The 144179-nt window shown below is 38.7% G+C and overlaps 1 non-coding gene and 1 pseudogene across 1 annotated transcript; both read right to left on the bottom strand.

The window, feature by feature from the left end:
• Positions 1-45393: 45393 nt before the first annotated feature.
• Positions 45394-45610, bottom strand: MIR10436 (microRNA MIR10436). The gene has a single exon (NR_161730.1). It is a non-coding gene; the product is annotated as a microRNA MIR10436 (primary transcript).
• A 1293-nt stretch (positions 45611-46903) lies between these two features.
• On the bottom strand, positions 46904-138991 carry LOC100820429 (probable leucine-rich repeat receptor-like serine/threonine-protein kinase At3g14840; annotated as a pseudogene).
• Between the last annotated feature and the right edge of the window lie 5188 nt (positions 138992-144179).

Here is a 144179-nt window from a genome sequence, read left to right as displayed (position 1 = left end):
TTTGCGATTTATTTCCTATCAAATCAAAGATTACATGCGTGATCATGGATCAATAGGACTTCCCTTGGAAATGGGTTCTTTTGGTGGGTTTTTCGGCTTTCGATTTTTTTTGGCCTTTTCCTTTTCTGTTCTTGTTTGACGCGAGGCGAACAAGTCACCGACGCACAGGATTTTGGTTGGTAATCAAAGGGAGAAGACCACTTTAGGTCATGATTTCCTTTCCTTCCTTTTGTTCATTTGGTGACAATTCTGTATTTTTCAGATATTGTGTGGTCAAAAGACCTTTCTGCACATTTCTTCTGCTTCTTTGATCAGGAACTTTCTTTCCTTCCTTTTTTCTTCTTCTTTTTTACTTTCTCCCATTCTTTGATTGGGAATTTTCTTTCTTTTCTTTTCGCTTTCTCCCACTCTTTGATTGGGAATTTCCTTTCCCCTCTTTTTTTGCTTTCTCTTTGATTGGAAATTTTCCTTCTCCTTTTTGCTTCTGAGGGTAAGGATTGACATTCTCACCCTGGGTCAAGGTTTATGGTGAGTTAGGATTTTGGCTCAAGGCTTGTAGAATGGCTAGACATGATACATGTCAGGGTTTGGTTTGGCTCAAGGATAAAAGGGATGCCCCACATTATTTCCATGACACAAATGCAAAAATGATGATTTGGAAATTTTATGCAAAACTGGTCATGCATGCACCTATGCGGACACTCAAGTGTCAAATTTTTATGGTCATGTGATGCTAGGGCTCAGGATTCATTTCCTCTATTTTAAATCAACCCAATGTTTCCAAAATATGTTCTTTTATCAATTTATGCATTCATCCGAGTCCATTTTGGGTACTCGGGAAAATTTCACAGCATTCACCCTTCAGGTGTACACACATTTTTTTTCAAAAACTAGCTATGATCAGCGAATTTTTTTCAAAGAAGAGTTGGAAGTCATCTCTTTTCAAAAGCATGTTGGTTTTTCAGCTAGACAACTTATTTTTCTTTTTTCTCTCTTTTTTCTCTTTTTTTTATTTGTTTATTTCTTTTTCTTGTTTGTTTTTGTCTTTCCCCCCTTTTTTTTATTTGTTTATTTCTTTTTCTTGTTTGTTTTTGTCTTTCCCCCCCCCCCCTTTTTTTTTCCCATGAGGTATTTTGCTACCTAAACATGTGTATATTTTTGTGAGGTATTTTTGCTATATACATGCATATCCAAGGTATCTTGCTACCTAAACATACATATATATATTTTGTGAGGTATCTTTTTGCTACATACATGCATATCTAAGGTATCTTGCTACCTAAACATACGTATAATATTTTTGCTATATACATGCATATCTAAGGTATTTTTCACTACCTAAACATACATATATATATTTTGTGAGGTATGACTACCTTCCGAGCTTGTGCTCGTTTTATTTAAATTCTTAGGATCATGAGCAACTAGGTGTGTCCCAATATGACTTGAGAAACAAAAGGTGACCAAATAGCAAGCAGAAATTTAAAAGTTACTAGGTTACCTCCTAGTAGCGCTTCTTTAACGTCTTGAGTTGGACGCCTTATGACTTGTCGGTCACTGACCTAGTACTTTGCTTACCTTTGGCTTTGGACTTGGTCGCCTATTGGTCGGCCATGTGGTGTAGGTAATACTCAAACCTTTTTGTGGATGAGCAGAGGTGAACTCTAGAGGTGGTGGCGGTGCGTCTATTGCCCGCTACCGGCCATCCCAATGCTACTGTGGTGTCTCGCCCTACGCCCGTCTGGGGGCACAGTACTTCTTGATGAAAGCCCGGTTAATGCGGGGCCTAATGACCTTGTTGGGGCGACGGGCACTCCGTAGAACTGACAGAGGCCCGTAATCAGAGCTGGAAACCCCAGGACCCGGTTGGACTTCTTTAGGTCCACCGGGTGTCCTGCGGGTGCGATCCCTGCAAACAATAGATGACATCAGAAATCAGTTTGAACCATATGCATACTTACCTATGTCGGGATGGCATGACCTTGCTGGGGGTGTATGGGCACCCTGTAGGACTGATAGAGGCCCGTAACCAGAGCTGGAAACCCCAGGGCTCTGTTGGACTTTTTCGGGTCCACTGGGTGTCTTGCGGACGCGATCCCTGCAAATAGTAGATGCCATTAGAAATTAGTTGGAAATAATGCATACCTACCTATGTCGGGACGGCACAGACCAACTGATACTTCCGCGGGGGAGATCGGCATTACGGTCGCTGGGCAGAATGTTGCTAAGTAACAACGTCATTTATATCTGTGTAAGAGTGGTCATGTTGGTGCGCATGATCCACACTCGTCTCTTTGCAGCGGCACGGGTGAAATCTTGCCCCAGTATGCATAGTAGCTGCGTGATAGCCTCCCTCTCTGGTTGTGCTTGCACAGTTGGTCGCCCTCCAATATTAGGGGGTGGCCCAGAAACTGATAAAAGGAAACTACTGGCCCCTTAACCGGGAGTGCAAGTCTTGGTTTAAGCATTTAAGGGCAGAGGACCTTAAATTCTCTTAAGGTGTGGATGTGGAGCACACTGAAAATGAGGACGCGTAGCCCTCTAAAGGTGAGGGCGTGCAGTCCTCTGAGGGTGAGGACGTGTAGTCCTCTGAGGGTGAGGACGTGCAGTCCTCTGAAGGTGAGGACGTGCAGTCCTCTGAAGGTGAGGGAGTGCAGTCTTCTGAAGGCGAGGACATGTAGTCCTCTAAAGGTGATAGGTACAAGTACCCAAGGCGAGGGCGTGTAGCCCTCTCAAGGCGAGGACGTGTAGTCCTCTGGAGGTGAGGGCGTGCAGCCCTCTGATGGTGAGGACGTGTAGTCCTCTCAAGGCGAGGACTTGTAGTCCTCTGAAGGTGAGGGTGTGCAGTCCTCTGTTGGCGAGGACGTGTAGTCCTCTCAAGGTGAGGACGCGCAGTCTTCTGAAGGCAAGGACGTGTAGTCCTCTAAAGGCGATAAGTACAAGTACCCAAGGGTCCACCCTTATGAGAAAGCCAGAGATCGACTCATCGAGAGGGCCGGTCATCCCAAATCCACAAGATTTGGACATTAGATGTAGGAAATCTATGCAGTTAACATAATATTTTGGGATGCAGATGCATGCAACCTTTGTCGTGAAATTTGGTAAATGCGGACTTCATATGAAACAATGCAATGTAATGGAAAGTTGTACAATGTTCATGACATTCTTTCCCTATTTTGTGATTTTGATTTTGATTTTTTTGGGAAACACAGATTGATTGTCCTTTTGAAAGAGGTGATAGTCCATGCAACCTTATCCTATCTTTTGCAAATCTCTCTGGGAACTCCCTCAGAGTGTGTGTTCTGTTTGATTTAGTCACTTGACCATTTTGGAGTGACGGCAATGGAGTCGTTTGATGTTTAATCAATCCATTGAAATCCTAGGGTTTGTCCCCCCCCCCCCTTTTTTGTTTAAAAACATCGACGGGTGAGAACTTTTGATCGGCTCCTATGTTCACTTGAGGCTCATGCACGGTGCCCCTCATTGCCCCAGTGTAAGGCTTTGAGGTACCAATCGTTGTCTTTTGTCATGACCTTGTAGGAGGGAACCTATTGGGTGAGAACTTCTAATCTGCCCCTAGGTTCACTTGAGGCTCATGCACCATGCCCCTCATTGCTGCAGTGTAAGGCTTTGAGGTACCAATCATTGTCTTGTTTTCATAGCCTCGTAGTGAGGAAGAATGAAAGAAGCAGTTGATTCTTGCAAAAAGAATTTTCCAAGGACGAGAAATAGTCGAAGGATTTTTTGATGGATTAAGTCAAATGACTCCTATGTAGAAGCAAGATGTTTTGATGATGCCAAAGGATCAAGTACTTCCAAGTTTTATTCAAGACAAGAATCCAAGAATCCAAGAAAATTAAGATATATGATCAAGTTGATCTCTAGAATCTTAGGAAGAAGTTTCCAAATTGAAAAAGCAAAAGGTTTGGCCAAAGACTTCTATCCAAATCATTTTAAATTGAGATTTACTCTCTGGTAATCAATTACCAGCAGCTGAAAATGTTTATAACAGTTACTAGAAATTTGAATTCAAAATTTATAATGTGTAATCGATTACACATGGATGGTAATTGATTACCAACAGTTTTTGAACGTTTTAATTCAAATTTCAAAACCTGTAATCATTTACACAAGTCTTGTAATCGATTACCAGAGGGGATTTTCGGAAAATAATTTCCAAGAGTCACATCTATTCAAATGGTTTATGAATGGCCATCAAAGGTGGCTTGGAAGCGCGAATTTAAAGAGAGTTTTCATTGCTCAAAAAGTTTATCCTCTCAAAAGATTAAGAGTTTTTCTGAACTGAACTGTCTTATCCTCTCAAAAAGATTCCTTGGTCAACCACTTGCATATTCAATAAGGAATTTTGATTGGTCTTCATTGTACAATCTATCTCTTTTAAGAGAGATTTCTTCTTCTCTTCTTCTTATTTCTGAAAAGGGATTAAGAGACCGTGGGTCTCTTGTTGTAAAGGATTCCTGAACACAAGGGAAGGGTTGTCCTTGTGTGGTTCAGGCTTTGTAAAAGGAGTTTTACAAAGAGAGTGAAAAATCTCAAGTGGGTTGCTTGAGGACTGGACGTAGGTACGGGAAGTGGCCGAATCAGTATAAATCAAGTTTGCATTCCTCTCTTCCCTTAAACTTCTTTTATTTATTGCTATTTATCTTTTTCTTCAAAGAAGTTTATTTTGAATTGTCTTTTGAGTAATTCATGTTAAGGGTGCATTGTTAATCCGAAAAGAGAGAGTGAAAGTTTAATTGGGGAATAGTCTTTGTATCTTAATTCAACCCCTCCCTTTTGAGGCCATTTGTCCAACATCCTAAACTTTCCAGAATGAGGTCACATGAACGTCTTGAAAACACAGTTAATCAAATGCTTTCCCCCCTTTTTTTTTTTTGAAACTTATTTTTTATTTTGAAACTTATTTGTTTTGAACTTTACTCGTTGTTTTACGGCACCCCCACCAACGTGCAAGACGAGTAATCTCTGATTGAACAGTCTTGGAAGTCAACACTCAGGAGTGCAGGTCGCTTGAGCAAACAGACCAATGGCTTGCACCCACATTTCATTTAACATTGTAACTGTGGTTTACAATAATGGCATAAACTTGGAAACCCTGATGAGTCATTAGAGACACCTAACAACAGCCTTCAAAATTGCCCCATGTGTGGCATCTCTTGTCAATGTCAGGATTTACACGCGATTCTCCTCAAATTTCAGCCAGCCCGCATCAATTTGACCTTGCACCTTACGCTTCAGAGCCCTACAATGCTCAATGGAACGCCCTGGGGCTTCTCCGTGACAAGCACACGTTGCATTTCGAGTCGTATTCTCGGAGAAATGGAGGTTGATGAACCTTGGCTAGGGTTATGGCTACCATTGAATTATCAAGTAGATATGGGAGCAAGTCAGCATAGGACACTGGAATTGGGGTGAATTGTACAAGCTTTCTCGCTGCAAAAATTCATTTTTTGGTTGGTGTTTTTGGTTTGTGCGAAAGGTGGTGTTCGTCATTGGAAGTGCGGTAGATAGACTTTGTGGTTGATTTAGGGATGGCCTTTGTGGATAACTGGGCGGTGGGTAAGGAGAAGGTTTGTTATTGGCTGAGTAAAGACATTGTTGGGTTGGTGGGAAACTTGGCCGTACAGGAATGGCAGTCACAGCATGGGTTTCTCCCTCATCCTCACCCTCTTTATTTGCCCCAGTTTTCTCATTCGTCCAAGCAGGATGATTAAATTTGCCTCTTTTCAGATCCACTTCGATCTTTTTGCTGGCGAAGACCAAATCTGTAAAACTTGAAGGTGTGTAACCCACCATTTTTTTCATAGTAGAACACCGGTCACGTGTCTACTATCATTGTGATAATCTCTTTCTCTGTTTTTGGGGGTGCTACTTGAGTTGCCAAGTCTCTCCATCTTTGGGCGTATTCTTTGAAAGATTCGTGCCCCCTTTTTGCACACTTTTTGTAGTTGCATCCTATCCGGAGCCATATCAGAATTGTACTGACACTGCCTAACGAAGGCAACCATTAGGTCCTTCCAAGAATGGACTCAGGAAGGTTCCTAAGTTAGTATACCAGGTGACAGTTGTCCTAGTAAAACTTTCTTAGGAAAAATATATCAGCAGTTTCTCATCTTTTGCGTATGCCCCCATCTTCCAACAATACATCTTTAAGTGGTTCTTGGAGCAAGTAGTCCCTTTGTACTTGTCAAAGTCCGGCACCTTGAACTTGGGAATGACCATGTTTGGGTATTAGGAACAACTTTTCTAGGTTAGCAAAGGCATAATCTTCGCCTCCTTCAATGGCCCTGAGCCTTTCCTTTAGATGATCCGCCTTTCCCTTTTAGGCCATAGCAGGAGGGGCTCTTCCCACCGCAAAATGCAATGGTTGTGGTTGTGGGCGAAACTGAGGGCCCTCCAAAGTGTTTTCAAAGGATATACCACCAACTGCTTGCCCTTCAGTGGCATATCCGAGCCAAGGCTCGAAGTCAACTAGATCGTGGTGGGGAATTTCATGTGTCTCCCCCATGGTTTGAGAGATATATGCCTGATCAGATTGAGGTTATTGGTTCTCAATGAGTATCGGAGTGGAGTTATTGAGATTTTCATTGAGAGTGTAAGCCACATTGGGTGGTGTATAGTTGGGAGGCAAGCCATATGATGGGAAGGCGTGCTCGTTTTGAATTTGCACATCATGGGGTCGTCCGTACTTCCCAAATCTTTGCCTACCATTTGCTCTTTCATGGCCTCCATGTCGGCCTTCATCTGCTCTTGCACCTTCTCTACTTCACCCATTATTTTAGCTCTAGCACGGGTTTGGTAAGCCGCACTGACCTCCACTATCTCCTTTATGCTCATCATGGCCTCTACCATTGTGGCCATTTTCTCTTTCAAGGCCTCCGGGTCAGCCTTCATCTGCTCTTGCACCTTCTCTATTTCATCCATTACTCTAGCTCTAGAACAGGTTCGATAAGGGCGCCGTAAAGCGTGTTTTTTTTCTTTTTGATAATAACGATTAAGTTCATTTTTATTTTATTTTATTTTATTTATTTATTTTTTATTTTTATTTTCTTTTTCAAGGAAAGAATGCAATGAGCAATGCAACCAATGAAAAGCATGGATGTATGTGAATGATACACAGATGAAGTATTGTGAATTTTTACGCAGGACATGGGGTTGAATCAATTTAGATTTTTCAACATGGTTCATGACATCTTGGTCAAGGTAAAATTGGAAGTAACAAGGACATCAACAGTCCTAAATGTGTTTGGTAGTAAATGAAGCAGTGATGTAACTCGATTCATCTTTTGCCCCAATTTTGCAAGACGGTTACTTCCATATTTCAACTTGACTTGATGAACCTTTTTGTAAAAGCATGAGCTTGGTTCAACCCTATAATCCAAGGAATGGAAATTCTTATCGCCAATACTTCAACAACATCTCATAGGGATGAATGACTCGGGCATACTTTAAGCTTATGCACAGAAAATGTAATTATGAAATTGAGATGCCCGAAGAAACACCATTTCCTAGTTAACCATGCATTAGGTACCATGTTCAATTATTTTGTTTTGTTGTTGTGTGCTTTTTTTTTTTTTAGAAATGGGTTTATGATCCCAACATGGTTGGCTCATGGTGCCTAACACATGCAACTAAGAATGTAGTGTGAAGTTTCACGCTTCCCCTTTTTTGTTTTTGTTTTGTAGAGGAAAACGCAAGGATGAGCAAACATGAAAACAAATGGTATTCAATTTTGCAGATCAAAAAGTTTGTTGAACGCATATGCATGATGATGCCATGACTCATGCAAAATGTGAGGCTGTAATATGATAACATATAAATGCAGGAACGATATGTTCATTATGATGCCATGAAGAGATGTTTATGCGATGCATGATATGAATGCATTTACGGACACGAGAGCCCGAAAAATTATCTCTTCTTACTTGCGCATTTAGGGGCGCAGTGCCCTATGTGTACAGTTAAGAAGGTGATATGGACCTTTCGGCTTCCCGTGACAAAGGACGAGACCAACATACAATGCATGCTAGAGATAAAATGCGGGAGTGACTTGATTCGCACTGATTTTTGGAGTAAAAACGTGGGCAAACTCATTTTATTCAAAAAGTTATAACTAGTCAAGATCTAAGCGACAATACAAACTTCCTAGCGGTTTCTAATCATATGGTCCATTAAGTCTATCATATGCTGACAATAGCTGAGAAGTTCGTGGATCTCCTCGGGGGCGGAGTAGGTGTCCGCCATTGCTTTGGCCTAGGCTAGCAATCGGGGAAGTTCTTGACTCCTGTTCAAAGTAAGAGCAAATTGGTCCATCCACATTGTTGCCTCTTGGTGCAATGAATCAATTACCTTTTCCCTTGCTTCCCTTTCTGCTGATATCTTGGCGTACTCATCCTCTAGCCTTTGCTCGTGAGTCGCTGCTAGATTTAGCTTCTCTTTGCACTCATCGATGATGGCCCACATATTCCCTTCAGTCTCGCTTAACTGTTGGGACAAATTTCTTTTCGACCTAAGGCAAGCCTTTAGTTCATCCTTCAAGATCATGCCTTTGACCCGTGATGATTCCTTTCACCTCTTCGGAGCTTGAGCTCACTATTGCTGCCCTATAAAGCCCCTCAAAACTTTGTTTTGGTCGTGTTCTTCCTTTCGGGCCTTCTTGGTTTCTCGTTCCAAGGCTTCAGCGGTGGCCATATTGACGTCCCTTAGTTCATCATACTCTCTTCAGACTTTGATGGCTATGGACTTGAACTTCTCTTTGACTACGCGGGCTCTTTCAAGCTCTGCCTTTAGGGCTTGTACCTCATCACTTTCTTCTGAAGCTTTAACCTCATCGTCTCTCACAGTCTTTAGATTTGGGAGCCAATCCAATCCTTGTGTCCGGACTCTCAGCCACTTATGATAGCCGCCGATGATCCCATTACTGCTTCCCCTAAGCTCTCTGTCCTTTCTTCACACCGCATCACATGCCTTGCGAACTCCTTGGAGTACCTTTGCATTGGGGTCACTGAAACCCCGTGTAATGAAAGGCGTGATGCTTTCGTCTAATGGCGCTCCTCTCATGGGGTAGCCAAGCTGTCTTATGGCAAGGACAAGATTATAATTTATACAACCCCTTGTTCCCATTAAGGGAACATTTGGAAATCCTTCGCATGAAGATAGAATCCTGATTCTTCCTTCCTTCTAGCGAGGGAACCAATTAACAGACGCCCCTCTATGCTAGCCAAGAGTTAGTCCCAATTCGTCTTTCTTTTTTCGACGCACGAGCGGTGACCTTGTAGTGGATAGACGGGCCTACCTTCTTGGAGAAAAAGGTGCGAAACCAGCCACACATAGAGAGCCGGTGTACAACAAACAATTCTTGCGCCGCTCTTTTCACATCTCTGGTCGAACGTGTCATGCATGGCCAAAATGGCGACGACCGGGCTTTCCTTGCCATGATGAAAGGCGAGGAAAGCGTCAATCGCTGCTAGGTCCACTAACCCTTCCATATTTGGAAAGAGGACACCTCCAAAGATCAAAAGCGCCAAGATGTCAATAAAAGAAGCTCATTCGCCTTGATTTTGCCAAGGCCTTTGCCCTTTCCTCCAAACACTTCCTTGGTACTCTGACTACTCCATTTCTGTTTTGCTTTACACGGTCCAACTCTTGTGCTGAGATTTTCACTACCTTGGCAACTCTTGTCGTGGAGGGATAGAACCCAGAGAAAAGATATGGCTTCCTTCCTCCCAGTGGGCATCCCAGGATTTCTTCAAACTCTTTCACAGTCGGCACTAGCTGGAAGTCCTCAAATGTGAAGCACCTTAGGGGCTGGTCATAATACTGGGAAAGGGATGCAATCGGTTCCATGGAGACTTCTACCCTAGCTAGGTCCCAAATCTTACCATAGGCTTTGCGGAAGGCTTGCCGTTGAAGTTGACCCATTAATTGCCCCAACTCTCGTAAACTAGTGACCTCTAAGCTCTTGATTTTGACTTGATAGAACCTTTTTTTAAGCGAAGGCTTTTGACTTGATCCCATGTTTTACTAAAGTGAAATAAAATCTAGTGCGAATCAAAACTCCGACATCTATCATGGGTGGAATGGATGAATGCATGAAGAAATGCATATGACACAGATGCAATTTACGAATACGGGAGCCCGAGAAACTGTCTCCTTCTTAGATACAACGTCTAGGGGTAGCAAAGTGCCCCAACGTATGTATTTAAAACGGTGACACGGACCCTTCGTTGGTTTGTTTACAGAGGGGATCAAGACAGAACCCATGTGCGATGCATATGCGAAAGGCGCAACACGGGAATGTACATAGTATGACAATACTCACTGAATATAAGCAAAAGGGTATATGACACTTATGCATGGCAGTGTGAAAAATGGCACGCAGCGTGTTTGCTCCGTGCCCCTATTTAAGGGACCTATAAGGGAGAAAGCTAACTAGGCTTTTAGTAATAACCCCCAAGGTAGTCATATCTCTCTTGATGGTTTCTAGAGGTATCATCCCCTTCGAAGAACATACTGCAGCAGTAGGGACTACTAGCAACAATATGTTTTCAAAGAGAAAAACTCTAGATGAGGGTTCACTGTAATCAAGCAAGTCGGAGACCTAGCATGATCATGGATTCACCTCCACTCCTTATGTTCCCACGAACCCGGGTATAGGGCCCTTTTTCAACTCACCGTGTGTGCAAATAGTGTTAGTGTTTGTGCGCATCAAATGAATAAATATTTACCTCAAGCATACAAAAAATGCACTAAAAGCATCAAAGAGTTATATATACAAGAACATAATGAAGGAAAACCAACAAAGGAGTAAGTCATGGTAAAACATTGCACAAGATTAAATGGCCTAACTCTCTAAAAACAGTCCCCAGTGGAGTCGCCAACTGTCGCAACCTACCCTTTTGCGGGAGGGCAACGCGTGACTCGCGGGATGCGTGTTCCACGAAAGGAATACGCGCGGAGTCGCCACCAACGTTTATTTGAGGAAAACGTCGGAAAAACCGGAAAAGACGCGATCTACGAACTTTTAAGTGAAAGGCTCGGGAGTTGTATTTACGCACGGGGAAGGTATTAGCACCCCACGCGTCCGTCACAAGGGACGGCAGCCTTTAATCGAATGTGCAAACATGACTTTGATTTTTACATTCCCTTTTATGTCCTTATATCCTTTATACCCTTTTTATATTTTTTCTATTTTTGTGGTCGACAAGGGTGTTTCCCTTTGCTCCTACGTATTCCTCAATTGTGATGAGGAAATCAGACCTACGTAGTTCTTTCAGAACAAAGTGTTGGTTAAGTTGTTTTTTTATCTTTTTTGCAAGATATATTTTGATTGAACAAAAGGTCATTTAAGGTGTTGGACCATTAAACAGTCTTTTGATTTTGAAAGGAGAGAAACGTTAAGGCGTTGGACCATTAACAATTTCTTGTTTTTGAAAGGAGAGAAACGTTAAGGCATTTGGACCATTAACGATCTCTTGGGGTGGTCGACAAAAGCGGGGCTTTTGCTCCTACGTATCCTCAATTGCGATGAGGAAATAAGACCTACGTAGTTCTTGCAAAAGCGGTAAAGTTACATGTTGATTTTATGCTTTTGAACAGTCCATGTTAACCGATAAAAGCAAAGAGGACCATTTAAGGCGTTGGACCTTAAAACGGTTTTTAGTGATTTTTCGGACAAAACTTGATTTGAGTCTATTTTAGTCTTATTTTCACTTTGGTTATTAATCAATTCATTCAAGGAAACTTCCAAAGAAAAACGTCCGATTGATTTTTTTGGTTATTTTATTTAAAGATATTTTGATTATTTTATTATTATTTTTCAAGATATTTTGATTATTTTATTATTATTTTACTTTTTTTGGTTTAACCGAGGTTATAGCGTGAACGATCGGTTAGATTTCGTTTTAAAAGTGATTAAATGAGATTACAACACAAATGATCGGTTGAAATTCATTTTATCATTTATTAGGTGAGAAAACGGCTTAAATAAACGTAAAAGCGCGTTAAAGACAGAAGAAAAGAAATCGAAAATGAACGAAATAAAGATGAAAGCTTAAAAAAACAAGAAATGAATTGAAAGTCTCGGATTCGAAAACTTACCTGTTGAAGAACGAAGAACGGATGAAGAAGGGTGAAGAACGGACGAAAACCTTCACGGATTTGCTTACGGAAACATCTCGGAAGCGTTACGGAAGCACCTCGGCTTGGATTTTTTTCACGGAAACAATTTTTTTCACCAAAAACAGCTGAAATACATAGCCAGGGGGCTGAGGGATCCTTAGAACAGCCCCTTCAGCCTATTTATAGGAAAAAGGGGGAGGAGGTTGCCGCCCAGCTCGCCCAGGCGAGCTGGGTTGCTTCCTCCAGAAGCAATCCAGCTTCAAAAAAACATTCTGGAAGGCCCAATCCAAAATTTCGAAATTGCTATTTGCACCCCCCCAATTTTGATAAGTTCACCTCCCTTCTTTCGTAATTTTACGGAAAAGTTACGGAAGCCTTACGGAAGCATATAGGACTTGATTTTCTTCTTTTTTTCTCTTCCCTCTCACTTTCATTAAGTTAAATATGCTTATTTAGGGTTATGGGAATTTTACGGAAGCATTACGGGTGTCCTAGAAGCCCCGAAATCCCATTTTTCAACAAAACGGGGGGTGTGGTGGCCACCTAGCTCACCCAGGCGAGCTAGGTTGCTTCAACCTTAAGCAAGAAATTGCCCAGAAACCTCTAGAAGGGCCCAGATTCGAAAATTACTATTTGCATCCCCCATTTTACTAAATACACCCCCTTTGCCCTTTTTTTGGTGATTTTTTTCGTAACGTTACGAAACTTTACGAATTTCGTAACGATACTTGTTTTCTTTTCGTAAGGTTACGGAACCTTGCGGATTACATAATCATCCCTTTCTTGACTTACGGAATGTTACGGAACCTCACGAATTGTGCAATGATGCTTCCTTTTGATTTCCGGTGTGTCACGGAACCTTACGGATTGTGCATCAATACTTTCTTTCAATTTTCGGCACATCACGGAATTTCACAAATTGCCTAATGATGGGTGCCAAGCACCTCAAAATGACCGAATACAAGTTGCATGCCACCAAGCCAAGGTCCCCGGACGAAATTAGGGTATGACACTTGTCAAAGTCCGACACCTTGAACTTGGGAGGGGTGATGATATTGGGTACTAGGAACAACTCTTCTAGGTTAGCAAAGGCATAATCTTCACCTCCTTCAATGGCCCTGAGCCTTTCCCCTGGATGATCCAACTTTCCCATTTCTGCCATAGCATGAGGGTTTTTTACCCCCTGTGGAATGCAAGAGGTGTGGTTGTGGGTGATACTGAGGGCCTTCCAATGTGTTTTGCAGGGGTATATCACCAACTGCTTGCCCTTCAGTGGCATATCCGAGGCAAGGCTCGAAGCCGGCTAGATTGTGGTGAGGAATTTCATGTGCCTCCCTCATGGGTCAAGAGACATGTGCATGATCAGATTGAGGTTGTTGGCTCTCAATGAGTATAGGAGTGGAGTTATTGACATTCTCATTGGGAGTGTACGCCACATTGGCTGGTGTAAGTTGGGAGGCAAGCCATATGGTGGGAAGGCGTGCTCATTTTGAATTTGCACAGCATGGGGCCATTCGTACTTCCCAAATCTTTGCCTACCATAGCTAAGGTTGGATGATTCATTTGGTTGAGGCCAGATGGGGGCATCGGGTTCACCTTAGCAACAGTGCTGGTAGTGGCAATTGTAACCGCATTGGCTTCCATTATCTTCTTCATGCTCATCATGGCCTCCATCATTGTGGCCATTTTCTCTTACATGGCCTCCATGTCGGCCTTCATCTGCTCTTGCACCTCCTCTACTTCACCCATTACTCTAGCTCTAGCACGGGTTTGGTAAGGGCACCGTAAAGCGTGTTCTTTTCTTTTTGATAACAATGATTAAGTTCTTTTTTTTTCAAGGAAAGAATGCAATGAGCAATGCAACCAATAAAAAGCATGGATGTATGCGAATGATGCACAGTTGAAGTATTACGAATTTTTACACAGGACATGGGGTTGAATCAATTTAGATTTTTAACATGGTCCATGACATCTTTGTCAAAGTGAAACTGGAAGTAACAAGGACATCAATAGTCCTAAATGTGTTTGGCAGTAGATGAAGCAGCGATGTAACTCGATCCATCTTTTGCCCCAATTTTTGCAAGATGGTTACTTCCATGCTTCAACTTGACTTGATGAACCATTTCGTAAAAGCATGAGCTTGGTTCAACCCCATAATCCAAAGAATGACAATTTGATCGCCAATACTTCAACAACATTTCATAGAGATGAAAGACTCGAGAATACGTATGCTATGCATGGAAAGTGTAATTATGAGATTTAAGATGCCCGAAGAAACATCATTTCCTAGTTAACCACGCATTAGGTACCATGCTCAGTCATTTTGTTTTGTTTTCTGTGTTTTTTATATTTTAGAAATGGGTTTACGATCCCAACATGGTTGGCTCATGGTACCTAACACATGCAACTAAGAATGCATCATGAATTTTCATGCTTCCCTTTTTTTTGTTTTTGTTTTGTAGAGGAAAACACAAGGATCATGTATGAGCAAACATGAAAACAAAAGGTAAGCAGTTTATAGAACAAAAAGTATGTTGAACGCATATGCATGTTGATGCAATGACTCATGCAAAATGTGAGGCTGGAATATGATAACGGACAAATGCAGGAACGATATGTTCATTATGATGCCATGAAGAGATGCTTATGCGATGCATGATATGAATGCATTTACGAACACGAGAGCCCGAAAAATTATCTCTTCTTACTTGCACACTTGGGGGTGCAGTGCCCCATATGTGTAGTTGTCGCAACCTACCCTTCGGCGGGAGGGCGACGCGTGACTCGCGGGATGCGTGTTCCACGAAAGGAATACGCGCGGAGTCGCCACCAACGTTTATTTGAGGAAAACGTCGGAAAAACCGGAAAAGACGCGATCTACGAACTTTTTAAGTGAAAGGTTCGGGAGTTGTATTTACGCACGGGGAAGGTATTAGCACCCCACACGTCCGTCCCAAGGGACGGCAGCCTTTAATCGAATGTGCAAACATGACTTTGATTTTTATGTTCCCTTTTATGTTCTTATATCCTTTATACCCTTTTTATATTTTTCCTTTTTTGTGGTCGACAAGGGTGTTTCCCTTTGCTCCTACGTATTCCTCAATTTGAGATGAGAAAATCAGACCTACGTAGTTCTTTCGGAACAAAGTGTTTGGTTAAGTTGTTTTTTATCTTTTTGCAAGATATATTTTGATTGAACAAAAAGGTCATTTAAGGTGTTGGACCATTAAATGATCTTTTGATTTTGAAAGGAGAGAAACGTTAAGGTGTTGGACCATTAACGATCTCTCGGGGTGGTCGACAAAAAGCGGGGCTTTTGCTCCTACGTATCCTCAATGAGGAACTCAGACCTACGTAGTTCTTTCTTATCAAGTGATTCTTTTTTATTTTAAGAGGTGATCATTTTAAGGCGTTGGACCTTAAAAACGATCCATTTTAATTAGTGAGGAATTGAAATGACGAACTTCAAAAGCCTATTTTTGTGGACGAGCTTGACTAGGCGAGTTGATTTTAGCCTTAGTTTCACTTTAGTTATTAATCAATTCGATTAAGAATGAGAAATCCCAAAGAGAAAACGTCCGATTGATTTTCCGCTTTATTTTACTAAAAGATGTCTTTTTTATTATTATATTATTTTTTTACCTTTTTTTGATTTCCAACGTGGTTACGGCATGACCGAACGGTCGGAATTGATTTTAACCGAAGTTAACGGATAATACAATTCAAACGTTCGGTGGAAATTTATTTTATTTTTAAGTTAAGCAAGAAATGACTTAAGTAAAATGGCTTAAGCACGTCAACAGGGGGTATAAAAAGTAAACAAAACGAGAATAAAAATGCACGAAACACAATGTGGACCACTACGGGTACATAGAATGAATCGAAAAGCTTGGCTCGAGGTACTTACCCGTTGAAGATCGAAGAACGATGAAGAACGAATGAAGAACGTCGAAGAACGGTTGAAATCTTTGCGAAATTCCTCACGGAAAACGTTACGGAAACGTTTCGGAAGCGCCTCGGCTTAGATTTTCTTCACGGAAACAATTTTTCCAAGCAAATTCGAAAGAGAGAGAAGTGCCTCAGGGGCTGACCCCTTTCTTCTTCACTTCCTCCCCTATTTATAGCAAAATAGGGGAGGTGGTTGCCGCCCAGCTCGCCCAGGCGAGCAGGGTTGCTTCCTCCAGAAGCAACCGCCTTCTGGAGGAATCTTCTGGAGGGCCCAAGTGGGCCTGGGTGCTATTTGCACCCCCATTTTTACTAAGTACACCCCCCTGCTGTTTTTTGGTGATTCTTTTTTCGTAAAGTTACGGAAACTTACGAATTTCGTAACGATACTTGTTTTCTTTCCGTAATGTTACGGAACCTTGCGGATTACATAATCATCCCCTTTTTGACTTACGGAATGTTACGGAACCTCACTTAATTATGCAATGATGCTTCCATTTGATTTCCGGTGTGTCACGGAAACATACGGATTGTGCATCAACATTTTTTTGGTTTTTCGGCATGTCCTGGAATTTCACAAATTGCCTAATGATGGGTGCCAAGCACCTCACGAGGACCAAAGAATGGTCGCACGTCATCGAGCAAAGGTCCCCGGACGAAATTAGGGTATGACAGTAGTTAAGAAGGTGATATGGATCTTCTGGCTTCCCATGACAAAAAGACGAGACCAACATACAACGCGTGTGTGACGACATGATGCGGACGCGCAAAAACATAACACGAGGATGTACACAGTATGACAATGTCCACAAATAATCATACAACAAAGGCATGCATGACATTTAGGTTATATGCATGATAGTGTTTAAAATGGCACGTAACGTTTTTGCTTCGTGCCCCTATTTTAGGGACCTACACGAGAGGAACTAAAAGGCCTTTTAGTGATAATTCCCAAGGTGGTCATATCTCTCTTGATGGTTTATAGAGGTATCATCCCCTTTGAAGAACATATTGCGACAGTAGGGACTACCAGAAACAATATGTTATCAAAGAGAAAAACTCTATATGAGGGTTCACTGTTATCACGCAAGTCGGAGACCTAGCATGACCATAGATTCACCTCCACTACTTATGTTCCCATGGACCTAGGTATAGGGCCTTTTTTCAACTCACCGTGTGTGCCTATAGTGTTGGTGTTTGTGTGCATTAAATGAATAAACATCTATCTCATTCATACATTTAAAAAGCATACTAAAAGCATACAAGAGTTATATACAAGAATGTAAGACAAATAAAAGGAAACTGACAAAAGAGGAAGTCATCATATTGCACGAGATTAGAAGGCCTAACTCTCTAAAAACAGTCCCCAGTGGAGTCGCCAACTGTCGCAACCTGCCCTACGGCGGGAAGGCGAGGCGAGGCTCACGGGTGCGTCTTCCAAAGGAGGAAAATGTGCTGAGTCGCCACCAACGTTTATTTGTGAAAAACGTCGGAAAAACCGAAGGAAACTGGTCATGAAGAATATTCCAGATTCGGGAGTTGTATTTACGTTTGAGGAAGGTATTAGCACCTCTTACGTTTGTCCCAAAGGACAACAACCTTAATTTAGAATTGTGTGAAACTGTGTACCTAAACTTTTATTTCTTTTATTTTTGAGGTCGACAAAAGCGGGGTTCTTGCTCCTACGTACCCTCCATCGAAGAGGAAATTAGACCTACGTAGTTCTTTCAAAAGGGGGAATCAAGCGATTCTTTTTACTTGGAAGGTGGTCCTTTTAAGGCGTTGGACCTTAAAATGATCCATTTTTACTTGGCGAGAAAAACTGAGGTATCGAACCTTAAAATCCTTTTTAGTGATTTTTTGCGGACGAGCTTGACTTTGCAAGTTGATTTTAGCCTTAGTTTCACTTTAGTTATTAGTCAATTCAATTAAGAAAGAGAACTCCCAAAGGGAAACGTCCGATTGATTTTTTTGGTTTATTTTACTAAAAGATATTTTTTTATTATTATATTATTATTTTACCTCTTTTTGGGTTCCAACGTGGTTACGGCATGACCGAACGGTCGGATTTCATTTTAACAGACATTAACAGATATTATAATTCAAATGATCGGTGGAAATTTATTTTATTTTTTGATTAGGCGAGAAAATAACTTAAGTAAATGACTAAAGCACGTCAAAAGGGGGTACGGAAAGTAAATGAAATGAAAATAAAAGTAAGCGAAACAAATGGAGACCACCAAGGGTACATAGAATGAATTGAAAAGTTCGATTTCGGGAACTTACCGGTTGAAGACCGAAGAACGACGAAGAACTAACGACGAAGAACAGTTGAAAATCTTCGCGAAATCACCCACGTAAATGTTATGGAAGCGCCCCGGCTTGGATTTTCTTCACGAAAACAATTTTTCTCACTAATTTTAAGTGATCTCGAAATACCAGGAGGGCTAAACCCCATTCTCCTTCACTCCTCCCCCTATTTATAGGAAAAAAGGGGAGGAGTTTGCCACCCAGCTCGCCCAGGCGAGCCAGATTGCCTCCTCCAGAAGCAACCGCCTTTTGGAGGAACATCCTGGAAGGCCCAAGTGGACCTGGTTGCTATTTGCACCCCTTTTTTGCTAAATACACCCCCTTGCTTTTTTTGGTGATTCTTTTTCCGTAACGTTACAAAACTTTACGAATTTCGTAACGATACTTGTTTTCTTTCCGTAAGGTTACGGAACCTTATGGGTCACGTAATTACTCCTTTTTTGGCTATCGGAATGTTACGGAACCTCATGGATTGTGTAACAATGCTTCCTTTTGATTTTCGGCATGTTACGAAATCTCACGGATTGTGTAACAATGCTTCCTTTTGATCTCCAGCTGTTAGACAAGTGGCCTCAGATATCTTAAGAAGGGGGGCTGAATTAAGATATTCCAAACTACTTCCCCAATTAAAAATCTATTTCACTTTTTATTCAAGTTATAAATTCCCTTAACAATGAACTTCTTAAATATTGATTCAAATAAAACAATTTGAATATGAATATGAAGCAATAATAAACAAAGGAGATTAAGGGAAGAGAAAGTGCAAACTCAGATTTATACTGGTTCGGCCACACCCTTGTGCCTATGTCCAGTCCCCAAGCAACCCGCTTGAGAGTTCCATTATCTTGTAAATTCCTTTTACAAGTTCTAAAAACACAAGGACAATCCTTCCTTTTTGTTTAGAATTCCTTTACAACAAGAGACCCACGGTCTCTTAATCCCTTAGAGAATTAGGAGAAGAAGAAGAATGAATCTCTCTAGAAAGAGATAGATTTTACAGATTGAGCACTCAAATAATTCCTTAATGAATTGCAATTGAATTGGCCAAGGAATTCTTAAGAGGATAAAATGATTTTGCTCTTTGAGAGGATAAACACTTGTTGTTCTGAAAAACTCTTAGCAAATTTATGTTATAAGTCACATATATATAGACCATTGGTGGTCATGAATAAAGCCTTTGAAAAGTTGTGACTCTTAGAAATATTTTCTGAAAATCTTATCTGGTAATCAATTACAGGAATTGTGTAATCGATTACAGCTTTTAAAATTTGAATTAAAACGTTTATTAACTGCTGGTAATCGATTACCAAAATTGTGTAATCGATTACACAGTCTAAAATTTTGAATTCAAATTTTAATAGCTGTTGTAAAACATATTTGGCCACTGGTAATCGATTACATCCTCTAGTAATCGATTACCAGAGAGTAAATCCTTTGAAAAACACTTTTTAATTTAAATTACTTGGCCAAACCTTTTGCTAATTCAATTAGGAATTCCCGTCCTAATATTCTAGTGATCATCTTGATGTTGTGACTTGTAATTTTGAAGTATTGTCCATTTGTATCAATTGCATCATATCATCATGATCATCATCAAAACACCAAAGGCATTTGCATCTACAATCTCCCCCTTTTTGATGATGACAATACAATACCTGAAATCAAGATTCAAGCAAGCAACAACCAATTGTATATAGATAAAATGTGCGTTTACTCCCCCTATATTTTGGAATTTATGATCACTTGATTGCTAAGTTTGTTAAGCTTTTTCTACAACCTTTTCTCCCCCTTTGGCAACATCAAAAAGCCAAAGAACTCGGGAATCAACACAGATATAACAATGGAGTAGAAAGATATAAATATCAGAGTATAAGGCATAACCATCCAAACTCACAAATAATAAATAATCAAACCATAATCCAAATAAATCAAAACGTCAAAAACCACATAATGTCAAAGCAGAAAAGGCTGAAATCCAAATTCCACAAGATGAATAAAGTACTTAACATAAGAATTTAAACTCTAAGAAACTGAATAGCCAAAATACACGGCTTATAAAAGACATATAACTAGAAACTAAACTCTAAGAAGGCGGAGGTGGTGGTAGAAGATCGAAACTCTGACGAATGTATCCAACATCCTCTTCAAGCTGTGTGAGGCGAATGTCCATACCGGCGAAGCGTGTATCTAACGAGTCAAAGCGGTCACCAACATTAGAACGAAGACCCCGTAATTCGGAGAGGACTTCATTCATGAGTGCGGAATCTTCGCGCGGAGGAGGAGGTGAAGGAGTACGTTCATCTTGAGGAGGGAGTGCATCCTTCTTCAGCCATTGACCATTCCGATCTTTATGGTACCCAAAGGAGGTCACTGCACCAGCACCAATTGCAAAGGAACGCTTGACTTGAACAAAGGGTTCATCATCAAGCGGAATTTGAAAATGACGCAAAAACAGAGTAATCAAATGTGGATAAGGAAGAGGTGCATTGGCCCGTAATGCCTTATGCATTCGGTACCGAACCAAATGGGCCCAGTCGATCTGACGACCGGTAAGAAAAGCCCACATAAGAATCAAATCCTCCTCAAAGGCCTGTGCTAAATTGGAAGACCGAGGAAGCAAAATTCTAACAATTATATAGTGCATGATGTGATTATCAAATGTTAATGACCCAGCCAGCAATCTACCGGTCATTTCAGCCTGATCATTGCAGAGCATACGGCGAGCATCATGACTCGAATAATCAAATTTCCAGTCATCAACTATGGTGCCCTCAAAAGGTGCACCTTGACTGGGTAAATTAGTTAATGAAAAGAACAATGACTGATCAATGACCATAGGAATACCATGCACCTCAGAGATAATAATGCCATCCTGAATTTTTAAATTGCAGTAGAAGACCTTTACAAGTTCAGGATAATATGGCAATTTTAATGACATGAAATCAACAAGGCCAGAATTTTGAAACACTTGATAGCAATCAAACGTTTCATCATTAAAGAATTCTACGTCTAGGTACTTAGGGTCTAAGATGATTCTAGAAGAAAACTGAGAAAGGTACCGTAGACGCTGATCATCGGATGAAAACAATGTTGATGATCTTGGAGATGACAAAGAAGGATGAATAGGTGTTGTGGGTGCTCCGGATGGGCCGTGGCGGCGATGGGCAGCAGCAGCAGCGGTGGAGGATGATCCCTTTCTCTTCTTCGATGGCTCTACCATTTGATGAAGTTTTTGTGGATTTTGATCGGTGGAAGTGAAAGAGGAGTGAAAAAGAGGAAGATTGGGCTTTAAGGGATGTGATTTGGTGAAGAATTGAGTCAGATTCAAAGATTTGAAGTTTTAGGTATGGAGGAAACATGAATGAGGCTTTGGCTGCGCAGCAGCTCTGATTTCGTGAGTATTTATAGAAGAGGACGAATTGTAATCGATTACAGGGATTGGTAATCGATTACAGGACCAATAAGCCTACTGGTAATCGATTACGGGATGTTGTAATCGATTACAGGCTACCTGTTCATGTGTAATCGATTACACTGGATGGTAATCGATTACCAGAGCCTATCCTAGGCTAGTTTCTTAAGAGAATATCTATGTTTATGCTAAAACACATCCAATATGATTAATTATCACTACTAATGCACTTAATTCAATCATTCAATTATTACATACACAAGAAATCATAAATTCTATCATAATAATAAGAATTCAAACAAGATCAAACAAAATAATCTACAAACAATCAATAAGAGTAGATCAATCAATCAATCAATCAATCAATCAATCAATCCCTATTTTTCTAAATCTCTTACATCTAAGAGGCCTAATTCTCTTCTAATAGAGAAGAACACTTCCTTGGGGAGAGGTTTTGTGAAAATATCAGCAAGTTGATTCTTAGTATCAACAAACTATAATACACAATCTCCCTTTAGGACATGATCTCTAAGAAAATGGTGTCTAATCTCTATATGTTTAGTTCTAGAGTGTTGAACTGGGTTTTTGGATAGATTTATGGCACTAGTATTATCACACTTAATAGGTATGCGATCAAGAATGATGCCATAGTCAGATAATTGTTGCTTCATCCATAAAATCTGTGCACAACAACTACCGGCAGAGATATACTCCGCTTCAGCAGTAGATAAAGCAACATTGTTTTGTTTCTTACTATGCCATGAGACAAGAGCCGATCCAATGAATTGACAAGTTCCACTTGTGCTTTTTCTATCTGTTTTAGATCCGGCATAATCAGAATCATAATATCCTATTAAGTTACATGTTGAATTCTTAGGATACCATAATCCTAAATTGATTGTTCCTAATAGATATCTCATGATTCTCTTTACTGCACTTAAATGTGATTGTTTGGGGTTGGATTGAAACCTAGCACATATGCATACACTAAACATAATATCAGGTCTACTAGCAGATAAATAAAGAAGAGATCCGATCATACCTTGATATTGTTTTATGTCTATAGACTGACCAGATTCATCTTTATCTAAGTAACAACTAGTGCTCATCGATGTAGACGTGTTTTGCACTATCCATCCCAAATCTTTTGATCAATTCCTTGCAGTACTTGGATTGATTGATGAATATACCTTCTTGAGTTTGCTTGATTTGTAATCCCAGAAAGTACTTTAGTTCTCCCATCATTGACATTTCAAATTCACTTTGCATATCAAGGGAAAACTCCTTGCACAATGAATCATTAGTGTATCCAAAAATTATATCATCAACATATATTTGAACCAACAAAATATCATTATGCTTTCTCTTTATGAACAATGTGGTATCCACTTTACCTCTAGAGAATTCTTTTTCTAGAAGAAAATTGCTTAAGCGTTCATACCACACCCTAGGGGCTTGTTTCAAACCATAAAGAGCCTTTTGTAATTTATAAACATGGTTTGGTTTATCAGGAATTTCAAAACCAGGGGGTTGTTCAACATATACCTCTTCTTGAATTAAACCATTTAGAAAAGCACTCTTAACATCCATTTGATAAAGTTTAAAATCCATTATGGATGCATATGCCAAAAGCATTCTAATGGCTTCTAATCTTGCAACAGGAGCATATGTTTCTTCATAGTCTATTCCTTCTTCTTGATTATACCCTTTTGCTACTAACCTGGCTTTATTTCTAATAATTATACCATGTTCATCTAACTTATTTCTAAAAACCCATTTTGTTCCTATGACAATATAATTTTCAGGTTTTTCTACTAATTTCCATACATTGTTTCTTTCAAATTGGTTCAGTTCTTCTTGCATGGCAATGATCCAGTTATCATCTATTATGGCTTCTTTTATATTTTTAGGTTCAATCATAGATACAAAAGCCATATTATTGCATAAATCTTTAAGAGAATGTCTAGTTGTTATCCCTTTTGAGATATCACCAATAATATTGTCGAGGGGATGATCTCTTAAAGCTTTCCATTCTCTTGGAAGTTCATCATTGGATTTGACTTCTTCTGGAGGATCTTCATTGTTTCCTTTATCATTTCCTTTGAAATCTTGTTCATGAATATTCATATGTTCTAAAGAATCTGCAATATCATCTAGCATATTCTTTCTTGACAAGATAGCATTAGATTCATCAAAGGTAACATGAATGGATTCCTCGATATTCATAGTTCTTTTATTATATATCCTATATGCTTTGCTTTGTGATGAATATCCAAGAAAAATACCTTCATCAGATTTTGCATCGAATTTTCCTAGATTATCTTTACCATTATTAAGCACAAAGTATTTGCAACCAAAAACATGTAGATGAGAAATATTAGGTTTCCTACCATTATATAACTCATATGGGATTTTCTTTAAAATGGGTCTTATTAAGGCCCTATTCATGATGTAACATGCAGTATTGACCGCTTCAGCCCAAAAATACTTTGGAAGAGAAGTATCATTTAATAAAGTTCTTGCAATTTCTTCCAATGACCTATTTTTCCTCTCAACAACTCCATTTTGTTGAGGGGTTCTAGGTGCAGAAAAATTGTGTTCAATACCATGTTCATCACAGAATAATTCAAAATCTTTATTTTCAAATTCACCCCCATGATCACTTCTAATGGATGCAATCTTAAGATTTTTCTTGTTTTGTATGACTTTAGCAAGTTTTCTAAATGCTTGGAATGAATCACTTTTATGTGTAATAAATAATGTCCAAGTATATCTAGAGAAGTCATCAACTATAACTAGAGCATAGTAATTTCCTCCAAAACTCATGGTTCTAGATGGACCAAATAAATCCATATGCAATAATTGTAAGGGTTGAGTGGTTGAAACAACATTTTTAGGTTTGAATGAGACTCTTGTTTGTTTTCCCTTTTGACATGCATCGCATAGTTTATCTTTTTCAAATTTCAATTTAGGCAAACCAACTACTAAATCTTTTGAAATTAATTTATTTAAGTGATCCATGTTTATGTGAGCAATTCTTTTATGCCATAACCATGGATCATCATCTTTACTAAGAAAGCAATGATTGTTTTCTTGTTTTATGCTTAAGTCTATCATGTAAACATTATTGAATCTATGTCCTACATGCTTTATATTAATGTCATGCTTATGTTCTATAAGACATTTCTGAGAATCAAATGATACTAGATAGCCTTTGTCGCATAATTGACTAACGTTAAGCAGGTTGTGCTTAAGTCCTTCAACAAGTAGAACATTTTCAATGGAGTTTGAAGAATTTGTACCTATTTTACCCACTCCAAGGATTCTACCTTTGTTGTTGTCACCATATGTTACATGCCCGCTTTTCTTTGGAGAGATATGTGTAAAATTTGATGCATCTCCAGTCATATGTTTTGAGCATCCGCTATCTATGTACCACTTCTTTCTCAAAGATACCTGCATAATCAAGTTTTTGACTTAGGTACCCAAATTTTATTGGGTCCTTGCATGTTAGTATAAACTGAGGATCCTTTTGGGACCCATATCATTTTAATGTTACTGTAATTTTTCTTGAAGTAGCAAGTTGATATGCCATGTCCTCTTCTTCCACAGTAAAAACAAGTGATAGAATTAGAATTACATTTTTGTGTGGAAGTGGAAAAGTTTTTATGAAACTTTTGTTGTTTTTCAGATTTATACCCTAGTCCATTTTTATTGGACACATATCTTTGTTTACTTAATATAACATCTAAATTATTTTTACTATAAGAAAATTTTGCAAGTGAATTTTTCAACTCTTTAATTTCTTTTACATATTTATCACAACAACTACAAGAATCTGATATTTTCTTGTCAGAAATAGTGGAGGTATTAATTTTTTCATTTGTTTTAGAAATTGAGACTTCATTTCTAAGAAGATCTAATTCTTTGTTTAACTTTGAAATTTCATTTTCTAAATTTGAAAGTGTTTTCTTTGAAGATGAAACTAATTTTGCAAGTTTAATTGACTCTTTATGCAGATCAGCAAATGCTTCTTGCAATTCATCAAAAGAAATAGATAAGTTATTTGAAGACGTTACCTCTTCATCGCTTTCATAACTTTTAGCCATAAGGCAGAGATTTATCTCTTCATTTTCTGAATCTTCAGAAGATTCCATATCATTTTCATCCCATGTGATGTATGCTTTCTTCAGTTTCTTTTCACTATGATTTTTCTTTTTAGATTTCTCCATCTTTTTCTTGAATATGGGACAATCAACCCTCAGATGTCCAGGTTGATTACATTCAAAGCATTTTAAAGTAGAGGATGAAGTTTCTGTCCTTCTCTTTGATTTAAAATTGGGTCGCCTCTGATTTCCTCTTACTTTAAGAAATTTGTTGAACCTTTTTACAAAAAGACTTAGATCATCATCATCATCTGGATCATTATCCTGATCACTTTCTTCTTGAATTGAGGATGATGCTTTAAGAGCAATTCCTTTCTTATCCTTGTCATTTTCTTCATGTTGGTGTAATCTCAATTGTTCCATCTCGTGTTCCTGCAACTTTCCAAATAAAGTGGCAAGGGACATGTTAGACAAATCTCTTGATTCAGTAATGGTCGTTACTTTGGGTTGCCATTCTCTACTTAAACATCTTAACACCTTGTTTATGAGATCCTCATTTTGAAATTCTTTACCTAAGGCTACTAGATGATTTACTATATGTGTAAATCTCTTTTGCATGCTTTGAATATTTTCATTTGCATTCATTCTAAATAATTCATACTCATGAGTTAGTTCATTTATCCTAGTTCTTTTAACATCTGTAGTTCCTTCATGTGTTAATCGAAGAGTGTCCCACATTTCCACTCTTACAATTTGAAACCCTGAAATATTCATCCATTCCCAGGGCAGATGTTATTATGTTTTTGGCTTTTAAGTTGTATTGTACTCGTTTTCTATCCTCTTCAGACCATCTATCTCTAGGTTTTTCTATAGTTACGCTTTCACTTGATGAACTACCATCTATTGTAACTCTTTCTACTGTGGTGGGTATATAAGGCCCTATTTCTATGGCTTCCCAAATATTTAGATCTATTGCCTCAATAAAAATTTGCATTCGAGTTTTCCAGTAGTGGTAACCCTCTCCATTAAAGATTGGAGGTCTATTGATAGAATTCCCTTTTGGAAATAAGGAATTTGCTGAGGCCATCTTTTTCTTGAAGCTTCTAAACTTTATACAAGAATGAAGCTCTGATACCACTTGTTAGACAAGTGGCCTCAGATATCTTAAGAAGGGGGGTTGAATTAAGATATTCCAAACTACTTCCCCAATTAAAAATCTATTTCACTTTTTATTCAAGTTATAAATTCCCTTAACAATGAAGTTCTTAAATATTGATTCAAATAAAACAACTTGAATATGAATATGAAGCAATAATAAACAAAGGAGATTAAGGGAAGAGAAAGTGCAAACTCAGATTTATACTGGTTCGGCCACACCCTTGTGCCTATGTCCAGTCCCCAAGCAACCCGCTTGAGAGTTCCACTATCTTGTAAATTCCTTTTACAAGTTCTAAACACACAAGGATAATCCTTCCTTTGTGTTTAGAATTCCTTTACAACAAGAGACCCACGGTCTCTTAATCCCTTAGAGAATTAGGAGAAGAAGAAGAATGAATCTCTCTAGAAAGAGATAGATTTTATAGATTGAGCACTCAAATAATTCCTTAATGAATTGCAATTGAATTGGCCAAGGAATTCTTAAGAGGATAAAATGATTTTGCTCTTTGAGAGGATAAACACTTGTTGTTCTGAAAAACTCTTACCAAATTCGTGTTATAAGTCACATATATATAGACCATTGGTGGTCATGAATAAAGCCTTTGAAAAGTTGTGACTCTTAGAAATATTTTCTGAAAATCCTATCTGGTAATCAATTACAGGAATTGTGTAATCGATTACAGCTTTTAAAATTTGAATTAAAACGTTTATTAACTGCTGGTAATCGATTACCAAAATTGTGTAATCGATTACACAGTCTAAAATTTCGAATTCAAATTTTAGTAGCTGTTGTAAAACATATTTGGCCACTGGTAATCGATTACATCCTCTGGTAATCGATTACCAGAGAGTAAATCCTTTGAAAAACACTTTTTAATTTAAATTACTTGGCCAAACCTTTTGCTAATTCAATTAGGAATTCCCGTCCTAATATTCTAGTGATCATCTTGATGTTGTGACTTGTAATTTTGAAGTATTGTCCATTTGTATCAATTGCATCATATCATCATGATCATCATCAAAACACCAAAGGCATTTGCATCTACACTAGCATGTCACAGAACTTCATGTATTGTGTAACAAAGGGTGCCAAGTACCTCGAAGCGGTCAAACAAAGGTTGCATGCCATCAAACAATGGTCCCCGGACGAAATTAGGGTATGACAAGCACCTAGGTTTGTATTGAAAGAAAAAATAAGAACAAACCTACCTAAAGAGTCACTATGTACGTGAACCATGAAGATGTTGGGTGCATGGGTAATTTTACAAAAAAGGGTTGCACCACTCAACACATTCATCATACCACCTATCTTAGGGATTTGGTGCCTAATAATACCTAATTTGGGCACCAACAAAGTCCAAGGATTTAAGCTCTTGAAAAACCAAACCCTCATCCAACAAATCCTTTACTTGAGGAATAACCTCAAGCTCAAGAGGTGTGGCAGTGCTATCAAGTGTTCTTTTACAAAGGAGAAGATGTGGACATTGTCTAAGAAGGGAAGTTTCTTTAATGTTTGTCTTTATTGCAAAATAACTTTCCTTCTTAGCTAACCTCTTGGAGGAGACACTTACCTCATTACACTCCTCCTTATCCATTAAAGGTTGTTATTTTTTTTTCTTTTTCAATTCTTTCCCTTATCATCTTTGGGCTTAGAAGATGCAGCCCTTAAGATTCCTTGACCTTGGTCTTTCTATGGATAAGAGTGAGAGCCATAAGATTTTGAAGTAAGCTTCCTTTTAAGTTGTTGCTCTATCCTTATGCAAAGTTGGACTAGGTCATCTAGGTCCCTATATGGAAGGAGCTCAACCTTGTCCATCACTTCCATATTAAGTCCACTAAGGAACCTAGCAATACTTGTTCTTTCCTCCTCCCTAAGCCCAGCTCTCAAAAGGAGTAGTTTCATTTGTTGTCTATACTCTTCAACACTCATTCTCCCTTGTCTAAGCCTTTGGAGGTTGTCCATAAGCTCCTTTTCATAGTGGGAGGGGATGTGCCTCTTCCTAAGGGCACTTTTCAAGTCATTCCAATACGCTATTGGAGGATCCCCATGAATCCTTCTTCCCTAACAAGGGAAGTCCACCAATAGAGAGCATACCCTTAGAAGCTAAGGGTAGCCAAAGGAACCTTCCTTTCCTCATTTGTATAATGGCAAGCAAAGAGTTGCTCAACCTTCATTTCCCAATCTAAATAAGCCTCTACATTGTCCTTACCATGGAAGTATGGGAGGTTAATGTTAGCCTCTTGAGGATTTCTTTCCTTTTCTCTCCTATGGGAGTAAGGTCTAGGATGTGACCTATGCCTTCCTCTATAATAGTCACTAAGTTCTTCACTTAGGCTCTTGCAGGAGTCACGACAACTATAGGAGGCATGTTTTTCATTTCTTAACTCTTTTAGTTTTTTCTTTCTTTCTTATTCCCTTATTTGTTCCCTCTCATCTTGACTTATTTCTACCCTCTCTTTTCCTTTTTCTTTTCTTTCTAGTTTTTCTTTCCATGACTTGAGGGAACTCAAATCATCTAATATTCTAGATAGGGTCCTTATGACTAGTACCCTTACCATTAACACTAGATGAATGATGACTCATGTTGGTTCCTAAGTTGTGGTTCTTTCTTGTTGGGGGTTTGCAAAAGGTAAAAGCTAGGGTTCAAAAGAACTCAAGATAAGTTTGATAAGTAAGAAGAAAGTATTATGCAATAACAAGATAAACTAGGCATGACTAGTAAAGTGAATTAGCTATGAAGGTAAGCAAGAAATTAAAGTGCATGAAATGTAAACTAGGCAGATCCTAAGAGTGTTCAGATGACCACATTTAAGGTTCCCAACAAACACTCACTATCCTAAGGGAAAATTGCCTAAAATTATTACACACAAATGGAAGTAGGGTGACCTATGGAGGCTCCCAACTTACTTCCAATGAAAGGCCTTTTTGTTACAAAATTTGAAAGCAATGAAAGTAAGTAAATTGTCAATTACAAAATTACAACAAGGTCCTCAATTTTGGTGGTTGTTCTCTCTTTGGTGATAAACACTAATTATAGAACAAATTTTGAGCCAAAACAACAAGCACACTTCCCTTTCACTTTCTTTTTTATTTTTCCTGGACACTGATTTTTCGCCAACTTTTATGATTTTATTATTTTTTCCTTTTATCCAAATCACTTGGTTATTTTTTTCTAATTTTTTTTCCAAAGGTGTATAAAATTCAGTAAAATTTTCAGCTTTAAATTCATAGTGACCAATTCCGAGTAATGTTTACAAGTTTGTATGTTCAAGCTGCCAGCACCAGCGATTTCAGACTTTGAATTTTTTAAGCATGGTATATTGATTGGCATAGGCTTACTTTAAACCTTCCTATGTATGTTAAACTCACTAGGATTGTTTACCACAATTTTAGGAGTTCAACATTCACTTAGGATCAAAATTTCAGCCAGCAATTCAATCACCAAAACTCAAATTCACAATAGACACAATCATAAGGAAACCTAAAACTTCAAGAAAAGGTTCACAATCAAAGACTCTCTAAGAATTATTCATGAACATGTTAAGGACTAACTAACATGCAAGATTTGACTCAACTCAAATAACAGGCTAAAACATTTCATACACTCATGAACAAAAGAGTTAGACAAAGAAACAAGAAAATAAAATTCAGCACAACAAAAGGAATCTTATGTGACAAGTTTCATGACTAGACATGATGATGCAATCCTACCCCACAAGGGCATCGGATAGAAGACTTCAAGAAGATTGGGCCAAAGATGCAAGGGAAGGCCTTAGGGTTCTCATGAGCCTTAGGGTAGATTTCGGGCCCATAGGCTAAATATGAGCCCGCTTATCTTTGTACATATTAGATTAAGGTTTCATTATTTTTGGGCCTTGTATTTAGGGCTCCATAATACAAGTAAGGTACACTAGAAATATAGGACTTTTCAGCCCTTGTATTTTAAGGCACCTAGACTAGTTTTTGTATTAGGGGTAGTTTTGTAATGCCACATGCATTAAGTGAATATTGGATGTGTGTGGTTGGAAATAAATTTAATTGAATTGGTAGAAGCCCAATCCAATTAAATTTTAGAGGGGGAGGTGAGCATTTGCTTGCTACACCCCATTGCTACATCATATAGTCACACTTCGTGCATGTCCTTCGTGCTTTACATGCCTCATGACACCTAAGCATACTTAGTGGAGAATCTTGGACTTGATCTTGGATTAGTCATAGCTAAAATTCACTTAGTGAAATTTTGGCTGCAAAATTTGGCTCCACAAATTCAAATTCAAATTCAAGTGAAATTTGAATAGAAATTCAAATTTCCCTCCAATTTTGTGTGACACTTAGGCTATAAATAGAGGCTATGTGTGTGCATTTTTTCAACTTTGATCATTTGAATATTTGATGCAATCCTACCCCGCAAGGGCATTGGATAGAAAACTACAAGTAGATTGGGCCAGATATGCAAGAGAAGGCCCTAGGGTTCTTATGAGCCTTAGGGTAGATTTCGGGCCCATGGGCTAAGTACGAGCCCACTTATCTTTGTAAATATTAGATTAAGGTTTCATTATTTTTGGGCCTTGTATTTAGGGCTCCATAATGTAGGTAGGGTACCCTAGAAATATAGGATTTTTCAGCCCTTGTATTTTAGGGCACCTAGACTAGTTTTTGTATTACGGGTAGTTTTGTAATTTCACATGCACTAAGTGGATATTTGATGTGTGTGGTTGGAAATAAATTTAATTGAATTGGTAGAAGCCCAATCCAATTAAATTTTAGTGGGGGAGGTGAGCATTTGCTTACTACACCCCATTGCCACATCATATAGTCACACTTTGTGCATGTCCTTCATGCTTTTCATGCCTCATGACAACTAAGCACACTTAGTGGAGAATCTTGGAATTGATCTTGGATTAGTGGGCTGAACCATAACTAAAATTCACTAATCATAATTAGTGAAATTTTGGCTCCAAAGTTTGGCTCCACAAATTCAATTTCAAATTCAAGTGAAATTAGAATTTCCCTCCAATTTTGTGTGACACTTAGGCTATAAATAGAGGTCATGTGTGTGCATTTTTTTAAACTTTGATCATTTGAATATTAACTTCAGATTTCAGAGCTCTTTTTGAGCACAAAATTTCGTGCTCTTCTCTCCCCCTCCCTTCATTCATCTCCTTCTTCCTCCAAGCTCTTATCCATGGCCTCCTATGGTGGTGAGCTTCTTCTAGACTCATCTTCTCCTTGAAGTGGCGTCTCCTCTCTCTCTTCCTTCTCCATTCTGCTGCAATTTATCTTCCAAGAAGCAAAGGAATCCATTGATGAAGAAGATCCTAGGCCTACAAGCTCCAATGGAGCTTGCATCAATATTTAACTTCAGATTTCAGAGCTCTTTTAGAGCACAAAATTTCGTTCTCTTCTCTTCCTCTCCCTTCGTTCATCTCCTTCTTCCTCCAAGCTTTTATCCATGGCCTCCTATGGTGGTCAGCTTCTTCTAGACTCATCTCCTCCTTGAAGTGGGGTCTCCTCTCTCTCTTCCTTCTCCATTCCGCTGCCATTCATCTTCCAAGAAGCAAAGGAATCCATTGATGAAGAACTAGGCCTACAAGCTCCAATGTAGCTTACATCATGTGGTATCAAGAGCATCTTCATTTAGGTGATGTTGTTTTGCTTCCTCTATCTTTTTGTTCGGTGAATTCTCTTTAATTCCTTGTTCTTCATCTTATTCTCTACGCATATCCTCTATTGTCTTGTGGTTTGGTGCTGTTTAGAGTATATTCAAAAAAAATAAACCGATTAAATCTTAGATCTACAATTGCTCTTGCATTTCTATGGTTCAAATTTTGTAGATCTACTCTTGAATCTTGTTTTTGTGTTGATTTTAGGTTCTATCAATTTTCATTCATAATATTCTTGTGCTGAACCTTTAGATCTAAATTTTATTCCAAAATATTGATTAGAAAAAAAACACAAAAATCTAAGTGTAAATCACTTAATCCATGTTGTCTTAGAGTCTTGTTTAGTCATAGTAATTGTCACATTATGCTCTAAGTTTGTGTAGAATTTTTATTTTGTTTATTGAATTCTAGATACATTTGTTCATGTATTCTTGTCATTCATAGCCTATCTTTTGAATTTTGAGTCTAATTCATGCATGTTATTTAGTTCATAACATGTTCTGAATCAATTCCTAGAAGTAGTCTTGTTGTTGAACTCTTTTTTGTTTTCTAAGATTCCTACATGATGCCTATGATGAAGTTGAGTTATGGTGCTGAGTTGTGGCTGGATTTGTGAATCAAATAAGTCTTAATCTCTCTTGAATTGTGTTATTCAAGATAATTGAGCATAAGAAAACACAAATTGTAACTATCCAAGCCTTAAGCAACATAAACACTACTCTTGATTTCTAGGTTGAAATCACTAGTGCTGCCAGCTTGAACATACTAACTTCTATAAATTACTGGGAATTGGTCGCTACGTGTTTTGAGCTGTAATTTTTACTGAATTTTCTAGACATCTGGAACAAAATTATAAAAAAGAACCAAGTGATTTGGATTAAAGTAAAAAATAAGAAAAATCACACAAGTTGGTAGAAAATTCAGTGTCCAGGAAAAAAAAGTAAAAGGGAAGTGTGTGCTTGTTGTTTTGGCTCAAAATTTGTTCTATAATTGGTGCGTATTTTATACCAATCCTAGTTCTGGAACTTCAATTAAAAAGTATTGTGAAAACAAGTGCCAAAACTAGAGTTTTCTTGAGTCTTTTTTTTTCTTTTCTTTTTTTTTAGTTTTTCTACTCTACTCTAGTGTCATTCTAGGTTTTTCTTTGAGTCCTAGCTTGCTTTTGTGTGCTTTTCATTGCTTTAATTGTTGAATAATCCTTGAAAATTTGTCTTGTCAAAACTCTATTGGTTTATCTTTCATTTCATTTTTTTGGTCTTTGGTTATTGCTTGTCTTTTTGTTTCCTTGTTTGTGAGTTGCCATATAGGGAATTGGAAAGGAGGATTGGTGCCATACCTTGAAGAATTTGAGTCAAGAAGCAAGGGGCCAACCAACTTAAGAGCTATTGGACTAAGAAGCACTCCAAATTGAGTGAAACACGAAAGAGAGAATAGCCACCACAATTGAGGAATTTTTTTTTGTAATTTTGTAATTGGCAATTTGCTTTGCTTTCAAATTTTGTAACAAAAAGGCCTTTCATTGGAAGTTGGGAGCCTCCAATAGGTCACCCTACTTCCATTTGTGTGTAATAATTTTAGGCAATTTTCCCTTAGGATAGTGAGTGTTTTGTTGGGAACCTTAAATGAGGTCATCATAACACTCTTAGGATCTGCCTAGTTTGCATTTCTTGCACTTTAATTTCTTGCTTACTTTCATAGCTTATTTCCTTTACCCTCCATTGTCAAACCGCCTAGATAGCTTGCCTTTTACCAATTAGTTTTTACCTTATCTTTCACACCTCTTTTAGTGTTTATTTTGGCTAGTTTCAACCATAGTTTCTGATGCAAGCTCCATTGGAGCTTGTAGGCCTAGGATCTTCTTCATCAATGGATTCCTTTGCTTCTTGGAAGATAAATGGCAGCAGAATGGAGAAGGAAGAGAGAGAGGAGACGCCACTTCAAGGAGAAGATGAGTCTAGAAGAAGCTCACCACCATAGGAGGCCATGGATAAGAGCTTGGAGGAAGAAGGAGATGAATGAAGGGAGAGGGAGAGAAGAGCACAAAATTTTGTGCTCAAAAAGAGCTCTGAAATCTGAAGTTAATATTCAAATGATCAAAGTTCAAAAAAAATGCACACACATGACCTCTATTTATAGCCTAAGTGTCACACAAAATTGGAGGGAAATTCAAATTTCACTTGAATTTGAAATTGAATTTGTGGAGCCAAACTTTGGAGCCTAAATTTCACTAATTATGATTAGTGAATTTTAGTTATGGTTCAGCCCACTAATCCAAGATCAATTCCAAGATTCTCCACTAAGTGTGCTTAGGTGTCATGAGGCATGAAAAGCATGAAGGACATGCACAAAGTGTGACTATATGATGTGGCAATGGGGTGTAGTAAGTAAATGCTCACCTCCCCCTCCAAAATTTAATTGGATTGGGCTTCTACCAATTCAATTAAATTTATTTGCAACCACACACATCAAATATCCACTTAGTGCATGTGAAATTACAAAACTACCCCTAATACAAAAACTAGTCTAGGTGCCCTAAAATACAAGGGCTGAAAAATCCTATATTTCTAGGGTACCCTACCTACATTATGGAGCCCTAAATACAAGGCCCAAAAATAAAGAAACCTTAATCTAATATTTACAAAGATAAGTGGGCTCGTACTTAGCCCATGGGCCCGAAATCTACCCTAAGGCTCATAAGAACCCTAGGGCCTTCTCTTGCATCTCTGGCCCAATCTACTTGGAGTTTTATATCCAATGCCCTTGCGGGGTAGGATTGCATCCGTTTCTTTTACCTTTTGTTTTCAAACCCCCAACAAGAAAGAACCACAACTTAGAAACCAACATGAGTCTTCATTCTTCATCTAGTGTTAATGGTGAAGGTTCTACTCCTAAGGACCCCTTGTATAAGATATTAGATGAGTTGAGATCCCTTAATTTGTGGAAAGAAAAGCAAGAGAGAAAAGAAAAAGGAAAAAAAAGAGTGGAAGAAATAAGTCAAGATGAAAGAGAGAAAATAAGGGAAGAAGAAAGAAGGAAAATACTAAAAGAGTTAAGAAAAGAAAAACATGCCTTCTATAGTAGTCATAACTCTTGCAAGAGCCTAAGTGAAGAACTTCGTGACTATTATGAAGGAAGGCATAGGGCACATCCTAGACCTCACTCCCATTGGAGAGAAAAGGAAAGAAAGCCTCAAGAGGCTAACATTAACCTCCTATACTTCCATGGGAAGAACAATGTAGAGGCTAGCTTAGATTGGGAAATAAGGATAGAGCAACAACTTAAAAGGAAGTCTACTTCAAAATCTTATGGCTCTCACTCTTATCCAAAGAAAGACCAAGGTCAAGGCATCTTAGGGGTGACACCTTCTAAGCCCAAAGATGATAAGGGGAAGACAATAGAAAAGCAACCCCTTAAGGCTAGTATGTAAGAGAAGACTAGCTCCATAAAATGCTTTAAATGTCTTGGAAGAGGGCACATTACTTCTCAATGCCCCACCAAGAAAACCATGATTATGAGGGGCCAAGACATTTATAGTAGCTAAGATGAGGCTACTAGTTCACCTTCCTCTAGTGAAAGTGAAGAAGCAAAAGGGGAAGAATCTAGTAATGAGATCTACCCCCAAGAAGAAGGACAAATTTTAATGGTTAAGGAGGTAAGTGTCTCCTCCAAGAGGTTAGCTAAGAAGGAAAGACATTTTGAAATAAAGACAAATATTAAAAAATTTCCCCTCTTAGACAACCTCCACATTTTCTCCTTTGTAAAAAGACACTTGTTGGCATTGCCACACCTCTTAGGCTTGAGTTTATTCCTCAACTAAAGGAGTTTTGGGATGAGGGTTTGGTTCGCAAGAGCTTAAATCCTTGTGCTTTGTTGGTGCCCAAAATAGGTATTATTAGGCACCAAATCCCTATGATAGGTGGTATGCTGAATGTGTTGAGTGGTGAAACCCTCTTTTGTAAAATCACTCATGCACCCAACATCTTCATGATTTGTGTACATAGGGACTTACTAGGTAGGTTTGTTCTTATTTTTTGTTTCAATACAAACTTAGGTGCTCATATGGGACACCTTAGGTTTGTCATAATTTTTTATAGGAATATCAACATGAAAATAAAGAAAAAGGTATGTTTTATTCCATTACTTTCCTTAACTTTTTAAATAGTGATCAAGGGCTTCCCATGGACCCTAAGAGAATAAAGGTCATTCCTGAATGGCCTACTCCACCATGTATAAGGGAAATTTGGGGCTTCAATGAGTTAAAAAACTTTTACAAAAGGTTTGTCCCATATTTCTCTATACTTGTAGCACCACTCATTGAGTTGGTGAGGAACTATGTTCTCTCATGGGAAGATGTTCAGGAAAGGGATTTTCAGTCCTTACGCTACTCTAACATACCCAACATCACTAATACATATGTTTTTATTCTTTTTACAGGTGTTGAGGAAAGAATCCCTGAGTTTCAAGAACATATGGATTTGAGGTCAAATCCTTTTCAAGGGAGAGGGAATGATGCAATCCTACCCTGCAAGGGCATCGAATAGAAGACTCCAAGAAGATTGGGCCAGAGATGTAAGAGAAGGCCTTAGGGTTCCCATGAACCTTAGGGTAGATTTCGGGCCCATGGACTAAGTAAGAGCCCACTTATCTTTCTACATATTAGATTAATGTTTCATTATTTATGGGCCTTGTATTTAGGGCTCCATAATATAAGTAAGGTACCCTAGAAATATAGGACTTTTTAGCCCTTCTATTTTAGGGCACCTAGACTAGTTTTTGTATTAGGGGTAGTTTTGTAATTTCACATGCATTAAGTGAATATTTGATGTGTGTGGTTGGAAATAAATTTAATTGAATTGGGAGAAGCCCAATCCAATTAAATTTTAGAGGGGGAGGTGAGCATTTGGTTGCTACACCCCATTGCCACATCATATAGTCACACTTTGTGCATGTCCTTCATGCTTTACATGGCTCATGACACCTAAGCACACTTAGTGGAGAATCTTGGACTTGATCTTGGATTAGTGGGCTTAACCATAGCTAAAATTCACTAATCATAATTAGTGAAATTTTGGCTCCAAAATTTCAAATTCAAATTCAAGTGAAATTTGAATAGAAATTCAAATTTCCCTCCAATTTTGTGTGACACTTATAAATAGAGGCTATGTGTGTGTATTTTTTCAACTTTGATCATTTGAATATTAAAGTTCAGATTTCAGAGCTCTTTTAGAGCACAAAATTTCGTGCTCTTCTCTTCCTCTCCCTTCATTCATCTTCTTCTTCCTCCAAGCTCTTATCCATGGCCTCCTATGGTAGTCAACTTCTTCTAGACTCATCTTCTCCTTGAAGTGGCATCTCCTCTCTCTCTTCCTTCTCCATTCCGCTGCCATTCATCTTCCAAGAAGCAAAGGAATCCATTAATGAAGAAGATCCTAGGCCTACAAGCTCCAATGGAGCTTATATCACATGACTTCTATGACAAAACTACAATCAGTGAACATGTCACTCTAGATTTTTGAGGTTTTCTTCTACTTTAATGTTTTTGTAAGAATTTTATGCCAACCACAAAAATAGCAAGACAAAACTCAAAGGAACCTAAACTCAACACAATTCATGGTTCAAGAACAAGAACAAGAAATTTGAAACATAGAAAATCAAATCTAGCTTTTATAGCAAGTTTAATCGGTGGAAATTCTAAAGAATCATGTTAACAATATTCAACACAAGACATGTGAGGAAATACATGGAGAAAAAAAATGAAGAAACAACAATGGAGGAGAAGGTAAAGCTGAAAATTAATGGAGGTTTAAGGAGCACCTACTTGAAGCTCTTGTGCTCTGATACCGCTTGATGAAAGCTTGCTTGAGAAGCTTTTATAGAGGCTGGATCTTTAAGCTTCACTAAGGTCCTTCAATGGTGATTTTCAGCCATGGAGTTGCAGCGCAAGATAAAGGAGAAGAGGTGAGAGGAGGCGACATCCACTAGAGAATAAGCCATGGAAGGAGAAACTTCACCACCAAGAGAGTGCCTTGGATAAGAAGCTTAGAGATGAAACTTCAATGGAAGAAGAGAATGAGAGAGAGGGGGGCATGGAAATTGAAGGAGAAGGAGAGAATTTGAACTTTGAAGTGAGTCTCACAAGTTTCTCATTCATCAAAGTTACCACAAGAGTTAACACATGCTTCTATTTATAGCCTAGGTAGCTTCCTTGAGAAGCTAGTGTTACACCCCTTTAATAGCTAAAAAGGAAGAAAGCTTCCTTGAGAAGCTTCCTTGGGGAGCAAGTGTTACACCCCTCCAATAGCTAAGTTCACCCCATGCCAAAATACATGAAAGAAGAAAGCTTCCTTGAGCAACTTCCTTCAGAAGCTTCCTTGGGGCGCAAGTGTTACACCCCTCCAATAGTTAAGCTAACCCTCATGGCAAAATACATGAAGGAAGAAAGCTTCCTTGAGAAGCTTCCTTGGGGAGCAAGTGTTACACCCCTCCAATAGTTAAGCTCACCCCCATGGGAACACATACCCCTCTAATAGCTAAGCTCACCCCCCCCCCCCCAAAAAAAATACATGAAAATACAAAAAAAAAGTCTCTACTACAAAAGACTACTCAAAATGCCCTGCAATATAAGGCTAAAACCCTATACTACTAGGGTACCCTTAACTTGTATGGTAGGATGCCCTTAATTTGTAGGGTACCTGTCACAACCTACCCTTCAGCAGGAGGGCGACGCGAGACTCACGGGTGTGTCTTCCAAGAAAGGAAAATGTGCGGAGTCGCCACCAACGTTTATTCGAGGAAAACGTCGGAAAAACCGGAAAAGACGTGGTCTACGAACTTTAAGTGTGAAAGGTTTGGGAGTTGTATTTACGCACGGGGAATGTATTAGCACCCCACGCGTCCGTCACAAGGGACGACAGCCTTTAATCAAGTGTGCAAATATGACTTCAATTTGTTTTATCTTCCCTTTTTACGCTTTGTATGTCTTTTTATGCCTTTTTTACGCTTTGTATGTCTTTTTATGCCTTTTATACTTTTTATCTTTTTGTGGCCGACAAGGGTGTTTCCCTTGCTCCTACGTATTCCTCAATTGTGATAAGAAAATCATACCTACGTAGTTCTTTGTGAACTAAACGTTGGTTAAGTTGTTTTTATCCTTTTTTTTGCAAGATATATTTTGATTGAACAAAAAAGGTCGTTTTAAGGCGTTGGACCATTAAACGATCTTTCGATTCTTTAAAAAGGAGAGAAAACATTAAGGCATTGGACCATTAATGATCTCTTGGTTTTTTGAAAGAGATGACAAAGCTACGTATTGATTTTAGGCTTTTAAAAGTCCATGTTTAACCAATAAAAGTGAAGAGGACCATTTCAAGGCGTTGGACCTTTAAAAATGGTTTTTAGGTGATGACAAAAGCTTGATTTGTGAGTTGATTTTAGCCTTAGTTTCACTTTGGTTATTTTTCAATTCGATTAAGAAAGAAAATCCCAAAGAAAAACGTCCGATTGATTTTTTTTAATTATTTTATTTAAAGATATTTTTTTTATTATTATATCATTATTTTGCCTCTTTTCGGTTTTAAACGTGGTTGTGGCGTGAAAGATCGATCGAATTTTATTCTAAAAGAAATTAAAAGATGTTACAACTCAAATGATCGGTGAAAATTTATTTTATTTTTTGATTAGGCGAGAAAACGACTTAAATGAATGACTAAAGCACGTCAAGAGGGGGTATGGAAAGCAAACGAAATAAAAATAAAAGCATGCAAAACAAGTGGGGACCACTAAGGGCACATAGAATGAATTGAAAGGTTCAATTTCGGGAACTTACCAGTTGAAGACCGAAGAACGACGAAGAACGAACGAAGAACGATGAAGAACAGTGGAAAATCTTCACAAAATCGCCCACAGAAACATCTCGGAAGCGTTACGGAAGCGCCTCGGCTTGGATTTTCTTCACGGAAACAATTGTTCTCACTAATTTTAAGTGAATCTCAGATACCAGGAGGGTTGAACGAATTTGCTCTGCTATACTTCCCCTATTTATAGGGGAAAAGAGGGAGGTGGTTGCCGCCCAGCTCGCCCAGGCGAGTTGGATTGCTTCCACCAGAAGGCACCGCCTTCTGTTGGAACATCCTGGAAGGCCCAAGTGGGCCTGATTGCTATTTTCACACCCTTGTTTACTAGATACACCCCCTTTGCCCTTTTTTGCTGATTCTTTTTCCGTAACATTACGGAACTTCACAAATTACGTAACGATACTAGTTTTATTTCCGTAATGTCACGAAACTTTATGGATTACGCAACCATCCCCTCTTTGGCTTCTAGAATATTATGGAACTTTACAGATTGCGCAATAATGCTTCCTTTCGACTCCCGACATGTCATGGAACTTCGCGGATTGCCTAACGATGGGTGTCAAGTTCCTCGAAGCGGTCATGCGAAGGTCGCATCCCAACAAACAGATGGTCCCTGGATGAAATTGGGGTATGACAGTACCCTACAAACCTAAAATTGGCCAAAATACAAGGCCCAAAAGAAGAAAAACCTATTCTAATATTTACATAGATAAGTGGGCTCATACTTAGCCCATGGGCCCAAATTCTACCCTACAGCTCATGAGAACCCTAGGGCCTTCTCCTACATCCCTGACCCAATCTTCTTGGAGTCTTCTATCTAATGCCCTTGGGGGTAGGATTGCATTAGGATGCCCTTGCTACAACAAAACAACCCCTACGGCCATAGAGGAAGCATTTGTATCCAAATCAAAGGGAATATTGAACTAAGGGAGTTGAAGCACAGAAGCACTAGTCATGGCTTTTTTGAGTTGTAAAAAAGTAGACTTTGTTGCCAGTGTCCATGTAAACGTGGATTCTTTTAACAACTCTTTGAGAGGTGTGGCGAGATGAACGTATTTCCAATAAATCACAAATCACCTGCAATGTTACCAGCTAATCCTAGTTTGAATTTTTTTTCCTGATCCGATTTAACTCCCTCGCTAGAAATGATATGGCCCAAATATGAAACTGAGGCCACTGCAAAAACGCATTTCACCATCTTAACAATGAACTTGTGCTCCTGCAATGAATTAAAAATGACTACTAGGTGTTGTAAATGATCAGAAATGTTAGTATTGTAAATCAACATATCATTAAAAAACAACAACACAAATCGCCTTAAATAAGGGTGCAAAAAATCATTCATGGCGGCTTGGAATGTTGCCAAAGCATTAGTGAGACCGAATGACATCACAAGGAACTCATAGTGCCTAATTATGAGTACGAAAAGTTGTTTTGTGTGTTTCTTTTGGCACTACGCAAATTTGGTGATAACCCAACCGTAAATCAATTATAGAAAAAATGGTTTCCCTCTGTAACGTATCCAATAATTCATCAAGTGTTGGAATAAGAAATTGATCTCGGATTGTAATGGCATTGAGAGCTCTATAATTCGTACAAAAGCACCAAGTTCCATCTTTTTTAGCAAATCAACAGCACTGGGGAAGAAAAAGGATTGTGACTTTGCACAATCAATCTTTCATTCAACATCTCCGAAATGATTTTTGTCATTGCCTCCTTTTGAATGTGAGGGTAACGGTATGATTTTACATTCATTGGTTTGGAATTGGGTAAAAGAGGAATTTGGTGGTTATGGGATTGAAGGGGGGTGGGGTAAGCCTTGGGATTGATAAAATATGGATGAGAAGTCCTGGAGTAAAGGTTGGACTGTGGTAGGAAACATGGAAAGTTCAAGGTTGGTTTTGGGTAAAGGGTATGGGACCAAGCTTGTGGGTGGGTCCTACTCTGAAAAGGAAATAAGATGCAAGGAGACCAAAATGAATTTTTAAAAAGTTAGATGCCTAACTGAACCAAGAAAATAAGATAAGAAACCAAATAGGTCATTTGACCTATTATTTTTGTGTCTATCTCTTTCAATCACTTCATTTATTACACCTCAAATTTTTCTCTCTTTCTCTGTCTTAGTTGTACAAATGTGGCATAATTTGTTGTTATAATTTGTTATACAAGTAATACTTCTCTTGGATAAAATCTAGGCTAAATTATAACTTTGGAGAGATCAAAATTAAAGATTGAACTAGTGATCAATTCAGATTGATGCTTTTATTACTTGATTGGATTGAATACATAAATTAAATATTTTGTTCTTTTAGGCGTAGTTTTAAAATTTGAACTAGTGATCAATTCAGTTAAAATATTAAGTCATTGAGTTAATGGTCAAATCAGTGGGTTACTAATTTACCTCCATAACCCAATCAATATTAAAAAAATTAAAAAAAATTATATCCTACCTTGAAAAAAAAAAACTAAACTCAAAATTAATACAATTTCACTCTTAAGATGATTAGTTTAATAATGATTAGTATTATTATTTTGTTTATCATATTATATATTTTGCTTTATTTAATTTATTATTACTATAATTATTTAATTTATTATATTATATGTCATGCTTTTAATAATTTATTTTATTATTATTATTATTACTATTAATATTTAACTTATTATATTTCATTTTTATTTATTTTATTATATTGTATGTTTTAATTTATTTTTTTAAAGCAAGAGAAGATAAACTAAAGTTAATAGTCAACTGTAGTGAAGCCCAATAAACCAATTAAAAAATAAACAAGTTGATATTCTCAGTATCTTTTTTAAAAAAAGTAATATGAATTGACAAAAGAGTCCATTTGCACATTTTTCTCACCCCATCTTCCCTCTTCCCCTTCTTCTCATCACCATTTTCCCTTCTCCCTTCCCCGACATTTTTTTCTGTTTTTTTTTTATATACAACGAAAGTACATTTTTGTTGCATTTTGGATTAAGAATCACAACGAAATTATACTTATATTGTTTTTTTTTGGGGGGGTTTTGGAAAACACCACAATCAAAATATGATTTCAGGTTGTGATTTTCAACCCATAACACAATAGAATCACAATTCCATTGTGTTATTTTTTAAGTTTTGAAAAACAATACAATCACAATATGATTTCGTTATGTTTTTGAATGAACAACACAACAAAATCGTACTTTTGTTGTGTTAATCAACACAGCAGAATCATGATTTCAATATACATTGGGGATGAAAGTAAAATTACAAAATGAAATCATGATTCTAGTGTGTTATTTGGGGGTGGAATCAAATAATACAATGAAATCATGATTTTGTTGTACTATCTGGGGGGATGAAAAATTACATAATGGAATTGTGTTTCCATTGTACAATTGGGGCTGAAAAAAATACACGGCAGAAATATAATTTTGTTATGCACTTATACAATAAAAACATACTTTAGTTATGTATTTTTTTTCATCCCCCAACTGCACAATGAAAATACGATTTCATTGTGCAATTATTCAAGGGACAGTTTTGGAATATGGATAAAATACAGCCATGTGGATAGTGTCATCAACAAAAGTTGTAGTGCCAATAACAATACCCAAAAGAGAAAAGAAACAATGAAAAACGTAAGGCCCAAATAGCCCATTTTTACTAAAACCTAATTTCAGTAGCATTAGTTATGTAGGTGCTTTCGTTTAGTGCTGTGTCGTTCCCATTTAGAGAAAGTGAAACAGAGTTGGGTCGCGGCTGTCATTGAAACTGAAATATTTCCGCATGAAAGTGGCAGGGAGGAGTGGTAAATCTGTCCATCGACAGGTCGAACACTTCCAGCAATGACAACGATGGTTTGAGGTCGACGATGCCGGTGGAACGAAGGTGGTCTGAGGTTGACGGTGCCGTTGGAGTTTGAGAGATAAAGACCTCCTTCTTTCGTGTTTTCTCTTCTCTCGCATCTCCCTACTTATTTTTTTTCTTATTTGCTTATTAATAAATATTATGGCTGTAAAAAAAAAAACTTGTACCAGCATATTTACTAGTTTTACACTTAAAATTAAAATTATTTTTTTTCAATCAATAATAATAAGAAAATGTAATAAAAAAGTCTATCACCAAAAAGTTTCTATAAATTATAGGATATCAATTATTAAAAGACAATATATATATAATCATAGTGATATATAATCATAGTAATATATTAAAGGAGGGGGAGGGGGGTAAGGCCCATGCCTGTCCCCCTTGTATCCGTCTCTGAATATATATAATCATAGTGATATAGTATTTTTTTATGTTTATGAATGAGGTTGGGATCTAATTTCTTATGCACCTGCACTAATTTTTACCATTAGAGTAATTACAGAGGATGTGATATCCTATTTCCGTTCCTATATCTAAGAAAAATATCTAATTCATCAAAACTAATAAAAATGATTAAATTGGTTAATTTTAATCAACAATGTCAATTTTGATTTTTTTTCAAAACTATTTATGACATTAAACAATTTAAGTGATAAGTTTTTTTATTATTATTATAAAAGACAATTTTTCTTACCAATAAGTATATCTTATATTATCAATAGTCCAATAAATACATCCACATTCATGAGAAATGAGTGATTCTTCTTAATGCATGAAACATCCATAATGTGCGACATAGAATTTGAAAGCTATTAGAAGGAAAACAAAACTTTTGATGGCAAGGGAAAGAACGAAAAATAAAATTTAAAAAATGAAACTTTATTTTTAATTTATGGCGAAATCACAAAATATTTTTAGTGATTTTACATATGTTTTGAAGTGATTTTAAAGAAGAGAAGTGTTAGCAACACATTCTCTAATACATTTCTCTTAATACACATTCTCTCATTGAAATTTATTGAAAACTATAAAATCAGGAACAAGAGTCATTAAATGAGAGGTGTGATCCATAAAATTTGTGATTTTCAATAAATTTCAACCAATAATAAAAAATGTGTGCAAAAGAGCATGTTAAAAGTTGTGTTGCCAAGATTTTTCTTTAAAGAATCTAGATATAACAAATCAGGTGACTTTAGACAATGAGGAGTGAAAGAGTTAAAAAATTACAACCATAGAAATTAAAATGGGTTGTGTTAAACTATAGGATCTGAAAATGAAAATTTGTTGTAACTATAAGTACCGAAAAGGGTAATTAAACATTTATAGTCATTAAAAACTACCAAAATCTTTTGGCAGTTTTACAACATCTGTTTCAATATTTTTGCAGTTTAAAATTAATGTGTCCAAGGAACCATAAGGGGGCAAGAGTAAGATTTAATCAGCGGGGAAGAATCATATTCCAATCAGAGAAAATTCCAGCCTTTTTCCAAGGTCGTTTCAATAGCTAAGATAGCAACCATTACCTCAGCATACAAAGCAGATTGAAACCCAAGGTAACCGGAAAATGCACCAAGGAAATTGGCATATGTCTATGAAGAAACCTCCACTTCCAGTTATGTTCAAACTACCCTCGCAGTTCCATCCGTGTTACATTTTATACAAGGAGCCGGCAGAAGCAGCCAAGAGACTTGCTTACACAAAATTGCTCTCCTTGGGTGACTGACAACCGATAATTTCTTAAGAATAAGAAAGTCATGGATGAAGTTGGACATGCTACCTTTGAAAAGAGAGTATGTGAGGTGATTACTAGCCAAAACGTTACTTAGAACAGAATTAAAAGACATAGTGTGGTTTTCAAACTTGATTCTATTCCTGCTGATCCAAAAATAAGGTGTACTTATAGGGATGAAAAGAAAAAGTTGTTGTAACTATAGGGATAAAAAAAATAATTAAACCTACATTCTATTGCAATTGTTTATGCACACTTGTTTAATCCCTTGTTCATTTTTTCGTCTACGGGGTAGAACAATTAAGCCAAATATTTTCACTCTGGATTTTGCCAAATGAAGGAAATTTGCATATATGTGCTTGCATATTAATATTATTATCCCTTTAATTTTAGGATATACCATAATGTATATGAACAAAAGAAAAGGAGAAACATTATGGCGGCAACTAACGACCACCATCAAGACATTGAAGAAAAATTAAGTGCATGTGCATTCATAATATGATTTTTTTCTTTCTCTTATCTCTCTCTTTATTACATAAATAATTGCTTTTTCCTTTAAAAAGTTTTTTCATAAAATTGAAAAAATATTAATTACTTTTGTAAAATAAGTTGTATCATACACTAAATTTACATTGACTAATGGCAAGATGTTCACCTCTCTAGGTTCTCTAACTTTCTAATTTCCCCACCAGAAGAACCCGTATCGGTTAAAAGTGCATAAGCCTAAGAGTCAATTAAGTTATTTTCTCCTCTATTTTGGTAATATTGTCGCATAATCTCATATTTCTTATCATCCAATACCTCTCTTGTGTCTGACACCACTTCTTGAATAATCGTTCTACCTTCACGCATGCTTACCACTGACGACATGGTTGGCCTGAGTGCTGGAGAGACTTTGGTGCATAAAAGAGCTACATTGATCATCACCATTGCCTCCTTTATGTTGAAGTCTCGATGCAATCCTACCCCCCAAGGACATTGGATAGAAGACTCCAAGAAGATTGGACCAGAGATCCAAGAGAAGGCCCTAGGGTTCTTATGAGCCTTAGGGTAGATTTTGGGCCTATGGACTAAGTATGAGCTCACTTATCTTTGTTCATATTAGATTATGATTTCATTATTTTTGGGTCTTGTATTTAGGGATCCATAGTGTAGGGAGGATATCCTAGTAATCTAGGATTTTCCAGCCCTTGTATTTTAGGGCACCTAAACTACCTTTTGTATTATGGGTAGTTTTGTAATTTTACATACATTAAGTGCACTACTTGATGTGTGTTGGGAGAGAAATTTAATTGAATTGGGAAAAGCCCAATCCAATTAAATTTAGGACTAGCCTAAGGGGAAGGTGAGCATTTGCTTGCTATACCACATTGTCACATCATATAGTCACACTTTGTGCACGCCCTTCATGTTTTATATGCCTCATGACACCTAAGCACACTTAGTGGAGAATCTTGGATTTGATCTTGGATTAGTGGGCTGAACAATATCTGAAATTCACTAATCATAATTAGTGAAATTTTGGCTCCACAAATTCAAATTCAAATTCAAGTGAAATTTGAATAGAAATTCAAATTTTCCTTCAATTTTGTGTGATACTTAGGCTATAAATAGAGGTCTTGTGTGTGCATTTGGTAACTTTGATCATTTGAGAAATTAGACTTCAAAGTTCAGACCTCATACTCCCTCTTCTCTCTCTCCCTCCACTCATCTTCTCCTACCTTCAAGCTCTTATTCATGGCTTCCTATGGTGGTGAGTTTGTTCTTGACTCATCTTCTCCTTGAAGTGGCGTCTCCAATCACCTTTCCTCCTTCTCCATTCCGCTGTCATTGATCTTCAAGAAGCAAAAGACTCCATTGATGAAGAATATCCAAGGCCTACATCACCTTTCCTCCTTCTCCATTCTACTAGCATTGATCTTCAAGAAGCAAAGGAATCCATTGATGAAGAAGATCCAAGGCCTACAAGCTCTACATGGAGCTACATTATGTGGTATTAGAGCATCTTCATCTAGGTGATGCTCTTTTGCTTCCTCTATCTTTTTGTTCGCTCAATTCACTTTAATTCCTTGTTCTTCATCTTCTTCTCCATGTGTGATGTAAGCTCCATTGGAGCTTGTAGGCCTAGGATCTTCTTCATCAATGGATTCCTTTGCTTCTTGGAAGATGAATGGCAACGGAATGGAGAAGGAAGAGAGAGAGGAGACGCCACTTCAAGGAGAAGATGAGCTAGAAGAAGCTGACCACCATAGGAGGCCATGAAGAAGAGCTTGAAGGAAGAAGAAGATGAATGAAGGGAGAGGAAGAGAAGAACACGAAATTTTATGCTCTGAAAGAGCTCTAAAATCTGAAGTTTAATTTTCAAATGATCAAAGTTGAAAAAATGCACACACATGACCTCTATTTATAGCCTAAGTGTCACACAAAATTGGAGGGAAATTTGAATTTCTATTCAAATTTCACTTGAATTTGAAATTGAATTTATGGAGCCGAATTTTGGAGCCAAAATTTCACTAATTATGATTAGTGAATTTTAGCTATGGTTTAGTCCACTAATCCAAGATCAAGTCCAAGATTCTCGACTAAGTGTGCTTAGGTGTCATGAGACATGTAAAGCATGAAGGACATGCACAAAATGTGACTATATGATGTGGCAATGGGGTGTAGCAAGCAAATGCTCACCTCCCCTCTAAAATTTAATTGGATTGGACTTCTCCCAATTCAATTAAATTTATTTCTCAACACACACATCAAATATTCACTTAATGCATGTGAAATTACCAAACTACCCCTAATACAAAAACTAGTCTAGGTGCCCTAAAATACAAGGGCTGAAAAATCCTACATTTCTAGGGTACCCTACCTACATTATGGAGCCCTAAATACAAGGCCCAAAAATAATGAAATCCTAATCTAATATGTACAAAGATAAGTGGGCTCATACTTAGCCCATGGGCCCAAAATCTGTAGAAGCAAAGACTTTGATGTTTTGATGATGCCAAAGGATCATGCGCTTCTCAAGTTTAATTCAAGAGGATCATACACTTCTGAAGGTTAATTCAAGACAAGAATCCAAGAAATTCAAGATATATGATCAAGATAATCTCTAGAGACTTAGGAAGGGAATTTGAAGTTGAAACAACAAGAGGTTTGGTCAAAGAATTTAAGCTAAAATGTTTTTACAAAAGATTTACTCTCTGGTAATCATTTACCAAAGGATGTAATCGATTACGAGTGGTCAAAATACTTCTTGAAATGCTTTTAAAATTATTTTGAATACTTTTGAAAGCATGTAATCGATTACATGAGTATTGTAATCAATTACCAGCAGTTGAAACTATTTATAATAGCTATTAGAAATTTGAATTCAAATTTTACACCCAGTAATCGATTACACATGGATGGTAATCGATTACCGGCAGTTATTGAACGTTTTAATTCAAATTTAAAGCCTGTAATCAATTACACAAGTCTTGTAATCGATTACCAGAGGAGATTTTCAAAATATTTTGCAAGAATCACATCTGTTCAAATGGTTTTTGAATGGCCATCAAAGGTCTATTTATATGTGACTTGGAACACGAATTTGCTTAGAGCTTTTCTGAACAAAAAGTCTTATCCTCTCAAAAGAAAAATTGTCTTATCCTCTAAAACATTCCTTGGCTAAAATACTTGCAATTCAATAAGGAATTATTTGAATGCTTCATTGTTGAATCTATCTCTTTCAAGAGAGATTTCTTCTTCTCTTCTTCTTACTTTTGAAAAGGGATTAAGAGACCGAGGATCTCTTGTTGTAAAGCAATCTGAACACAAAGGAAGGGATGTCCTTGTGTGGTTCAGAACTTGTAAAGGGTTTTTACAAGATAGTGAAAATCTCAAGCGGGTTGCTTGGGGACTGGACGTAGGCACAAGGGTAAGGCCGAACTAGTATAAAACTGAGTTTGCACTTTCTCTTCCCTTAAACTCTTTTATTTATTGTTGCTTTACATTTACATTCAGATTAGTTATTTTGAATCATCTTTTAGAAATCTATCTTTAAGGGAACTTGGAACTTGCATTAAAATGAAAGTAGAATTTTAATTGGGTAAATAGTTTGTAATATCTTAATTCAACCCCCCTTCTTAAGATATCTGAGGCCACTTGTCTAACAAGTGGTATCAGAGCTTCATTCTTGTATAAAGTTTAGAAGCTTCAAGAATAGTGGCCTCAGGAAACTTCTTATTCCCAGAAGGAAATTCAATAAATAGGCCTCCTATTTTTAATGGAGATGGTTACTACTACTGGAAAACCCGAATGCAAATCTTCATTGAGGCAATAGACTTAAACATTTGGGAAGCCATATAAGTAGGACCTTATGTACCCACCATGGTGTCTGGAAATGCAACAATAGAAAAACCTAGAGAAGAGTGGACTGAAGATGAAAGAAGATTAGTGCAGTACAATTTAAAGGCTAAAAACATCATTACTTTTGCTCTAGGAATGGATGAATATTTTAGGGTTTCAAATTGTAAGAGTGCTAAGGATATGTGGGACACTTTACAAGTCACACATGAGGGAACAACTGATGTCAAACGATCTAGGATAAATACTCTAACTCATGAGTATGAATTATTTAGGATGAAGACAAATGAAAGTATACAAGATATGCAGAAAAAGATTCTCACATATAGTTAATCATCTTGCATCATTAGGAAGAATATTTCCAAATGAGGATCTCATAAATAAAGTGTTAAGATGTCTAAGTAGAGAGTGGCAACCAAAGGTAACAGCCATCATAGAATCTAGAGATTTGTCTATTATGTCTCTTTCTACACTATTTGGAAAATTACAGGAACATGAGATGGAGTTGCAAAGACAACATGAAGAAAATGATAAACAGAAGAAGGGAATTGCTCTTAAAGCCTCATCTTCAATCCAAGAGGAAAGTGACATAGAAAATTCAATTGACTTAGATGAAGATGAAGATCTTAGCTTCTTTGTCAAAAGATTCAACAAATTTATTAGAATGAGAGGAAATTAAAGAAGACAAAACTTCAAACCTAAAAGAAGGACTGAAGTGTCATTTCAAACTCCAAAATGCTTTGGGTGCAATCAACCCGGACATCTGAGGGCTGATTGTCCAATCTTTAAGAAAAGAATAGAGAAGTCTGAAAAGAAGACTATTGGAGAAAAGAAGGCAAAGAAGGCCTACATCACATGGGATGATAATGACTTTGAATCGTCTGATGATTCTAAAAAAGAAATGATTAATCTATGTCTAATGGGCAAAAACTATGAAAGCGACGAAGAGGTAACATCTTCTAACAAATCTATTTCTTTTGATGAGTTACAAGATGCATTTGCTGAATTACATAGTGAATCAATTAAACTAGCAAAACTTGTTTCTTCATCTAAGAAAACAATTTCAGATTTAGAGAAAGAAATTTCAAAATTAAACAAAGAAATAGATATTCTTAAAACTGAAGTTTCAATCTCTAAATCTAGTGATAAAGTTCATGTTTCTACTATGACTAATGAAAAAGTAAATTCATGTAAATGTTGTAGCAAATATGTAGAAGAAATTAAAAATTTGAAAAACTCTTGCAAAATTTTCTATTGGCAAGAATAACCTAGATGTCATATTAGGAAATCAAAGATGTATTCTTGATAAAGCAGGAATTGGATACAAACCAGAAAAACAACAAAAGTTTTACAAAAGTTTCTTTTCTTCCTCACAAAAATATAATTCTCCTTTCATTACATGTTGTTATTGTGGAAGAAAAGGACATGGAACATCTACATGCTATTTTAAGAAAAATTGTAACAACATTAAGATGATTTGGGTCCCAAAAAGATCCATTGTTCACACTAACACTCAAGGACCCAATAAAAATTGGGTACCTAAGTCATAATGTTAATCTTGTAGGAACCATTGAAGAAAAAGTGGTACATAGATAGGGGGTGCTCAAAACATATGACAGGAGATGCATCATAGTTCACACATATCTCTCCCAAGAAAAGTGGACATGTAACTTATGGTGACAACAAAAAAGGTAGAATTCTTGGAGTTGGAAAAATAGGTATGAATTATTCAAAGTCCATTGAAAATGTTCTACTTGTTGAAGGCCTTAAGCACAACTTGCTTAGTGTTAGTCAATTATGTGATAAAGGCTATCTAGTATCATTTGATTCTCAAAAATGTCTCATTGAACATAAACATCATACTAATATAAAGCATATAGGGTTTAGAGTCAACAATGTTTATATGATAGACTTTAGTCAAAAACTAGATAATAATCAATGTTTTCTTAGCAAAGATGATGATCCTTGGCTATGGCATAAATGAATTGCTCACATAAACATGGAACACTTAAATAAATTGATTTAAAAAGATTTAGTTGTTGGTTTACCTAAACTAAAATTTGAAAAAGATAGACTGTGTGATGCATGTCAAAAGAGAAAACAAACTAGAGTTTCATTCAAATCCAAAAACATTGTTTCAACTACTCAACCATTACAATTGTTACATATGGATTTGTTTGGTCCTTCTAGAATTATGAGTTTTGGTGGAAGCTATTATGCACTTGTCATTGTTGATGATTATTCTAGATATACTTGGACACTATTTATCACTCATAAGAATGATGCATTTCAAGCATTTAGGAAACTTGCAAAAGTTATTCAAAATAAGAAAAATATTAAAATTATATCTATTAGGAGTGATCATGGGGGAGAGCTTGAAAATAAAGAATTTGATTTATTTTGTGATAAGCATGGCATTGAACATAAGTTTTCTACACCTAGAACTCCTCAACAAAATGGAGTTGTTGAAAGGAAAAATAGGTCTTTGGAAGAAATTGCTAGAACTTTATTAAATGATACTCCTCTTCCAAAATATTTTTGGGCTAAAGCCATTAATAATGCATGCTATATCATGAATATGGCTTTAATAAGACCCATTTTAAAGAAAACTCCATATGAACTGTTCAATGGTAGGAAACCAAACCTCTCACATCTTCATGTTTTTGGTTGCAAATGTTTTGTATTAAACAATGGAAAAGAAAACTTAGGAAAGTTTGATGCTAAATCAGATGAAGGAATTTTCCTTGGTTATTCTTTGCATAGTAAAGCTTATAGAATATATAATAGAGAACAATGACAATTGAAGAATCGATTCATGTTTCCTTTGATGAGTCTAATGCTATTTCTCCAAGAAAGGATATTTTAGATGATATTGCAGAATCATTAGAACAAATGCATATTCATGGAGAAGATTCTAAAGGAAAAGGAGAAGGAAGCAATGAAGATCCTCCAGTAGAAGTCAAAGCAAATAATGATCTTCCAAGAGAGTGGAAAGCTTCAAGAGATCATCCCCTTGACAACATTATTGGTGATATCTCAAAAGGGGTAACAACTAGACACTCTCTCAAAGATTTATGTAATAATATGGCTTTTGTATCTATGATTGAACCTAAAAATTTAAATGAAGTCATAATAGATGAAAATTGGATAATAGCTATGCAGGAAGAACTAAACCAATTTGAAAGAAATAATGTTTGGAAGTTAGTTGAGAAACCTGAAAACTATCCAATCATTGGGACAAAATGGGTGTTTAGAAATAAATTAGATGAAAATGACATAGCTATTAGAAATAAGGCTAGATTAGTCACCAAAGGATATAATCAAGAAGAGGGGATAGATTATGAGGAAACATATGCTCCAGTTGCTACATTAGAAGCCATCAGAATGTTATTAGCCTATGCATCCATAATGGACTTTAAGCTTTATCAAATGGATGTAAAAGTGCATTCTTAAATGGCTTTATTCAAGAGGAAGTATATGTAGATCAACCCCCTGGATTTGAAAACTCAGACAAGCCTAATCATGTTTTTAGATTAAAAAAGGCTTTATATGGCTTAAAGCAAGCCCCTAGGGCTTGGTATGAGCGTCTGAGTAAGTTCCTTTTAGAAAAGGATTTCTCTAGAGGCAAAGTAGATACTACTCTTTTCATAAAGAGAAAATTACATGATATTTTATTGGTTCAAATTTATGTTGATGATATTATTTTTTGATTTACTAATGAATTATTGTGCAAGGAATTCTCTCATGACATGCAAAGTGAGTTTGAAATGTCAATGATGGGAGAACTTAATTTCTTTCTTGGATTACAAATTAAACAAACCAAGACTAGAATTTTTGTCAATCAATCTAAGTACTGCAAAGAGTTAATTCATAGATTCGGGATGGAAAATGCTAAGCACATGGCTACACCAATGAGCACTGCTTTCTATTGTAGAAGCAAGCTTCATGATGATGAATCAAGTTGATTCAAGTAGTTTTGATAATGACAAAGATGATGACAAAAAGCCCAAAGAATGATTTCAAGATTGAGTCAAAAAATTCAAGATCAAGTTTAATTTCAAGCTTCATGAGAAGAAATCAAGAAGATTCAAGAATCAAGAGAAGTTTGATTTCATGATTCAAAAGAAGATGAATTCAAGATTCAAGAGAAGAAATCAAGAAGACTTCACAAGGGAAGTATTGAAAAGATTTTTCAAAAAACAAACATAGCACAACTTTGTTTTTCAAAAGAGTTTTTCTCAAAATTTTCTAAGTTACCAAAGTTTTTACTCTCTGGTAATCGATTACCAGTTTCCTGTAATCGATTACCAGTGGAAAAGTTTGATTTCAAAAGTTTTTCAACTGAATTTGCAACATTCCAATTGATTTCAAAATGGTGTAATCGATTACAAGATATTGGTAATCGATTACCAGTGCATCTGAACGTTGAAATTCAAAATCAATTGTGAAGAGTCATATCTTTTCATAAAATGCTTTGTGTAATCGATTACATGTTTTTGGTAATCAATTAATAATGAAAAGTTTTGAATAAAAATCAAGAGATATAACTCTTCCAATGGTTTCCAGGTTTTTCTAAAGGTTATAACTCTTCTAATGGTTTTCTTGACCAAACATGAAGAGTCTATAAAAGCAAGACCTTGACTTGCATTTTAAAAATTAACAATTACAACTTTTCCAATTAACTTTTGAACATCTACTTCTTCTTTTTCCTTTGCCCAAAGCCTTCAAAGTTTTCTGGTTTCTAAACCATGTTCTTTTACAGAAAACAAAAGTGTGCTATTCATATTTTTCATTCTCTTCTCCCTTTGCCAAAAAGAATTCGCCAAGGACTAACCGCCTGAATTATTTTTGTGTCTCTCTTCTCCCTTTTCCAAAAGAATGAAGGACTAACCGTCTGAATTCTTTTGTGTCTCCCTTCTCCCTTGTCAAAGAATTCAAAATGACACAGTCTGAAAATTCTTTTGATCCTTCCCTTTCCCATAAACAAAAGATTTCAAAGGACTAACCGCCTGAGATATCTTTTGTTTCCCCTTCACAAAGTTTCAAAGGACTAACCGCCTGAGAACTTTGTCTTAATGCATTGGAGGGTACATCCTTTGTGGTACAAGTAGAGGGCATATCTACTTAGGTTATTGTAACTGAGAACAAGAGAGGGTACATCTCTTGTGGATCAGCTCAAGTGGAGGGTTCATCCACTTGGTTGTTCAAAGAGAACAAGGGAGGGTACATCCCTTGTGGATCTTTGCTTGTAAAGGTTTTTACAAGGTTGAAAAGAAATCTCAAGGACCGCAGGTTGCTTGGGGACAGGATGTAGGCACGGGTTGTTGCCGAACCAGTATAAAACTCTCGCGTTTGTCTTCTTCTTCCCTACACTTTTAATTTTTGCTGTGCACTCTAATTATCGCTTTTACTTTTGGTTAAGTTTCTATTTCTGTTCTTTACTTTCTTAACATTATAGTAAAAGCCTAATTGATTTTAGTAACATTAAGAAGGATAGATTTTTAATTAGTAAAGGTTCATTAATAATTAATTCAACCCCTCCTTCTTAATTATTCTGCGGCCACTTGATCCAACAACTATTTAGATAAAGATGAAACCGATCAATCAATGTTAAGCAATATCGAGGTATGATTGGATCCCTTCTTTATTTATCCGCAAGCAGACCTGATATAATGTTTAGTGTGTGTATGTGTGTTAGATTTCAATCAAATCCCAAATAGTCACATCTTAGTGTCGTTAAAAGAATCATAAGATATTTGTTAGGCACTATGAATATAGGTTTATGGTATCCTAGGAATTCCACATGCACCTTAATAGGATACTCTGATTTAGACTTTCCCGGTTTTAAAATAGATAGAAAGAGCACAAGTGAAACTTTTCAATTCATTGGATCTGCTCTAGTCTCTTGGTATAGTAAGAAACAAAATAGTGTTGCTTTATCCATTGTAGAAGCGGAATATATTTCTGCCGGCAGTTGTTGTGCACATATTTTATGGATGAAGCAACAACTCTCTGACTATGGAATCCTTCTCGACCATATACCTATTAGGTGTGATAATACAAGTGCAATCAATCTTTCCAAAAATCCAGTTCAACATTCTAGAACCAAACATATAGAAATTAGACACCATTTTCTAAGAGATCATGTTTTGAAGAGAGATTGTGTGCTAGAATTTGTTGATACAAAGAACTAGCTTGCTGATATCTTCACAAAATCTCTCCCCAAAAGAAACATTCTTTTCCATTAGAAGAGAATTAGACCTATTAGATATTAGTGATTTGGATAAATAAGGATTGATTGGTTGATTGAAATATTTATGTTTGATGATTGATTGATTGATTGTATTTGATTCTAAGATTTTGATTGTGTTTGATTGGTGTGTTATTGTGTGATTGATACTTGTTTGATTGAATTAAAATGAATATTAGTATTGATGATTGATATAGTTAGATGTTTTTAGCATAGACATAGATAATTTTTTAAGGAAAAAGCCTAGTTAGTGTTCTGGTAATCGATTACCATTACGTGTAATCGATTACAACAGCCTGTAATAGATTACCAGAAGGCTAAGTGCTCATGTAATCGATTATCAAACCTTGTAATCAATTACAAAATGTCATCTTCTATAAATAGGCACGTTTCAGAAGCTGCATTCACGAAAACTTCAAGCTACGGCGCCCCCTTTCTCCCAAAACTTCCAACCATCATATCTCACTCGTTTCTCAACCAAATCACCTCCCACAAAGCCCATTTTTCATCATTTTCGATTCTCTTTCATTCCAACCGATAAAAATCTTCAATAACTTCATCAAATGGCCAAATCATCTAGGAAGCGCAAGGGTTCATCCACCTCTGCTGCGGCAACTAGACCACCTCGTCCCAGAGCCACCGGAGCATCCCCGACACCAATTCCACCTTCCTTGTCATCCTCTACATTGTTTTCATCTAATGAACAACGTATCCGATACTCCTCTCTCTTTCAATCTCATCCAATTCTTGATCCCAAATATCTTGACCTAGAATTCTTTGATGGGGAAGCATTTGATTGCTACCAAGTGTTTCAAAACATTGGTCTGATTCCATTTATGTCATTAAAATTACCATATTATCCTGAATTAGTTCGAGTCTTTTATTCAAATTTGCAAATTCAAGGTGGCACATTAATTTCTGAGGTGCATGGCATACCTATGATTATTGATGAGTCTATTTTCTTTTCTCTGACACAACTACCTAGTCAGGGTGCACCTTTTGAGGGCACCATTGTTGATGACTGGAAGTTTTATTACTCCAGTCTTGATGCCCGCCGTATGGTTTGCAATGATCAGGCGAATATGACCGGCAAATTGCTTGCCAATTCATTGACATTCGATTGTCGCATCATGCACTACATCATTGTTCGCATTCTATTTACCAGATCATCAAACTTAGCTCAAGCCTCTGAAGAGGATTTAATCTTGATGTGGGCTTTTCTCATCGGTCGTCTGATCGACTTGACCCATTTGATCAGATACTGCATGCATAAGGCATTGCGATCAAATGCACCTCTGCCTTATCCATAGCTTGTTACTTTGTTTCTTCATCATTTTCAAATTCCCTTGGATAATGAGCCCTTTCTGAAAGTCAAACACTCATTTGCTATTGGTGTCGGTGCAGTAACCTCCTTCGACTACCATAAGGACATGGATGGGAAATGGTTGAAGAAGGATGTGCAACCTCCGTAAGACGAACGCACTCCCTCTTCTTCGCCTCAACGAGATGACTCCTCAGCCCTCATGCATGAAGTTCTTTCGGAGTTACGAGGCCTCCACACCTATGTTGGTGAGCGCTTTGATTCCTTGGATGGTCGTATTGATGCCATTGATGCTCGCTTTGCAGGCATGGATACCCGCATCACTCAGCTTGAAGAGGATATAAGTTATGTTTGTCAGTGCTTCGATCTTCCTCCAACATCTTCATAGATTTAGATTATTATTATATTTGATTTTACGTCGTGTATTTGGCTATGTTTTTATGACATTATTCTCTGAACTTTGGTTATATTTAAGTATTTGGCACTTAGTATTTTATGACTGAATTATGTTTGATTTTGACTTGTGAATGATTATGGCTGTGTTATTTTCTGCCTTATGTTAATTTCCACATACTTTGGCTTTTTGATGTTGCCAAAGGGGGAGAGAAACGGGGCTTAGAGAAGCTTAGAAATCAAGAGATCATAAATTCCAAAACATAGGGGGAGTATGGGATGAGTGAACGTTCTATCTTGTGTGTATTCTATCTTGATCTTGATTTCAGGAATTAAATTGTCATCATCAAAAAGGGGGAGATTGTAGAAGCAAAGACTTTGATGATGCCTGTAACGACCCACCTCGTCGCTACGGTATCCACACTCTAATATTCGATAATTTCAATTTTTATAAAAAGAACTCCCTTAATTTTTGCTTATGAAAATAGAAGTGATTTTGTCACAACATAAATTCATCCAACAACACGCCATTACTTAAGTAAATATGCATAATTATATAGAAACAATAATTCGGTACGCGTCATACACATAACAAAAATTAAATTTGTTCATAAATATAATTAAAGTCCAAGTTTTACATCTTTAACTCAACAAAATAAAACTTAAAAACCAACTACGGAGGAGTTGATTACAAAACACAACTCTCTCCCAAAATAACGCCAACGTCATCACGTCGGCTCGGCGGCTCCTCACCAGAATCTTACTCCCTGCACCCTGCCACTGTCATTCTGCTCCCACGAACAAGGTTCGTGATCATCACAGGTATCAACCACACGATATAAAATTGCAAGGGTGAGTTCATTATAAAAAGAACCAATACCAATTCCAAATAACCACAATTAGCAAGGAACATAGGGAAACATGATGAGCATACACAATATTCATTATTCAACACTCATATCCAACAAATATTCATCATCCACATCCAACAATTATTCATCATCCATCCATGGACCCAATCGAGACTGCACAGAATGATGCATGCACTGACTCAGCACTTAGATGCAATGTGGTACGTACCAAAAACAACCAAATCTCAGGAAATAGCCTAAGCGTGTCCACACGACACTCTCACTTAGGGAACTATGCTAAGTTTGTCGAGACCACCCGGTTGTGCACGTAATAGCCCCCCTCCCATAGGTGATCAGCCTGGGAGCCCAAAGGTGTTCCCTACCAGGTGACAGCCCCCTAGTATAAAGTACACTTGGCCACAATTACTCTATTTCCTGTGTCGTATGAGCTATGATCACGACCAAAAGTAAGTGCCAAAGACCATGGACCAATTAAAGCACCTAAGCATCCCCTCAGAAATGCTTAGATTCTCTAACCACGCTAGTTACCCACGTCTGGGCCATCCGACAAGGTCAGTGCACTCTACCCCCCATGACATACACTCCATACGACATATGTTCATGGCCAAAAGCTAGTGCCAAAGACCCTGGAAGGTCAGTGCACAGTGCCCCCCACGAACATACACAACATGCACATGCTAATGCATTTCCAACATCAATCAACATTCCATTTCCATGTCATTCTCAACATAAATATCATCTCGTCTCAATGACATTATCAACAACAACAACAAATTGCATTTCACACATATATACATATATATCTTTCATGCTTGAGATTCACACTCATAGGTCTTCAAACAACACAAATCAAGCAACCACAACAATATCATTCATCACAATACACATATATATATATATCGCATCCTATTAGTTAAAACATAATTTTCTTTGAAGAAAAAATAGCATGCAATAGGGACAGGCAGATATCCTCATAGCTAGGTTCCCTGACCCTAACTATGGTGTTAAAACGGTAAATTTTATAATAAACTCCCCTTACCTATCGTGAGTTACCCCGCGGATTCCTTGTCGTGTCACTTGAAGATTCTTTTTCGTCCTTGCTCGTCGATTCCACGCAAGCCTCTACCATGCCAAAACGAAGGAGACTTAGTATGGATTTCAGAAAACAAAGCTAGTAACAGTGCTCTGGGTCAAACACCCACATCACTACATGAAAGAGCTGAGAGCATTTCGGGTTTTACAAAGGAACATCATTTGGAAATTCCAACCACACCAATGTGACCGGGGTTCAGTGTAGGTTACGAAAATAACATGCATTTCAGAAAATATGCAAAGACAAGATGAAACTAACAAGAAACAAGCGTAGAACCATGGTTACCTCGAAACAAAACAAAAGGTTAGATTAGGGTTTCGTTCTCTACTGAAACCGCAAGCCAAGTTGGAAGATTCTGCTTCGGTTGAAGGGTTCCTCTCAGTGTGGGGTTTCAATGGAGAACAACGATGGTTTGTGGTGGCTAATGGTGGCTGTGGGTGATGGAGAAAGTGCTTGGGACATTAGAAATGGCTTTGGAAGAAAGAAAGGAGAAGAAATGACGTTTTTCCTAAGCTACATGAAAGCAAAGGCTGAAATGCTTAAATAAGAAATGCTCTCGGGAACGGAAGCTTCGAGCCCACTTCAGACATCTTAATTAAGATCCCAACGGTCCGATCATGGACAAGTGTCTTGTGAAGCTGCAAACCAAATTTCGAGAAGATCCAACGGTTAATGAAGGCTGGGTAGCGTTTTTACCGAGGCAGCTCCATGTAGCTTCCTCAAGAAGCTTCCCTATGGCTTCTTTGAGAAGCTTTCTCAAGAGGCTTCTTTGAGAAGCTAGATCCTTATCTACCCACACCCTTCTATTAACTAAATTAACCTCCTTGAAAATAATTACGGATAAAAAATAACATAACAAATAATCAAACATCAAACATAATTACTAATATATATATAATATATATATATATATATATATATATACATATACATATATCAGGGTGTTACAACTCTCCCACCCTTTTAGAAATTTCGTCCTTGAAATTTACCTTACTCAAACAAGGATGGGTGAGTTTCTCGCATCTGACTTTCTAATTCCCACGTGGCATCTTCTCCTGATGCACCTTCCCAGATCACCTTGACCAACGGAATCTCTTTCCCTCTTAGGTGTTTTGTTCGCCTATCCTCGATCCTCAAAGGCAATGTTTCATATGTCAAATTCTCCTTCACTTGTACATCATCCAATTCAATCACATGAGATGGATCACGGATATACTTATGGAGTTGAGACACATGAAAGATATTGTGAAGATTAGAAAGAGACGGGGGTAGTGTAATTTGGTATGCCATAGGGCCAACTTTCTTAAGAATTTGGAAAGGACCAATAAAGCGAGGTGTGAGTTTTCGGGATTTCAATGCTTGACCAACCCCATTCCATGGAGTGACTCTCAAGAATACATGATCACCAACCTCAAATTCCAGATCTTTCCTCCTCTTATCATGATAACTTTTCTGCCTACTCTGAGCAGTCCTCATCCTTTCCTGGATTAACTTAACTTTCTTGGTGGTTTGTTGTACCACTTCTGGTCCTAAGGTGAGGCCTTCTCCGGGCTCTAACCAACATAGGGGTGTCCTACACCTTCTACCATACAAAGCTTCATAGGGAGCCATGCCAATGGTAGAGTGAAAACTGTTATTATAAGTGAACTCTATCAATGGAAGAAAACTCTCCCAGCTTTCCTTCTGCTCTAAGACACATGCTCTTAAAAGGTCCTCCAATGACTGAATGGTCCATTCAGTTTGGCCATCAGTTTGAGGATGGTAGGCTGAACTCTGTCTAAGCTTGGTTCCCAACGCTCTGTTCAAGCTCTCCCAAAATCTAGAGGCGAATCTAAGATCTCTATTAGATACTATGCTAGATGGCACACCATGTAACCTAACAACCTCACTTATATACAAGGTGGTCAACTTCTCCAAGGAAAATTTGATATTAATGGGAATGAAGTGAGCAGACTTAGTCAATCTGTCAACAATAACCCAGATAGAATCTAAACCTCTAGGGGTTCTAGGTAGTCCTTCCACAAAATCCATGGAAATACTGTCTCACTTCCACTGGGGTATCTCTAAGGGTTGTAACTTCCTTTAAGGTCTTTGATGTTCTATCTTAGCCTTCTGACAGACTAGGCATGCATACACAAACTCACTAACCTCTCTCTTCATGTTGGGCCACCAAAACATCATCTTTAAAGTGAAAAGTCTATTTATATGTGACTTGGAACACGAATTTTCTTAGAGTTTTTATGAATAAAAAGTCTTATCCTCTCAAAAGAAAAATTGTCTTATCCTCTAAAACATTCCTTGGCTAAAACACTTGCAATTCAGTAAGGAATTATTTGTGTGCTTCATTGTTCAATCTCTCTTTCAAGAGAGATTTCTTCTTCTCTTCTTCTTACTTTTGAAAAGGGATTAAGAGACCGAGGGTCTCTTGTTGTAAAGCAATCTGAACACAAAGGAAGGGCTGTCCTTGTGTGGTTCAGAACTTGTGAAGGGTTTTTACAAGATAGTGGAAATCTCAAGTGGGTTGCTTGGGGACTGGACGTAGGCACAAGGGTGAGGCCGAACCAGTATAAAACTGAGTTTGGACTTTCTCTTCCCTTAAACTTTTTTATTTATTGTTGCTTTACATTTACATTCAAATTGGTTATTTTGAATCATCTTTTAGAAATCTATCTTTAAGGGAACTTGGAACTTGCATTAAAATCAAAGTAGAATTTTAATTAGGGAAATAGCTTGTAATATCTTAATTCAACCCCCCTTCTTAAGATTTCTGAGGCCACTTGTCTAACAAAATCTACCCTAAGGCTCATGAGAATCTTAGGGCCTTCTCTTGAATCTCTGTCCCAATCTTCTTGGAGTCTTCTATCCAATGTCCTTGGGGGGTAGGATTGCATCATTCCCTCCCCCTTGAGAAGGATTTGACCTCAAATCCATATGTTCTTGAAACTTAGGGATTATTTCCTCAACACCTGTAAAAAGAATAAAAACATATGTATTAGTGATGTTGGGTATGTTAAAGTAGGGTAAGGATTGAAAACCCCTTTCCTGACCATTTTCCCTTGAGAAAACATAGTTCCTCACCAACTCAATGAGTGGTGCTACAAGTATAGAAAAATATGAGAGAAACCTTTTGTAAATGTTTGTTAACTCATTAAAGCCCCAAATTTCCCTTATACATGGTGGAGTAGGCCACTCAGGAATGACCTTTATTCTCTTAGGGTCCATAGGAAGCCCTTGATCACTATTTAAAAAGTTAAGGAAAGTAATGGAATAAAACATAGCTTTTTCTTTATTTTCATGTCCCATATGAGCACCTAAGTTTGTATTGAAACAAAAAATAAGAATAAACGTACCTAATGAGTCCCTATGTACACAAATCATGAAGATGTTGTGTGCATGAGTGATTTTACAAAAGAGGGTTGCACCACTTATCACATTCATCATACCATCTATCATAGGGATTTGGTGCCTCATAATACTTATTTTGGGCAACAACAAAGCACAAGGATTTAAGCTCTTACGAACCAAACCCTAATCCAACAACTCATTTACTTGAGGAATAACCTCAAGCTCAAGAGGTATGGCGGTGCTAAGGGATGTTTCCCTTGATAGGAGAAGGTAGAAAGATTGTTTAAGGAGTGCTCTTTTGATATCACATTTTGTTGCAAAATGATTTTCCTTCTTAACAATTTTCTTGGAGGAATCCTTTTCCTCCCCCTTGGCCTTTGAAGACAAGGCCTTACTGTCCTTCATTTTCTTTTGGTTTTCTAGTTTTTCTTCCTTATCCCTCTTATCTTTCATAGTTAGTTGATCCTTGGCCACCTGTGCAGGTGTTTTAGGATGCAACACAAATTTAGTGCCAAGATGGGTGAGGGTAATCTCATTAGTTAGGCCCTTGTAAATGATCTTCCTATCAAATTGCCATGGCCTTCCTAAAAGAATATGCCCTGCCTCCATGGGAACTATATCACAATTAACTTCATCCTTATATGTCCCAATGGAGAAAGGAACCTTCACTTGTTGGTTAACTATCATTTCCCTTTGCTCATTGAGCCATTGAAGTTTATAAGGTTTTGGGTGGGGAATGATAGTGAGGTTCAACTTGGAAACTAATCTTGTGCTACAACAATTGCAACAAGATCCAGTATCCATAATGAGAGAACAAGTTTTATCTAAAATTTTGCATCTTGTATGAAAGATGTTCTCTCTTTGGGATTGAGATAGATCACAAGATTGACCTCCAAAGAGCCTTCTAACCATTAGGAGGTCACCTTCTTCATAGGGGTAGACTTCCTCACTAGACTCTTCACCCCTTACTTCATCTTCACTTCCACTAAAGGAAGGGGAAGAAGTAGTCTCCTCTTGACTACTATAAATGTCTTCACCCCTCATAATCATGGTTTTCTTTATGGGGCATTGAGAGGAAATGTGACATCTCCCAAGACATTTGAAACATTTAATGTTGCTAGTCCTTTCTTGGGAACTAGTCTTAGGGGTGGATTTCTCTATGGTCTTACCCTTATCTTCCTTCGGTTTTGAAGGTGCACGCCCAAAATTCCTTGGGCTTGGTCTTTCCTTGGATAAGAGTGAAAGCCATAAGATTTTGAAGAAGGCTTTCTTTTAAGTTATTGCTCCACTCTTATACAAAGTTGGACTAGCTCATCTAGGTCCCTATATGGAAGGAGTTCAACCTTATCCCTCACTTCTATATTAAGCCCACTAAGGAACCTAGCTATGCTTGTTCCTTCCTCCTCCCTAAGTCCAACTCTTAAAAGGAGTAGTTCCATTTGTTGTCTATATTCTTCAACATGCATACTCCCTTGTCTAAGCCTTTGGTGTTTGTCTATGAGCTCCCTTTCATAGTAGGAGGGAATGTGCCTCTTCCTAAGGGCACTCTTAAGATCATTCCAATACTCTACTGGAGGATCCCCATGAATCCTTCATTCCCTAACAAGGGAAGTCCACCAATAGAGGGCATACCCTTGAAAGCTAAGGGTAGCCAATGGAATTTTTCTCTTTTTGCTAATATGATGGCAAGCAAAGAGTTGTTCAATCTTCATTTCCCAATCTAAGTAGGCCTCAACTTTATCTTTTCCATGGAAATATGGGAGGCTAATGTTAACCTCTTGAAGCCTTCTATACTTTTCTCTTCTTTGGGAGTGATGTTTAGTATGTGATATTGGCACCCTTTATAATAGTCGCTAAGTTCTTCACTTAGGCTCTTGCAAGAGTTATGACTACTATAGGAGACATGTTTTTCTTTTTTTAACTCTTTTAGTATTTTCCTTCTTTCTTCTTCCCTTATTTTCTCTTTTTCATCTTGACTTATTTCTTCCACTCTTTTTTTTCCTTTTTCTTTTCTCTCTTGTTTTTCTTTCCACAACTTAAGGGATCTCAACTCATCTAATATCTTATACAAGGGGTCCTTAGGAGTAGAACCCTCACCATTAACACTAGAAGAAGAATGAAGACTCATGTTGGTTCCTCAGTTATGGTTCTTTCTTGTTGGGGGTTTGAAAACTAAAGGTAAAAGAAACTATGGTTGAAACTAGCCAGAATAAACACTAAAAGAGGTGTGAAAGATAAGGTAAAAACTAATTGGTAAAAGGTAAGTTATCTAGGAAGTTTGACAATGGAAGGTAGAGGAAATAAGCTATGAAAGTAAGCAAGAAATGTAAACTAGGCGAATCCTAAGAGTGTTTGGATGACAACATTCAAGGTTCCCAACAAAACACTCACAATTCTAAGGGAAAATTGCCTAAAATTATTACACATAAATGGAAGTAGGGTGACCTATTGGAGGCTCCCAACTTACTTCCAATGAAAGGCCTTTTTGTTACAAAATTTGAAAGCAACGAAAGTAAGTAAATTGCCAATTACAAAATTAAAAAAAGGTCCTCAATTTTGGTGGTTGTTCTCTCTTTGGTGATTCACTCAATTTGGAGTGCTTCTTAGTCCAATAGCTCTTAAGGAGGTTTTCCCCTTGCTTCTTGACTCAAATTCTGCAAGGGATGGCACCAATCCTCGTTTCCAATTCCCTATATGGCAACTCACAAACAAGGAAACAAAGAGACAAGCAATAACCAAAGACCAAAAAAATGAAATGAAAGTTAAACCATTAGAGTTTTAACAAGACAAAATTTCAAGGATTATTCAACAATTAAAGCAATGAAAAGCACATAAAAGCAAGCTAGGACTCAAAGAGAAACTTAGAATGGCTCTAGAGTAGAGTAAAAAAAACTAAGAAAAAAGGACTCAAGAAACATCTAGTTTTGGGACTTGTATTCACAGTAATTTTCAATTGAAATTTAAGAACTAGGATTGGTATAAAATAGGCTCCAATTATAGAACAAATTTTGAGCCAAAACAACAAGCACACTTCCCTATCACTTTTTTTTCCTGTACACTGATTTTTTTGCCAAATTGTGTGATTTTTCTTATTTTTTCCTTTAATCCAAATCGCTTGGTTCTTTTTTCATAATTTTTTTCCAGATGTCTAGAAAATTCAGTAAAAAGTTTAGCTCAAAAAACATAGTGACCAATTCCAAGTAATTTATTAAAGTTTGTATGTTCAAGCTGCTAGCACCAACGATTTGAACCTAGAAATCAAGAGTAGTGTTTATGTTGCTTAAGGCTTGGATAGTTACAATTTGTGTTTGCTTATTGTCGCAACCTACCCTTCGGCGGGAGGGCGATGTGTGACTCGCGGGATGTGTGTTCCAAGAAAAGAATACGCGCGGAGTCGCCACCAACGTTTATTTGAGGAAAACATCGAAAAAACCGGAAAAGACGTGATCTACGAACTTTAAGTGAAAGGTTCGGGAGTTGTATTTACGCACGGGGAAGGTATTAGCACCCCACGTGTCCGTCACACGAGACAGAAGCCTTTAATTAAATGTGCAAACATGACTTCAATTTTTAAGTTTCCTTTTACGTCTTTATTCCTTTTTATATTTTTTATCTTTTTGCGGTCGACGAGGGTGTTTCCCTTGCTCCCACGTATTCCTTAATTGCGATAAGGAAATCAGACCTACGTAGTTCTTTGTGAACAAAGTGTTTGGTTAAGTTGTCTTTATCCTTTTTGCAAGACATGTTTTTATTGAACGAAAGGTCATTTAAGGCGTCGGACCATTAAACAAACTTTCGATTCTTTTGAGAAGAGAGAAGACATTAAGGCACTGGACCATTTAATGTTCTCTTTATTTTTGAATGAGGTAATATAGCTACATGTTGATTTTAGCTCTTTTGAAATTTACCCTTAATCGATAAAAGCGGAAAAGACCATTTCAAGGCTTTGGACCTTTGAAAATGGCCTTTTTTAGGCAACGTCAAAAGTTTGGTTTATGAATTGATTTTAGCCTTAGTTTCACTTTGGTTATTAATTGATTCGATTAAGGAAGAGAAATCCCAAAGGAAAATGTCTGATTGATTCTTTTTGATTTATTTTACTAAAAGATATTTTTGATTATTATATTATTATTTTAACCTTTTTTTGGCTTCCAACGTAGTTATGGTATGACCGAACGGTCAGATTTCATTTTAACAAAAACTAACGGATATTACAATTTAAATTATCGGTGGAAATTTATTTTATTTTTTGATTAGATGAGAAAATGACTTAAGCAAATGACTGAAGCACGTCAAAAGGGGGTACGAAAAGTAAATGAAACGAGAATAAATGTACACAAAACAAATGGGGACCACCACGGGTACATAGAATGAATTGAAAAGCTCGATTTGGAAACTTACCCGTTGAAGACCGAAGAACGATGACGAACGAACGAAGAATGTCGAAGAACGGCTAAAAATCTTCGCAAAAATCCCCACGGAAACCTTACGGAAGCGCCTCGGCTCGGATTTTCTTCACGGAACCAATTTTTTTCACTAATTTCAAGTGATTCTTGAATTAGTAGGAGGGCTTAACGAAATTCCTCTTCACTTCTCCCCCTATTTATAGAAAAATGGGGGAGATGCTTGCCACCCAGCTCGCCCAGGCGAACAAGGTGACTTCCTCCAGAAGCAACCGCCTTCTGGAGGAATCTTCTGGAGGGCCCAAGTGGGCCTGGTTGCTATTTGCACCCCCATTTATGCTAAATACACCCTCTGCCCTTTTTTTGGTGATTCTTTTTTTGTAAAGTTACGGAAACTTACGAATTTCGTAACGATACCTGTTTTCTTTCCATAATGTTACGGAACCTTGCGGATTACATAATCATCCCCTTTTTGACTTACGGAATGTTACGGAACCTCCCGAATTGTGCAACGATGCTTCCTTTTGAGTTCCGGCATGTCACGGAACTTCACAAATTGCCTGACGATGGGTGCCAAGTACCTCAAAAAGGTTAAATGAAAGTTGCATGCCACCAAGCAAAGGCCCCGGACGAAATTAGGGTATGACACTTATACTCAATTATCTTGAATAACAAAATTCAATAGAGCTTAAGACTTATTTTGATTCACAAATTCAGCCACAACTCAGCACCACAACTCAACTTCATCATAGGCATCATGTAGGAAACTTAGAAGAAAAAAAAAAGAGTTCAACAACAAGACTACTTCTAGGAATTGATTTAGAACATGTTATGAACTAAATAACATGCATGAATTAGACTCAAAAGTCAAAAGATAGGATAAGAATGACAAGAATACATGAACAAATGTATCTAGAATTCAATCAAAACAATAAAAAGTCAACACAAACTTAGAACATAATGTGACAATTACTATGACTAAACATGACTCTAAGACAACATGGATTAAGTGATTTACACTTAGATTTTTGTGTTTGTTTTTTCTAATCAATATTTTGGAAGAAAATTTAGATCTAAGGTTTAGCACAAGAATATTATGAATGAAAAATGATAGAACCTAAAATCAACACAAAAACATGATTCAAGAGTAGATCTATAAAATTTGAACCATAGAAATGCCAGAACAAGTGTAGATCTAAGATTTAATCAGTTTATTTTTTTGAATCTACTTTGAACAGCAAAAAACCACAAGACAATGGAGGATATACATGGAGAATAAGATGAAGAACAAGGAACTAAAGAGAATTCACCGAACAAAAAGATAGAGGAAGCAAAAGAACATCACCTAGATGAAGATGCTCTGATACTACATGATGTAAGCTCCATTGGAGCTTGTAGGCCTAGGATCTCCTTCATCAATGAATTCCTTTGCTTCTTGGAAGATTAATGGCAGCGGAATGGAGAAGGAAGAGAGAGAGGAGACGCCACTTCAAGGAGAAGATGAGTCTAGAAGAAGCTCACCACCATAGGAGGCCATGGATAAGAGCTTGGAGGAAGAAGGAGATGAATGAAGGGAGAGGAAGAGAAGAGCACGAAATTTTGTGCTCTAAAAGAGCTCTAAAATCTGAAGTTTAATTTTCTGATGATCAAAGTTAAAAAAATGCACAGACATGACCTCTATTTATAGCCTAAGTGTCACACAAAATTGACGGGAAATTTGAATTTCAATTCAAATTTCACTTGAATTTGTGGAGCCAAATTTTGGAGCCAAAATTTGACTAATTATGATTATTGAATTTCAATTATGGTCCAGCCCACTAATCCAAGATCAATTCCATGATTTTCCACTAATTGTGCTTCGGTGTCATGAGGCATGTAAAGCATGAAGGACATGCACAAAGTGTGACTATATGATGTGGCAATGGGGTTTAATAAGCAAATGCTCACCTCCCCCTCTCAAATTTAATTGGATTGGGCTTCTACCAATTCAATTAATTTTATTTCCCAACACACATCAAATATTCACTTAGTGCATGTGAAATTACAAAACTACCCCTAATACAAAAACTAGTCTAGGGTACCCTACCTACATTATGGAGCCCTAAATACAAGGATCAAATATAATGACATCCTAATGTAATATGTATAAAGATAATTGGACCCAAACTTGGCCCATGGGCTCAGAAATCTACCCTAAGGTTCATGAGAACCCTAGGGCCTTCTTTAGCAGCTCTAGCCTAATCCTCTTGGAGCCTCTTGCTCATGGCTCTAGTGATTGGTCCCTTCCTAGGGAGGATTGCATAACCAACCAACTTAAGAGCTATTGAACTAAGAAACACTCCAAACTGAGTGAATCACCAAAGAGGGAACAACCACCAAAATGGAGGACCTTTTTGTAATTTTGTAATTGACAATTTCCTTACTTTCGTTGCTTTCAAATTTTGTAACAAAAAGGCCTTTCATTGGAAGTAAGTTGGGAGCCTCCAATAGGTCACCCTACTTCCATTTGTGTGTAATAATTTTAGGCAATTTCCCCTTAGGATTGTGAGTGTTTTATTGGGAACCTTAAATGTGGTCATCCAAATACTCTTAGGATTCACCTAGTTTACATTTCTTGCTTACTTTCATAGCTTATTTCCTTTACCTTCCATTGTCAAACCGCCTAGATAGCTTGCCTTTTACCAATTAGTTTTTACCTTATCTTTCACACCTCTTTTAGTGTTTATTTTGGCTAGTTTCAACTATAGTTTCTTTTACCTTTTGTTTTCAAACCTCCAGCAAGAAAGAACCATAACTTAGGAACCAACATGAATCTTCATTCTTCATCTAGTGTTAATGGTGAGGGTTCTACTCCTAAGGACCCCATGTATAAGATATTAGATGATTTGAGATCCCTTAAGTTGTGGAAAGAAAAACAAGAGAGAAAAGAAAAAGGAAAAAAAAAAGAGTGGAAGAAATAAGTCAAGATGAAAAAGAGAAAATAAGGGAAGAAGAAAGAAGGAAAATACTAAAAGAGTTAAAAAAAGAAAAACATGTCTCCTATAGTAGTCATAACTCTTGCAAGAGCCTAAGTGAAGAAATTTGTGATTATTATGAAGGAAGACATAGGGCACATCTTAGACCTCACTCCCATTGGAGAGAAAAGGAAAGAAAGCCTCAAGAGGCTAACATTAACCTCCCATACTTCCATAGGAAGGACAATGTAGAGGCTAACTTAGATTGGGAAATAAAGGTAGAGCAACAACTTGAAAGGAAGTCTACTTCAAAATCTTATGGCTCTTACTCTTATCCAAATAAAGACCAAGGTCAAGGCATCTTAGGGGTGACACCTCCTAAGCCCAAATATGATAAGGGGAAGACAATAGAAAAGCAACCCCTTAAGGCTAGTATGCAAGAGAAGACTAGCTCCATAAAGTGCTTTAAATGTCTTGGAAGAGGGAACATTACTTCTCAATGCCCCACCAAGAAAACCATGATTATGAGGGGCCAAGACATATATAGTAGCCAAGATGAGGCTACTACTTCACCTTCCTCTGGTGAAACTGAAGAAGCAAATTGGGAAGAATCTAGTGAAGAAATCTATCCCCAAGAAAAAGGACAACCTTTAATGGTTAAGGAGGAGTGTAAGGAGGTAAGTGTCTCCTCCAAGAGGTTAGCTAAGAAGGAAAGTCATTTTGAAATAAAGACAAATATTAAAGAAACTTCCCCACTTAGACAACCTCTACATCTTCTCCTTTGTAAAAAGACACTTGTTAGCACTGCCATGCCTCTTGGGCTTGAGGTTATTCCTCAAGTAAAGGAGTTGTTGGATGAGGGTTTGATTCATAAGAGCTTAAATACTTGTGCTTTGTTGGTGCCTAAAATAGGTATTATTAGGCACCAAATCCCTAAAATAAGTGATATGATGAATGTGTTGAGTGTGGCAACCCTCTTTCGTAAAATCAGTCATGCACCCAACATCTTCATGATTCATGTACATAGAGACTCATTAGGTATGTTTGTTCTTATTTTTGGTTTTAATACAAACTTAGGTGCTCATATGGGACACCTTAGGTTTGTCGCATTTTTTTGTAGGAATAATCAACAAGAAAATACAGAAAAATGTACTGTAGAAGCAAGGCTTCATGGTGAATGTGATTCAAAGGTGTTTTGACGATAACAATGATGACAATAAAAGATGATGACAAAGGTGATGAACAAAAAGCTCAAAGATCAAAGAACAACTCAAGTGAATCAAGAACAAGTCAAGAGTTCAAGAATCAAGAAGAATTCAAGACTCAAGTAGAAAGCCTAGAATCAAGAATCAAGATTCAAGATTCAAGATCTCAAGAATCAAGATCAAGGTTCAAGACTCAAGATTCAAGAATGAAGAAAAGACTCAATCAAGATAAGTATTAAATTTTTTTTTCAAAACTTTGAATAGCACATGAGTTTTTGACAAAACCTTTACCAACGAGTTTTTACTCTCTGGTAATCGATTACCATATTGGTGTAATCGATTACTAGTAGCAAAATGAGTTTGAAAAAGTTTTCAAACTGAATTTACAACGTTACAATTATTTTCAAAAGGCTGTAATCGATTACAATGTTTTGGTAATCGATTACCAGTGCCCTTGAACGTTGAAATTCAAATTTAAATGTGAAGAGTCACATTGTTTCATTCAGAAGCTTTATGTAATCGATTACACATATTTGGTAATCGATTACCAGTGTTTGTTTCTGAAAAATCAAAAGATGTAACTCTTCAAAAAGGTTTTAACTTTTTCAAATGGGTTTTAAGTTTTTCTAAAAGTTAAAACTCTTCTGAATGGTCTTCTTGACCAGACATGGAGAGTCTATAAAAGCAAGGCTTTGTTTTACATTTCGAAAAACTTGAATACTTTTTGCTTTTCCAATCAATCCTTTACAAGCCTTGAAATCTCTTTGAACTTCTTCTTCTTCTTCTTTGTACCAAAAGCTTTCTAAAGTTTTCTGGTTTTCTAAACCTTGAAAACTTGTGCTATTCATCTTTTAATTCTCTTCTCCCTTTTCCAAAAAGAATTCGCCAAGGACTAACCGCCTAAATTCTTTTTGTGTCTCTCTTCTCCCTTTTCCAAAAGAACGAAGGACTAACCGCCTAAATTCTTTTGTGTCTCCCTTCTCCCTTGTCAAAGAATTCAAAACGACACAGTCTGAGAATTCTTTTGATTCTTCCCATTCCCTAATACAAAAGTGTTCAAAGGACTAACCACCTGAGAATTCTTTTGTATCCCCATTCACAAAGTATCAAAGGTTTAACAGCCTGAGATCTTTGTCTCAACACATTGAAGGGTACATCCTTTGTGGTACAAGTAGAGGGTACATCTACATGGGTTTGATTGAGAACAAGAGAGGGTACATCTCTTGTGGATCCGTACTAGTGTAGGGTAAATCCACTAGGTTCAAAGAGAACAAGGGAGGGTACATCCCTTGTGGATCTTTGCTTGTAAAAGGATTTTTACAAGGTTGAAAGAAATCTCAAGGACCGCAGGTCACTTGGGGACTGGATGTAGGCATGGGTTGTTGCCGAACCAGTATAAAAACTCTTGTGTGTTTGTTTTCTTCTTCCCTACTCTTTTACTTTCCGCTGTGCATTTAATTTCCGCTTTTACTTTCTGTTAAGTTTCTCTTCTACTCCTCATTCTCTTAACAATTTAGTAAAAGCCTTAAAAGAGTAATTTTTTAATTGGTAAAGGTTTAGGAATAATTAATTCAACCCCCCTTCTTAATTACTCTGAGGCCACTCGATCCAACAAGTGGTATCAGAGCAGGTTTCTTGTAGAAAGTCTAACAACTTCAAGATTAATGGCCTCTTTAGATTCTTTGTTTTTCAAAAGTATTTTCAGGAATAGGTTATTCCAAGATTATGATGAAGACCAAGTCAACTTGTGTCTCGTGACAAAATCTCATGATAACAACGAAGAAGAATCTGTAAGGAAGAAGTAGTACATTGACAGTGGATGTTCCAAGCGCATAACAGAAAATGTATCCAAATTCACAACCATTTCTCCCAAGAAAAGTGGACATGTTACATACGGTGACAACAATATCAGTAAAATCTCAAAAGAGGTAACATCTAAGCCATTTCTATGAATTAAGGTATGAGTAGTATTTTCAATTAAGTTATTTTTGTGGCTAATAGAAAATAATTGATGAAATTGTTTGATTGTGTTTACAATGTTTAATTAACTATATTTAGTTTTAATTTTGAATATACATGATTAATTGAATTTTGTTTAATGCTTGAATTGCTTATGTTTTGTTTGTTTTGACATGATAGGATAATTGAATTAAGTAAATAATTACCATGATATGTGTTGATAATTGTTATTTGATACTTAAATTTCAGTGTTTAATTCTCTGGTAATCGATTATCACTATGTGTAATCGATTACAATAGAATAGACTTAGTTCTATAAATTGAAGATAACTTCAAAATTATTTGATTATGTTAAAATTTATTATGATTAATTAACTATATTTAGTTTAAAGAATTTCTATATACATGATTGATCTTTTGTCTTTGGTAATTGTGTTCAACTTTTTAGAAGTTTGAAAATTAAAATTTGGAAGTTATTGGAAGTTTGAAAATTAAAATTTGGAAGTTATTGGAAGTTAAAAGTTGAAAATAGAAGTTTGAAGTTGAATATGGAAGTTACTAGAAATTAGAAGTTGAAAATGGAAGTTGAAAATTAGAAGTGGAAGTTATTGGAAGTTGGAAGTTAAAATTTGAAATTTAAAATTTAATATTTGAAATTTGAAATTTAAAATTTAAAATTTAAAATTTGAAATTTAAAATTGAAATTTAAAAAATTTGAAATTTGAAATTTTTTAAAGTATTATGCATAGTTAGTTGATTGTTAATTAAATTTAATTAATTTGAAATGATTGATGATTGATTGTTCTTGAAAGCTATTATGATTTTTTATATTTAAAAGTTATATTGATTATTTTGATAATATATATATTTTAAAATAATTATGCATGATTTTTTATGTAATATGTGATTAGTCATTTATGAATGGTTATGTATGATTTTATATCTCTTGTATGATTCTTGCATATTTTTTAATATGACATGAGAATTACTTGCTTAAGGTTCATTCATAAAGTTTTTCAAAATCCATTATATTATATTTATTTATTTTTATATAAGAATTTTCATATATAAAGTATCTTTTTCATTCTAAAAAATGTGTTATCAAGCATGAGCATGATAAAGATATTGAGCATGTAGGTTTCAGAGAAAATAATGATTACATGATTGATTGAGTTCTTTGAACTTTCTAAGTTTTTAAATCATCTATAACACGTCTGAATGTTTTATAATGCCTGTGATCTATATCTTTCAATCCTTGTATGATTCTTGTTTGATATGTTTGAATTACTTGATTGATTGTTCAAAATATTTTTTATGTTTTTCAAAATTATTATATTTTATTTAAAATAAAATCATTTTGATGTGATGAAACAATCTATGTTAATAAGAACTCATCTTGGTAAGTGTTGATAGTCAATTAGCACTTAGTCTTAGGAAAAAGGTGACTGTATTCTTAAAATTTGTAGATACTAAAAACCAACTTGCAGACATCTTCACAAAACCACTAACCAAAGATTCTTTCTACACCATTAGAAGAGAATTAGGACTTCTAGATGCAAATGACTTAGACAAATGATTTATGTTTTGATGACTTATGACTTATTTGTTATTTATGCACATATGCTTCTATTATAATGAGAGGATGATTTATTATCTTGTTTGATTTTTATAAGTTTTTCTCTCTTGTATGAATACATTTATTGTATGTTTATCCATTTTTATATAAATTGACATGATTAGATTTTTGTCAAAATTATATTAATATGCTAAAATAATTGAGATAAGTAATGAGTTACCATGTATGTGTTCATGACTAATTTTTGTTACTTAGAATTAAGTTTTGATTCTCTGATAATAGATTTAGATTATAATTATATTTTGTTTTTTTAAAACCTTGTATTTGACTATGTTTTTATGACATTTGAGCATTTAAGTATTTTTTTAATACTTGCTTAGTATGACTCATGATTATATTGACTTGCTCTTGATTGTTTATGATTGTGTGTTTTAAACTTAATTACTTTAATAATATATGACTAGTGGTATGTACTTATATTTGATATTGTGTTTTATTTTTTTTAATTATTCATATATGTTTTATTTGAATATTATGAATGACTTTCTGGATTATACGACACTCTATGAAGTATTATCTTTCTAAGTGTGATGAATGGTTATGATATCTTGTTTGATTGTTTTCTATTCTCATGTATTTTGGCTATATTATTATGGTATTTGAACAATTTACTATTTCCTAATTTGCATGGTATGGTTGAACAAGTATGTTATTTGGCTATGTGAATTTTATAGTTAATCTATTTATGATTGTTGCTTCATGGTTCTTACTTCATGATTTGATTGATGGTTTTTCATGAATGCTGTATGAATATTTAGTTATATTTGCATACTTAAATTTTGATACGCACTTTGGCTTTTTGTTGATGCCAAAGGGGGAGAGAAATGGGGATAAATCAAGAACTCACATGAGTAATCAATTTAATTTTAAGATAAGCATAAATTCAAAAACAAAAGGGGGAGAATTTATGAGAGTGATCGACTAGGAAAAAGTGTGTGTGCGTTTCTTGATTTCAGAAGTTGTCATCATCAAAAAGGGGGATATTGTAGAAGCAAGGCTTCATGGTGAATGTGATTCAAAGGTGTTTTGATGATAACAATGATGACAATAAAAGATGATGACAAAGGTGATGAACAAAAAGCTCAAAGATCAAAGAACAATTCAAGTGAATCAAGAACAAATCAAGAGTTCAAGAATCAAGAAGAATTCATGACTCAAGAAGAAAGCCTAGAATCAAGAATCAAGATTCAAGATTCAAGACTCAAGATTCAAGAATGAAGAAAAGACTCAATCAAGATAAGTATTAAAAAGTTTTTTCAAAACTTTGAATAGCACATGAGTTTTTAACAAAACCTTTACCAAAGAGATTTTACTCTCTGGTAATCGATTACCATATTGGTGTAATCGATTACTAGTAGCAAAATGAGTTTGAAAAAGTTTTCAAATTGAATTTACAACGTTCCAATTATTTTCAAAAGGTTGTAATCGATTACAATGTTTTGGTAATCGATTACCAATGCCCTTGAACGTTGAAATTCAAATTCAAAGGTGAAGAGTCACATCCTTTCACTTAAAAGCTTTGTGTAATCGATTACACTAATTTGGTAATCGATTACCAGTGACTATTTCTGAAAAAATCAAAAGATGTAACTCTTCAAAAAGGTTTTGACTTTTTCAAATGGGTTTTAAGTTTTTCTAAAAGTTAAAACTCTTCTAAATGGTCTTCTTAACCAGACATGGAGAGTCTATAAAAGCAAGGCTTTGTTTTACATTTCGAAAAACTTGAATACTTTTTGCTTTTCGAATCAATCCTTTACAAGCCTTGAAATCTCTTTGAACTTCTTCTTCTTCTTCTTTGTACCGAAAGCTTTCTAAAGTTTTCTGGTTTTCTAAACCTTGAAAACTTATGCTATTCAACTTTTCATTCTCTTCTCCCTTTGCCAAAAAGAATTCGCCAAGGACTAATCGTCTGAATTCTTTTTGTGTCTCTCTTCTCCCTTTTCCAAAAGAACGAAGGACTAACCGCCTGAATTCTTTTGTGTCTCCCTTCTCCCTTGTCAAAGAATTCAAAACGAAACAGTCTGAGAACAAGTTGAGGGTACATCTACTTGGGTTTGACTGAGAACAAGAGAGGGTACATCTCTTGTGGATCAGTTCTAGTGGAGGGTACATCCACTAGGTTCAAAGAGAACAAGGGAGGGTACATCCCTTGTGGATCTTTGCTTGTAAAAGGATTTTTACAAGGTTGAAAGAAATCTCAAGGACCGCAGGTCGCTTGGGGACTGGATGTAGGCACGGGTTGTTGTCGAACCAGTATAAAAACTCTTGTGTGTTTGTTTCCTCCTTCCCTACTCTTTTACTTTCCGCTGTGCATTTAATTTCCGCTTTTACTTTCTGTTAAGTTTCTCTTCTACTCCTCATTCTCTTAACAATTTAGTAAAAGCCTTAAAAGGGTGATTTTTTAATTGGTAAAGGTTTAGGAATAATTAATTCAACCCCCCTTCTTAATTATTCTGAGGCTACTCGATCCAACATGTACGCTTTATTGCATTACTTTCCTTACTTTTTTAAATAGTGATCAAGGGGTTCCCACGGACCCTAAGAGAATAAAGGTCATTCCTGATTGGCCCACTCCACCAAGTATAAGGAAAATCTGGGGCTACCATGACTTAACAAACTTTGACAAAAGGTTTGTCCCATATTTTTTTATACTTGTAGCACCACTCATCGAGTTGGTGAGGAACCATGTTCCCTCATGGGAAGATGTCCATGAAAGGGGTTTTCAGACCTTACCCTACTCTAACATACCCAACACCACTAATACATATGTTTTTATTCTTTTTACAGGTGTCAAGGGAAGGAGCCCTGGGTATGAAGAACCTCGGGATTTGAGGTCAAATCCTTTCCAAGGTGGAGGGCATGATGCAATCCTACCCCCCAAGGGTATTGGATTGAAGACTCTAAGAGGATTGGGCTAGAGCTGCTAAACATGAACCTCAGGGTAGATTTTTAAGCCATGGGCCAAGGTTGGGTCCACTCTTCTTTGTAAATATTAGAATAGGTTTTTCCTTCTTTTGGGCTTTGTATTTTGGCCATTCTAGTAGTATAGGGTTTTAGCCTTGTATTTCAGGGAATTTTGAGTAGTCTTTGTCGTAGGGACTTTTTTTATATTTTCTTGTATTTTTGCATGGGGGTAAACTTAGCTATTATAGAGGGGTGTAGCTAAGCTCTAGCTTCTCATCTCAAGGATGTGAGCTTAGCTATTAGAGAGGTGTGTGTAGCTAAGCTCTAGCTTCTCTAGGAAGCTTCTCAAGGAAGTTTCTCAAGGAGGTGAGCTTAGTTATTAGAGGGGTGTGTGTAGTTAAGCTTTAGTTTCTCAAGGAAGCTTCTCAAAGAAGCTTCTCAAGGAAGTTTCTCAAGAAAGCTTGTCAAGGAAGCTTGTCAAGGAAGTTTCTCAAGGAAGCTACCTAGGCTATAAATAGAAGTATGTGTAACACTTGTGGTGACTTTGATGAATGAGAATCTTGTGAGACACAACTCAAAGTTCAACTTCTCTCCCCCTTTTCCTCCTTCAATTTTGTGCTCCCCTCTCTATCTTTCTCTCTCTCTTTCTTTTCCTCCATTGAAGCATCCTCTCCAAGCTTCTTATCCAAGGCACATTCTTGGTGGCGAAGCTCCTTCTTCCATGGCTTATTCCCTAGTGGATGGTGCCTCCTCTCACCTCTTCTCCTTTATCTTCCGCTGCATCTCCATGGTGGAAAATAAGCATTGAAGGACCTCATTGAAGCTCAAAGATCCAGCCTCCATAGAAGCTCCACAAGCAAGCTTCCATCATTCTTCTCCTTCCTCAAGAGGAAGTGAGGGTGAAGCCAAGGGTGATGAGCATATTGAAGAGGTTTACCCCTATGAAGAAAGTAATCTTCTAATGGTGAGAAGGCTTCTTGGGAGTCAACCTTGTGACCTAACTCAATCCCAAAGAGAGAACATCTTTCATACAAGATACAAGGTTTTAAACAAAAATTGTTCTCTTATTGAGGATAGTGGGTCTTGCTGCAATTGTTGTAGCACAAGGTTGGTACCTAAGTTGAGTCTCACTATCATTTCCCACCCAAACCCTTACAAGCTTCAATGGCTCAATGATCAAGGGGAAATGATAGTCAATAAACAAGTACAAATATCATTTTCTATAGGAGACTACTGTGATGAAGTTTTATGTTATATAATCCCTATGGAAGCAGGGCACATTTTGTTGGGTAGACCATGGCAATTTGACATGAAAGTAATCCACAATGGTCTCACCAATGAAATAACCCTCACCCATGGAAGCAAAAAGTTCTAACTTGTTCCCTTGACACCTTCACAAGTGGCTAGGGATCAAGTACAAATAAAACTCAAATAGGATGAGGAAAAGAATAGAAAAAAAAAAGAAGAACAAACTTTAATGGAGAAGGAGGAGTGTAAGGTGGTAAGTATCTCCTCCAAGAGGTTAGCTAAGAAGGAAAGTCATTTTTCCATAAAGACAAACATTAAAGAAACATCCCTTCTTAGATAACCTTCACATCTTGTCCTTTGTAAAAGGACACTTGTTAGCACTATCACAGCTCTTGGCTTGAGGTTATTCCTCAAGTAAAGGAGTTGTTGGATAAGGGTTTGGTTCGTAAGAGCTTAAATCCTTGGGCTTTGTTGGTTCCCAAATTAGGTATTATTAGGCACCAAATCCCTAAGATAGGTGGTATGATGAATGTGTTGAGTGGTGCAACCCTCTTTTGTAAAATTACCCATGCACCCAACATCTTCATGATTCGCGTACATAATGACTCTTTAGGTAGGTTTGTTCTTATTTTTTGTTTCAATACAAACCTAGGTGCTCATATGGGACACCTTAGGTTTGTCGTACTTTTTGGTAGGAGTAATCAACATGAAAATACAGAAAAATGTATGTTTTATTGCATTACTTTCCTTAATTTTTTAAATAGTGATCAAGGGGTTCCCGCGGATCCTAAGAGAATAAAGGTCATTCCTGAGTGGCCCATTCCACCAATTATAAAGGAAATTTGGGGCTTCCATGAATTAACAAACTTTTACAAAAGGTTTGTCCCATATTTTTCTATACTTGTAGCACCACTCATTGAGTTGGTGAGGAACCATGTTCCCTCATGGGAAGATGCCCAGGAAAGGGGTTTTCAACCTTACCTACTCTAACATACATGACACCACTAATATATATGTTTTTATTCTTTTTAAAAGTGTTGAGGGAAGAAGCCCAAAGTTTCAAGAACCTTTGGATTTGAGGTCAAATCCTTTTCAATGGGGGAGGGTATGATGCAATCCTAGCCCCCAAGGGCATTGGATAGAAGACAGCAAGAAGATTGGACCAAAGATGCAGGAAAAGTCCTTAGGGTTCTCATGAGCCTTAAGGTAGAATTTGGCCCCATGGGCTAAGTATGAGCCCACTTATATTTGTACATATTAGATTAGGGTTTCATTATTTTTGGGCCTTGTATTTAGGGCTCCATAGTATAGGGAAGGTATCCTAGAATTGTAGGATTTTTCAGCCCTTGTATTTTAGGGCACACAGACTACTTTTTGTATTATGGGTAGTTTTGTAATTTCACATACATTAAGTGCACTATTTGATTTGTGTTGGGAGAGAAATTTAATTGAATTGGGAAAAGCCCAATCCAGTTAAATTTAGGACTAGCCTAAGGGGAAGGTGAGCATTTGCTTGCTACACCCCATTGCCACGTCATATAGTCACACTTTGTGCATGTCCTTTACGCTTTACATGCCTCATGACACCTAAGCACACTTAGTGGAGAATCTTAGATTTGATCTTTGTTTAGTAGACTGAACGATAGCTAAAATTCACTAATCATAATTAGTGAAATTTTGGCTCCAAATTTGACTCCATCAGTTCAAATTCAAATTCAAATTCAAGTGAAATTTGAATAGAAATTCAAATTTTCGTTCAATTTTGTGTGATACTTAGGCTATAAATAGAGGTCTTGTGTGTGCATTTGGAAACTTTGATCATTTGAGAAATTAGATTTCAAAGTTCAAACCTCATTCTCCCTCTTCTCTCTCTCTCTCTCCCTCCACTCATCTTCTCCTACCTTTAAGCTTTTATTCATGGTTTCCTATGGTGGTGTGTTTGTTCTTGACTCATCTTCTCCTTGAAGTGGCGTCTCCAATCACCTTTCCTCCTTCTCCATTCTGTTGCCATTGATATTCAAGAAGAAAAGGACTCTATTGATGAAAAAGATCCAAACAAGCTCTACATGGAGCTACATTAAGTCTTCACCCAACCTCGTATTCACAAGCTCCATTAGATTACATTTTCTTTCAAGAGATGCACCTGGTATCATAAAATGCAAACAAACATTTGATTCCAAATTCATTACACAGGTGAAACAAACAACAAAAAAAGCTTTATCCCATTGATCCGCTACATGGGCCACCAATGCCATTTGTCTCGGTCAAAGAGAAAATGTTTAGAGATATTATAGTTGAAACAAACCAGACCTTAAATTTTAAGGTATAAAGATCTATAGCTGGGTACAAAATATAGTGAAGAAAAGTCATTATAAATAATTGACCATATTTGTTGGGAAGACAACAATTTACAAATGCAAGATGATGCATGCTTGGGTATCTTCAATTTGACACTATAGAAGATTTGAGAAACATTAACTATAAAATGTAATCCCTTAGATGATGTCGATAAAAGAATTTCATTGTATAGTTTTATACAAAATGTACACAACCATGCTAGATATTTTCAAAATAAAATTGGCTAAGTGTGAGAGTATAATGACATAATTTACCCAATCAAGGAGAGAGAAGCATTCTTCCATTGACTAGCTTATGGTGTTGCTCATCCCACTAACAATTTCCAGGAAACAATTTCAAAACTATAAACATCTGCTTTGTCCATCAAATAACCATGCATTGCATACTCAGGAGCAATGTACTAGCTATTCTTGTGCTTAAGTGGGTTTTGTCCCCATCATCAAGCTTGGCCAAACCAAAATCAGATATCTCGGGGTTAAGATCTTTATCAGGCAACACATTAGTGGCCTTGATGTTTGTGTGAACAATCTTCAGCAATACCAATACAAATCCTCTGCATTGTTTGCCAATCCAATCTCAATTGACATTTCTCAGGGTCATCATTTTTGGCTTTGATGGAAACTAGACAACATTTGAATGTAAGTTACAAGAACAAGATTGGGTCAATCTTATAGAAACATAAAACGAGACCTGAAAATAGAGGTAAACAATTACCAAATAAAGCACGAGAAAGACCATTGTTTTCCATGTACTCATATATCAATAGCAATTGATCCTCCTCCATATAACAACCATATAACTTAACTAAATAAGGGTTTTGCAAAGCAAAAATCAGGCCAATCTCATTTATAAATTCACGATTCCCTTGCATTGACCTAGTAGAAAGTTGCTTAACTGCTACTATAGTACCATCTGAGAGTACACCTTAAAATGGTATACAGTTGGGAAACAACATTTCATTAAATGTTAATCAAATTACAATATTTCATTACTTATGATCAAGAAAAAATGGTGGATTGTAAGAGAATATACTTTATAAACAGGACCAAACCCTCCTTCTCCAATCTTGAAGGCTTTGTCAAAGTTATTTGTTGCTGCATTGATTTGTCTTAGGTTAAATAAATCAGTTTTGATTCTAAACCCTTTAGTTCTGTCAATAGAAGCAAACAAATCAAAGAGATATGATACATTAACAAAACAAATGGATTCAATGGATCCACCATTCGATATTGTTACTTTTATTTAGGGAGTTAGCAAAATAGATATGAAAATAGGTCAACTAAATTAAGAAACACTAAGTTCTACAAATAATTTAATTTATGTTCCATTGTTTATGGGTGTTTCATGAAAAAGGATGGAAATCATGTTAATCGATTCAATTCAACATGATTACATCTAGCCATAAATCTTTTCCTACCTAAAATGCCCTTCCACCACAATATACCAAATACCAAGATGATAACAATTGCTCCAGCAACCACAATTTCAACCACAACCCCTATGGATATACTACTACCACCACTTTCTGATGGGAGTATAAATTCTGCAAGATTATTATGTAAGAGTTAATTAGAATAGAAGCTAAAGATGTTGGCTGAAAAAAAAATACTAGAGAAGTACAACTCACAAGGATCAACGAATATAGCTGATATAAGAGGACCATAAATTGATCCAAAAGAAATAGAAGTGGTTCATTTCCTAACCCAATATAACTGAATCTCTAAGGCATTACTAGTCACAAAAACAACTGGGAAATTTTTAATTACTGCCTTACCAACACCCCTCGCTCTTTTGCAATATTCAAATCCTTAACCACCAACTTTCTTTGGAGTATTGAAATTCACACAAATATATGCAGGTAGTTAGTTCGAAAATGTTGTTAAGAATTCACATAGCATAATTTTACATTATTTCATTTTGTAACTTAGTTACAACTTATGAGAAAATTTGGTTTATATCAAAGATTATGCTGAAGTATTTGAATTTAGTATCACAATGTTATGACCCAAGAATAGCCCTATAATTCAAGGACTAGTAGCCTCCAAGAAAAGACATAAGGAAGGAAAATGTTCTTATGCATCTGCGCTTTCATTACACAATAATTATTATATATAGGTGTCGCAACCTACCGTTCGGCGGGAGGGCAACGCGAGGCTCACGGTTGCGTTTTCCAAAGAAGGAAAATGCACGGAGTCGCCACCAACATTTATTTGAGGAAAAAATTAGAAAAAACCAAAAAGTGGGTCTACGAATCTTAAGAAATAAAGGTTCAGGAGTTGTTTACGCATATGGAAGGCATTAGCACCCCACGCGTCCGTCACAAAGGACTTTAGCCTTTAATCAAAATTTGCAAAATCATGACTTCAAATTTGTTTTATTTTTCCTTTTTTATGTTTTTATCTTTTTTGGGGTTGACAAAAGCGGAGCTTTTGCTCCTACGTATTGTCAATTGCGATGAGGAACTCAGACCTACGTAGTTCTTTGGAAAGCAAGAAAGTTATGCGGAGTGTTGATTTTAGACTTTAAAATGGTTCATTTTAACTAATAAAAGTAAAACGGAACTTTTAAGGCGTTGGACCTTTGAACGGATTCAAATGATTTTTTTATGGACAAAAACTTGATTTGTGAGTTGATTTTAGCTTTGGTTTCACTTGGTTATTTCTCAACTCATTAAAAGAGAACTTTCAAAGTAAATGACCGATTGAAACTTACCTTTTTGATGATTAACCAAGGTTACAACATAAACGATCGGTTGAATTTTATTTTAAAGGTGATTAAACAAGATTACAACACAAACGCTCGGTTGAAATTCATTTTAACATTGATTAAGTGAGATTACGACTTAAACGATCGGTCAAAACTCTCTTAAAACAAAGAAAAAGAATACCGACGGTAGAAGAATGAAGATGAAGACATACAAACCAAGAATGAACCCCTAAGGGCGCATAGAATGAATTCAAAGCTTCGAAATCAAAAACTAACCGGTCGAAGAACGATGAACGATGGAGAACGGATGAAGAACGTTCACAGAATCGATCATGGAAACGTTACGGAAGCGCCTCGGCCTTGATTTTTCTTCTTTTTTTCTCCTTCTTCTCACTAATTTCAGTGAAATATGATTACTAAGGATGCTGAACCCCTTCCCCTCAGTCCCCCACACCTTTTTATAGCAAAATAGGGGAGGAGGTTGCAACACAGCTCGCCAAGGCGAGCTGGTTGCTTCACCCTAAGGCCCCCAAATTGACCATTTTGCCCCCATTTCGAGTATTTTGTTCATTTCCTTCTGAAACATCACAAAACCCTACGGATTGTGCGGCAATTGGTGTTAAGCAGCTCAACTCGGCTGGCAATCCACATGCTGACAAACAATCATCCTCGGACGAAATTAGGGCATGACAATAGGCATCATGCGTTGATGCTGTAACAAACTACATGAAAATAAATAACAAAAAAGAATGCATGGTGCATGGCGTGCAAGGATGATGGATAGAGACAATCTCATAACAACATATTCTTCACAACCAATAGAATCCTACCAGCTCATCGATTATGTTAGACGTAATCTTCAAGGTGCTTGGGTGGGTTGATTGCACGTTTAGGTCGTTGGATCGCGTTCCATAGGGTGTGTTGCTGGTCTACTGCTTGTTTCCTAACATGCCCCCTTCATCAAAGATCACCTTGTCCTTAAGGTGATAAGTTGCCTTCAAAGCTTTCCAATCCTAACATGTGGTATCATCTAGTGATAACCCTTTCCATTGGACTAAAACAAACAGTTTGGGAACATCAGAGTGATGATCCCAAAGAGTGGTGAGGAAAGCAACTGAGATAATTTCAAGTTGATTGTCTACTGAAGTTGGTGGCAATTCTATAGCTGGTTCTGGAGTGGAAGATGATGACTGAAAGGGTCTAAGAAGAGAGCAATGAAATACTGGGTGGATATGGGATCCTTCGGGTAATTGTAATTTGTAAGCCATAGTACCAATCCTTTGTAGAACTTGAAATGGACCATAAAATGGCTTAGCCAGCTTTGAAAACAGTTCATCCTTCATTGAAGATTGCCTGTAAGGACACAGCTTGACCAGGACCAAGTCACCCACATCGACGATAATATCTCTTTTATGTTTATCCGTAAAGTGCTTCATAGTAATTTTTTGTGCAGGCTCTCGAACAAGGCATCATGATTCACCAAAAAGTCATCAACAGCTTTGACCCTTGATGCACCAATGATGTATTGAGGGAGGTTTGGTGGTTTCTTGCTGAAAGTGATTTCAGATGGTGAAAGTTCCATGCTTGAATGATGAGAGGTGTTGTAAGACCACTTCGCCCAGGGTAGAAATCTCCCTCACATTGAAGGTTGTTTATGAATGAACGCTCACAAATATTGCTCCACCACACGGTTTACCACCTTAGTTTGAGCATTTGATTGTGGATGGTAAGCTGAGCTCATCCTGAGTTTAGTCTCACTCATTCGAAAGAGGTCCTTCCAGAAGTGGTTGAACATTGGATCATGGTCTGAAACTAGACTTCGAGGCATTCCATGGAGTTTGCCAACCAATTCCATGAACAAAAGAGCAACTAAGTGAGTTGTGTAGTGAAAGCGAAGCATTCCAAGATGAATGCCCTTAGAGAAACGATCCATAATTACTAGGATAGTAGTGTGGCCATGGTACGTCGAAAGTCCAACAATGAATTCCAAGGAAAGGTCCTCCCGCGGTCGTGATGGTATCGGCAAAGGACTGAGTAAACCTGCTGGCTTGTGGTTATCATATTTTGTATGCTAGAATTCAACACAAGTCTAAACGAACTATCGAACATCCTTTTTAATTGCATTCCAAATAAAATTCTCTTGCACACGCACCAAGGTCGTAGTCATTCCCATGTGCCCACCTATGGGAGTGAAATGGAATTCATTGAGCAACACAGAGATGAACTAGAGTCCCTTCGGCAACCATATTCATCCTTTTTTGATGATCAATCCCTGCATGATAGAATGGTCAGGATAATCAGAAGCTTTGAGCGAAAGTTCTTGTGTGAGGGAAATAAATTATGGGTGTAGGGACAATTCATGCTTCAACTCCTGTAAAAAGGTGACGGTTGGCATAAACAAGACTAACAATTTTCTAGCGTCGGCAAGGGATTCTGGAATATGGGATAGTGTATCCGCGACCACATTTGATTGCCCAGAAAGATACTAAATTGTGTAATCATACCCAATAAGTCTCACTAAATAAATTTGTAGTTCTAGAGTTTGTGTAGATGCAATTGGCTTTGATGTTTTGATGATGATCATGATGATGTGTTGCAATTGATGCAAATGGGCTTTTCAAGATTAAAATTCAAGACAATACCTCAAGATTACAAGTCACAACATCAAGATGATCACTAGAATATTAGGAAGGGAATTCCTAATTGAATTAGCAAAGGTTTGGCCAAGTGATTTAAATTAAAAAGTGTTTCTCAAAGGTTTTACTCTCTGGTAATCGATTACCAGAGGATGTAATCGATTACCAGTGGCCAAATACGTTTTATAACAGCTACAAAAATTTGAATTCGAAATTTTAGACTGTGTAATCGATTACACAATTTTGGTAATCGATTACCAGCAGTTAGTAAACGTTTTAATTCAAATTTTAAAAGCTGTAATCGATTACACAATTACTGTAATCGATTACCAGACAGGATTTTCAGAAAAATAATTTCAAGAGTCACAACTTTTCAAAGGCTTTATTTATGACCACCAATGGTCTATATATATGTGACTTAAACACGAAATTGCTTAGAGATTTTCAGAACAACAAAGTGTTTATCCTCTCAAAGAGCAAATTCATTTTATCCTCTTAAGAATTCCTTGGCCAATTCAATTGCAATTCATTAAGGAATTATTTGAGTGCTCAATCTGTAAAATCCATCTTTTTCTAGAGAGATTTGTTCTTCTTCTTCTTCTCATTCTCTAAGGGATTAAGAGACTGTGAGTCTCTTGTTGTAAAGGATCTCTAAACACAAAGGAAGGATTGTCCTTGTGTGTTTAGAACTTGTAAAAGGAATTTACAAGATAGTGGAACTCTCAAGCGGGTTGCTTGGGGACTGGACGTAGGCACAAGGGTGTGGCCGAACCAGTATAAAACTGAGTTTGCATTTTCTCTTCCCTTAATCTCCTTTATTTATTATTGCTTTATATTCATATTCAAATTGTTTCATTTGAATTAATATTTAAGAAGATTGTCATTAAGGGAATTCATAACTTGAGTAAAAAGTGAAATAGATTTTTAATTAGGGGAAACAGTTTGGAATATCTTAATTCATAACAAGATAGTTGTTGTGCACAGATTTTATGGATGAAGCAACAATTATCTGACTATGGCATCATTATTGATCGTATACCTATTAAGTGTGATAATACTAGTGCCATAAATCTATCCAAAAATCCAGTTCAACACTCTAGAACTAAACATATAGAGATTAGACACTACTTTCTTAGAGATCATGTCCTAAAGGGAGATTGTGTATTAGAATTTGTTGATACTAAGAATCAACTTGCTGATATTTTCACTAAACCTCTCCCCAAGGAAGTGTTCTTCTCTATTAGAAGAGAATTAGGTCTCTTAGATGTAAGAGATTTAGAAGAATAGGGATTGATTGGTTGATTGAATGGTTGATTGATTGGTTGATTTACTCTTACCTTTTGATTATAGATGGTTTTGTTTGATCTTGTTTAAATTCTTGTTTTTATGATAGAATTTATGATTTCTTGTGTATATAATAATTGAATGATTGAGTTTAGTGTATTAGTAGTGAAAATTAGTCATATAGGATGTATTTGAGCATAAATATAGATATTCTCTTAAGAAACTAGCCTAGGATAGGCTCTGGTAATCGATTACCATCCAGTGTAATCGATTACACATGAACAGGCAGCCTGTAATTGATTACAACATTCTGTAATCGATTACCAGAAGGCTTATTGGGCCTGTAATCGATTACCAATACCTGTAATCGATTACAATGCGTCATATTCTATAAATACTCACGAAATCAGAGCTGCTGCGCAGCCAAAGCATCCTCCACGTTTTCCTCCATACCTAGAACTTCAAACCTTCGATTCTCACTCAATTCTTCACCAAATCACGTCCCGTAAAGCCCAATCTTCCTCTTTTTCACTCCTCTTTCACTTCCACCGATCAAAATCCAGAAAAACTTCATCAAATGGCAGAGCCATCAAAGAAGAGAAAGGGATCATCCTCCACCGCTACCGCTGCTGCCCATCGCCGTCACGGCCCATCCGGAGCACCCACAGCACCTATTCCTCCTTCTTTGTCATCTCCAAGATCATCAACATTGTTTTCATCCGATGATCAACGTCTACGGTACCTTTCTCAGTTTTCTTCTAGAATAATCTTAGATCCTAAGTACCTAGACGTAGAGTTCTTTAATGATGAAACGTTTGATTGCTATCAAGTGTTTCAAAATTCTGGTCTTGTTGATTTCATGTCATTAAAATTGCCATATTATCCTGAACTTGTTAAGGTCTTCTACTGCAATTTAAAAATTTAGGATGGTATTATTATGTCTGAGGTGCATGGTACTTCTATGGTCATTGATCAGTCACTTTTCTTTTCTTTGACTCATTTACCCAGTCAAGGTGCACCTTTTGAGGGCACCATTGTTGATGACTGGAAATTCGATTATTCAAGTCATGATGCTCGTCGCATGGTCTGCAATGATCAAGCTGAAATGACCGGTAGATTGCTGGCTGGGTCATTAACTTTTGATAATCGCATCATGCATTATATCATTGTTAGAATTTTGCTTCCTCGGTCTTCAAATTTAGCACAAGCCTCTGAGGAGGATTTGATTCTTATGTGGGCTTTTCTTACCGGTCGTCAGATCGACTGGGCCCATTTGGTTCGATACCGAATGCATAAGGCATTACGGGCCAATGCACCTCTTCCTTATCCACATTTGATTACTCTGTTTTTGCGTCATTTTCAAATTCCGCTTAATGATGAACCTTTTGTTCAAGTCAAGCGTTCCTTTGCAATTGGTGCTGGTGCAGTGACCTCCTTTGGGTATCGTAAAGATCGGAATGGACAATGGCTGAAGAAGGATGCACTCCCTCCTCAAGATGAACGTACTCCTTCACCTCCCCCTCAACGTGAAGATTCCGCACTCATGAATGAAGTCCTCTCCGAATTACGGGGTCTTCGTTCTTATGTTGGTGACCGCTTCGACTCGTTAGATTCACGCTTTGCCGGTATAGACATTCGCCTTACACAGCTTGAAGAGGATGTCGGATACATTCGTCAGAGTTTTGATCTTCCTCCACCACCTCCATCTTCTTAGATTTTAGTTTCTGACTATATGTCTTTTTATAAGCCGTGTATTTTGGCTTTTAGTTTCTTAGAATTTACATTATTATGCTAAGTACTTTGCTTATTTATCTTTTGGTTTTTAAATTTCAGTCTTGGATATTTTGTGGTTGTTGACATTTTATGTTATTTGAATTCTGGTTTGATTATTTCTTGTTTGTGAGTTTGGCTTATTGTGTTTAATACTCTGATATTTATATCTTGCTACTCCATTGTTATATCTGTGTTGATTTCCGAGTTCTTTGGCTTTTTGATGTTGCCAAAGGGGGAGACAAGGTTGCTTAACAAACTTAGAAATCAAGTGATCATGTATTCCGAAATATAGGGGGAGTAAACGCATGCACATTTTATCTATATACAATTGTTTGTTGCTTGCTTGAATCTTGATTTCAGGTATTGTATTGTCATCATCAAAAAGGGGGAGATTGCAGATGCAATTGGCTTTGATGTTTTGATGATGATCATGATGATGTGTTGCAATTGATGCAAATGGGCTTTTCAAGATTAAAATTCAAGACAATACCTCAAGATTACAAGTCACAACATCAAGATGATCACTAGAATATTAGGAAGGGAATTCCTAATTGAATTAGCAAAGGTTTGGCCAAGTGATTTAAATTAAAAAGTGTTTCTCAAAGGTTTTACTCTCTGGTAATCGATTACCAGAGGATGTAATCGATTACCAGTGGCCAAATACGTTTTATAACAGCTACAAAAATTTGAATTCGAAATTTTAGACTGTGTAATCGATTACACAATTTTGGTAATCGATTACCAGCAGTTAGTAAACGTTTTAATTCAAATTTTAAAAGCTGTAATCGATTACACAATTACTGTAATCGATTACCAGACAGGATTTTCAGAAAAATAATTTCAAGAGTCACAACTTTTCAAAGGCTTTATTCATGACCACCAATGGTCTATATATATGTGACTTAAACACGAAATTGCTTAGAGATTTTCAGAACAACAAAGTGTTTATCCTCTCAAAGAGCAAATTCATTTTATCCTCTTAAGAATTCCTTGGCCAATTCAATTGCAATTCATTAAGGAATTATTTGAGTGCTCAATCTGTAAAATCCATCTTTTTCTAGAGAGATTTGTTCTTCTTCTTCTTCTCATTCTCTAAGGGATTAAGAGACTGTGAGTCTCTTGTTGTAAAGGATCTCTAAACACAAAGGAAGGATTGTCCTTGTGTGTTTAGAACTTGTAAAAGGAATTTACAAGATAGTGGAACTCTCAAGCGGGTTGCTTGGGGACTGGACGTAGGCACAAGGGTGTGGCCGAACCAGTATAAAACTGAGTTTGCATTTTCTCTTCCCTTAATCTCCTTTATTTATTATTGCTTTATATTCATATTCAAATTGTTTCATTTGAATTAATATTTAAGAAGATTGTCATTAAGGGAATTCATAACTTGAGTAAAAAGTGAAATAGATTTTTAATTAGGGGAAACAGTTTGGAATATCTTAATTCAACCCCGCCCCCTTCTTAAGATATCTGAGGCCACTTGTCTAACAAGTTTGTACCACTTGTGTCGCTAGCCCTAGTAAGTATTGCTGCCACTTTCACACTGACGCATTTATGGCTGCAAGTTCCCGGACATATGTGGATGCACGCAGAAGGTTGGTGTAGAAGGATTTGCTAAAAAATGTAATCGGATGTCCTTGTTGTGAGAGCACAGTGCCCATTCCTACACCTGGTGCATCTGTTTCGATCATGAAGGGTAAGGCAAAGTCTGGAAAACTCAGAACTAGAGCCTTGTTGATTGCTTCCTTTAGTTGCTCGAAGGCATTAATGGCTTTTGGAGTCCAAGTAAATTGGTCCTTTGCCAAAAGTTGTGTTAATGATGTAGCAATAGCTGCATACCCTTTAATGAATCGCCATGAGCCATCACTTTTCTTAACCAGGAGAACCGAAGATGAGAAAGGGCTTGTGCTTGGCTAGATTATGCCATTTCGTAACATTGATTCTACTTGGTTCTCAATTTCTTGCTTTTGGAAATGGGGGTACCGGTATGGTAGCACATTAACTGGTTTTGAGTTTGGAAGGAGATGGATCACATGATTGGTGTGGCATGAGGGTGGTAGAGAGGTTGGTGGTTGAAATAGGGTGGCAAATTTGCGGGTCCGGGAGGATATGTCAGAGTATTGTAGTGGCAGTTTTGTTGAAGAGAGCTCAAGTGGTATAACTTGGATATGAAAAAGGCACTAGCTCCCTCTATTTGAACCATTCGTCAAAGTTATGAAGGTGTAATAAGGTGAAGGCTGGTGTTGCAGTTTCCTTTCAGTTTGATGATCCTTTAAGCATGCACGAAATTCATGGTAAGGTCATCATAATCAGTGAGCACTCGCCCCAGAGATTTAAGCCACTAAACACCCAGTACTACATTTGTTCCACAAAGAGGTAAGACATGAAAATCAATTGTGAAAATTTGATTCTGCACATGAATAGTGATTCCCTCACACAATTCCCAACATTCAATTTTGTTGCCATTACCCACCATAACTCGAAGAGGAAATGTAGGTCTTGTGGAAAGACCTAAGGAGCACACTATGTGATCCTGCACAAAACTATGAGTACTTCCTCCGTCAATCAAAATCTCTACATTCTGATCTGAGATACAACCCAACAAATGCAAGGTCTCAGGGGCCAAATGGCTAGAAGGGCATGTAAGCTGATCTGAGCCTGCTAGAGTTCTGTTGAAACCAGCACCTTGGAAGAAGAATCTAGGTCATTGTCCTAATAGTCGTCATTGTTGGCAATGAGGAGGAAGAACTTGGAAGAATACTTATGCTCACAACTAAACTTCTCATCGCAATTAAAACACAGTCCCCTCTCCTAGCAACTAGCAATCTCCTCAAGCGACAATCGTTTAAGAGGTGTGGGGGTGGTTTTGGTGGGGAAGGTAATAGTGGAGTGGTTAGTGTAGGAGTCGAGGTGACAGAGTATGGTGGTAAGGGAAAGGAACTACGAAGTCTGCTACGGAAGACACGACGGTGATCATTGAGTTTCTCTTCTTGCAATTGCACAAGGGTCATTGTCTGGACCAGAGTGAGAGGCTGAAGGGCATGAACCTCGGGGTGGATCTCCAGAGTGAAACTGGAGACAAAATAGCTAAGCAAAAATGGTGCCAGAAGTCCGATAATGCAATTTGCTAGTGATTCAAAAAATTGAGATAGATAGTCATGAAATGTACCTCATTGTGTCAGTTTAAACAAGGTTCTGGTGGGATCCTCATACTGGGACGGAGCAAACCCGAGTCATGACTATATTTGTCCATTACACATCATCCATTGAAACCAAGCTAATGTCGTACCCTCCATGTAGAAGGAGACAATGGTGAATCTTTCATGATCCGGTGTAACATGGTATTCAAAGAACTGTGTTATTTTGAAGATCCAACCTGAGGGATTTGTGCCATCAAAACATGGGACCTCGAGCTTCATTAGACGAGGATTTGGAGAAGGTGATGCCGGTGAGTGAGGATTCGTGGAAGAAGAAGAATTAGGTGAGTGTTGGTTGTTTTCAATGGCAAAAATCCATTGAAGAAGCTCATCGAGCTCGGCGGTGACGTGGTTTTGCACGGTGGCATAATTGAGTTGGTTCGAAGTTAGCTTAGCAATAGCATCTTCGATTTGCTCCATTTTAAACTTTGATCGACTATACTCAGCCATACGAGTCTCCCAATGGAAACACCAGATATGTTATGACCCGAGAATAGCCCTAGAATTCAAGGACTTGGAGCCTCCAAGAAAAGAGATAGGGAAGGAAAATGTTCTTATTCATTTGTGCTTTCATTACACAATAATTGCTATATATAGGCATCATACATTGATGTTGTAACAAACTACACGAAAAGAAATAATCGAAAAGCATAACGAAATGCATGGTGCATGGCGCGCAAAGATGATGGATAGACAAGCTCCTGACAGCATATTCTTCACAACCAATAGAATCCTGCCAGCCCATCGATTTTGTTAGACGCAATTTAAGATTCTTGGGTGGGTTGATTGCATGTTGGGTCGTTTTCTCGTGTTCCCCAGGGTGTGTTGCTTGTCTGCTGCTACATCTCCAATGGCACATTATGGGTCAGCTACTTGTTTCCTAACACATGAATTTCCCAAAGAGACTTGTACCAACTTTGTCAATATTTAACATGTGGTTGATCAACTTAGGAAAATGATAAAAATATAGACCTGAATGTAGATATCAAATACACTCCTTCTGAGGCTGCTATATGTTTTATCATCTGTAAACATTATTTCAGCAAAATGAAGATTTACTATGTAGTTTCCATTTCCTAGGCAAAATCCATAATAGGTCAAAGAATTTGGAGAAACACGTGCATTCATGTATAGTTTAGAATTGTCCATTGCAAGCTTTGTTGTATTAGTCCAAGTATAGTAGTTTGCACGATCACTATCAAAGAAATGACCACTGTTGATAAGTGCCCGGTTCGTTCCAACCTTATGAAATCTAGTTGGTCCAGTCTCACTCGAATCATCATCATACATCTTATTTCCATCAGAAGTTACAAGCTTTCCATCACAATTAATATAGAGAGAATACAAAGCTAGGACAAGTAGAATTTGGTTAGAAACTACTTAAAGAATTAATCATTGTTATAAATCATATTTGAAAATTATACTACACTAAGATTTTTGTTTCTAACATTCTAATAGAACTAGATTAGAAAAGATAGAAAGAATGAAAAAACTTATTAATTACAGAACCTTAAATTCCCAATAGATACCAATGCAATATTTCTTCTAGGCAAGGGCAGAAAGAATCAAGTGATAACTAGGTGTCAAGAGACCTCAACTCTCCAAAACCTCCAATAGGTTGTGTCTCTCTAGGATGTTACAACCTCACCTTTAACTAACTAACCATTACTATATTCTATTACAATGAGACATATTTTGTTACATTGAGTTGAGATCCTCTTGGGAATGATTTATTGTTCCCTATCCTATTTTTTTTTTCCTACAATAGACTCTAGTGCCACCTTGTCCTCAAGGTGGAAATTGGGAAAATGACCTGTGTAAATGATTCTCACTCCCAATTTTTTTCACAATTTGGTAGATTGGACCAATGAATAAATACTTCCAAATCCCACAAGTGGCCTTCACTAGTGCTTGGAACCATGGTAGGCTGGGCCTATAAATCACACTCTTCAGAAATGATTAGAAGAAAAAGTTGAGTGAAGTGCTATGGGCCTTTTGCTCATTTTAATAACAAAATGTGGAATATAGGGTGTCCCTCATCTGTTAGGTGCTTCTAAAGTTATGAACTTTGGAATATTCTTCTTGTGATAAAGCACATAGTAGAGTGTTCCTTACGCATGATCATTTGTGCATTTGTCCCTGGGGATATTGCTCTTCTGAGCATCTAAAGGATTGTGATTGTTATTTTCTACAACATCCTATATATCAATGTGAGTGGATTCAAAGAAGACAATTATTCTTTCCTTCTAGTATTCAAAGTTGCCTCTCTTGAACATGGGAGGCTTGTTCATAGAAAATCCTTCTTCCATCATTTTATGAATTTTCTTTCCTCTACCCTATCAAGAGCTCAGCCCAGAGAACACCAAGCGCACCAGGAAGAGATGCACGGCACTGGCGCGGGCGGGGGGGGGGGGGGGGTGAATTGTGTGATGGATAAAACTTAGCCTTTCAAAAACTTTGAAATTTTTTCTCAAATAGATATCAGTGGATGATGAGGTTCGTCCAAGAAGTTCAAAATCACTTTGTGCGTTAAAAACCAATTAGCGAAACTTGGGCACAATATTGTAGAAGTAAACTATAAAAAGGAACTAGTTATATAGAAGCAGTAAAGAAAACACAAAGGTTTTATATTGGTTCACCCCAACTCTTGGGTTACATCCATTTCTCCTTCAGAACTTGAAGGGTTCCACTAATCAATTCTTTGATTGTAACCAAGTATTTTCTGTCACTTCAGTCTACAACGAGTACTTTCTATGCCATCCTAGCATTACCCTTAGTTTCCCGTCTGAGATTAAAACCCAAGTATTCTTTGTCACTAAACTAGTTCTGGCTTTGACAAATAATAGATGTTTGATAGAAAATGTATTCTAATCACTCCAAGAGTGTTTACACAATAAGCTCAAATACAATGAAACTTGCTAACTTAGAAAAGCTAAGATTCATTCAATTCGCTCAAGTTTCTTTCGTCCAACTAAACTGACAGTGTTACAACACTTTGTTCATTTTGACTCAAATAATTCTCTTATGATTCAACAACCTTAACATGAACATCTTCAAGCTTTGTATAGATTTTAGACCTTCGTCCATTGAGAGATCCCAACTAGCCATTATCTAATAGCTTTGGCACTTTACACGAGGTCATTACTGTGCACAGAGAGAGTGGGGACCACAAACACTTTTTGCAACATATCTTCAAAGAAGTAAAACTTGCCAGTGTTGCCTCGTGCTCAAAGTTGACTTTCAGCATATAAACCAAATATAATGTTAACAACATAAGACAAAAGAAATTAAGAATGTTAAGACAAGATAATTTAATTCTTCCCTTGTGTACTTTATGGCATGAGTTGCTTATTGAACCCATGGACATTACATTCTAATGATTGCTTTCAGTACTTGAGGATTGAGTAATTGTTTCATTGCCTCTGTACTATGAGCTAAGTGCTAAAGCACTTGTCTTCTTAGGACTAGATGTTGAGGTAATATCATCCAATGATTGATACATTGGCTATTGTCCATAACCTTTTTGTTCATGCTTTTTGCTTGCATCTCATAGAGATAGATGAACCTATAGCTTAAGCATGAAAGGTTAACACATAAAATGTATACTTTGTTAACATCAAAACCTTAGGGATTTAATTGTTTGGTACAATCCAATGTGACTTGGATGCAACCAGACTTAACATGAGGAAGATGCCAAACTTGTTGCCTTAGTAGATGAAGAAATTCCAAATGAAGTCACTGTGGAATTTCTAAAGACGTTGTCTATTGAGCAAGAGCATAGGCATAGTGCTAAAAAACGTTGTCATAATGGAAGTACATGGTGAGCTCATGCAAAGCTATCATTGTTGAATCAATGCAGGCACAGTCTGAACAAGAGATGAAGAATGCTTAGTTGGAAGAATTGGAAAGAGTTCAATTTGTAGTAAAACTCACAACACAAATTCTCTCTCTGGATGCTGCTTAAAGGAAAGTTGAAATAGATGTTGCCACTATTTCTGACAACATGGACACTGTTGAAAGGGAAGCTCTTGCAAAGGCCATGCTTTAATTAGTCATTAAAGCATCTCTTGTACAAGTAGATGATGACGTCATTGACATAGATCCTATAATGACTCATTTTTGTCCTAAGCCAGTGTTTGATGCTAATGAACAACTCTTTGTTGCTCAATCTAATACAATAGATGAAGATATGCTAAGATGATTTAAAGCAATCTATGGAGCCTAGACTCTATCTCTATAGAAATTATGAAGGAGCATCTAGAGGCACATAAGCAAATGGTGATGTTTGCTTAAGTGTATTCAAAAGAGACAAATTTTAAAGAACAACAATTGAAGTAAACTCAAGGTTATCATCAGTCACTCAGAAAGGATTATAAGCTTAAAAGCTCAAAAGAAGACTAAAAGTGTCATTGGCTACGTACTACAATGAAGAAGTCAACATGCTCACTAGATGAAGGGAAAAACTTCAAGATATGAGAAGTAATCAGCAACTAAAGGAACAAGAAGAATGTTGCAGACATGAAGATTTTCACAATGAACATGACATGAAGAACAACATTGCTGCAACACACTCAAAATGGAATTTCATCAACAAAATGATTCTGGACATTGTATCTAGAGTTCCAGAAATTTAATTGAGAAGTTATTGGTGGATATGGAAAGCTTGAAGAAATTTCTTCAACTTTCATGAACAAGTTGTGGTTTGATACAACCAGGATCATGGACAAAATTGAGCTTGAAGTTGCAGATGTTGGTCTACCTAAACAACTTGATATGTATACAATAATTTGAAGACTTCTTGAGCTGCAAAAGAGAATTTGAGTTTATCTTAGTGGATGTGTAAATCTAATATAAAGATATACGTCTTTCATGAAGAAGTCATTAACTAATAAGGCTTGGATCTTGGAAGAAACTCATCATGAAGATAGATATGCCATTTTGTCCTCACAATGTAACTCAACTGCAATGCTTTGAGGATTTCTTATGTTGTAATGTTCCAAATGACATGATACCAGTGCTTGAATGTCAAGGATAGATTTATCTATAAATCTAATGAAGACATCAAAAGCCAATTTGGCAATCCCAAGGGTCAAAGAAACAAAAGAATAGTAGCAACCATAACATGCGACACCAAAATGTTTGGAATAAAAGTCTATCATTCCATCTCATCATAATATGTCTATAAGAAGAACATTTAGTGGTTTTCCATCTTAAATCACAACATCAGATGCAAGAAAGCTATTGTTTTGCTCTTTGACAACTACGGAATTAATCAGCAAGTGTACTGAGTCACAAGTAATATAAAACAGTAAGAATCGAGTATCAAATCACAGGGAGTTTTTTCATTCAGAAAAGCATTCATTCAATGAGTAGACATTTGTATAAAATCATGAAATGGAAATAAACATAGGATATAGTTGCAATTCTAAAGATAACTACAAAATTAACTATGTAAATGCGAGAAATAAACAGATGATTAAAACGTTGGGTCCTTCTACTGAGTAACTTGATGCAATTAAAGGTTTTTCTCTATTTAAGGTTGTTTCTGTGTTTTATGTAGAGGGAAATTTTACCAAACACCAATTCCTCACGTGAATGGGCTAATTCTATTTAAACCTCGTTCTAGGATGTCTCATCGAACTAAGCCTAAATGAATTGCATTACGATTACAGCATATTAAAAACTAAATCCCTGCACTCCGTGTGTAACGACCCGCCTCGTCGCTACGGTATCCACACTCTAATATTCGATAATTTACGGTATCCACACTCTAATATTCGATAATTTCAATTTTTATAAAAAGAACTCCCTTAAATTTTGATTATGAAAATAGAAGTGATTTTGTCACAACATAAATTCATCCAACAACAATCCATTACTTAAGTGAATATGCATAATTACATAGAAACAATAATTCGGTACATGTCATACACATAACGAAAATTAAATATGTTCATATATATATAATTAAAATTCCAGTTTTACATCTTTAACTCAACAAAATAAAACTTAAAAACCAACTACGGAGGAGTTGATTACAAAACACAACTCTCTCCCAAAATAACGCCAATGTCATCACGTCGGCTCGGCAGCTCCTCACCAGAATCTTACTCCTTACACCCTGCCACTGTCATTCTGCTCCCACGAACAAGGTTCGTGATCATCACAGGTATCAACCACACGATACAAAATTGCAAGGGTGAGTTTATTATAAAAGAACTAATACCAATTCCAAATAACCACAATTAGCAAGGAACATAGGCAAACATGATAAGCATACACAACAATCATTATTCAAAACTCATATCCAACAAATATTCATCATTCACATCCAACAATTACTCATCATCCATCCATGGACCCAATCAAGACTGCACAAAATGATGCATGCACCTAACTCAACACTCAGATGCAATGTGGTACGTACCAACAACAACCAAATCTCAGGAAATAGCCTAAGCGTGTCCACACGACACTCTCACTTAGGGAACTGTGCTGAGTTTGTCGAGACCACCCGATTGTGCACGTAACAGCCCCCCTCCCATAGGTGATCAGCCTGGGAGCCCAAAGGTGTTCCCTACCAGGTGACAAGCCCCCTAGTACAAAGTACACTTGGCCACAGTTACTCTATTTCCTGTGTCGTATGAGCTATGATCACGGCCAAAAGTAAGTGCCAAAGACCATGGACCAATTAAAGTGCCTAAGCACCCCCTAAAAAATGCTTAGATTCTCTAATCACGCTAGTTACCCTCGTCTGGGCCATCCGACAAGGTCAGTGCACTCTACCCCCCATGACATACACTCCATACGACGTATGTTCGTGGCCAAAAGCTAGTGCCAAAGACCCTGGAAGGTCAGTGCACAGTGCCCCCCACGAACATACACAACATGCACATGCCAATGTATTTCCAACATCAATCAACATTCCATTTCCATGTCATTCACAACATAAATATCATCTCATCTCAATGACGTTATCAACAACAACAACCTCATTTCATATTCACATATTCATCAATAATAACAATTCATGTTGAAATGGTCTTTATTAACAATGTCATCTCAAATCAATATCATCATAATTATCATTATCATCACATATCATTTAAAATCCTCAATAGCAACATCAACAACAATTCAAACAAACACAACAATATCATTTCCGCACGCACGGTCTTTAAACAACACATTTCAAACAATCAAAACAATATCATTCATCACAATACATATATATATATATATATATATATATATATATATATATATATATATATATATATCGCATCCCATTAGTTAAAATGTAATTTTCTTTGAAGAAAAATCAGCATGCAACAGGGACAGGCAGATATCCTCATGGCTAGGTTTCCTGACCCTAACTATGGTGTTAAAACGGTAAATTTTATAATAAACTCCCCTTACCTATCGTGAGCTACCCCATGGATTCCTCGTCGCGTCACTTGAAGATTCCTTTTCGTCCTTGCTCGTCGATTCCACGTAAGCCTCTACTATGCCAAAACGAAGGAGACTTAGTATGGATTTCAGAAAACAAAGCTAGTAACAGTGCTCTGGGTCAAACACCCACATCACTACTTGAAAGAGCTGAGAGCATTTCGGGTTTTACAAAGGAACATCATTTGGAAATTCCGATCACGCCAATGTGACCGGGGTTCAGTGTAGGTTACGAAAATAACATGCATTTCATGAAAGGATAACGTTTACAAAGTCTCTTTCTCAAAAGTTTTTCAAAGGAAGCATAAGACATACAATGGCGGTTCCAAAGTCAGAAAAGATGCAAAGACAACAAGAAACAAGCGTAGAACCACGGTTACCTCGAAAGAAAACGAAAGGTTAGATTAGGGTTTCGTTCTCTACCGAAACCGCAAGCCAAGTTGGAAGATTCCGCTTCGGTTGAAGGGTTCCTCTCGGTGTGGAGAACAACGATGGTTTGTGGTGGCTAATGGTGGTTGTGGGTGATGGAGAAAGTTCTTGGAACTTTAGAAATGGCTTTGGAAGAAAGAAAGAATAAGAAATGACATTTTTCTAAGCTACACGAATGCAAAGGCTGAAATGCTTATATACGAGATGCTCTCGGGAACGGAAGCTTCTAGCACACTCCAGACATCTTCTCAAAGATCCCAACGGTCAGATCATGGACAAGTGTCTTTTGAAGTCGCAAAGAAAATTTCGAGAAGATCCAACAGTTAAAGAAGGCTGGGCAGCGTTTTTACCGAGGCAGCTGCATGTAGTTTTCTCTAGAAGCTTCATTAAGAGGCTTCCTCCAGAAGCTTCCTCGTGGCTTCTTTGAGAAGCTTTCTCAAAAGGCTTCTTTGAGAAGCTAGATCCTTATCTATCCACACCCCTCTATTAACTAAATTAACATCCTTAAAAATAATTACGGATGAAAATAACGTAACAAATAATCAAACATCAAACATAATTACTAATAATATATAGATATATATATCAGGGTGTTACACCGTGTCCAGACATACAGTTATCTAGTGCTGCTCTATCTAGTTCTAAGGATTCAAAACATTTTCCAATGCTAAAAATCCTAACTTTACACACACATGGGTGATTAGTCCACAAACATGCAATAATTAAATGCAAATAGAAGCAATGAACACATCAAAACAACATTAAATAGATAGTGTCGCAACGTGCCCTTTCACGGGCGAGCGAAGGCGAGGCTCACAGGTGCGCTTTCCAAAGGAGGAAAGGTGCGCGGAGTCGCCACCAACGTTTATTTGTGGAAAACGTCGGGAAAACCAAAGGAAACCAGTAAAAATGAAAATTCTAAGTTCGGGAGTTGTATTTACCTTTGAGGAAGGTATTAGCACCTCTCACATTTGTCTCAAAGGACAACAACCTATTTTTCAGAATTGTGGAAATTGTGTTATCTTAACTTTAGTTCTTTTGTATTTTTTGAGGTCAACAAAAGCGGGGCTCTTGCTCCTACGTACCCTCCATCGAAGAGGAAATCAGACCTACATAGTTCTTTCTTATGCGTGAATCAAGTGATCCTTTTTACTTGAAGGGTGATCATTTTAAGGCGTTGGACCTTAAAAATGATCCATTTTACTTGGTAAGAAAAATGAAATGATAAACTTTCAAAACCCTATTTTTTGTGAACGAGCTTGACTAGGCGAGTTGATTTTAGCCTTAGTTTCACTTTAGTTATTAGTCAATTCAATTAAGAATGAGAAATCCCAAAGAGAAAACGTCCGATTGATTTTTCGCTTTATTTTACTAAAAGGTATTTTTTATTATTATATTATTATTTTACCTCTTTTTTGATTTCCAACATGGTTACGGCACGACCGAACAGTTGGAATTCATTTTAACCGAAATTAACGGATGATACAATTCAAATGATCAGTGGAAATTTATTTTATTTTTAGATTAGGCGAGAAATGACTTAAATAAATGACTGAAGCACGTCAAAAGGGGGTATAGAAAGCGAATGAAAACGAGAATAAAAATACATGAAACAAAATGTGGACCACCACGGGTACATAGAATGAATTGAAAAGCTCGGTTTGAGGTACTTACCCGTTGAAGACTGAAGAAAACGAAGAACGAACGATGAATGTTGAAGAACAGTCGAGAATCTTCGCGTAATTACTCACGGAAACGTTACGGAAGTGCCTCGGCTTGGATTTTCTTCACGGAAATAATTTTCCTCAGCAATTTCAAGAGAATAAGAAGTGCCAAGAAGGCTGAACCCCTTCTCCCTTCACTCCTCCCCCTATTTATAGCAAAATAGGGGAGGAGCTTGTCACCCAGCTTGCCCAGGCGAGCAAGGTTGCTTCCTCCAGAAGCAACAGCCTTCTGGAGGAAGAATCTGGAAGGCCCAAGTGGGCCTGATTGCTATTTGTACCCCCCTTTTTACTAAATGCACCCCCTCTACCTTTTTTGGTAATTCTTTTTCCGTAACGTTACGAAAATTTACGAATTTCGTAACGATACTTATTTTCCTTCCGCAATGTTACGAGTCCTTACGGATTATGTATTTACTCTTTTTTAGCTTTCGAAGAAGTTATGAAAACTCACGGATTGCGTAAAATACCTCCTTTCGATTTCCGTCACATCACGGAATTTTCATGGATCGCGTAAGCCTGCTTCCTTTTGATTTTCGGCACGTCTCGGGACTTCACATATTGTGCAACAAAGGGTGCCAAATATCTCGAAGCGGCCAATCAATGGTTGTATATCATCAAATTATAATCCCCGGACGAAATTAGGGTATGACAGTTGCCCCTCTTTACTTACCTCTCAACGGAGATAAGAGGAAAGCAAAGATAAGACACTGATTTCATCCATCCTGCCCTTTCCGTGATGACGATTCTCGTCTCTACTCCTTCTTTTTTGTGTACAACACAAAACAAAATACAAACAACAACAAGAACAACGAATATAATATACATATACACATATACACATGTTTGGCGAAGGAACCGATCCAGAAAACAACAGAAGAACATATTTGCCAGTCACCAGAGGCTTCGCGCTTGTTAATGGAGGACACATGAACAGCGCTAGGCAATGACATTCATAAAGCTCCGAAAAAGGTGGAGAATGGAGGATTGCCTTGAGGGTCCACACTTAGGCAATCATGAAGCAAAGCTCCAAACTCAAAGGTGGAGGACACATGAACAGCGCTAGGCAATGACATTCATGGGGCTCCGAAAAAGGTGGAGAATGGAGGATTGCACTTGAGTGTCCACACTTAGGCAATCATGAAACATAGCTCCAAACTCGAAGGTGGAGGACACATGAACAGCGCTACGCAATAACATTCATGGGGCTCCGAAAAAAGGGGGAGAATGGAGGATTGCACTTGAGGGTCCACACATAGGCAATCATGAAACATAGCTCCAAACTCGAAGGTGGAGGACACATGAACAGCGCTAGGCAATAACATTCATGGGGCTCCGAAAAAAGGGGGAGAATGGAGGATTGCACTTGAGGGTCCACACTTAGGCAATCATGAAACATAGCTCCAAACTCGAAGGTGGAGGACACATGAACAGCGCTAGGCAATAACATTCATGGGGCTCCAAAAAAGGTGGAGAATGGAGGAATGCCTTGAGGGTCCACACTTAGGCAATCATGAAACATAGCTCCAAACTCGAAGGTGGAGGACACATGAACAGCGCTAGCCAATAACATTCACGGGGCTCCGAAAAAGGGGGAGAATGGAGGATTGCCATGAGGGTCCGCACTTAGGCAATCATGAAACATAGCTCCAAACTCGAAGGTTGAGGACACATGAACAGCGCTAGGCAATAACATTCATGGGGCTCTGAATAAGGGGGAGAATGGAGGATTGCCTTGAGGGTCCGCACTTAGGCAATCATGAAACATAGCTTCAAACTCGAAGGTGGAGGACACATGAACAGCGCTAGGCAATAACATTCATGGGGCTCCGAAAAAGGGGGAGAATGGAGGATTGCCTTGAGGGTCCGCACTTAGGCAATCATGAAACATAGCTCCAAACTCGAAGGTGGAGGACACATGAATAGCGCTAGGCAATAACATTCATGGGGCTCCGAAAAAAGGGGAGAATGGAGGATTGCCTTGAGGGTCCGCACTTAGGCAATCATGAAACATAGGTCCAAACTCGAAGGTGGAGGACACATGAACAGCGCTAGGCAATAACATTCATGGGGCTCCGAAAATGGTGGGAGAATGGAGGATTGCCTTGAGGGTCCGCACTAAGGCAATCATGATACATAGCTCCAAACTCGAAGGTCAAGGACACATGAACAGCGCTAGGCAATGACATTCATGGGGCCCCGAAAAAGGTGGGATAATGGAGGATTGCCTTGAGGGTCCGCACTTAGGCAATCATGAAACATAGCTCCAAACTCGAAGGTGGAGGACACATGAACAGCGCTAGCCAATGACATTCATGGGGCTCCGAAAAAGTTGGAGTATGGAGGATTGCCTTGAGGGTCCGCACTTAGGCAATCATGAAACATAGCTCAAAACTCGAAGGTGGAGGACACATGAACAGCGCTAGGCAATAACATTCATGGGGCTCTGAAAAAAGGGGGAGAATGGAGGATTGCCTTGAGTGTCCGCACTTAGGCAATCATGAAACATAGCTCCAAACTCGAAGGTGGAGGACACATGAACAGCACTAGGCAATGACATTCATGGGGCTCCGAAAAAGGTGGGAGAATGGAGGATTGCCTTGAGGGTCCGCACTTAGGCAATCATGAAACATAGCTCCAAACTTGAAGGTGGAGGACACATGAACAGCGCTAGGCAATGAAATTCATGGGGTTCCGAAAAAAGGGGGAGAATGGAGGATTGCCTTGAGGGTCCGCACTTAGGCAATCATGAAACATAGCTCCAAACTCGAAGGTGGAGGACACATGAACAGCGCTAGGCAATGACATTCATGGGGCTCCGAAAAAGTTGGAGTATGGAGGATTGCCTTGAGGGTCCGCACTTAGGCAATCATGAAACATAGCTCCAAACTCGAAGGTGGAGGACACATGAACAGCGCTAGGCAATAACATTCATGGGGCTCCGAAAAAAGGGGGAGAATGAAGGATTGCCTTGAGGGTCCGCACTTAGGCAATCATGAAACATAGCTCCAAACTCGAAGGTGGAGGACACATGAACAGCGCTAGGCAATAACATTCATGGGGCTCCGAAAAAGGTGGGAGAATGGAGGATTGCCTTGAGGGTCCGCACTAAGGCAATCATGAAACATAGCTCCAAACTCGAAGGTCAAGGACACATGAACAGCGCTAGGCAATGACATTCATGGGGCCCCGAAAAAGGTGGGATAATGGAGGATTGCCTTGAGGGTCCGCACTTAGGCAATCATGAAACATAGCTCCAAACTCGAAGGTGGAGGACACATGAACAGCGCTAGCCAATGACATTCATGGGGCTCCGAAAAAGTTGGAGTATGGAGGATTGCCTTGAGGGTCCGCACTTAGGCAATCATGAAACATAGCTCAAAACTCGAAGGTGGAGGACACATGAACAGCGCTAGGCAATAACATTCATGGGGCTCCGAAAATGGGGGAGAATGGAGGATTGCCTTGAGGGTCTTCACTTAGGCAATCATGAAACATAGCTCCAAACTCGAAGGTGGAGGACACATGAACAGCGCTAGGCAATAACATTCATGGGGCTCCGAAAAAAAGGGGAGAATGGAGGATTGCCTTGAGGGTCCGCACTTAGGCAATCATGAAACATAGGTCCAAACTCGAAGGTGGAGGACACATGAACAGCGCTAGGCAATAACATTCATGGGGCTCCGAAAATGGTGGGAGAATGGAGGATTGCCTTGAGGGTCCGCACTAAGGCAATCATGATACATAGCTCCAAACTCGAAGGTCAAGGACACATGAACAGCGCTAGGCAATGACATTCATGGGGCTCCGAAAAAGGTGGGATAATGGAGGATTGCCTTGAGGGTCCGCACTTAGGCAATCATGAAACATAGCTCCAAACTCGAAGGTGGAGGACACATGAACAGCGCTAGGCAATGACATTCATGGGGCTCCGAAAAAGTTGGAGTATGGAGGATTGCCTTGAGGGTCCGCACTTAGGCAATCATGAAACATAGCTCCAAACTCGAAGGTGGAGAACACATGAACAGCGCTAGGCAATAACATTCATGGGGCTCCGAAAAAAGGGGGAGAATGGAGGATTGCCTTGAGGGTCCGCACTTAGGCAATCATGAAACATAGGTCCAAACTCGAAGGTGGAGGACACATGAACAGCGCTAGGCAATAACATTCATGGGGCTCCGAAAATGGTGGGAGAATGGAGGATTGCCTTGAGGGTCCGCACTAAGGCAATCATGATACATAGCTCCAAACTCGAAGGTCAAGGACACATGAACAGCGCTAGGCAATGACATTCATGGGGCTCCGAAAAAGGTGGGATAATGGAGGATTGCCTTGAGGGTCCGCACTTAGGCAATCATGAAACATAGCTCCAAACTCGAAGGTGGAGGACACATGAACAGTGCTAGGCAATAACATTCATGGGGCTCTGAAAAAGGGGGAGAATGGAGGATTGCCTTGAGGGTCCGCACTTAGGCAATCATGAAACATAGCTCCAAACTTGAAGGTGGAGGACACATGAACAGCGCTAGGCAATGAAATTCATGGGGTTCCGAAAAAAGTGGTTGGCAGGACCGAACGGTCCACCGGGTTTTTCCACCTGAAAGGGGAACATGCTTTTTGTAAAGAAAAATAAATCATTCGCAAGAGCACCATATCTTAGAGAAACAATATACTTGTGCCTTGGGTAATCTTCCTTGTGACCGAGAATGAAGGGCAGGATGTCAACTTTTAGCTTTTAAATGAACATGCAGGGGAAACATCGGGCTAAGCTGAAAATAAATCACTCATAGTGTTTTATCCTATTCCCAAACCATAATTGCACCATGACTCTATTTTGCACACGACTTCCTATCAAATCAAAGATCAAACGTACGATCACGGACCAATAGGATTTTCTCGAGTGTAGTGTTTTTTGGAGAGGAAGCTAGGTGTTTCGGTCTTTTCCTCTTTGTTCATGTGGGGTGGGATATCGCCAGTCAAGAATGACTTTGAATGGCAATTCGAAAGGAAGAGACACCAAAAATGGGTTTTCCTTTGCCGACAATCACTTATTTTGCCGAAAATTTATCTGGTCTGAAGATTTTCCATTCCCTTTCTTTCATTGATCGAGAATTACTCTGTTTTCCTCCGATCTTTTCCATTTTCACTTCCTTTCGATCTTCGATCGAGAATCCTTCTTTTTCTTTCTTTTTTATTGTTCTTTTTCTTTCTTTTCTTTTCGTTTCTTCCTTTTCTTTCTACTTCCTCCTTTCATTTCTTTGGGAAATCAGGTTTCGGCATTCTATTTGCTCTCCCTTGAGGAGATTCCGCTGTCCTTTGCTTCGGGGGAAAGGATGAGGATTCTTTTGATAGGTCAAGGTTCAAAAAAGTCTAAGGTTGTGTTTCAATGGGGTCTTTTATCATGGGAACCCAATCTTGATATCTGGGGCAAAACAAATTTGGGTGTCAAGGTGTCGGTCTCGGGCCGAACTCCCATATTACTCCACAAGGCACGCGTGACAATGATGATTTGAAAACAACGTGCAAAATTAGTCATGGCTACAGCCAGGTGAGCACTCAAGCATCTCGTTTATGGCATTGTGATACTACGATTGGGAATTTACACAAACAGACCCAACATTTCCCAATTATGTTCTTTTATCGGTTCAATGAATTCATCCATCCTTATCTCGGTTATTCCGGAAAATAAACTCTTAGCATCAGTCCCTTGTTTCCAGAAGATACGTTTGCTCTTTACGAATGATTTATACTTCTTAACTATAACATGTTGACCTTCGCGGTCTTTCTTTCTTTTTCCTTTTTGTTTTATTCACAAAATTATACACCTGTGGTCCTTTATGAGGAAAACCTTTCTTTGTACATCTATATTCTTATACATGACAAACTTTTTCTGTACACGCATTGGAACTCTTTCTCTTTACGTCACACGGTCTATATACAAACCCTATTTACGTTCAAAGATTTTTTCATTTTTCCCAACACACACTTATGGTTCACACAAAAGTTTCTTCATATACACTCGTTGCTTACACACACAAGGATTCCTTTCCACGCATCATTTACACACAAAAAAAAATGCTTTTATACACACTTTCCTTTTTCTTTGTATACGCAAACATTTTATTCACAACGCTTCTTTCTTTTTATTAGGATTTTTGGTTCATTTTATTTTTTAGGACGACGTTCCTAAATGAAAAACTCTACACGGTCCTGGAATTTCAACAAACATTATTGACAACAATGAAACAAGTACCGATGTAACAACTCAAACGATATGTATGTACAAAACAAAAGTCAATCAACACGAAACAAACGTTAGTCCCTTAAGTCATAGAAATAAGATAACATACAAATGATAAATGATGGAACATACGAATTTGGGGATCCCACGGTCAGGTGGCTCCGCATGCCACCAGACCTTTGGGTCACGGTAACAAAAAGTGGGGTGGTCGACAAAAGCAGGGCTTTTGCTCCTACGTATCCTCAATTTGTGATGAGGAACTCAGACCTACGTAGTTCTTGCCAACTGTGAGACTAAAAATAGTCTCGGTGTTTTCTTCACCAAAATGTGAACATGCTTTAGTAAAGAGACAAAACTTCCAACTGATCAGAGCAACATATGCTTTTTGGATGAAAAACAATGTGTCTATCGGGGAAGGAGAGTATGCTGATGAAATTTTCTCATAACCGTAAATGAGATTTTGGATGTTAGCATTTCATTTCTAAACGACCATTTAGAGGAAACACTGGGTCCAACAAAGATAGGAAAAAATCACTCAAAGTGTATCAATCTCACACAGGTAAGTGTTTTATCCTAATTCCGAACCATAGATATGTCATGACTTGATTTTGCAAATCATTTCCTATCAAATCAAAGATTACATGTGTGATCATGGATCAATAGGACTTATTTTGGGAATGGTTTTTAGGTGGGGAATTTGGCTTTGAGTGTTTTTGCCTTTTCCTTTTTTGTTTTTGTTTAGTGTCTGGCGAGAAAGTTGCTAGCGCACAGGATTTTGGTTGGCAATCAAAGGGAGAGGGCCACTTTGGGTCGTGGTTTCCTTTCTTTTTTGTTTACTTGGTGACAATTCTATATTGTTCAGATATTGTCTGGTCTAAAGACCTTTCTGCATGTTTCTTCTGTTTTCTTTCGATCCTTGATCGAGAATTTTTCCTTTTTTTGCTTTCTCCCACTCTTTCATTGGGAATTTTCTTTATATTTTGTGTCTTCTCCCTTTCTTGGATTGGGAATTCTCCTTCTCTTTGTGTTTTCTTCCGAGGGTAAGGATTATGGTGAGTTTGGATTTTGGCTCAAGGCTTGTAGAACGGCTGGTCATGATACATGTCAGGATTTGGCCAGCGGTTCGGGGATAAAGGGGATGTCCCCACATTATTCCCATGATACACAAGCAACAAATGATGATTAGGAAATTTTATGCAAAACTGGTCATGCATGCACCCATGTGGACACTCAAGCATCAAGTTTTTATGGTCATGTGACACTAGGGCTCAAGATTCATTTTCCCTATTTTAAGTCAACGCAGTATTTCCAAAATATGTTCTTCTATCAATTTGTGCATTCATCTGAGTCTATCTTGGGTGTTCGAAAAACTTTTCACATCATTTACCCTTCAAATGTGTACACATTTTTTCAAAAACTGGTTATGATCAGTAAAATCTTTCAAAGAAAAGTTGGAAATTATCTCTTTTCACAAGCATGTTGTTTTTTAGCTAGACAACTTTTTATTATTTTTATTTTTTATTATTTTTATTTCTATTTTTTTCTTTTTATTCTTTTCTTGCTCGCTCTCTCCTTTTTTCCATGAGGTATTTTGCTACCTAAACATATGTATATTTTTGTGAAGTATTTTGCTACATACATGCATGTCCAAGGTATCTTGCTACCTAAACATACATATATATGTTTTGTGAGATATTTTTGCTATATACATGCATATCCAAGGTATCTTGCTACCTAAACATACATATATATATTTTGTGAGGTATGACTACCTTCTGAGCTTGTGCTTGTTTTATTCAAATACCTAGGATCATGAGCAACTAGGTGTGTCCTACTATGACTTGAGAAACAAAAGTGATCAAATAACAAGCAGAGATTTAAAAGGTACTAGGTTGCCTCCTAGTAGCGCTTCTTTAACGTCTTGAGCTGGACGCTTGATGGCTTGTCGGTCACGGACCTAGTACTTTGCTTACCTTTGGCTCTGGACTTGGTCACCTATTGCTCGACCATGGGTCGTAAGCAACACTCTAACCTTTTTGTGGATGAGCTGAGGTGAACTCTAGAGGTGATGGCGGTGCGTCTGTTGCCCGCTGCTGGCCATCCCCAGGCTGCTGTGGTGTTTCGCCCTGCGCCTGCCTGGAGACGTAGTACTTCTTGATGAAAGCTCGATTAGTAGGGGGCCTGATGCCCTTGCTGGAGGTGACAGGTACTCTGTAGAACTGACAGAGACCCGTAATTAGAGCTTGACAACTCCAAGACCCTGTTGGACTTCTTCGGGTCCACTGGGTGTCTTGCAGGCGCGATCCCTGCAAACAATAGATGAAATTAGAAATCAGTTGAGCGATGTGCATACTTACCTATGATGACGTGACCTTGCCGGGCACCCTGTAGGACTATAGAGGCCCGTAACCAGAGCTGGAAACCCCAGGGCCCTACTGGACTTCTCCGGGTCCGCTGGGTGTCTTTGTGGGTGCGATTCTGCAAACAATAGATGGTATCAGAAATCAATTGAACCATCTGTATACTTACCTATGCCACGATGGCATGACCTCGCTGGGGGAACGGGCACCCTGTAGAACTAATAGAGGCCCGTAACCAGAGCTGGAAACCCCAGGGCCCTGTTGGACTTCTTCGGGCCAACTGGGCGTCTTGTGGGCGCAATCCCTACAAACAATAGATGACATCAGAAATCAATTGAACCATGTGCATACTTACCTATGTCATGACGGCACAGACCAACCGATACATCTGCAGGGGGAGATTGACATTGTGGTCGTCGGGCAGAATGTTACTAAATAGCAACGTCATCCATATCCATGTAAAAGTGGTCATGTTGGTGTGTATGATCCACACTCTTCTTTTTGCAGCGGCACAGGTGAAATCTTGCCCCGGTATGCATAGTAGATGCGTGATAGCCTCCCTCTCTGGATGTGCTCGCACAGTTGGTCGCCCTCTAATATCAGGGGGTGGCCCAGGAACTGATAAAAGGAAACTATTGGCCCCTTAACCAGGAGCGCAAGTCTCGGTGAAGCATCTAAGGGCAAAGGACCTTATATTCTCTTAAGGTGTGGATATGGAGCACACTGAAAACGAGGACGCGTAGCCCTCTAAAGGCGAGGGCGTGCAGCCCTCTACAGGCGAGGACATATAGTCCTCTAAAGGTGATAGGTACTAGTACCCAAGGGTCCACCTTTATGAGAAAGCAAGAGATCGGCCCATCGAGAGGGCCGGTCATCCAACAAGACTGGACACGAGATGTAGGAAATCTATGCAATTAACATGACTTTTAGGGATGCAGACGCATGCAACCTTTGTCGTGAAATTTGGTAATACTGACCTCATATGAAACAATGCAATGCAATGGAAAGTTGTACAATGTTCATGACATTCTTTCCCTATTTTGTGATTTTGGTTTTGATTTAATTTTTTGGAAAACACAGATTGACTGTCCTTTTGAAAGAGGTGATAATTCATGCAACCTCATCCTATCTTTTTGCAAATCTCTCCGGGAACTCCCTTAGAGTGTATGTTCTGTTTGATTTAGTCACTTGACCATTTTGGAGTGAAGGCAATGGAGCCATTTGACGTTTAATCAATCTATTGAAATTCCAGGGCTTGTCTCCCTTTTTTTTCTTGTTTAAAAACATCGATGGGTGAGAACTTTTGATCTGCCCTTATGTTCACTTGAGGCTCATGCACGGTGCCCCTCATTGCCCCGGTGTAAGGCTTTAAGGTACCAATTGTTATCTTTTGTCATGACCTTGTAGCTGGGAACCTATTGGGTGAAAACTTCTAGCTGCCCCTAGGTTCGCTTGAGGTTTTTGCATGGTGCCTTTCGTTGCCCCAGTGTAGGGCTTAGAGGTACCAATTGTTGTCTTGTTTTCACAACCTCGTAGTGAGGAAGAATGAAAGAAGCAGTTGATTCTTGCAAAAAGAATTTTCCAAGGATGGAGAAATATTTGAAGGATTTTTCAGTTGATGGATTAAGTCAAATGACTCCTATGTAGAAGCAAGATGTTTTGATGTCTTGATGATGCTAAAGGATCAAGTGCTTCTAAGTTTTATTCAAGACAAGAGTCCAAGAAAATCAAGATATATGATCAAGTTGATCTCTAGAATCTTTAGGAAGAAGTTTCCAAATTGAAAACAAACAAAAGGTTTGACCAAAGAATTCTATCATTTCAAATTGAGATTTGCTCTCTGGTAATCGATTACCAGCAGTTGAAAATGTTTTAATTCAAATTTTTAAAATCTGTAATCGATTACACAAGTCTTGTAATTGATTACCAGAAGGGATTTTCAAAATATAATTCCCAAGAGTCACATCTATTCAAATGGTTTATGAATGGTCATCAAAGGTCTATTTATATGTGACTTGGAAACACGAATTTAAAGAGAGTTTTCATTGCCAAAAAGTTTTATCCTCTCAAAAGATTAAGAGTTTTTCTGAACTGAAATGTTTTATCCTCTCAAAAAGATTCCTTGGTCAACCACTTGCATATTCAATAAGGAATTTTGATTGATCTTCATTGTACAATCTATCTCTTTTAAGAAAGATCTCTTCCTCTCCTCTTCTTATTTCTGAAAAGGGATTAAGAGACTGTGGGTCTCTTGTTGTAGGGGATTCTTGAACACAAGGGAAGGGTTGTCCCTGTGTGCATTGTTAATCCGAAAAGAGAGAGTGAAAGTTTAATTGGGGAATAATCTTCGTATCTTAATTCAACCCCCCTTTTTCTTAAGGTAACTAAGGTCATTTGTCCAACATCCTATTCTTGATAACTCACTTCTCTCTAAAAAGACAAACTTTCCGGAATGATAAAATGAGGTCACATGAACATCTTGAAAACACAGTCAATCAAATGTTTTTTGAACACCCCCACCAACGGTCTTGGAAGTCCCAAGCTCAGGAGCATAGGTCGCTTGAGCAAACTGACCAATGGCTTGCACCCACTTCCGGTGAAAGTTGAAAATCCTGATGAGTCATCAGAGACATCTAACAACAGCTTTCAAAATTGCCCCATGTGTGGCATCTTTTGTCAATGTCAGGATTTACACGTGATTCTCCTCAAATTTCAGCCAGCCTGCATCAATTAGACCTTGCACCTTACGCTTCAGAGCCCTACAATGCTCAATGCAACGCCCCGGGGCTTCTCCATGACAAGCACACGTTGCGTTCGAGTCGTATTCTCGGAGAAATGGAGGTTGATGAACCTTGGTTAGGGTTATGTCTACCATTGAATTATCAAGTAGATATGGGAGCAAGTCAGCATAGGACACTGGAATTGGGGTGAATTCTAAGGCTTTCTCGCTGCAAAATTCATTTCTTGGTTGGTGTTTTGGTTTACGCTAAAGGTGGTGTTTGTCATTGGAAGTGCGGTAAGTAGGCTTTGTGGTTGATTTTAGGGATGGCCTTTGTGGATGACTAGGTGGTGGGTAATGACAAGGCTTGTTATTGGCTGAGTAATGACATTGTTGGGTTGGTGGGAAACCTGGTCGTATAAGAATGGCAGTCACAGCATAGGTTTTTCCTTCATCCTCACCCTCTTCATTTGCCCCAGTTTTCTCATTCGTCCAAGCAGGATGACTAAATTTGCCTCTTTTTAGACCCACATCGATCCTTTCGTCGGTGAAGACCATATCATCAAAGCTTGAAGGTGTGTAGCTCACCATCTTTTCATAGTAGAATACCGGTAATGTGTCTACTATCATTGTCATCATTTTTTTTTCCGTCATTGAGGTGCCACTTGAGCTGCCAGGTCTCTCCACCTTTGGGCGTATTCTTTTGAAAGATTCGTGCCCCCTTTTTGCACATGTTCTGTAGTTGCATCCTATCCGAAGACATTATACTGACACTGCCTAACGAAGGCAATCACTAGGTCCTTCCAAGAATTGACTCGGGAAGGTTCCAAGTTAGTGTACCAGGTAACAGCTACCCCAGTAAGACTTTCTTGGAAGGAATGTATCAGCAATTCCTCATCTTTTGCGTATGCCTCCATCTTCCGATAATACATCTTTAGATGGTTCTTGGGGCAAGTAGTCCCCTTGTGCTTGTCAAAGTCCAGCACCTTGAACTTGGGAGGGGTGATGATATTGGGTACTAGGAACAACTCTTCTAGGTTAGCAAAGGCATAATCTTCACCTCCTTCAATGGCCCTGAGCCTTTCCTCTAGATGATCCAGCTTTCCCATTTCTGCCATAGCATGAGGGTTTTTACTTGTCATGGAATGCAAGAGGTGTAGTTGTGGGTGATACTGAGGACCCTCCAAAGGGTTTTGTAGGGGTATACCACCAATTGCCTGCCCTTCAATGGCATATCCGAGGCAAGGCTCGAAGTCGACTAGATTGTGGTGGGGCATTTCATGTGTCTTACCCATGGGTTGAGAGACATGTGCATGATCAGTTTGGGGTTGTCGGCTCTCAATGAGTATGGGAGTGGAGTTATTGACATTCTCACTGGGAGTGTACGCTACATTGGATGGTGTATAGTTGGGAGGCAAGCCATATGGTGGGAAGGCATGCTTGTTTTGACTTTGCGCATAATGGGGGCCGCCCGTACTTCCCAAATCTTTGCCTACCATATATGAGGTTGGATGATTCATTTGGTTGATGCCGGATGGGGACGTCGGGTTCACCTTAGCAACAATGCTGGTAGCGGCAATTGCAACGGCATTGGCTTCCATTATCTTCTTCACGCTCATCATGGCCTCCATCATTGTGGCCATTTGCTCTTTCATGGCCTCCATGTTGGGCCTTCATCTGCTCTTGCACCTCCTCTACTTCACCCATTACTCTAGTTCTAGCACGGGTTCGGTAAGGGCACCGTAAAGTGTGTTATTTTTTTCTTTTTTATAACAATGATTATGTTCTCTTTTTCTTTTCAAGGAAAGAATGCAATGAGCAATGCAACAAATGAACAACATGGATGTATGCGAATGATGCACAGTTGAAGTATTGCGAATTTGTACACTGGATATAGGGTTGAATCAATTTAGATTTTCAACATGGTCCATGACATATTCGTCAAGGTGAAACTGGAAGTAACAGGGACATCAGCAGCCCTAAATGTGTTTGGCAGTAGACGAAGCAACGATGTAACCTGATCCATCTTTTGCCCCAATTTTTGCAAGATGGTTACTTCCATACTTCAACTTGACTCGATGAATCTTTTCGTAAAAGCACGAGCTTGGTTCAATCCCATAACCCAGGGAATGGAAATTTTGATCGCCAATACTTCATCAACATTTCATAGGGATGAAAGACTCGGGAATACGCATGCAGTGCATGGAAAATGTAATTATGAGATTGAGATGCCCGAAGAGACATCCTTAAGTTAACCACGCATTAGGTATCATGCTCAATCATTTGGTTTTGTTGTTTGTGTTTTTTCTTTTTTGTTTTAAAATGGGCTTATGATCCCAACATGGTTGGCTCATGGTACCTAACACATGCAACTAAGAATGCATCATGAATTTTCATGCTTCCCTTTTTTTTGTTTTTGTTTTGTAGAGGAAAATACAAGGATCATGTATGAGCAAACATGTAGAACAAAAAGTATGTTGAACGCATATGCATGATGATGCAATGACTCATGCAAAATGGGAATGTGATAACGGACAAATGCAGGAACGATATGTTCATTATGATGCTGAAGAGATGTTTATGCGGTGCATGATATGAATGCATTTACGGACACGAGAGCCCGGAAAATTATCTCTCCTTATTGCGCATTTGGGGGGCGCAGTGCCCCATGTGTACAGTTAAGAAGACGATATGGATTTTCCGGCTACCCATGACAAAAGACGAGACCCACATACAACGCATGTGTGACGGTATGATGCAGATGCGCATGCATGAAACGGAAAGAAAACAACACAAAGGGGTAATTCACACATACGAGACTGCAAAGATCCAACTTTAATGCTACGTTTGGGTATGATGGCGCCTCAACGTAGTATTAAAAAGGTTACGTACTGCTCTAAAGAAACCAAACATCACTAGCAAAACTATAAACTAGTGCTATTTACCAAAAAATGCATGAGAACGAATGGCACAGAGCCTGTTTGCTCTTTGCCCCTATTCGGGAACCTATAGGACAATATCTAGGGGTCTCTAATAACTACTCCCCAACAATTCATAACTCACACAGTTGTTTTCTAGAGGTATCATCACTCAAGATAATAATATTGTGGCGGTATGGAATACCAGCGACAACACATTATAAAGAGAGAAAACTCTAGACGAGGTTTCACTATTATCAAGCAAGTCGGAGACCTAGCATGATGATAGATTCACCTCCACTCCTTAAATTCCCATGAACCCGAGTATAGGGCCCCTTTTTTTACTCAAACCCGTGGGTGCTTAGAATGCAGTGTAAAGAATGCGAAATAGACAACAATTATTTACATTTTACACAGTTCAACAAATGCACACACGAAGTTTCACAAATTCACAATTCCTTAAAATAGGCCTAACTCACAAAAATTCCCCAGTGGAGTCGCCAACGGTCGCAACGTGCCCTTTCGCGGGCGAGCGAAGGCGAGGCTCACGGGTGCGCTTTCCAAAGGAGGAAAGGTGCGCGGAGTCGCCACCAACGTTTATTTGTGGAAAACGTCGGGAAAACCGAAGGAAACCGGTCAAAATGAAAATTCTAAGTTCGAGAGTTGTATTTACGTTTGAGGAAGGTATTAACACCTCTCACGTTTGTCTCAAAGGACAACAGCCTATTTTTCAGAATTGTGGAAATTGTGTTATCTTAACTTTAGTTCTTTTGTATTTTTTGAGGTCGACAAAAGCGGGGCTCTTGCTCCTACGTACCCTCCATCGAAGAGGAAATCAGACCTACGTAGTTCTTTCTTATGCGTGAATCAAGTGATCCTTTTTACTTGAAGGGTGATCATTTTAAGGCGTTGGACCTTAAAAATGATCCATTTTACTTGGTAAGAAAAATGAAATGATAAACTTTCAAAACCCTATTTTTTGTGGACGAGCTTGACTAGGCGAGTTGATTTTAGCCTTAGTTTCACTTTAGTTATTAGTCAATTCAATTAAGAATGAGAAATCCCAAAGAGAAAACGTCCGATTGATTTTTTGCTTTATTTTACTAAAAAAAAGGTATTTTTTATTATTATATTATTATTTTACCTCTTTTTTGATTTCCAACGTGGTTACGGCACGACCGAACGGTCAGAATTCATTTTAACCAAAATTAACGGATGATACAATTCAAATGATTGGTGGAAATTTATTTTATTTTTAGATTAGGCGAGAAATGACTTAAATAAATGACTGAAGCACGTCAAAAGGGGGTATAGAAAGCGAATGAAAACGAGAATAAAAATACATGAAACAAAATGTGGACCACCACGGGTACATAGAATGAATTGAAAAGCTCGGTTTGAGGTACTTACCCGTTGAAGACTGAAGAAAACGAAGAACGAACGATGAATGTTGAAGAACAGTCGAGAATCTTCGCGTAATTACTCACGGAAACGTTACGGAAGTGCCTCGGCTTGGATTTTCTTCACGGAAATAATTTTCCTCAGCAATTTCAAGAGAATAAGAAGTGCCAAGAAGGCTGAACCCCTTCTCCCTTCACTCCTCCCCCTATTTATAGCAAAATAGGGGAGGAGCGTGCCACCCAGCTCGCCCAGGCAAGCAAGGTTGCTTCCTCCAGAAGCAACAGCCTTCTGGAGGAAGAATCTGGAAGGCCCAAGTGGGCCTGATTGCTATTTGTACCCACTTTTTACTAAATGCACCCCCTCTACCTTTTTTGGTAATTCTTTTTCCGTAACGTTACGAAAATTTACGAATTTCGTAACGATACTTATTTTCCTTCCGCAAGGTTATGAGTCCTTATGGATTATGTATTTACTCTTTTTTAGCTTTCGAAGAAGTTACGAAAACTCACGGATTGCGAAAAATACCTCCTTTCAATTTCCGTCACATCACAGAATTTTCACGGATCGCGTAAGCCTGCTTCCTTTTGATTTTCGGCACGTCTCGGGACTTCACATATTGTGCAACAAAGGGTGCCAAATATCTCGAAGCAGCCAATCAATGGTTGTATATCATCAAATTATAATTCCCGGACGAAATTAGGGTATGAAAGATAGTAAAGAGTTTTTACATCAAGGCTCAGCAGAAATTCCCAACAAAAGCTTTAGCCTTCCATGGCAAGTTATCACCTTTTAGTTACAATAGGGGTTTTTGGAAGCAAAATTCATATTACACAGTGGTGGGGATGTCTCCTCCACCTCCAGGAACCTAAAAATCACTCTAAAACCTAGAATCCTCTTGAGAGCTGAGGTTTATGGTGCTCCCTTGCCCTGTTGCATCTCTCCTGTATATCTCTCTTCTTTCACAAGCTAAAGACTCCTCTTTTTATGCCAACTTCAGCTTTTAAGGGCTTTCTATCCTTGAAGGCTCGCTTAGCGCCATTTTCGCACTAAGCGCGAGTTTGTGATTTTTGGCTAAGCGAGTCAGGTGCGCTAGGCGCCAGAAGAGACAAATGACCTGTTGGGTGACCTGATGGCACTGAGCACGTGCATGCATGGCATATTCTCTTCCAGATTCTCCTCACTCGCTAAGTGGATGTTGCTCGCTAAGCGCATATGCCTCGCTTAGCGAGACACTAGCTACTGTAACCTTCTTATTTTTCATCTTTTACCTGAAACTAAAGTTGAAAGCACATTAATTCACAATGAAGGGAATATCTATTGCAACCTTCTTTCTGTTTCTTCCATTTTTTTGTTTGGAATTGCTCTAAGTGGGAATGGATGAGGGATAGGAGGCTGCAGTAAGTCAGAATTACTAGAAGAAGGTCCACCTGCATGAAAATTTTTGTTAGGAAGCTTTCTCTTTTGTGCAACTATCTCATTCTCTTTTTCAGGTGTAGAATGAAGCTTGACAGGTTCAGGTGCAGGTGCTGCTACTGGTGGAGGCACTTGAATTTGGTTGCCAAACCTCAAGGTGATGGCACTCACATTTTTCAGATTTTGCACAGTTTGTGAATGCAATTTGTCAGAATTTTGGGACTGGGCTTGGTTCAACTGAGTAGCCATCTGCCCCATCTGATTTGTCAGACTTTGAATGGAGGCTCTTGTCTCTTGCTGAAATTGCATATTCTGGATAATCATTTGCCTCACTAACTCTTGCACTGAATTATTGGGAGTTGGAAGCCATCTTCTCAATCAAATTCCTGGCCTCAGCAGGGGTCATATCACCAAGGCTCCACCACTGGCAGCATCAATCATACTCCTCTCCATGTTGCTAAGTCCCTCATAGAAATATTGAAGAAGGAGTTGCTCAGAAATCTGGTGGTGAGGGCAGCTTGCACACAATTTCTTGAATCTTTCCCAGTACTTATACAAGCTCTCTCCACTAAGTTGCCTGATGCCTGAAATGTCTTTTCTGATGGCAGTGGTCCTAGATGAAAGGAAGAATTTCTCCAAGAACACCCTCTTAAGGTCATCCCAGCTGGTAATGGACCTGGGAGCAAGGTAGTACAACCATTCTTTCGCCACTCCCTCCAGAGAATGAGGAAAAGCCTTTAGAAAGATATGATCTTCCTGGACATCAGGGAGCTTCATGGTGGAACAGAAAATATGGAACTCCTTAAGATGCTTATGAGGATCTTCACCTGCAAGACCATGAAACTTGGGCAGCAAATGTATTAGTCCGGTCTTGAGAACATATGGAACACCCTTATCAGAATATTGAATGAACAAGCTTTCATAAGTGAAATCAGGTGCAGCCATCTCCCTAAGAGTCCTCTCACGAGGTGGAGGTTGAGCCATGTTCTTAGTATGAAAATTAGTAGTTGAATGCTCAAAATCAGAATATTCAGAATCACTAGTAACAGAATACTCAAAATGCTCAAAATACTCAAAATGCACAGAATGATCAGGATGCACACTATGCCTAACTAATCTATGAAAGGTTCTATCTATTTCAGGATCAAAGGGTTGTAAATCACCTGGATTGCCCCTAGTCATGCACTATATGCGGCAAATAATGTGTTTCTCAACAAGCACCTAACAAGGGGGTAAAACTACAACTATACTCAAAAGATATCCAAATGAGCTGAAATTTTGTGAGGAACACCCTAAAATCATGAAAAGATAGCACAAAAAATTTCAAACAAAAATTCAAAGTCTAACTATGAAAACTACCTAAGCAAAGTTTAGAAAAATAGGACAATAATACTTGAAAAATAAAAAAAAATAAAAAAACTTAGTAAACGGCTGATTTTTTGAGTTTGGGAGACCCCAACCAGCCAGTTGCCATAGTATGGGAAATTTTTTTCTACCCCAAATGCATATATAATAATAGTCATTCTGATACCCGGAGCAAAAGTTATGGCCGTTTTAAGTTTTGCTAAAAACAAGTTCCCAAAAATTTTGTCTCTCTCAAATACTGCCACACCAAGTGCTCCTGGTATTTTTCACACAAAATATGGATCAAAAGAAACTACCACACAAAAAATCAGCCAAAAATAACAACTCTAACAATCAAAACAAAAATCGCCAATTAAATTGCAAAATCAGTCGCTAGTTCTCAATAACTAATCACTGTTCACAGCAAAACACAAAACTGAAACAGTCGCTAAAATAGGGGACACGACTGAAATGCAAAACAGAAAGCTACACAAAATAAAACAACACACACTCACAACCTAAACGACAGAGATACACACAAAACAACTAAACACTATTATGTTAAGTTCAAGCCCCAAAGCATACAAATCTATTTTAAGTTCAAGCCCATAAACGAAATAAAATAAAATCTGGACAAGATAAGATAAGATTGGATGAAATAAAATCTGGACGAAATAAAATCTAGATGAAATAAAATCTGGATAAGATAAGATTTGATAAAATAAAATTGTCTACTCTCTTCAAGTCCAAGCCCAATTCCGAATTCAAGCCCAATTGCTTATAATTCTCCTAAAATTAAATTAAAAACACAAAATTAGTCAAGTAGGCCCAAATGATAAAGCTGCATAATTAATTTGACAATTAAGGCTAATTAGTAATTAAAATGGTGACAAAAAGGGTTAAGAAATAGGAGAAAATAATGACACATCACTCTGCCTTCACGTTGTCATCGTAGGGATTTGAAAAATATTAATTTTTGACATCTCGCTTAGCGCGAGAAGCACGCTAAGGGCTATTTCAACCTAAGAGGGAATTGCGCTAAGCATGAATTATCGCGCTCAGCACACATCCCAACCCGAGAGAAATTGCACTTAGTGAGATCTGTAGATTATAAATATGTTCTTCAGCTGAAAAATACGATTTCCATGCCTCCCTCTCTCAAAACTCTATCAAACCACCCTAGAAACTCCTCTTCCACCATCCACGACCATCGATGGCCACCACGAGCCGCTGTTACTTGCTGCTGAACCACCATACAGAGAGGAACGTTTTAACCAGAGCAGAATCCTCATAATCTACCTCAAGGATTCGGTGGAGAACAAGCTCTCAATCCTTTCTTTCATAGTTTCTCTGAGGTAATATTGACTTCTATGTTTTTCTCCTAGTTAGTTTGAGCTTCTCTTAGTGTCTCTTGTGTTTAGGGTACCGTAATAGGATGTTTTTATACTTCCTTTGAAAAAACCTTGAAAATGAGACGTTTTAAGAGTTATCCTTTTATAAAATTGATGTTGTTTTCATGACCATCGTTGAACCCCGGTCACATTGGCGTAGTTGGAATTTCAAAATGATGTCTCCTTATAGTAGAACCTGAAACACCCCTTAGCCCATTTTGTTTTGGCAGGGGTAATTGACCCTAAATGTTATTATTAACCTTGTTTTTTAAATCAATGCTAAATTCCCTTGTGTTTGGATTGACAAACGTTAACGACAGAGGTCTCTAAGCAACGTAGAGAGGAGCTAACAAAGAGCTCACGATAGGTGAGGGGAGTTTATTATATTTTTATGGCTTTGATACCATAATTGGGGCTAGGGAACCCAACTATAGGAATGTATGTTTGTCCCTATGAATGCTAGTTTTCAAGAAAAACAATATTTTCAACTAATGGGATACAATATGTCTATTATTGATAAATGACATTATTGTTTTTATCAGACTTGTGTTGTCTGAAGACCTGGGGAGTGTGAATCTCAGGCATGAACTATATATGTATGTACATGTGAAATGTGATTTACTGATGATATTAATTGATATGAGGTAACATGGATGTTTATGATAATGTTTATAGAGAATGATGTTGTTATTGAAGATGATATTGATAATAATTGATATGAGACGATGTTGGTGTTTATGATAATATTGGTATGATATGATGTTGTTATTGATGATTATGTTGATATGAGATGATGTTGTTGTTGTTGATAATGTCATTGAGATGAGATGATGTTGATGTTGAGAATAACTTTGAGATGAGATGATATTGATGTTGATAATGACATTGAGATGAGATGTTGTTGAACTTGAAAATGTCATTATGGTTATGTATGTTGTGTATGTACATGGAGGGCGCAATGGCCATGATGGATATCCCTAGTGGGGGGAAATAGAGTGGTTAAAGAGTTTTAAGCATCTTTGGAGGGGGATGGCTTAGAATCTTTAATTATCCATGGTCAGTGCATTGATGGTGCCCATGTTTCATACTTCATGTTGCGTGGAAATAGTATAAACTTTGTCAGTAAGTACTTGTAGTTTCTCATGAGGACGAATTGATGAGAATCCTGAAACTGGCCAAATACAGGCTAAAGGCTCAAGTGGAGAAGGACGAAGGCCTAAGTGGAGAAGGATAAAGCCCCCGAGTGGAGAAGGATGAAGGCCCAAGTGGAGAAGGATGAAGGCCCAGAGGCAAAGACACTATCAAGACTATTAATTGTTGCTGAAGGCCCAAACTAATTTAAAGGCCCAAGTTAAATATGTTTTTAGTTATAATTTTTATTTATTGTAATTTTGGCCCAAACTGTTTAGAAGGCCCATGTCTATTTTTATCTTTTTGTTCATATACACTATAAGTATTGGTTTTTGTTTTGAATAAAAAAACTTTTGGCATTTGATAAAATTTGGTGAGAGTTTCTCTCTGGGTTCCTTGTTGAACCAATATCAGACTTATCAAGGTAATCCTTGTGGCGTCTACCCTGACTTATCTTCCTTCACCGGAAGTGGCGTCATCCAAAAACTCTACAACCTGTATCAAGTGATCCGCTCCTACTCAGGTTCACATCATCTGGTATCAGAGCTTCAGCTCTTGATATACGTTCTATCCTATCCTATTTTTTTCTTTGTAATTTGTCCAGGTTCGTGTTTTGTCCTTGTTCTGTTATTTGCATTTTTGTTTACATCTTGTTTCGTTCTTGTTTGTGCCTTGTGTTTTGTTATTTGTGTTATTGTTTTTGTTCTTGTCACATTTTTGTTCTTGTTTCTTGTGTCTTTCACACTTTGTGTCAAAAAAAAAAAGTTGCAGAAATTTTGAAAAAAAAAATTGGGTGTTTGATCTTTGAACACGAAATTGAGGCATTAAGAGGTGTTGTTTTGGAAAGAAAATCGTGGATCAAATCCCCTTATCTAGATTTTCCTCTGAATTCTGAGCGTTTTGATATATAGTGGGGCTCAAACAGACAACCATAGCAAAACTTATGAGCATTTGAAGTTTACTTATCATATCTGTTATCTTATCTGTTTATCTTATTTGTTATCATATCTATCATCCAAATTAAATCTAATTTGTTATCAAAATCTGATCTGTTATCCAAATCAAATCAAAATTTGTTATCCAAATCAAATCAAATCTAATCTGTTATTCAAATCAAATCCAATCAGCTATCCAAATCAAATCTAATTTGTTATCCAAATCAAATCCAATCTGTTATCCAAATCAAGTCTAATCTGTTATCCAAATCAAATCTAAATCCAAATCAAGTCTAATCTGTTAACCAAAATCAAATATGATTTGTTATCCAAATTAAATTTGCTACACAGTCTGTGATAATTAAACTGTCTTTCCTGTTATATACCTTGTGTGTCTAATTTGATTCATCCAGGGACTTAAGAGGGAGTGAGTGGTAAAAGACAAGAGTGAAAACATCACACAAAAGCCTATATTGAGAGCATCAAGCACGAGTGAACTACCATCAAAGAGAGAAACACGTGAGTAGAGTGTGGTGAGGTCCTGAATTTTTTTTTTAATTTACTGCAGAATTCTTTGTTCCTTAATCATGGCAAGAGCTGGTGACAATGGTGGTGTATATCATCAACTGGACGGATCTCAGCGCTTATTTCTGGATGCGATGACTACACAAATGCAACATTTGTTGAACCGCAACAAAGAAGAGCTCTACAGACGAATAGCCAAATCTTCCTTGTTTACTCTTAAACCTCTATCCCCTAGAGAAGTGTGTGATGACTAAATCAGAATGAGAGAAAAGAGAGAACAAGAGAAAGAAAATAGTGAGGCACCACAAAGGAATATGAAAAAAAAGAGTGATACACCCGAGGAAAAGAGTGATACACATAAGAGAGAGAGTGATACACATGAGAGAAAATTTAATTATTTTGCAGAGGCGAGTGAAGTGAGGAAAGTGTTACCTGCTCATGAACCACTCAATCTACAGTATTGCAAAGACAATAAAATTTCTACTGATAATTCTAATGAGTTTACTATTCCTATTTCTCCTAGTGTTCAACCCTTATTCCAGGAATTTAAAAATGTCTTTCCTAAGGAGATTCCTCATGGGATGTGTCGCAACATGCCCTTTTGCGGGCGAGCGAGGCGAGGCTCATGGGTGCGCTTTCCAAAGGAGGAAAGATGTGTGGAGTCGCCACCAATGTTTATTTATGGAAAACGTCGGGAAAACCGAAGGAAACCGGTCAAAATGTAAATTCTAAGTTCGGGAGTTGTATTTACGTTTGAGGAAGGTGTTAGCACCTCTCACGTTTGTCTCAAAGGACAACAACCTCATTTTTTAGAATTGTGGAAATTGTGTTACCTTAACTTTATTTCTTTTTAGTTTTTGAGGTCGACAAAAGCAGGGCTTTTGCTCCTACGTACCCTCCCTCGAAGAGGAAATCAGACCTACGTAGTTCTTTCTTAAGAGTGAATCAAGTGATTCTTTTTACTTGAAAGGTGATCATTTTTAAGGCGTTGGACCTTAAAAATGATCCATTTACTTGATAAGGAAAAGCTGAAATGATAAACTTTTAAACCCCATTTAGTGACCTTTTTGTGGACGAGCTTGACTAGGCGAGTTGATTTTAGCCTCAGTTTCACTTTAGTTATTAGTCAATTCAATTAAGAATGAGAAATCTCAAAGAGAAAACGTCCGATTGATTTTTCGCTTTATTTTACTAAAAGGTATTTTTTATTATTATATTATTATTTTACCTCTTTTTTGATTTCCAATGTGGTTACGGCACGACCGAACGGTCAGAATTCATTTTTACAGAAATTAACGGATATTACAAATCAAATGATCGGTGGAAATTTATTTTATTTTTTGATTAGGCGATAAATGACTTAAATAAATGACTGAAGCACGTCAAAAGGGGGTACGGAAAGTAAATGAAAACGAGAATAAAAATACATGAAAAAAAATGTGGACCACCACGGGTACATAGAATGAATTGAAAAGCTCGGTTTGAGGTACTTACCAGTTGAAGACTGAAGAAAACGAAGAACGAACGATGAATGTCAAAGAACGGTTGAAAATCTTCGCGTAATTACTCACGGAAACGTTAAGGAAGCGCCTCGGCTTAGATTTTCTTCACGGAAATAATTTTCCTCAGCAATTTCGAGAGAATAAGAAGTGCCAAGAAGGCTGAACCCCTTCCCTCTTCACTCCTCCCCCTATTTATAGCAAAATAGGGGAGGAGCTTGCCACCCAGCTCGCCTAGGTGAGCAAGGTTGCTTCCTCCAGAAGCAACAGCCTTCTGGAGGAAGAATCTAGAAGGCCCAAGTGGGCCTGATTGCTATTTGTACCCCCTTTTTTACTAAATGCACCCCCTTCTATTTTTTTGGCGATTCTTTTTCCGTAACGTTACGAAACTTTACGAATTCCGTAACGATACTTATTTTCTTTCCGTAAGGTTACGAATCCTTACGGATCATGTATTTACTCTTTTTTAGCTTTCGAAGAAGTTACAGAAACTCACGGATTGCGCAACAACACCTCCTTTTGGTTTCCGCCACATTACGGAATTTCACGGATCGCATAACCCTGCTTCCTTTTGACTTTCGGCACGTCTCGAGACTTACATATTGTGCAAAAAAGGGTGCCAAGTATCTTGAAATAGCCAATCAAAGGTTGCATGTCATCAAGTAATAATCCCCGGACAAAATTAGGGTATGACAGTTGCCCCTCTTTCCTTACCTTTTATCGGAGATAAGAGGAAAGCAAAGATAAGACACTGATTTCGTCCGTCTCGCCCTTTCTGTGATTAGTCCATGACGACTCTCGTCTCTACTCCTTCTTTTTTTTTTCCTGCACAACACAAAACAAAATACAAACAACAACAAAAACAACAATAATGTAATATACACGTTTGGCAAAGGAATCAATCGGGAAAATAACAAAGATCATAATTCCCAGTCAAGAGGGTCCGCACTTGACACTGAAGAACACATTGGAGAATGGAGGATTGCACTAGAGGATCCACACTACGCAATCATGAAGAATGGCTCCAAACTCATTGGTGGAGGATGCATGAACGAAAACGCAATTCACGGGGCTCCGAATAAAAGGCGAGGATGGAGGATTGCACTAAGCAATCACTACACATGACTCCAAACTCGTGGGTGGAGGACGCATGAACAAAAACGCAATTCATGGGGCTCCGAAAAACGGTTGAGAATGGAGAATTGCACTAAGCAATCACTATGCATGACTCCAAACTCGTGGGTGGAGGATGCATGAACGAAAATGCAATTCATGAGGCTCCGAAAAAGGGTTGAGAATGGAGAATTGCACTAAGCAATCACTACGCATGACTCCAAACTCGTGGGTGGAGGACGCATGAACGAAAACGCAATTCATGGGGCTCCGAAAAAGGGTTGAGAATGGAGAATTGCACTAAGCAATCACTACGCATGACTCCAAACTCGTGGGTGGAGGACGCATGAACGAAAACGCAATTCATGGGGCTCCGAAAAAGGGTTGAGAATGGAGAATTCCACTAAGCAATCACTACGCATGACTCCAAACTCGTGGGTGGAGGACGCATGAACGAAAACGCAATTCATGAGGCTCCGAAAAAGGGTTGAGAATGGAGAATTGCACTAAGCAATCACTACGCATGGCTCCAAACTCGTGGGTGGAGGACGCATGAACGAAAACGCAATTCATGGGGCTCCGAAAAAGGGGTAGAGAATGGAGAATTGCACTAAGCAATCACCACGCATGGCTCCAAACTCATGGGTGGAGGATGCATGAACGAAAACGCAATTCATGGGGCTCCGAAAAAGGGTTGAGAATGGAGAATTGCACTAAGCAATCACTACGCATGACTCCAAACTCGTGGGTGGAGGACGCATGAATGAAAACGCAATTCATGGGGCTCCGAAAAAGGGTTGAGAATGAAGAATTGCACTAAGCAATCACTGCGCATGACTCCAAACTCGTGGGTGGAGGACGCATGAACGACAACACAATTCATGGGGCTCCGAAAAAGGGTTGAGAATGGAGAATTCCACTAAGCAATCACTACGCATGACTCCAAACTAGTGGATGGAGGACGCATGAACGAAAACGCAATTCATATGGCTCCAAAAAAGGGTTGAGAATGGAGAATTGCATTAAGCAATCACTACGCATGACTCCAAACTCGTGGGTGGAGGACGCATGAACGAAAACGCAATTCATGGGGCTCCGAAAAAGGGTTGAGAATGGAGAATTGCACTAAGCAATCACTACGCATGACTCCAAACTTGTGGGTGGAGGACGCATGAACGAAAACGCAATTCATGGAGCTCCGAAAAAGGGTTGAGAATGAAGAATTGCACTAAGCAATCACTACGCATGACTCCAAACTCGTGGGTGGAGGATGCATGAATGAAAACGCAATTCATGGGGCTCCGAAACAAGGGTAGCAGGACCGAATGGTCCACTGGGTTTTTTCCACCTAAAATGGGCAAACATACTTTTTGCAAAGAAAAATAAATCATTCGCGAGAGCACCATGTCTTAGAACAACAATATACTTATGCCAAGGGTAATCTTCCTTATACCCGAAAATGAAAGGCAGGATGTCAACTTTTAGCTTTTGAATGAACATTCAGGGGAAACATCAGGTTAAGCTGAAACTGGGAATAAATCACTCATAGTGTATAAAAAAACTCACACAGGCAAGTGTTTTACCCTAATCCCAAACCATAACTGCACCACGACTTTATTTTGCACACGATTTCCCATCGAATCAAAGATCACACGTAGGATCACGGATCAATAGGATTTTCTCGAGGGTAGTGTTTTTTGAGAGGAAACTGGGTGTTCCGGTCTTTTCCTCTTTGTTTATGTGGGGCGGGATATCGCCAGTCGAGAATGATTTTGAGTGGCAATCTGAAAGGAAGAACCACCAAAAATGGGTTTTCCTTTGCCAGCAGTCACTTACCTTGCCGAAAATTTATCTGGCTTGAGGAATTTCTGTTCTCTTTCTTTCATTGATCGGGAATTACTCTGTTTTCCTCCGATCTTTTCCTTTTTCACTTCCTTTCGATCTTCGATCGGGAATCCTTCTTTTTCTTTCTTTTTTATTGTTCTTTTCTTTGTTTTCATTTTTTTCTTTTTTTCTTACTTTCCATTTCTTCCTTTTCTCTCTTTTCACTTCTTTTTCTCCATTCCTTTCTTTGGGAAATCGGATTTTAGTATCCTATTTGCTCTCCCTTGAGGAGATTCCGCTGTCCTTTGCTTCGGGGGAAAGGATGAGGATTCTTTTGATAGGCCAAGGTCCAAAACAGTCTAAGGTTGTTTCAATGGGGTCTTTAATCGTGGGAACCCGATCTTGATATCTGGGGCAAAACAAATTCGGGTGTCAAGGTGTCGATCTCGGGCCGAACTTCCATATTATTCCACAAGGCACGCGCGACAATGATGATTTGGAAACAACATGCAAAATTAGTCATGGCCACAGCCAGGTGGGCACTCAAGCATCTCGTTTATGGCATTGTGATACTATGGTCGGGAATTCACACAAACAGACCCAACGTTTCCCAATTATGTTCTTTCATCAGTTCAACGAATTCATCCATTCTTATCTCAGTTATTCAGGAAAATAAACTCTTAGCGTCAGTCCCTTATTTCCAGAAGATATGTTTGCTCTCTACGAATGATTTATGCTTCCTAACTATAACATGTCGACCTTCGAGGTCTTTCTTTCTTTTTCCTTTTTGTTTTATTTTTATATTCACAAAATCATACACCCATGGCCCTCTACGAGGAAAACCTTTTTTGTACACCTACATTCTTATACACGACAAACCTTTTATGTACACGCATTGGAACTCTCTCTCTTTACGTCACCCGGTCTATATACAAAACCCTATTTACGTTCAAATATTTTTTCGTTTTTCCCAACACACACCTATGGTTCATACAAAAGTTTCTTTATACACATTCGTTGCTCACACACACAAGAATTCCACGCATCACTTACACACACAAAAACCTTCTATACACATTTTCCTTTTAAAAACATTTTTCTTTTTCTTAATATACGTAGACATTTTATTCACAACACTTCTTTCCTTTTTTATCATGATTTTGGTTCATTTTATTTTTAGGACGACGTTCCTAAAAATGAAAAATTCTACGCGATTCCGGAATTTCAACAAACACTATTGACAACAACGAAACAAGTACTAACGTAATGACTCAAACGATATGTATGTACATAACAAAAGTCAATCAAAACGAAACAAACGTTAGTCCCTTAGTTAAACAAAAATAAAATGATACGTAACAGGAAAAAATGGAAACATAAACATAACATAAAAAGAAATACGGATCTAGGGATCTCCCAATCATGTGGCTCCGCTCCCTCCCAAGAAATCAAGCAAGTCGGTCATCTCCTCGTCCTCGCGGGCCTCATCTGCCTTGTCGGGAGCCTCTGCTGGTGCCTCTCCTGCCTGGGCCTCAGGCCAATCTCCGGGCCACGCAACCTATGCCCTGAACTGATCCGGAGTAGGGCATGGAAAAGAAGTAAAACCCTGGCTCTGCAGGCTGAGGCTCAACTGGTAAAGACAATCATGGGTCTGTACATGCGCCCGGTGGTAGGCCGCCTGCTGGCGAACCAAATGTCGTAAATACTGCTCCGTATCAAATGATCCAGCTGGGCCAACCTGATGAGGTGGCGGCGCGTCTGCGGCCTGCGGAGCATCCCCCTGGGCCTGTCTCTGTGTGCAATACTTCTCAATAAAAGCTCGGGTGATGGGCGGCCGAATCACCTTGCTAGGTGTGATGAGGACTCCGAACGACTGGCAGAGTCCTGTGATCAAAGCGGGAAATCCCAGGGCCCTGTTGGACTTATCCAGGTCCAGAGGGTGCCTGGTAGGCGCCATACCTGCAAATAGATAGATGGCATCAGCGATCAACTGAGCCACGTGAATGCTCATCCATGTCAGGATGGCGTACACCAGCTGACACTTCGGCAAGGGGAGGTCGGAATTATGATCGTTGGGCTGGATGTTGCTAAGCAGCAAGGTCATCCAGATCTGGGTCAGGGTGGTCATGTTGGTGCGCATGATCCGCACCCGTCTCCCGGCAGCAGTCCGGGCAAAATCCTCCCCTGGTATACACAGCAATTGGGTGATAGCCTCCTCATCAAACCCATCGGCCCGGTTCCTCCTCTGACCATACTTGCACTCCTGGCCCTCCTCCAGCACTAAAGGATATCCCAGGAACTGGCTTAGAGCATCCGCATCGAATGGGATCCACTGACCCCTCACCCAGGATCGCATATCTCGTACACCCTCCACTATAGGCCAAGCATTGGCATAAAACTCGAGGACTATGTCTGGGTCGAACTTGGCCATGGGGGTAACCAGCGATGCCCACCGCCGGCGAACTATCTCCTCCTGGAAGTCGGTATACTCGTCGTCCCTGAGCTGGACGCGTCGCTCCCGGAGAAATGACCATCCCTTGATGGCCTCGAAGCGCTGTTGGTGCTCAGCGCTCCTAAAACGATGACTATCATATTTGGGAGCGGAACTGGTTCCTTCAGCCACTTTATCCTTCCTGGATCTCTTTGAAGCAAGCTTTCTTGGGGCCATTTCCTGCGAGAACAAACATTTGGAAGTTAGTTTTACAAGATAATGCTTATCTTAACACAAAAATGACATGTTAATCCCTCTGATTTTAGAACGAACTCATGTAATCTATTTACGCACACGCGTATGTGTAGAATATCCTACTATTTATATCAACATACAAGGACATCCAACACATTCTAATTGTCATACATATATATGCATTTTGAAAAGAACACACATTCTCACGCTCAAGGCATTGCGTCAAAATTTACACTTAACTATGTCCTAAACATTTGCTATCACAAACTACCTACACACACTTGAAATATATATATCATACAAGCTTTTATTGTTTCACTCACACATATGCATATAAGCAAGCTATTTACATTATGCACACACTTGCATTCAAAAGGGAATTTTGTGCTATCATACATTCATTTAGGAAGCGACCTCAATATTCATTCACCCTTTGCAAAGAATTTCATGCCCCTTATATTTACCTATATATACACACTATTGCAAGGTGTTTTCCACGCTACCTCTATGCAAAGTATCAAACATGGGGCAGCCCAAATTCGAGCAAAAACTCTCACAAGCAAGTCCTAATTTTCATGCTTTTCTAATTCTAAAACCAAAATTTGGGTTCTTAGCCATGAGTATGTTTCCTTGCATTGAAGCTACAAGTTTGGGTTCCTAAGCTTGGAATTGCATTTGGGCACCTATTTTGAATCTCCTATGTTGTCCCTACATATATAAAACAGTCCCACCATCCTAATTTTACAAAATCAAATTCATACATCATTGGGGCATTTCACCGAGCACTTGGTGGGCGCATGTTTAGACATAAATTGCAAGAGAATAGGGGCAATGTGGCATGCCCCATTGCTTCAGAATACACCATAGGCCTAAAGCCTTCTCACACAAATCCTTAACTCAACAAATCAAGCATAAAAAGCAAACCAAAACTGCCCCACAAGCATGAGCATGTTCTCACAATTTAGAGCACCAAAATGAACAAAATGCACCAACGGAAAGCAAAAAACTCAAGGATTGAATACTTACTTGTTGGAGTGAGTAGAAACAACGAAAATGAAAGAAAAACGCAACCAAAAGTGGCTTAGGGGAGCAAAAACCGCAAGCCTTCATGAATTCTCTCTTTTGAATGAGGGGGGGGGGGGGGTTTGGGTACAAAAACGTTCCCCTCCCTCGTTTTTTATATTTTGAATGCAGGGGTTGCTCGCCTAGGCGAGCTAACCTGCAAAAAAAAATTTTTTTTTTTTTAGGGGAAACATAACCATGGCCCCCTCTCTCTACAGGTTAACGTTTGCCTATTCGAACCTACTCAAGTTAGAATTAGGCATCGATTACTTATTTTAAAACAAACAATAGTAATAATCACTATGAATTCAAAGGATACTGGGCTGCCTCGCAGCGAGGTTCTCTGCTTGTCCAGCGCCGGGAATGGACGACGATCGGTCAGTCCTGACCCTATCCTCCATTTGCGTCCGTTCCTAAGTACCTACAAGCAGGAAACAAACAATATGCGGCCAAGCGTGACTGGGTCATCATCTTACCCTGGTTGATTTTTGCCGTCGACTCGCCTCGACTTCTGACCGTGGTCTAAGACGATTTTGTCCCTGCTACCACAAGAGATGCATGTGTACATGCATGCATGAATGTTTTTTAATGCAATGATTTTCTTAGTGAAGGTTGGTTAGGTTCAGTTTTATTTTAAGTGTTTGGGGCACCCCATGAACCAAGCGAAGAGGGCTCAGGTGATTATAAACTAACACAAGGTTTAAAACCAAAGGGAGGACTAAGCCTAACCCATCTCGTCTTCTTTTAAAGAAACGAGACAATTACAATGAAAGGGAATCCCTGGAGGAAACCAAGAAGAACAAAAACTCAAAAGTAAAAGAACATGCAACGGTCCTCTCGATTGCCCCAGACTTCAAGCGTAGTATCGCTTAATAACATCGGAGTTCACGGGCGAGGGTAGCTCCTCGCCATCCATGTTGGTGAGTATCAGAGCACCCCCAGAAAACGCTATTTCACCACGAAAGGCCCTTCATAATTCGGGGCCCACTTGCCTCGATTGTCCTTAACAGCGTGGGACATCTTCTTCAGCACAAGGTCCCCCTCGTTAAACTTGCGCGGACGTACTTTTTTGTCAAACGCATTTTTTATCCTTCGTTGATACAGACGCCCAAGGCTCATGGCCATCAAACGCTTACCTTCAATAAGGTTGAGTTGGTCGTAGCGTGCCTGAGCCCATTCCGACTCTTCTAGGCCTGACTCTACTATTATCCTCTGAGAAGGAACCTCTACCTCAAATGGGAGTACTGCTTCCATCCCATAAACAAGGGAATACGGCATTGCCCCAATAGAAGTTCGTACTGAGGTTCTATATCCATGCAGGGCGAAAGGCAACATCTCATGCCAATCTTTGTATGACACGGTCATCTTCTGGACAATCTTCTTAATGTTTTTATTTGCAGCCTCTATAGCCCCATTCATCTTTAGCCGATAAGGGGTGGAGTTATGATGCTGGATCTTGAAATCCTCGCACATTTCCTGCATCATTTTGTTGTTCAGATTGGTGCCATTGTCAGTGATGATCTTCCTAGGGAGTCCGTATCGACAAATCAACTCCCTCTTTATGAATCTGACCACCACATTTCTCGTGACATTAGTATAAGAAGCTGCTTCGACCCATTTGGTGAAGTAGTCTATCGCCACAAGAATGAAGCGGTGACCATTCGAAGCCTTGGGTTCGATGGCCCCAATAACATCTATCCCCCACATTGAAAAAGGCCAAGGGGCGGACATAACATTCAGAGGATGTGGCGGAACATTGACATTGTCCGCGTATTCCTGACATTTATGACACTTCCTTACATGGGCGCAACAATCACTCTCCATGGTGAGCCAGTAATAATCGGCCCTAAGGATCTTTCTGGCCACGGCATGCCCATTGGCATGTGTCCCAAATGAACCCTCGTGGATCTCCTCAATCATGAAGTTCGCCTCTTTGGCATCTATGCATCGTAAGAGGGTCATGTTGTGGTTTCGTTTGTACAGGATGGTACAACTTACAAAGAAACCAGTAGCCAATCTCTTCAATGTCCTTTTGTCATTGTCAGAAATCCCTGGTGGGTATTCTTTGTTCTGGGCATATTGTTTGATGTTGAAATACCACGGTTTCCCATCCCGCTCTTCCTCTATTGCATAACAATATGTCGGCCTGCCCTGAGATCTAAATTCGATGTACGGCAAATCCCCGTGTGGGGCAAGTTGAAACATGGATGCCAGGGTGGCTAATGCATCAGCCATTTGATTCTCTTCCCGAGGTATGTGGTGGAAAGAAATGTCATCAAAGTACTTGGCTAACCTCAAGATGTGAGTTTCGTAGGGTATCAACTTCAGATCCCTAGCTTCTCATTCTCCTTTCAACTGGCGTATCACCAAAGCCGAGTCTCCATACACTTTGAGTAGTTTTACATCAAAATCAATGGCCGCCTGAACCCCGAGGGCGCATGCTTTGTACTCGGCCATATTGTTGGTACAATCAAAACCTAGCCTAGCCGTGAAAGGAATACACTGATCAACCGGGGATACAAGGACTTCCCATACTCCATGGCCCAAAGCATTAGATGCCCCATCGAAGCAAACAATCCATTTGTCTATGTCCTCGTGCGTCCTCTTCTCTTCAAACAGGGCCATGATATCTTCATCTGGGAACTCAGGGTGCATCGGCCGATAATCCTGGAGGGGTTGCTGGGCCAAATAATCTGCCAAGGCGCTTCCCTTTACCGCCTTTTGGGTGACGTAAACGATATCAAATTCCGATAGCAGTACCTGCCACCTAGCGATTCGTCCCGTGAGGGCCGGTTTCTCAAAGATGTATTTCACGGGATCCATTTTGGAAATAAGCCACGTGGTATGGCTGAGCATGTATTGCCTAAGCCGATGTGATGCCCATACCAGAGCACAACACGTCCTTTCCAGCATTGAGTAATTCATCTCACAAGCGGTAAACTTCTTGCTTAGATAGTAAATGGCTTGCTCCTTTTTCCTAGAATCATCGTGCTGACCCAATACGCACCCCATAGACTCGTCCAACACGGTCATGTACAGGAAAATAGGTCTTCCTATTACAGGTGGCATGAGCACCAGGGGGTTTGCGAGACTCTGTTTGATCTTCTCGAAGGCCTCTTGGCAGTCACTGTTCCACAGGACCGCCTGGTTCTTACGTAATAGCTTGAAAATGGGCTCACATGTAGGGGTGAGTTGCGAGATAAATCTCGCGATATAATTCAACCTGCCCAAGAACCCCCGAACCTGCTTCTCCGTGCGTGGTTCTGGCATTTCAAGGATGGCCTTCACTTTCTCGGGATCTATCTCTATCCCTTTCTGACTTACTATAAATCCCAGCAACTTCCCCGACTTTACCCCAAAGGTACACTTGGTTGGGTTTAGCTTCAGTTGGTATTTCCGCAACCTTCCGAACAACTTACGTAGATTGACAAGGTGTTCGACCTCAGTCCGAGATTTGGCAATCATGTCATCTACGTAGACCTCTATTTCCTTATGCATCATGTCATGGAACAATGCCACCATGGCACGCTGATAGGTTGCCCTAGCATTTTTGAGCCCGAAGGCCATCACTTTATAGCAGAACGTCCCCCATAGGGTGACAAAAGTGGTCTTCTCTACATCTTCGGGTGCCATCTTTATTTGATTATACCCCGAAAAACCGTCCATAAACGAGAAAAGGGCGAACTTAATTGTATTATCTACCAATACATCAATGTGAGGCAGAGGAAAATTGTCTTTAGGACTGGCTCGATTTAAGTCCCGATAGTCTACACACATTCGCACCTTGCCGTCCTTTATCGGGACTGGGACAATGTTGGCCACCCACTCCGGGTATCGCGCCACAGCTAAGAAACCCGCATCGAACTGCTTTCTTACTTCTTCTTTGATCTTCAAAGACATCTCGGGTCTCATCCTTCGTAGCTTTTGTCTAACTGGGGGAGACCCAGGATTCAACGGCAACTTATGCTGCACAATGTCGGAGTCCAGACCGGGCATGTCTTGGTATGACCACGCAAAGAAGTCTTGATATTCTTCAAGAAGGGTTACCAAGCCTTGGTGGATAGGTGCGGTCATACTGGTTCCCACTTTTACTTCTTTCTTTTCCTCCCCGGTCCCTAAGTTCACCAGTTCAGTTTCTTCTTGGTGAGGCTTCATTTCGCGTTCTTCCTGAGCGATCAACCTCTCCAACTCTGGTGAAAGGATGTCCTCTTCCTCTTCTTCGTTCATCATTTGGCTTACATCCCGGTCGAAATCGACCGTTAAACCCTCGTTGTTAGGATCTTCAAAGAATCGACCCTCATATCTATACCAAACAAGATAAAAGAAACAAAAACATGCAAAATGATATGAGAAAAGGTGGAACTGCAAGAACAGATGAAACAAGATCTCTTTGTTTATTTAATAAGGTAGGTTTTACAAAACAAAAGAGAAAGGGAGTCTATAGGCTCTAATTACATTGAATCAGCGGTATAGACCTCTGACTGGCTTATCACGCGCCAGTTCCCCACTTGGGAATCGGGATGGCATGGTTGTACGAAATTTGGCGGGTCTTGAGGGAACTCCTCTCCTACTGCGGCCACTTCTTCCTCGGACACCATTCCGGCACTGGTGAAAGATTGGCTCAGACGGCCGGGCCATACTCTGTCTGCCCGAAATCTTGACGGCACATTCCTCCTCCCCGGCATCCCAGGTTCATACCCCAATCCATACTTGTACGGATTTCCCTTAACATTGACTACGTCGACATTCCCGAGGCCATCCTTGCCTAGACCCATTCTAGGCTCAAATCCGTTCCTGAGCATAACTCGGGCCACCATTATGGCCGCGTTGTAGAGGGAAGGTAGCAACGGACTTGGTTCCACAGAGGTGCAGCTTACCACCTCGAAGGATTGGAAAGCTGTTTCCAATGATTCTTCCGCTGCTTCTACGTATGGTGCGGAGGAGGGGCAGCTCACCAACATATCCTCTTCACCCGATACTATCATCAAAAGTCCACCCACTGCGAACTTCAATTTCTGGTGGAGCGTTGAAGGGACCACTCCCAGCGCATGAATCCAAGGTCTCCCCAAGAGACAGCTATAGGCGGGATTTATGTCCATCACTTGAAACACCACATTGCAAGTGTGGGGGCCTATCTGAATGGGGATGTCGATTTCCCCCATCACTTCCCGCCGAGTTCCATCAAAGGCTCGTACCACCATCGAGCTCGGTTTTAAACGTGACGCACTAAAAGGAAGCTTTTCCAAAGTGGTCTTCGGCATCACATTCAAACTTGATCCATTGTCGATAAGTACCTTTGCGACAACATGGTCCATACATCTCACCGACACATGTAGAGCCTTGTTGTGTCCTCTCCCCTCAACGGGAATCTCTTCTTCCGCAAACGCGATGTAATTATTGGTGGTTATATGATTAACGATGCCTTCAAAACCCTCCACTGAGATATCGTGGGCTACATGGGCATCGTTGAGGACTTTTATCAACAGCGCACGATGAGGCTCGGAGTTTATGAGCAATTCAAGCAACGAGATCCTTGCTGGAGTTTTGTTCAGTTGCTCGACTACCTTAAACTCGCTTTGTTGGATGAGGCGAAGGAACTCATGAGCCTCTTCCAGAGTCACTGTCTTTCCTTGAAGACCCTCCTTCTTTTCAGTCCCTTTTACCACCGGAGAATCCACTTCTTTCGAGGGGGTGGCTACGTCTGTGGGCTCTTGGACCATGGGCGCTTTCCCCTTGGAGGGCAACTCCACCGAGTGAGGGGAAGCGAACACCCGACCACTGCAGGTTACGCCACTGAGGCCGGTGATGTTGGTCACCTTGGCTGACAGGGAGTCAACTTCGGTTGCAACTCTCTCCCCGATCGCGGGAGGGGTATACTTCCACGGAACGGCCTTATTGCTTTGATATGCAAACGGCGTCGGCTTGGGCGCTGTCCGGGGGTATATGGGTGTGGAGCCGGTCCCTTTCCTAGTAAAACATATTACTAGGGCCTTGGGGGTTAGGGGAACCTTCTTTTCTTTCGACTGCATGCAAATATGTGGTTCCTCCTTCCCTCCTTTGGACACTTCAAGCTACCCCCAGTCCATGAGCCGCTGAAGCAATTCTTCCACCGCGGGACAGGTTTCCATGTCGTGTGACTCCCCGAGGTGAAACAAACATTCGTCCCTTTCGTCTCCACCACGGGAGACCATGCACGCCGCTTGCAGTGATTGGTAGATGAAGCGTCTAGAAGTAGCCACCTCTCCTAATCTCTTTGCCCGCGATGGCCCATCCTCTTCGACGGCGTTCATGCTAGCCCCTCCATGACTAGCTAGCGGGTTGGTTTTAACATTTGGGCCTTCCTCTTGAAACGATAGCCAGCCGGCACTAATCAGGTGCTGCACCTTATACTTGAACGGGATGCAGGAGTCAATGTTGTGTCGGGGAGCTCCACTATGGTACGCACACTTGGCACCCGGGTCGTACCACTTGGGGTAGGGTGGCTGGAAGACCTTCCCGGGTATGGCCACCACCAAATGATTCTCCAATAATGAAGGCCATAGCTCGGAGTATGCCATGGGAATAGGAGAAAAGTTATCGTTTGGGTGTGGGTGTTGTGCATATTTATAGCTCGCACCGGGGGCTGTATTATTGACTGGCCGGGGAGCGGCTGGAGCTGTGCGTTGGGCCGGCGCTCTTTCTGCTGCGGGTGGTCCTTTTACTTGAGTCGGGAGGGAATTCCCGGCTCGGATTGAAAAGTTCGGGGGGTTAGGCTGGTATGAGCTTTGGATATTTTGGGGTGCTTTCATCCATGTTGGGGCGGTGGTGACCGCATGGGTATCTCCTTCTTTTCTCCTTGTGCCCACCACTGGGGCTCTTCTGTTGTTATTGGGGGCCGTGTTGGAGGCATATTCGAACTTGCCTTTTTCTCAGTCCTAATTCAATTCTTTCTCCGGCGAAGACGAGGTCTGCAAAGTTAGCTGGCATATAGCCTATCAGCTTTTCATAGTAGAACGTAGGCAACGTATCCACCATAATTGTGATCATCTCCCTCTCCGTCATGGACGGTACGACTTGGGCTGCGAGATCTCTCCATCATTGGGCATATTCCTTAATGGATTCATGCTCTCGCTTAGTCATACTCTGAAGCTGGTTCCGATCGGGAGCCATATCCGTATTGTATTGGTACTGCCTAATGAAGGCAGTTGCCAAGTCTTTCCATGATCGGATCTGGGAAGCTTCCAGATTGGTATACCATGCTACAGCCGCTCCGGCCAAGCTGTCTTGAAAAAAATGGACCAACAGCTTTTCGTCCGCAGAATACGCCCCCATCTTTCAACAATACATCCGAAGATGCCCTTTCGGATATGTCGTCCCTTTGTACTTATCAAAGTCCGATACTTTGAACTTGGGAGGGATGACGATGTTGGGCACGAGACATAGGTCCGCTAGATCCGAGAATGGGTAATTGCCGAGGCCCTCTACCGCTCTCAGCCTCTCCTCAAGTGCATCAATCTTTCCCTTATCCTCTGCGAAGGGAACGGATTTGATTACGGGTGCGGGTGAAGATGGGACATGGCGGACTATGTTTGGTTGGGGTAGTTCATGGGGGGATGGATCTTTGAAGTGGAGCAGGGGGCCGAGATAGGTATCTCCTTCCTCATCGTCTTGCACGGGATAATCGGCATAAGGAGGAAGTTGCCCCTCGAAGGTAGGGGCTTGGCTCACATCTTCCGGAGCGGCACGGGGAGTGAAGTCCGGAGGCAAGCCATAGGGGTAAGCTTGCGGACTATACCTCCGACCAAGCACTGTCGTGTTTCTGTCTCGGCCTAGATTTAAGGCAGACTGTAGCACCGGCTCCGCTTCCCTAGCTGTACTGGAGGCGGTTGTCGTGGCTTTATCCTCTATAGTTTTCTGGAGTTTTAGCATGACCTCCGAGATGGAAGCCATTTGATCTTTTAAGGCCGATAGATCGGCCTTCATCTGTTCCTGCACGCCCTCTTCATTATCCATTTTTCTGGATCGAGTGTTATAGGGGTGCCTTTGTGCTTTCTTAGTTATGATGAAATTCCTAAAGAAATAAACAACGGTGAGTATGCCACCAAAACATGAATATGCAAATGAATGATCGGAGCACTGGGATCCACCCCAAGGTTTTTTAGATAACGTGATGAGTTCAGAACTTCTCATTTTATAAAAAGAACAAAGCTTTCATCTAGCCAAGATTATACAAAGGTGTTACAAGAGAACCTAACGGTTTCTAATTATATGGGTCATCAAATCTATCATGTGTTGATAGTAATTGATTAGCCCATGAATCTCCTCGGGGGCCGTACACACTTCGGCCATGGCTTTTGCTTTGGCTAATAGACGCGGGAGGTCTTGACTTTCATTCAAGGTTAAGGCGAACCTATCCATCCATATAGTCTCTTCTTGATGCAATGCATCAATCACCCTCCCTCTTGCTTCTTTTTCGGCGTACACTTGTGCAAAATCCTCCACTAGCTTTTGTTCATGGGTCACAGACTGGTTCAACTCTTCCTTGTACTGCCCTATGATAGCTAGCATGCTTTGCTCCGTGGCTTCCAAGTGTTGAGCCAAACTCCTCTTGGACCTTACGCAAGTAGCTAACTCTTCTTTTAAGATCATGCCATGCACCTGTGACCGGTCTCTTTCCTCTCTTTGGAGCCTGAGCTCATTGTTGCTACCCCACAATGCCCCTCGGAATTTCTCTCGGCCATGTTCCTCCTTGGGGGGCCTTTTGATTTCTTGTTCAAGGGCTCTTGCAGTGGCCGCGTTTTCCTCTTGTAACTCGGTGCACTCTTTCCGGATGTGTGTAGCGGCTGATTTGAACTTCTCCTTGGCGAGTCTTGCCTTCCCTAGCTCTAATTTTAGAGCTCGGACTTCTTCATCTTCCTCCGGAGCTTCAAAGTTCTCTTCATCGATAACTTTCAACTTGGAGAGCCAATCTAACCCTCGCGTGTGAACTCTTAGCCATCCATGATAACTACCGATGACGCCATTTCGGATGCCTCTTAGCTCCTTGTCTTTCCTCAACGGACTTCTCCACGCCTTGTGGACTCTTTGTATAACCTTGAGACTTTGCGCGCCTAGATCCTTCACAAGGAGAGGCGAGAGACTCTCCTCTGTTGGCGCTCCCCTCATGGGGTACCCTAACTATCTTATGGCAAGTGCGGGATTATAGTTAATGCAACCCCTTGTCCCTAACAACGGAACATTAGGGTAGTCCCCACATGAGAAAAGGACTCCCTCCTTGCCTTCCTTCCATCGAGGAAACCAATTGATTGCGCTACCCCCTATCCCAGCCAAATGTTGGTCCCAATCGACTCTTCCTTTTTTGGCGCATGAGCGATAACCTTGAAGCGGACATGGGTGTCTTGTGTCTTGTTGGAATAGGTGTGAAACCAACCACACACAGAGAGCGGGTAAACAACAGACAATCCGTGCACTGTTTTTCTCACACCTCCGGTCAAAGGTGTCAAACAAATCTGCCAAGATAGCCACCACTGGACTTTCCTTGCTATGGTGATATGCGAGGAAAGCATCAATCGCGGCTAAGTCCCACCAAACCGTCCACTTTCGGAAAGAGGACAACCCCAAAAATCAACAAAGCTAGTATATCCGTAAACGGGCCCTACTTCTCTTGGCTCACCATATCCCTTGCTTTGCCTTCCAAGTATTTCCGTGGCAGGCCTACTACGCCGTTGCGAGTTTGCTTCATGCGATCCAACTCTTTTGCCGAATCCCCGACCACAGCTGCAATCTTGCTCAAGGAGGGAAGAAACCCGGAGAAAAGATACGGTTTTCTTCCCCCAAGAGGGCATCCTAGTATTTCCTCAAACTCTTCAATAGTCGATACCATTTGGAAGTCCCCAAACGTGAAGCACCTCAACGGCTGGTCATAGTATTGGGCGAGGAATACGACAGCTTCCGTAAATACCCCAGCTGCGGTCAAATCTAGAA

Source organism: Glycine max, chromosome 15 (assembly GCF_000004515.6).
Source record: "Glycine max cultivar Williams 82 chromosome 15, Glycine_max_v4.0, whole genome shotgun sequence".
Classification (NCBI taxonomy): Eukaryota; Viridiplantae; Streptophyta; class Magnoliopsida; order Fabales; family Fabaceae; genus Glycine; species Glycine max.
Note: the sequence above shows the minus strand (reverse complement) of the source record. Positions and strands in the feature narration are given on the sequence as shown.